The sequence below is a fragment of the Pseudophryne corroboree genome, chromosome 1 (genome assembly GCF_028390025.1).
Source record: "Pseudophryne corroboree isolate aPseCor3 chromosome 1, aPseCor3.hap2, whole genome shotgun sequence".
Classification (NCBI taxonomy): Eukaryota; Metazoa; Chordata; class Amphibia; order Anura; family Myobatrachidae; genus Pseudophryne; species Pseudophryne corroboree.
Genome location: NC_086444.1, coordinates 1,187,236,127 through 1,187,380,305, shown reverse-complemented (window position 1 = coordinate 1,187,380,305; position 144,179 = coordinate 1,187,236,127). Strand labels below are relative to the sequence as shown.

At 41.2% G+C, this 144,179-nt stretch overlaps 1 long non-coding RNA gene across 1 annotated transcript; it reads left to right on the top strand.

Annotated features, from left to right (window-relative positions):
* Positions 1-50,973: 50,973 nt before the first annotated feature.
* Positions 50,974-110,260, top strand: LOC135014015 (uncharacterized). The gene is made up of 3 exons (XR_010212640.1): positions 50,974-51,308; positions 108,931-109,141; positions 109,517-110,260. It is a non-coding gene; the product is annotated as an uncharacterized LOC135014015 (long non-coding RNA).
* Positions 110,261-144,179: the final 33,919 nt, after the last annotated feature.

Genomic DNA, 144,179 nt, shown 5'->3' with positions numbered 1-144,179 from the left:
GACTTTCATCTGGTAGCCTGGGCAATAATGGTATCCAAATCTGGTCCAAAATGAACATCCACACCAAATGAAAGAGCTTCCAAGGAACATTTTGATACTGAATCAAAGAGCCCTTTGGGCCGAGACAGCCATAGCTTAAACTTTGGAGGTCACCTGTTTGCTGTCTTGCACAGTCTCCAACACATATGCAGCTCATATACGCAAAACTGTTCCACTAATTCCAGAAGGGAATTCCTAGATGAATCACAATGAGAGCCTTCAATGATTTTGCCAGCCCATGTCTTCATGGCTTGATCCACCCAAGCTGAGGCTAATAAGGTACAGACAATGGGCCCAGTACCTATAAAAATGTACTTGAGACTACCTTCCAACTTTTTATCAAGTTGATCTTAAAAGAATGTGGAGCCATGAACCAGAAGTGCCAAATGTGTTACTGTTGATCAACTTTGAGAGGCAGTTTCCAATTGGATACATGATCCACCAGAAGTGGATAAAATGATGTAAACTTGCAAGAAACGGATAAGTTTTTATCCAGCACCTTCCTGGTTTACTCCATGTGATTGTAGAGATACAAGAAGGAAAAGTAACAACCTTCTTGTGCCAATGCAACAACGGACCCACAGCCTCCAAGTCCAAATCTAAAAAGTCAGCAGGTAGAGGACAATCACAATGAGAGACTTCATGCTCCTTCTATCATCAATCAAGTGTGGTGGTCAGCTCTCCTCTGGACTCATTACAGCCATGCTGATTGCTGCATCTGGCTCCAACTTCTTACTCGTGGTCACTCATTCACCTATCGCTGGTGATTCCTCTGCTTCAGTAGCTTGTTCAGCTAGTAGGCATTGAGTGCATCACAGATTAAACATCAGAGCTTGGCAAATCAGCAACATACACGCTGCTGTACAAAGGGGGTAATTCCAAGTTGATCACAGCAGGAATTTGGTTAGCAGTTGGGCAAAACCATGTGCACTGCAGGGAAGGCAGATATAACATGTGCAGAGAGAGTTAGATTTGGGTGTGGTGTGTTCAATCTGCAATTTAAATTGCAGTGTAAAATTAAAGCAGCCAGTATTTACCCTGCACAGAAACAAAGTAACCCACCCAAATCTAACTCTCTCTGCACATGTTATATCTGCCTCCTTTGCAGTGCACATGGTTTTGCCCAACTGCTAAAAAATTTCCTGCTGCAATCAACTTGGAATTACCCCCAAAATGTATTGGAATCAAGAGGGAACACAATGCAGAAGTCCCTTCTAGCACCTGCTTACAGCTAACACCCGCTGCCGGGTGTAGTACTGCTGACCGGTGGTCAGGAGACCGCTGGTCAGCTTACCGACGCCGGGATCCCGGCAGCATCCCGGCAGCATACCGACGTCAGGATCCCGGTGGAGAGGGGCGAGTGCAGCAAGCCCCTTGCGGGCTCGCTGCGCTCACCACGCAGTGGGCTCAGTAGCGACCTGTGGTCGCCACGGATTCTATTCCCACTCTATGGGTGTCGTGGACACCCACGAGTGGAAATAGTCCCTGTTGGTCGGCATGCCGACCATCGGGATAGTAACCCATCGGGCTGGTGGAGGAGGTCATGTGACTGTCGGTCAGCTGACCGGCGGTCACATGAATACCACCACCCGCTGCCATGTACTCCTGGCACACCAGTGTCATCATCCATTGCGGCCTGCTACCGTTGGACACTGCAATAAACAGTAGGACCATGGGAAAGAGAAAGTGCACCCTGCACATGGTGGACATAAACATACTGTGCCACCAGCACTCCTCAGAAATTGTGGACATACAGGCGCCACTGGCAAGAAAAAAGATGAAATATGTTTATAAATGAATATATTTATCAGGCGCTTTGACAGGGCTGATTTTCTAAGCGGCTGTTAAAATAGGATGATGGTCAGTCACCCTGTATGGGTATGCAAAGAAATATGGAAAAAACAGCGCTAACCAGGTGCTAATTAATAAATGTTTTATGACAATTTATTCAACATACAATAAAAACCATTAAAATTTGATATAAGAAATTTGAATAAAGCCTCAATGCCAGTCTCCTGACCACAATACATTTTTCTTTGGATATCTCTATCTGCCAATGGATAGTCTATCATATGCGAATCTTTCAAGCTGTAACTCATATAGGGACATCCAGTTGATAGTTACCAGATTCCATGTGGTGTGAAGCCGGGTATTCCACCTAGCGAGGTAAGATGTACTTCTGTCCTACGCAATATTGATGGTGGTTCTCCCTTTTTATTAAACATCCACAATAATGGATTCCGGATTGGGGGAGCTCTATGGCCTGTTGTAGGTAGTCCCAAGTATTGATGTCCACAGTATTGAATTCCAAATGGATGGCAATTTTTAGGACCATTGCAGAAGGTCCTACCACTGGCCTGGCTATATCTTGGTCATAGACTGTTCCCCTAACGCATTTCACTGTCAGTTTGGCAGCTTTATCAAAGGTAAAGCAAAACATTTATTAATTAGCACCTGGTTAGCGTTGTTTTTCCATATTTATTTGCATACAGACGCCACCTCTGTCCTACGCAATATTGATGGTGGTTCTCCCTTTTTATTAAACATCCACAATAATGGATTCCGGATTGGGGGAGCTCTATGGCCTGTTGTAGGTAGTCCCAAGTACTGATGTCCACAGTATTGAATTCCAAATGGATGGCAATTTTTTAGAGCTGTTTTTCCATATTTATTTGCATACAGACGCCAATTTAGCGCTCTTATACATAATTTTAATTGTACCCTTTTTATGAGAGCTGCTCTATATACAGTATCCTTATACATATTAGCACGGTCAACTATTCTTTCTTATAACCAGATGTACTAAGCCTTGAAAAGTGATAAAGTGGAGAGTGATAAAGTAAAAGCCAATCAGCTCATAACCGCCATGTTACAGGCTGTGTTTGAAATATGACAGTAGTTGGTTGGTTGACATTACCTGGTTAGTTGGTAGTTTGTTGCTCTCCACTTCATCACTTTTCAACGCATAGTACATCTGGCCCCAGGTCCTCACCCTCCAGGATGACATCCATCTCCAAAAGATTAGTGTCCTCTTCTGAATCAGAAACTTCGAACAGTGCTCTGGAAGTTTGTAGATGCTTTAGTGCATATCGCAGCTGAGGATTCTCAAGAAAGTGTTCTAAATTAAAGAAAATGTTTTCAAACCCTGGTGCCATATGCTCCTGTTAGGGTCTCCTGCCCTGTGCTGCACGTCGTGAAGGCAACCGGGAGACAAGTGCTAGCAGAGTAACCTGAGCGCAGCTGATACTCTGAAGTGAAGTGAAGAAAGCCCTTGTGTCTGTGTCATTAGTGACCAAAAGGGTTTTTGATAAGCGGAAAAGACCCTGCAGCTTCAAATTAGGAGACTTCGTCTGGTTGTCTACCAAGAATTTGAAGTTGAGACAGCCATCTCATAAGTTATGCCCCCGGTTCATCGGCCCTTATAAGATCACCAGGGTTATCAATCCGGTGGCATTTCAGTTAGATCTGCCCCGTTCTTTGGGTATCAATAAAACATTTCATTGTTCCCTTTTAAAACGGGCGATTAGTAATCCTTCTTCCAGTGGAAGACCTTCCCCTCTTCTGATATGTGGCCAGAGGGAGTTTGTTGTTGAAAGGATTCTTGACTCCAAGATGGTTCGGGGTCGGCTCTCATTTTTGGTGCACTGGAAGGGGTATGGCCCGGAGGAGCGGTCGTGGGTGCGCAGTTGTGATCTTCATGCCCCCAGAATGATACGCTCTTTCTTCTCGCAGTTCCCCGATAAACCCGGTGGTAGGGGTTCTTTGACTCCTCGTCAGAGGGGGGGTACTGTTAGGGTCTCCATGCCCTGTGCTGCCACGTCGTCAAGGCAACCAGGAGACAAGTGCTAGCAGAGTAACCTGAGCGCAGTTGATACTCCGGTTCAGGACTTTTGCTGTGCAGTGGTTACAGGCTCTGTGCACGGCAGGGGATCCGGTGCTGGTTTTTGTGCTCACAGTCTGTGAGGTCTGAGTGGGGCGTGGACAGCACCTGCTATATAAGGCCTCTTCTCAGGTTAAGCAGATGCTGCTGAATCTTTGTTGGTTAGTCAGTTCCTGAAAGTTAGCCAGTACTGTGTAGCTTTGTATTTGTTTGTTGCTTACTGCAAATAGGCCTGGGGATTTGGTACTACACTCTGCCAATCCAGACCTAGCAGTAAGACTGGAGTCAGTCGTTTAACTTGCTGGGGTTCTTTTGCTACTCTGTGAACATAGCAAGTTTGCGGCTGTATTCTCAGATTTGCCTGCCTAAATCCTGTCTCACTGTGCAAGGTGTTCAGGTGTCAGTTTAGTGGCAGTAAGCTGAACCTAAGGTGCACTCATCCAACTATTAATTTATCAATATGATTGTTGTTATAAAACATATATATCCGCAGCAGCAGTATCAAATACAGGCTAAAGTGCTCAATAACCAAAAATAGTATAGAGGTTTATTATGTAATTCATTTATGTGGGACTCAATTGTCCTTTATTGAGATTAGAGCGAAATATTAAAATACATAGAGTAAGAAGCAGAGAATAGAAAGTGGTGGAAATAGAATATATGTGAATAAAGATTTAAAAAACAAAGCTAATGTGTTCGTCCCTTCTTATATTTTCCTGTGTTTTTTTTATAATTGTGCATTTACATACATATATTTATGCAGCACTGTGTCAGTGCTATCTTTATATGAGACCTACAGTTTTCATATTCATTAGAGCCTATTATGCTGCAAGAGAGGGAAACTATGCTGTCTTGCTTAAAAGTTACAAGCTATTGCAACAAATTGTAGCCAAGTTTCTCTCCACTCCTGCCTGTAAGGCTGTAATGATAATAACTTGATTGTAATGTTACACGTGGAGGGGTGTAACAATGTTGCTATATGTGCAACTTTTGCCTGAAACTTTAAAATGTCACATGGTGTAGAGAATGCTGGTATGACATTATATATATAAACCCAGTGTTTGAGAGAAGCGATGGGAATAAGCCTGGGTAAACAGTTTCACTGCCCTCTAATGGAGGTTGTATGCTTCATAAAGCTTAAGAGTCTCTGACCCCAATTGCTGCTGTTAATAATACATAAATAAATGTGCTAGGGAGGTGGGTTTAATATATTCCAATATGATGTTAATCCACACTATTTTCCACCTTGTGTATAAGTTTGTATTGGCAGCAGTCGTTGCTGGTACTTAGCAATATTAACTTGTGTCCATGCAGGACATATTAGTAGCACTTAAATATTGCTCCTTAAACTCAAATAGCTTGTATTTTATATATAGTGGGTATCAGAGGATCATGCCCCTGTTTGCCGACTAACTGCAGTACACATACAATAGCCCTAGATGTCCACTGGATACAGAGAAATTCTTGTATCTGGCATAAAACCAGTTATTTCTCTTGTTTGATATAAATGTCAGCTATCCCACAGCATACACATGAAATTTCAGGTAAGTATAAGGATATTTGAAAACTCCTCTCTACGAGCAGGTATGGCTCCTGACACTGCACTATAAGTCTCACATGTATGTTATATGTCAACTGCACTTTTTAAACATTATTATTAAAACGGGAGCACATAGCTGAAGCCTATGCGCATTTCACTCTTAAAGAGCTTCCTCAGGGCACTATCTAGGAAGCTCTTTAAGAGTGAAATGCGCATAGGCTTCAGCTATGTGCTCCCGTTTTAATAATAATGTTTAAAAAGTGCAGTTGACATATAACATACATGTGAGACTTATAGTGCAGTGTCAGGAGCCATACCTGCTCGTAGAGAGGAGTTTTCAAATATCCTTATAATTACCTGAAATTTCATGTGTATGCTGTGGGATAGCTGACATCTATATCAAACAAGAGAAATAACTGGTTTTATGCCAGATACAAGAATTTCTCTGTATCCAGTGGACATCTAGGGCTATTGTATGTGTACTGCAGTTAGTCGGCAAACAGGGGCATGATCCTCTGATACCCACTATATATAAAATACAAGCTATTTGAGTTTAAGGAGCAATATTTAAGTGCTACTAATATGTCCTGCATGGACACAAGTTAATATTGCTAAGTACCAGCAACGACTGCTGCCAATACAAACTTATACACAAGGTGGAAAATAGTGTGGATTAACATCATATTGGAATATATTAAACCCACCTCCCTAGCACATTTATTTATGTATTATTAACAGCAGCAATTGGGGTCAGAGACTCTTAAGCTTTATGAAGCATACAGCCTCCATTAGAGGGCAGTGAAACTGTTTACCCGGGCTTATTCCCATCGCTTCTCTCAAACACTGGGTTTATATATATAATGTCATACCAGCATTCTCTACACCATGTGACATTTTAAAGTTTCAGGCAAAAGTTGCACATATAGCAACATTGTTACACCCCTCCACGTGTAACATTACAATCAAGTTATTATCATTACTGCCTTACAGGCAGGAGTGGAGAGAAACTTGGCTACAATTTGTTGCAATAGCTTGTAACTTTTAAGCAAGACAGCATAGTTTCCTTCTCTTGCAGCATAATAGGCTCTAATGAATATGAAAACTGTAGGTCTCATATAAAGATAGCACTGACACAGTGCTGCATAAATATATGTATGTAAATGCACAATTATAAAAAAAACACAGGAAAATATAAGAAGGGACGAACACATTAGCTTTGTTTTTTAAATCTTTATTCACATATATTCTATTTCCACCACTTTCTATTCTCTGCTTCTTACTCTATGTATATTAATATTTCGCTCTAATCTCAATAAAGGACAATTGAGTCCCACATAAATTAATTACATAATAAACCTCTATACTATTTTTGGTTATTGAGCACTTTAGCCTGTATTTGATACTGCTGCTGTGGATATATATGTTTTATAACAACAATCATATTGATAAATTAATAGTTGGATGAGTGCACCTTAAATTTATCTGGTTTCTTTTTCTTTTCCCCTTCCTATGGGGATTTGACTCCATATCCGTGTTTAAACCAGTTGGTAGCACCTTTATGAGCCTCTTAATTTTGTCCCATATATAGATTGATATAGGTGAATCCCTAAAATAGGGTGTAATTAGATATGACAATAGGCACTCCAACTTTGTGATTGACATAATAATTTATTAATCTCGGTGCGGGTTACCCTCCAGATCTGGTGGAAGCTTATTGCTTGACCAGTATTGGAATTTTTTAGTAAGCTGAACCTGTGCACTGCAAGTGAGGATTAGGATTGTGGAGACTCTCCTTGTGTCTATCATTCCATCTCTGACCAAGGAATTTACTGCCACACCCGTTGGTAACCCTTTAGGGTTTTGCTGTTGCCCTTAGAAACAGCATTTCGGGTTCTCTACGTATTAAAACACATCTTGCTTTTTCCATCTAAGCATTACTAATACTAGGGAGTCAACCAGTTTCTTAGCCTCTGGGCTTCTCTGTTCACTTTGTGTTTATTTTGTTACCCTATCACTTTCTGTGTACGTAATGTCATATACCCCAGTCTGTCTGTGAGTTCATTTGTTTTGCATCCCTATCCGTTCAGACACCAGTACATTCCTGCAGGCACTGGTGTGCATAACAGTTCAAACACCAGTACATTTCTGCAGGCACTGGTGTACATAACAGTTCAGACACCAGTACATTCCTGCAGGCACTGGTGTGCATAACAGCTCCATGGTACATAGAATAAGACACCAATTGGGGAGTCTTAATCCTAGGAGCAAGTAACTCATAGCTGTGCATACGGGTCACCATACTGACACTGGAATCCTGAGGATTAAAATTCCGGTGCGGTATGGGGTACAGTGAAGCCCCACAGGTTCTATTCCAACTCTATGGGTGTCAGAGACACCCATGAGTGGGAATAGTCCCTATTAGTCGGTATGCCAACTGTTGGGATTTTGTGTGGGCAAGATGTAGTTGTCGGGAAGTAGGCATCGTTATTATGACAGTGGTCTCCTGAGTTCAATGGACATGCCTTATTGTAATATAATCACTAATAACATTCTAAAATGATATCCCAAATGTTTCATCTATTTAGTAGAATATGCTGAACACTGAGTTTGTGACCCGTGTAAGGTTTCATTGATAGGTGTTTGAACAAACTGAAATCAGTATTCCTTAGGAATGAAAATAGGCAGGGAGTGGTTATTCTCTATGCCAGAAATAGTTCCTGCTATAGTGATAACTAACTTTGCACCCCTTGTTCATTTAAATGCTTTGTGATCTCAGCTATTACATTTTGATTACAATTATCTTCTGCAAACTATGGGGGTAATTCAGACCTGATCGATAGGGTGCATTTTTTGCATCCCTGTGATCAGGTAGTAACCGCCTACAGGGGGAGGGTATTACCTTTGTGCAGATGTGTGATCACATTTGTTTGAGACCTGCACAAACATCAGTTTGTGCAGTCTCTGCACTGCCCAGGACTTACTCAGCTGCAGCAATGATCGGTTCTGGAGCTGACGTCAGAAACCCTCCTTCAAAATGTCTGTTCACTCCTGTGTTTTCCTGGACACTCCTACAAAATGGTCAGATGCCACCCAAAAACGCCCTCTTCCTGTAAATCTCCTTGAAATCGCCCATGCATTCACTTTTCTTGCACCATCCCGTCGCAATACACAGATGACCGGTGCAGTCATCCGAAGTGCAGGTCATATGCAGTTCATATCTGATCACCCGCTATGCAAAAATGCAGCCTAGCAATCAGGTCTGAATCGGCCCCTAAGACACTTGAAAGCTTTGGCTTATTGTCTATATATATGTCTTGGGTTTATATTATGTATTTGGCTTCAGAAGAATATATTTTTATTAACATTCTTCTGGCTTACATGGCAATCATTTATTGTTTGCACTGGTGCTTCTGAACACTTGTGGTTGTGTATTACTGTATGTGTGCACTGTATATTCTTTTTTGTACTGCCGCAAGTGGGAGTATCACTAGTCACATAATCAGTTGCAGCATCAACATGAAGATGCAGAATTAGGCACTGTATGCTCCATGCAGATGCACTAAATATGGTAAAGCACATTTATAGGCTGATAAACAATATTACAATAAAACATGTTACATTTATAAATGTTACACAGGACACAGACAATCCCAAAGTCCTCTTACTTTGCTAAATAAATTAACACATACTGTATAACTCTGGTCCTTTTAACACTATTTTAAGAGAATAAAAGACAGGTGGTCCCAAGTCAAAAGTAAGAGGTTGCATTATTTTGTAATGACTGTCCTATTTTACAGCTATCAACAAGTACCATACAACTCAGGAATAGATTTACAAACTAGATATTGCATACTAAATGGGCCAGGTAGTTCTTATCTGTTGTCAAATGATGTCTCTATGATGAAATTACAAAATTGTGAGCAGAAATGTGTAACTTTATTCTTCACACTGCTTCATACCTGCCTTGTTTATACAGTGGTGCTTGACAATTTGTGAACTCTTCACAATTTTCTATATTTATGATGAAATTTGGCAAAACTACCTCAGATTATCACACAAGTTCCAAAAGTGGATAAAGAGAGCCAAATCTATCAAATGAGACCAAATAAAAAAAAGATGTGCTAATTTTTATTGAGGAATATGATCATATGTCACATACATCAGGTGTGAGTGGACATCCTGTCTTTTTTAAAGAAAAGGGATCTCTCAATGTCTGATGTTCACAATACATATTTGTAAAAGTGTATCATGCCACAAACAAAGGAGATTTTTGAGGACCTCAGAAGAAGAGTTGTTGGTGTTTGAAAAGGTTACAAAACCATATCTAAGGACCTTGGACTCCACCAATCAACAGCCAAACAGATTGTGTACAAATGGAGGAAATTCTAGACTATTATTACTCTTTCCAGGAGTGGTCATTTAACAAAGATCACACCAACAGCTAGGCATCTAATAGTTTGCAAGGTCACAAAGGAACCCAATGTGACCTCTAAGCAACTGACTGCCTTTCTCACATTAGCTAATGTTAATGTTCATGAGTCCACCATCAGAAGGACACTGAAAAACAATGGTGTGCATGTCAGGATTTGCAAGGAGAAAGTCGCTGCTTTCCAAAAAGAACATTGCTGTTCATCTGCAAATTTCTAAATATCACCTGGACAAGCAAGAATGTTATTGGAACAATGTTTTGATGAGACCAAAATAGTTTTTTTTTTTTTTTTCAGTCAAAATTAGAAGCGTTATGTTAGGAGAAATGAAAACACTGCATTCCAGCATAAAAACCTCACACCATATGTTAAACACAGTGGTGGTTGCGGTAGTAAAATGGTTGGGCCTGTTTTGCACCACTGGCCAAGAACAACTTGCTATCATTGATGGGACAATGAATTATGAATAATATCAGAATATGCTAAAGGAAAATGTCAGGACATCTTTCCATGTACTGCATCTAAAGAGACAGTGGGTTAGGCAGCAAGACAACAACCAAGTCATTTCATCAAAGAAGAAGAATTTTAAAGTTTTGGAATGGCCAAGTCAAAGTCCTAACTTTAATCCATTCAAAATGTTGTGGAAGAACCTGAAGCGAGCATTTCATGGCAGGAAACCAACCACCATAACAGAGGTGCAGCTTTTTTGTACAGAAGACTGGAGTAAAATTCCTCCAAGCCAAGGTTCAGAGCTAAACAATAATTACTGTACCAGAAACTTTTACATATAGTTATTGCTGTACAAGGGGGTTACACCAGATACTGAAAGCAAAGGTTCACATACTTTTGCCACTCAAAGATATGTAATATTGGATCATTTTCCTCAATAAAAAAATGAGCACATCTAATTTTTTTAATCTAATTTATTTGAATTGATTCTCTATATCTACTTTTAGGGCTTGTGTGAAAACATGAGGCAGTTTTAGGCCGAATTTCTGCAGAAATACAGAAAATTCTTAAGGGTTCAAAAACTTTCATGCACCACTGTAACTTACCAATTTCTCCTGACTTCAATTTCTTGTTTTGGGAAATTGAATTGTATTTTTGCAACTTTTGCATAAATCATGTAAAATATATTGGAGTATTGGTGGAAGAGTCTTTAGAATTAATAAACAATATTACAGACTTTCAAACATATTTGCGAAAATAAAACTGTCTCTTTGTTGGCGCACTAAGGAGGACAATAAAATATTACTTTTATGTCATACTGTATGTTTTAAAATCTCCTTGATTTGTGAAATATAAAATTAATTGGAATCAAGTGAAATAAAAAGTGAAATTGGTGAATAAAAATTATTAACTCAATGGGGGATATTCACTTATTTAAAAAGTTATTTGGATGTATATTTTTTCCTGTCTAATACAGAGGCAAAGGCAGACACCCAACTGAAATTTCGAACATTTGAATTCCCCTCACTGTGTGTTTTTGGAATATTTACTTTGTATCAATATTTGTATGTTTCAAATAGAATATTGAGTTTACACATTAATAATATATATGAAATCAAATACAAAGGAGTATTGGAACCAATACATGCCTTACAAACATGTTTGAGAAAATAACACTGTATTTTTAATTGATCATTTTGTCATCTAACTATAAACTAATGTTCATTTTAGATCAGTTATGGAGCCAGAGACCCTGCGCTGAGTGACAGAACAATTTATCCATATTTTTTTTGAACAAGTTACAATGACCAGATGCAATTTGTGGCAATTGTAAAGTCATTGAAACTCTTTCGCTGGAATTGGGTTGGGATAATGTCATTAGATGACAGTGGAGAGCAGGAGCTCCAACAACTGAGCAGACAGTTAACCACTCATGGGATATGTATTAAATTCAGCTTAAAAGTATTTCATACAAGTAGTATTAGGGAAATGTCAGTAATTGAGAATATTCATCATTCTACTGCTGAGATTATAATAATGTGTGGCACATATTCCATGCACATTTCACATTTTATCCACAGAATTCCTCAATTAGCTGTTAATAAGACTTTAATTCTTCCAGCTTCGTGGACAGCTGCAAAAGAGATTACTCTGCCCAGTAATTGGGGTGTACCAATGAATTGCTCTCTTGTGTTTTCACTCCCTGTATGTAACACCCCTGAGATGGAATCATTTATAGGTAATGTCAGTCAACCAAATAATTCAATTGACCCATTACTGGATGATTTCTGGATAACTCAATGTCGTTGCATATCTAATAATAAGATGAAGAATGTACTTTTTCCTTTATTAATTAAGAGAACTCTTAGAAATTGCACTGGGGTAAATCTTCTAAACTTTTACAATTTTCCTGAAGATCCTCTTCCCTACCGAGTGTACATTGCTGTTTCCACTTTGCTTTAAGCTTTGCATGATACGTATTTATTTTTAAACAATAATGCAACAAGAAATGACTTAAAAGTAAATGTAAACCAAGTAAGTTTATATAATGAACTTTTATTCTCATTATCAACAAAAAAATGACATTGCACTGAATAACCACAAAATACAATGGGGGGGATTCAGACCTGATCGTAGATGTTCTAAATTTAGCACATCTACGATTATCTTCCCTGACATGTGGGGGGATGCACAGCATAGAGCTAGTCTGCTCCGCATGTCAGGGAAGACCCCCCCACCCGCACAAGTACAACATCATCTCACAGCAGCGATGCTTTTGTACTGCAAGAGTAGCTCCCAGCCAGCACAGCTCCTGCATGCTGGCAGGGAGCTACTCATCGCAGTCCTGGTCGCAGCGGCTGCGTGTGATGTCATGCAGCCACCACGGCCCACCCCCACTATGGTCCAGGCATGCCAGCATTGCCCAGTCCATGCCCCCTAAATGGCAGCTAAATGCTGCCGGCCCGCCCCCTCCCACCCAGCGACTGCCTCTGCCTGTCAATCAGGCAGAGGCAATTGCAGCACTAAGACAGCTGTCGGCTGTCTACCATGTGCAGGTGCACTGTGGCGCCGTTCAGGTCTGATCGCTGCTGTGCCAACACACACAGCAGCAATCAGGTCTGAATTAGCCCCAATGAGTGTCATCTTATAACTAAATCTGGTGTTTATATGGATACGGATGTTTAAAGATACTCAAATAAAAGATCATTTAACCTGCAGTTTGGTAGAGATACAGTATAAATTGTCCACTGTAGACAGAGAGACAGAGGGGTCTATTAATAAACAAAATGTTTCCACCACTTTAGCTGGAGAAAGCTACACTTTGTTTTCTCTTTATTTATTTACATGAAAAGTGCAAAGAAAATTATTTCTCCATTTTTTTATTTCTTCTTAGATATTTCTGCTGCCACCATTGGATACTGTATTCAGTAATGGGGGCTTTGCAGGAACAGACTTTTTATTGTTGAGAGAAGCAATTGCACTTCCATGTTCTCCTGACCTGAAAATGCAAAAGATGGTTGATAGTGTACTAGTACTTCAAAAATATGTATTTTTTTTTAAGATATTACAAACTAAAAAGCAGCAATTTTTTTACAGCACTTTTCCTTTATGGTTACATAAAGATCAATAAATAGCAATTAACACATATACTAGAGGGTTGTCATCAACACACTGGACTTGGAAGGACAGGGGCAGATATAACATGTGCTGAGAGAGTTAAATTTGGGCCGGGTGTGTTCAAAATGAAATTTAAATTGCAGTGTAAAAATAAAGCAGCCAGTATTTACCCTGCACAGAAACAATATAACCCACCCAAATCTAACTCTCTATGCACATGTTTTATCTGCCACATCTGCAATGCACTTGATTTTGCCCATTAGAGAAAGAGTTTGCTGCTGAGATCAGGTCTGAATTAGGCCCACTGTATGATAAGAGAAGAGATCTATGTTGGTGTCATTTTGTCAATAGAGTTACAGTATGTGTCAGTAGAAGTATTTTATATGGAAAATAATAACATACAGGCAGGAGGGACTGACAAAGCGGAGGAGCAGAAGATTAATGTTTTGCATGAAGGGGAGGGGCTAAGGGTGTGGCATCTGGCAGGGGAGTGACAAGGGGAGGGGCTAGTGATGTGGCACAGACGTTAGGGTAAGATCCACCACCTCTCTATGACCACTTTATGCACTGTATAGGACACTTGTATATCTGCATAATTTGACACTTGTTTAACTTGTATAAACAACAGAACTTGACATGGGAAAAGTCACATCTGATGCATCATAGCACTTCATATTCAGTTTAAGAGACTCAGGGGGAGATGTACTAAGCAGTGATTAAATTGGAGAAGTGAGTCAGTGGAGAAGTTGCCATGAAGTCAGCTGCTCTGTATACTTTTTAAGCATTCAAATTATAAATGTTACATCAATGCTGATTGGTTGCCAAGGGCAACTTCTCCACTGGCTCATTTCTCCACTTTTATCACTACTTAGTACATCTCCCTCTAAAGTAACACACAAATATGTAAGTATCACATATCAAATGAATCAGCACATTCTCCTAGTGCACCCTAGTTGCATTGCATTACACTTAAGACACATTTTCATGTTACTTCATGATCTATAGAAAATCTCCGTGGGGATTTAGGGTTAGTGCTCCTGCTGTAGGTCCTATACTGTATTTTAATTAAGTGAAATACCCAATCATTCGGATCACTCCATCTCCCAATTGGGAGGTCTGGTAATCAATCCTTCTTAACAGACTATAGATTGTATAGAACTGATTTGCTGTACATGTATTCCCCAGATAAATAAGACTCAATTACTTGTAAGTGTTGTTCTGGATATAAGGGTTAATGCAATAAGTGTCAATCCTTTGATACCTTTTCCAAATAATAATAAAAAAACAATAGTCTCACATACAGTACAGAACTCGTATGAGAACTACCATTCCTCATACTGTACTGTATATCTCAGTGGTATGATAATTGTATTCTCTTCCACAGGTGGGAAGTTCAACCTATAGAGCAAACATCAGGAGAACAAAATATAATTTATATTAATATATAATTAGGTAGAAGATTGTGATGCATTAGCAGTTCGCTGACTGTGCTGATATTAAATGTCTCTGTAAATATACAGTATATGTACTGTAGCTGCTTTTTGATGATAAAAGGTGCAGTAAAACAATAGAAAGCTGTATGACTATGACGATCTTGACTGTGAGTGCAGGTATTGAGCACTAATGCTCTGTGCCAGAGTAGTAGAAAGTGAGTTGTTATATTACTATCAGTGCCCTGACTATGAGCATTGATATAAAGTAGTGATGTGCGCCTGAACATTTTTCGGGTTTTGGTTTTTTTCTTTGGGATTTTGGTTTTGGATTGGTTTTGCCAAAACCACCCTTATGTGTTTTGGTTCAAATTTTTTTTTTAAATCATACAGACAGCTAAAATCACAGAATGTGGACCAGTTTTTGTTCCTACAGTATTATTAATCTCAATAACATTAATTTCCACTCATTTCCAATCTATTTTGAATACCTCACAGCTCACAATATTGTTTTTATCCAATTTAAGCAAAAAGGTTTCACCGAGGTAGCTGGATGACTAAGCTATAGTAAGTGACAGAATTAGGTGGCACAAACACCTGGCACATCTAGGAGTGCCACTGCAATGGCAGACAGGATGGCAGATTTAGAAAGTATGTCCAAAAATTGGTCTAAAGTGCACATAATGCAAATAAATAAGGTGCAAGTTGGAATTGTCCATGGGCCCTCCCACCCACCCTTATGTTGTACAAATTAAATAGGACATGCACAGTTTAACAAACCAATCATTTCAGTAACAGGAACCATCACTTGTGGCTGAAAATATTGGTTTGTTTGGGCCCCCACAAAACAATTTTTTAGAAAGACTTCCTTAGTTAAGAATTACTGTGAGGATGTTGATGATGAGGTGTTAATTGCATTATAATCTTGTACGATATATGTCATATCTTCGCCGCAAATGAAGTAACATGGAGGAGGTGCCTAGATGGCTAACATTTCTACCTCTACTAAATTTGGTCTCACAAATGGAGCAGATGTTTTCATAAACATTGTCAGTATTGGAGCAAAAATAATCCCACACCCAAGAGGTGGCTTTTTTGGTCTTATGCCCAGGCATCACAAATGCTTTCTTTTTATCATGGTCAACAACTACAGCCACCGGTGGCTGAATTACACAAACAACATCATCATCAACATTCTCACTGTCAGATAGTACACACATATATCCCTCATCCTGTCCCACTTCAACACACAAATCCTCAATTTGTATTATGTCCTCCTCATGAGATTCATCATCAGCATTTTTACTTGTAATGCTCCCCATTGTGTCAGCTGACATGGACACCCTTAAAAGTTCCTCAAGAATGTCTGATGGTTTTGATTCTGAATGTGCAATTTGTCTTACTGCCTCTGCAGCTAAGTTTCCTTTTGATTGTTTTTTTCTTTACCACTCTAAAATGAAATGATTTTACATACCCTGGCCTAAGCCCTCTATGCCTCTGGGCATCTGCCTTAGCAGATGACATTGACGGATTTTCAGCAGCTTCAGAACTAGTGGTAGCCTCCATTTCTATCAACATAAAGTGGTGTTGACCTACACTGACAGCATTGCACAAATGAGTCAGAAATATATAATAATAATTAAACACTGCAGTTGACTTCACAGACAACATCGAACATTAAGTGTATGATTAGGAAATACTATACTGTGATCTGACTGGCATATAACAGTACTTATGAAAATAAAATAAAAAAATGAAAGTACACTGTGATACAGCACAAAACAAATGAAAAAAAGTATAATTATATTTTTTTCTGATTAGCTTTTATTATTTTCATTTTTCACTGGGGCAGAGCACCTGGATGGATGGACAAATCACCCCTTTCAGATACAGCAAATAGGGCTCCCTTTGCTGATACAGCAGACAGGGCACCCCTGGTCTTTTACAGAAGACATGGCACCACTGGACTGATACAGCTGACATGGCACCACAGCAATGATACAGCAGACAGAGCACCCTTTTTAGATACAGCATGCAGAACACTCACCCCACAACATGCCAGAACACCTGCCCCATACCATGCCAGGCAAACACCGTACTGAAATGAACACAGCCTTACAGTACATTCTTCATTGCTGGTGTGAAGATGGCGCCGATCACTGAGGACTTATATAGAATTCAAAACCCATGAGAATCCGACAGTGGGATGATTATGTTTTGCCTTGATGATGTCAAAGTTCGTGGGGGTTCAGATCTCATTGAACTGAACCCTCTTATCTCTAATATAAAGCACTATTTAAAAGGGCCAAAGTTATACAGTGGGACAACAGATCATTGTAATATTATACATGCTCTGACTGCAAGTGCTGGTAATCCACTAATATATTCAGAAATCCAAATCGATGAAGATCAGCTGAATTTAAATTAGAAACTAATCTCTATGCTGATATGTATTTGTAGTCTGTCTGCAGAGAAATGACCTCCATCTTTACTACATTAAATATGTCTTGTATCCCTAGAAAAAAGAAAAGGATTGTCTCTTTGTTGGTGCACTATAGAGAGAAAAAAAAAATTCCAAAAAATATAATTTTTATTTCCATATATTAAAATTTATTGCGATGTGAAAATCTCATAGGACAAAATTAATCAAATAAAGTGTATAATAACACTATTAAAATAAAATTCACTGTGTCTTGATATTATTCACAATTGTTCTAACTTTCATATGTCTGTGTACCTATCTAATTAGTATATGGGACCAGGTACTTAGAAAATGATGGACTTTATTGTTAGATCATTCACTATAAAAAACAACAACATAAATATTCAATGAGGGAACACTATTGCACCATAAGGGCATTGGATAAATTACCAACTGTAATTCTGAATTCCACAATTAATCCCCCAGTCAATTATAGAGAGATAACTAGAGGACAGTATCAATCCTGCATTTATTATAACAAATAAATACACTGTATCTATATTTTAATAATATTGAGGATGTGTATTCAAAATTCCGTTGACATCATAGATTTGATCAGCGGGTTATATAGCTATGTATTCACATTGAATTGTCCCCCACATATATACTCTCAAAACGGAATTGCTCATCTTCCAGTGAGACGATTTCCACCTCAACACTGTTGACTATGTCAGTTTTGTTGCAATCCCTTCATATACTGCAATATACTGCAAAATAACTATCATAATGTTTTTTTCAGAATGATGATTTATCTCACCCTGAAACATTGCCAATGCTTTTCCAATAAATAGGACAATCTGGCATACATACTATATTTATCAGACCAGGCCATAGTTCAACAGAGGGGCACTAGTGTAATCCTTTTACTTTAGCCATCTGTGCACACTTTCATTCACCTTTATTATTTACTGTATTATTTTATATGACATGGTTAGTTGCATTGCTCAGTGGTTGTCATTAAAAAGTCCCCTCAATAATGTGATCAATGCCTGGTTCACAATGAATATAGCACATGCTGCCAATTGGTATAGATTCAGGGTTTACCCTTGTTGTATCTCTATACTGTACCAATGCACATTGCCTCATTGGTAATGGCAATGTCATCCACTGTAGACCAGGTTATATGTGTCTCATCTGACACTATTCCAGGCTATTTCTACCTTCTCTCTATTTTAACCGTTTAGCGGCTTAAATTAAATCCACTGTTACAAGCCGCGGCGTTATGGAGGGAGCTATACTGTGCTGAAAGGAGCTAGGGTAATGTTTTTTTAAAGATATACAATAAGGATCGATGAACCTACAAATGTAATTATCACTATGCTCCTAATACAAGGAGTTTTGGCTATAATATGTTTTACTGCAAATGCGCTGAGGAAATTATGCCACAGTCCCTCATATATTCATGATTACTCAACACTGATACCATACATTGTGTTGCTTTGGTTATAAATTGATCACCCATATAACTGACTATAGATGACACAGTAAGTGTGTAGGTTTAAAATCATTGTATTATACTCCAGGTGTGCTGTAACCACAGTGCCTCGGACCCTAGTGTATCTTCCATAATTATGCTATTAAACACTCATTATTCATAATATCTTTTATGATGTTTAGGCAGTGGACTTTCACACACATAATTAGGTAGTAACATTAAATATTATAGAAACATTATAGACACAGTGAAAGGGCAGGTATAATAATGCTGCTGTCAGACGCCCACGTGCACGTTTCACAAATGCTTCATCAGGTCAAACCCGATTGTTTTTCCTGAAAAGGCTATAACAAGTGGAGGAACCAATTATAGTGCATCAAAATGGTCATGTGACTTATTTCAAATTCTAATGTCCGGGCGGGTTACGTGATCATTTCAACCGATCACCTAGCTCTTATAATATATGCATATGTCATTTTGTGTAGTTTCCTGTCTCAGCATCATCTTGACGCCTTCCTTTCTTTAATTATTCATTCATTTTCAAATCTTAATTTTCTTATATGTGTTCCTGTTTTGGAACAACACTAGAAAGAGACCTTCAAACTCCTTTAATGCTACCTTTTCTTTACCTGTTCTACCCCTTTTTCACTTTCCTTCGTGTTTTATTTGCAAATGCCTTAGATACATGTATAATTTTTTAATATTGCTGTGCTACCATTACTTTCATGGACTCCCTTTGTTTACTAATCAATTTTACACTCATTACTCTTACAAAGCAATTGTCCTCTCATCTCTTGGCTTCTGTACATCTTAAACCTCATCTCCTACACACTCCCTCCCATATTCTAGTATATAATCAGCCAACATCCACCTCCTCTCCCACAAGACATTAATAGCTCACTCCCATCTCTAAGACTGCAACTCTGTTGACAATAAAATATAGAATGCTCGCCTTCTATCCATGTTACTCTCTCCATAATCATTTTATTTGAACACTTGCTCAAAGCCCATTAATCATTCTAGCCTCCAGATCACTGATTGATACTACAGTTGTTCACTTGTATTAAGGCTGAATTTAACAAACAGCATTCCACCACACTAATCTTGTAAGATTTGGGGCATGGTGATTGAGGGGCAACAAATCAAAAATTAATGCCAAAGAGATAAAATAAAAATAATAATCTGTAGTATGGAAAATATTATGTCTAGTTCTTGTTCAGTTTTTAGATTCAGATACAGTACCAAAAGTTTCAAATAAAACAGTTATGGAAACTTAGGATTTGTTTCTGCAAATAACTTATTAAAACAAGTTCTCTATTCAATACCTTTCTACATGCCAGTATAGCTGCAGATTCGCTGTACTGATCCAAAGCAGTTAGCATCACAAATCGGGGGAATTTATGAAATATTCATTTTAACTGATGGTATTCAGAAAAGCACCAAAGAAAGGATACCATGCATGTTGCCACTGTATATCTTTGTCTCGTGCTCAGAAGGAGAAATATCCAATAAGTCTGGTATATGTATAACATCTTACGATTTTACTTTGCAAGAACAAGAGAAGGCGAGACAAAATAAAAAAAACATCAATTCATTATCTATACATTAAATAATTATGTTACTTTCAAAAAGAAAAGTAAAGAAAAATTAAATTTACCATACAGCAAATAATAGTAGTAATTAAAAAAACAACAACAATTGTCTTGTTTTTTTTCTCCAGCAGGACTCAAAGTCTCTTTAAAAGCATCAAAAACATTGTAGAAAAGTTGCGTATTACAGCAAGATGAAAACAAACCCAAAACAGTGAACAAAGTGAACATAGGGCCATATGTAGAAAGCCTGAACAAGAAATAAAGTAGAGATGGATAAAGAGTGATAAATGACCAGCCACTCATCTTCCAAACTGCAATGTCACAGGCTATGTTTGAAAAATGACAATTAGGAGCTAATTGGCTAGTCATTTAACACTCTTCATCTGTCTCCACTTTATCACTTGTTAAGGCTTAATACATTTGGGACATTATGCACAAAATGAGCTCAATGAAGCAATGGCTGCTAGGAGCTGTAGTTTATTTACAGTTTTACTTTGTACAGTGAAGTACAGTACTGGACACCACTGCCAGTGAAGGGAGGGTACGAAGTGGCTGGAGCTTGTTGCTGGGCATCACTGTAGGTGTGGCACTACCCGGGGAACACACAGGAATTTTTGTGTCTATATATCGTGGGCTGTGCCGTGGTAACAAGTGTGATCTTTATCTGTGAGTGCTGCACCTCTGGATGTGTGTGTGTGTGTGTGTGTGTGTGTGTGTGTATATATATATATATATATATATATATATTAAAAATGGGGGGGCCAGTCCCTTACTTTGCCAGGGGTGCTCGGACGCATAGATACACTCCTGGTGTACAGTAGGTCTATGGATAAAAGTGGATCATTCTATATAATAGCATTTATCTGATTTGTACACATTAGGCCTTATTCTGAGTTAGACACATATGGCCTGACTCTGAGTTGTGTACATTAGTCCTAACTTGAGTTGAAGCAATATATGTTTTTGTCAAAAATAACCCAAATAAATTAATACAAATTAGAAAATCTGCAGTAATGAAGAATATATGTTGCACTGTTTGTTATATGATGTCTCCAGAGCACATGAACATTATTTTATTATTTGATTAACTTTATTTCTTGAGTAATTAATAAAAGTGTGTATGTTGGAAAAAAAAAAACATCTTAGTTAGATTTTAGTACAGGTTGAGTCTCCCATAAACAAGCCCATAAACAGGCTTGTACTGACCCACAGGGGTACTGGGGAAACCACCGGTGGGCCCCACTGCCTGGGGGCCCACCTCCTGCTCTAAGGACAGGTTCCAGACTGTACACTTGAATTATACATCATACATTTGTTACCTTATACTGGGCTATTGTGTATTTTCTACAGTGCATTGTTGTTATTGATCTGTTATTAATCTGTTTCATTATCATGCATGCAGCAGCTGAATTTACTGTATATATTTTAGAAGGCGCCCAGATGTTAAACTCTCTGGTTAGTCAAACCAATGAGGTGGCAGGCCACAACCCTTTGCGGACTTACCACACCCCTAAACATGGGCCCCTACATCTGCATTTCCCAGTGGGCCCTACATACCCCAGGCCGAGACTGAACATGAGTATTCTATAAAACAGAATTGTTTAAATGTGACTGAGAGAGTGACAACTTTGCTTTCTGATGTATCAATGTATACAAACTTTGATGTCCTTTATTTTTTCTTCAAATATTGTATAAAATTATTTTCAGGCTATGTGTATAAGGTGTATTTGAAACATAAATGCATTATGTGTTTATACTTGAGATCCAGACCCAATATTTCTCATTAAAGGTATGCACTGAAAATACTATATTACAATATATAAAAAAATCTGATTTCCAAAATACTTCTGGAACAAAGGATTTTGGACATGGGTCATGCAAGCTGCACATGTTATGGAGAATATATTAAAATATTCCAAAATTATAGTTTAATGTAATCGTTTATTTTCCTTCTGAGAAGATATATTTGACTTCTTTACTGTAAGTTCTTTCAAAATGTAAAGATAAACCAAGCAATTTATCAGTTTTAAAAAAGTATACAAAACCAAATGAAAAAAATAATTGCATTCTTTTGCATCAATTTATTGGTAAATTAGAGAGTGAAAGAGAAGAAAGTAGTCAAGGGTGGAGACAGGATGCAAAACAGATGTAATGATATGAAAATACAGAATTTTATTATTTTAAAAGCGGCCCAAGGGGGTCATTCCGAGTTGATCACTAGCTGAAAGTGTTCTCTGCGCAGGAATTAAGCAAAAAAATGGCACTTCTGCACATGCATATGTGGCGCAATGCGCGCGTGCAACGTACTTTCACAACGGACGATGTACTTTCACACAAGGTCTAGCAAAGCTTTTCAGTCGCACTGCTGACCGCAGAATGATTGACATGAAGTGGGCGTTTCTGGGTGTCAACTGACTATTTTCAGGGAGTGTTCGAAAAAATGCAGGCGTGCCAGGAAAAACATAGGTGTGGCTGCCTGAACGCAGGGCGTGTTTGTGATGTGAAACCAAGAACTGAACAGTCTGAAGTGATCGTAAGCGCTGAGCAGGTCTGAAGCTACTCTGAAACTGCACAAAATTATTTTGTAGCCGCTGTGTCATCCCTTCATTCGCATTCTGCTAAGCTAAAATACACTCCCAATGGGAGGCGGCATAGCATTTGCACGGCTGCTAAAAACAGCTAGTGAGCGGTCAACTCGGAATGACCCCCCAAATGCAGTATCTTGCAATTTGTGGGAAGTTGTGCAATTCCAGTGAAATGCCACATGATTTTAGGGGGCAATTACAGATGGAGCCATGCTAGTCATGGCTCCATCTTTGCTTTGGCCTGCGTGCCCAGGTGCTCCTAATGCCGAGAGCATCTCCATCCAGCAGGGCACGCGTGCCTGTGATGGAGACATGCCCCATTCATTAGAATGGGAGAGCGTCTCTGTCGTGCGCCCGGACGGAGATGCTCTGAATGGAGCCATCTCTGTCCACTCCCGGTGTAACTAGGTGGATGGATCACCTAGTCACATCGGGAGTGCACGCCTGCAATGGAGCTGCCCAAGATGAGCACGCCTCCTTCTGTAGTTTTCTACAATATTTCTATCATGTCTTCCACTGAACACTGGATTATCTTTCACAGGTCATCACCTGCCCATCATCACATGGACTCACCCACAAGGAAAACTTTCACATTCAATCCACTGCCCTTTAGCTTTACTATCACATGCCACATTATATTCACTAGCTTTCACATACCGTCTACCCACCAGATTTTACTTCATGTGTCCCCTTTTAGTAATGTTACAGAGAAAGAGAATATGAGGCACCTTGTTACTTCAATATTTTATGTCACATTTTTATTCCATAGATAGTGATCATTGTGTAAAATGCTCTGATGCTGAATGGCCTAATGGTGCTAAAAACCGCTGTATTTCAAAGGCACAAGAGTTTCTGTAATATGAAGTAGATTTTATAACTTTGTTTTTCTGTGCATGGCTGTATTATTTTCTGTTATAATTGTCTTGATATTTGGAATATTTATATTTTTTTGGAGCAGCCAAATTGTGAGAGCAAATAATCAGAAGCTCAGCTTTATTCTCCTCATCTTTCTAACGCTGAGTTTACTCTGTATTTCTATTCCTCGGTCGCCCAGAGGATATAACCTGCATGCTGCAGCAGATCTGCTTTGGAGTTATATTTACTATCACTGTGTCCTCAGTCCTGGCCAAGATTATCATGGTTTGCATCACTTTTTAGGCAACAAGACATGGAAGTTACTGGAGAAAATGGATGGGAGTGAAACTAGCAAATGCTTTTTTGCTCATCTGCTCATCTGTTCAGGTCCTGAATGGTGTCATCTGGTTGTCAGTTTCTCCTCCTTTTTAAGAGTTTAACATGGACACATATCCTGGGACTATCATCATGCAATGTAATGAAGGTTCTGTGTTGGCCTTTTTATTTTATGTTGGGTTATATGGGATTCCTGGCAGCGGTGAGCTTTGTTCTGGCTTTCATGGTGAGGATATTACCTGACATGTATAATGAGGCCACATACATCACATTCAGCATGCTGGTGTTCTGCAGTGTGTGGGTCTGTGCCATCCCAGCCTATCTGAGCAGTAAGGGGAAACATATGGTCATTATAGAGGTGTTTGCTATATTAGCCTCATGTATTGGGGTATTAGGCTGTATGTTTTTCCCTAAATGCTTCAATATACTGATGAAACCTCAAATTAACAATAAAGAACTTTTATGCAGAGGTAAAAAACATAACATTTCCACATAATACTAAATTGTTAGCATTAACAGATCCATAATCACCACTGTACTAAGCTTACAGTTTATATACAGCATATTTATATTCCATTGCTGTACTACTATAGCACAACTGCCCCTCTATCATTTACTCCACTGGCTATCTAACACCCTCAAAATCAGATTGAAACTTCTCACCCTCACTTACAAAGCTTTCTATTACACATTTGTTTCATAGATACTGTATCCAGCCTATTTTTGTCACCCCTTCTCTGATCATGATTACCTTCTCTCATACTATTGATGTTTCCCTGACTGTCACAACATTGGACTTCCCCTCCATGTTCTTTTAGACCTGTATCAGCGTCCCAGCTTTCAAGCATGTTATTAAAACTACTTTTTCCTCTAGTTTACTACTTCTCATGTACAGGATCTGCAATCTCCGCTCTCATGTAATATTTTCTTCTTGTAGAGTCCACCCATACCGCCTATGGGTTATAAGGTAATGGGAACAGGGCCATCTTCCTTTTTCCTTCTGTATATATCTGTGTTACTTGCATTCTGTTTATATGTAAAATTGTTAACGTGTTTTGTTTGTTATTATGTAACTTATAAACAGTTTTATTTAATTTATATATGCTACAAAACCCAGTTGCAACTTTACATTTAATAAAAAATTATTATTATTATTATTATTATTATTATTATTATTATCTTAATTGTTTGTCTTTCTTGTCTGACTATTTATTGAGTGTTTAACCTTAACATTTCATATCTTTACATGTATATTCCCTTAATGTTAATTATTATAAATGGTATTTTGCAGCTATTATTGAATTGTTCTGATTTTTGTTTTTTATTGTTATTTATTTAGATTGTATGCAAATTTATTTTTATAATTGATTATTCTGCTTTTTTCTTGTGGTAAAGTGAGAATAAAAATGTTATGTTACTGTATCCTCATACAATTTTACTAGATTAATATGTTACAAATTTACTAATGTAACATACAGTGATTTCCTTTTTAAAACCTTACAATCATCACATAGTAATAACAATTTATGATGATGATTATGATGATTTGATTATTGCAATATTTTACATTTGTAAATTTGTAACATTTTTATTGCTCAATTTATCACAGGAAAAAGCTGAATTATTATCTTTCACACTGAAGCCACTACCAAGTCTTTACAACATCATAAAAGGGAAACACAGTGAAAGTGTAATAATGTATGCTCATAATATTACAGTTTAACTCAACTCTGTACAACATAAATGGGGACTCTAATAGCACAATATAATTAATATTATATGCAACCAAAATAATAAATGTTTAGTATTTAATAAATGTTTTTAACAGTTGCTGATATAGTTAAACATTTTTTACTGCACTTTACAATTGGGAGCAAACAGTAATAAAACAAGACTGGATAGTAACAGACGGACAAAAGAGGTAAGAGGGCCCTGCTCACAAGGTTACAATATAAAGGCTATTAGGCACTGATGGTATGTAGATTAAATCCCGATGGAGGGGATGCCGGCTGTTAATATCCCAACAGTGGCATCCCACCAGCCAGAATGTCAGAAGCGCTCACCACAGGTTCTAGTCCCACTCTCTGGGTGTTGTCGACACCCACGAGTGGGAATAGCCTTGGCGAGCCTGTTTGCATTCCCAGCTTTCAGGATTCTGGTGTTGGTATCCTGAATGCCGGGATCCCGACAGTCGGAATATTAACTACATCCCAGCACTGATACATGGATAAGTGCTACATATTGTAGACTAGCTACTGTATTCTACCTGTTCTTCACACTGGAGGTTCTGATTTTTATGGTTGTAAATATAAATGTGTTAGTGTTAAAAAATGTGGTAGATCTAAAGAGATGTAAGTTTGAGATATCTTAATGTAAGTAAATATTAATTCATAGTTCTTGGTGTTACCCGATAAGCACCAGTAGCAGATATGGTATAAAGTGACAGGACTTTTTGTAGATTATTAAATTCTACACACTGGAGGTACAAACCAAATTTTGATCAGATTGTCCATCTGGGCATTATCGTTCATGCAGCGCAAGCCACGCACCAGTAATGACATAATTATGTCAACCCCCTTTTTATCCCCCTTAGTGGAGGTTTATTAAAATTCTAATTATGTAGTTTTACTATTTCCCACCTAAAAATACCTGTGTTGAAGCAAGAGAATTATTGATGAGTCAGTGAGTCAGTGAGCGAGGGCCTTCACACACTATATATATATATATATATATATATATGTATATTTATAAAATGATACTCCCTTCTTCAGCAATTTAGAAAAAGAAATGACCAGCATTCATAGTTTGGATGAATGTGAAAAAACTTTTATTCTTTAAGAAAAATCCATGTGAAGGACAATTTAGTAGCTGTATGTATTTGTCCAGCCAGATTACAGAAGTTATTAGTGGCTTGTGTGAGCAAGGAAAGGAATATAGTAAATAAAGAGGAAATATAAAAAATTATGTGAGGACTGAATAGAGGGGATGTAATTGGGTAAGATAGCCTATGGAGGTCTTACGGGTGGATCTCTAATTTGATAAACTCGCCTGACGAGAAGGGAATGTCTAAAGTTTTGTAGACATGAGTAAAGACTTATTGTGTATGAGGGTATTTCACAGAGTAGGAACAACCCTATAAAATAAAGGTAACATAATTGGAACAGGTAATGAGTGTTGATGAGAGACTTGGTTCTTGTCTACAGTAGAGAGACCTAATTTGGAGATATTTTGAGATAAGGAAGATGTGAATGTTTAAGTAATTTCAAAATAGTCGTATGTGTATGTAAAAGTATTTTATTATGATATTATTAGAATACAGCTAACCAATGGCAATGGAGGCACTAACAGCAGTTAAGATCAGCCTTACAGCTGCAGCATAAACACATATGTTTATAAAAGTCTTCAGTTAGTTGCAAAACTCATAACCATATATCCAATGCTCAATATACAGTTTGTAAAGATGTATCCAAAGAAGTGAGCAGGCAATGATTTAATCGAGTACAGATTCAAAAATCTTCTGCATGTAAAGAACAGGAAAAACGTTGTCCAAAATGAATTGCCAAATATTTGCCGGCAGACAAATAAGCATCAATGGTGTTGAAAGAACAAAACTAGAAATCTGTAAATGTAAAACCTAAATTAGAGCAAGATGTGCAATAACCCATCAGCAATCACCTAGCACTGATCGCTAACAATACAAATTTTATAGCACTAAAGGGAAAGTGTCAAGGTTATAAAGATTATACACATGCATGGTCCAAATGCACTGATGACAAAGGCTCAAGTCATGTTGGGATTCTGCTTTTTAACACACGAGCAATGGGTCCAAAGTGTTGTGGCCCATTTCATTTGACCAGTTCGATACTGTACACTTATTTAAGCTCTTTATGTTTTAATGCTGTAAAAAAACTGATGATAAAGCTAGTGGTTTTACTTGGTTTAACTACCATAGCTGCAGATGGGGATGTGGTTGCTACAGTACTGGGATGCCTGTAGGGCACACCGATCCCATACACACAGTCTTGCTTTCCCCACCATGTCCTGTAAAGATTATTTTAGGAGGGGATCTGCAGCAGCCAGCAGTGGTAAAAACTGGCATTGCAGTAGATTATCTCAATATAAGAACAGAAGTACAATTGTAGAACACAATATACTATACAGTACTTACTTGGCAGGTGAGGGCTACTGGGCACTGCTTCCTCCTCATCCACTATAGTAAATAAATCTGTGTGTAAAAGGGAAAAACTTTATTGTAAAATATACAAAATTACAGTAACAGTTCACTAGTGTGTACATAACAGTACCAAGCATCACCACTAATTGACACTTTGTCCTCCACCTGGTGCATTTTTGGGTCTGTGAAAACAAAAAAATAAGTACATTAATACCAATTTCAGACAAAAATATCCCTGAATACCAGCTTTTACCCAGCATTTGAGTGCTGGATCATTTTTCCAGTCTCAGCCTGACCCCCATTTCACACAGAAAAGCAATTTACCGTATCAAGCATTTCTACCTAGTCATTTGCAGATCAATATGGTACTTCTTTTGTGTAAAAGGGTCTACCAGGATAAAACAGTAAGGCCTTCTGCACCACCTTATGCCATATACAGAAATGCCCCTTGCACCATATTATTTCCACACAGTGATGTCCCCTGCACCATATAAAGCCATATACAGTAATGCCCCATGCATCGTATTAAGCCCTACACAGTAACGCACCATGCATCACATTAAGCCATACACAGTAATGCCCCTAAAACACTTTATTATTTCCCATACAGTAATGCACAGAACACCTTATTATGCCACACAGTTATGCCCCTGATACCTTCATATGTCCCAAACATTAATGCCCCATGTTATGGCTACATTGTAATCTTCTTGCTCGTTGTCAAGAGTTTCATACCAGGGGCCACCTCCTGTTTGGCACCTGCGGTTACTTGTGATCGCAGGTCACTGTGGTCACTTGGTGATTATTATTTAATTAGTTATTTATTAACAGTTTCTTATATAGCACAGCAAATTCCATTGTTCTTTACAAATGGAAACAATGGTAAAACATAATAACAAACATAGAGGTAGGAAGATCCTGCTCACATGCTTACATTCTATAGAGAAATAGGCAGTGATACTCAGGAATAGGTGTTATCTAGTGCCTAGTTGTCCACCAGATTTCAAAGGTTCTCAGTGGGCTGCATGATATGGCCACACAACAATGATGAAATAAGGTCAGGAGTAAGGGAAAGTGAAGGAAGAGAAGACATGTGAGGATATGGTGGACTGTACAGTGGGGATATAATTAGATAGGAAAGCTTATGAAGGTTACAGTATGTGATTGGTTCTGAAATTTGATATGCTTGCAGTAATAGATGAGTTTTCAGGGAATGCTTGAAGGTTTGGAGACTAGGGGAGAGTCAAAATATAGTGGAAAAGTATTGGTGACGGTTTTTAGTCATCGCAAACCTGGCAGCCCAATGACACAAATATCAGAAAAAGTGTCTCCCCAAAAACACCTTTAAGACGAATCGAAAATAGTGAAAGATAGAAGTTTCCCTAGGCACCGCAGAAAGAGAATCTAAGGATATAGATAAATATACATCCCTTTGAATCGGGCAATGTTGTCCTCATAATATGTTGTCATCAAATCCCAATTATCAGCACAAGGGGAAAGAGCAAAAAAATATAATGTGTAGTAAAATATATTTATGCACATACATATGACATACAAAACAGTATTGCGATCACAATACAATAAAAGATCCCTTCTTTGCTCCTGTGGCTAAAAAAAGCTGAATAATTACCAGAAGGTCTGAAAACTGGTGAAAAAAACTGTTCTTAACCATGTTTTTACAATCTCCAGAGGTCCCCCGAATAGGCATTCTGGGATCTTCATCTGGCACACGTTCAGCAATCCTCAGTCCAAACAGGGGCAGCAGGGTTTCTATTTGAAGGCAGCCAACGTGTTTCAACCCTAAGCCATGGGTCTTTTTCAAGGCAGTATACCAGTCCCTCCCCAACGTGATGATTTAAAAAAAAGATAAGCGAAGAGATGTACATAGGTGTAGTGTGGTTAATGGTCTTGAGTATGAGTAAAAGTATTTTATATTCAATAAGGTAGAATACAGGTAACCAATGGAGGGACTGACAGAGTGGGTCTGCAGACAATGAACATCTAGTGAGGAAACATTGGCATTTCTATAATGGGTGCAATGTGTGTGGTGCACATGGACTTCTGGGTACAGGAGGGGCCCACACCACACATACTGCACCCATTATTTTAATATTTCCCCTTAAGGGCTCCAGCATTGTGACCTGCAGTCGTGGCAAAAATCACAGCCAAAATTGTCACCGTGAAGTAGTCAAATTGGTTTCCGTAACATGATGGGCACCATGTTTCAGGAGACCTGTGTATGCGCAGTACACTGCTGGAGACTACTGTACCATACAGATGAGTGGGCCTACCTGGAGTTGCACATGGGACCCCACCCATACTGATATGCCCCAGAAGGAAGATTAGCCTCACAGCTGTATTCAGAATAAATAGTAGTGGTGAGAGTCTTTTCTTGGTTAGACCAGTAAGAAGACTATTAAAATATCATGTTGGTAACTACCATTGGCCGGTGGAAATATAATTAACTCTGTTTTGGAAATACTAAGCTTGAGGTGCCGAGATGACATCCAAGATGAAATCGCAGAAAGGGATTCAGTGATATGGACCAATGCAGATAGAGGCAAATCAATTAGGGTGAATGCAGCATCTCCCTTGGCAGCTCAGCAGCAGTCAGCACTTACAAGTACTGCTGTTCTCCCTTTTCCTTGACAGGTGCTAGATGTCCAGTAGAACCTTCAGCATTTCTCTCCTCTAAGGCAGTGCCCATTTTGGCTGGGACATTTTCAGCAGTCATCTAGACCACATAGAATACTGCTGCATATGCTGGCCACAGAGCTCTGTGCAATTACAGTACATGGCTCACCCAGCCCTAGAAATGGCTCTGCCAATAGGAACAGCAACAGAAGACCAAACAAAAGAAAGCCAGAAGTAATTTTGCTACCATGGAGGGAGTGGTGTGTGGGGGGGGCTGTCAAGATTCAGGGGTGTGAACATTGAACATGCTGGGGGATACTGTACTGTGGACATTGAAGGGTTAGGGTAAGTACTGTGAGTTAAACTGTATAGGGTGTGCTATGACATGGTGTTTAAATGTGTTGGGGAGGAAGTGCTGTGGGTGGGGATTACTTAGAGGTGTATACTGAAAGATTGGTGGGGTGCTGTGATGTGGACGGTGAAAGAGAAGGGATAATTGTAAGGATGCCAGTGAAGAGAGTGTGGAATTCTCTGAGGGTAAAGAGGGTAGTTGTGAGTGGGGTGTGAGTGAGGGGGTCAGTGTGTACTGTGGAGGGCAGCATATAAGCTGTGATGGGGTCAGTGGGTAAGATAGAAGGAATCTTGTTCTGAATGGAACTTGCCAATCTTCACAATCACTGTGGGAGCCATGTATCCCCCATTTAAAGAGTCAATGTTCTGTAATAGAGATAGTAACTTTTGCAAGGTTTTGGCTAAATTAATATCCAGAGAAAGATTACCTCCTGCTTTATTTGTTAGAATTTTGTAATAGTTATAAACTATTGTAAACATAATATATTTCTTGGTGTAGGTGGATTTCTACACCTCTATTATGCCATAAGTATTGAAGGTGCTACCAAAAACAGTAAAAATACATGTAAAACCAGTACAAAAGGAAAATGTATCTCTGCAGGTGGTGAACTAGGAAATATAAAACATCTAAAAATGTAATATATTTTAATATCAACCAGCAGAATATAAAAAATATACAAAAAAGTGCTAAGAAATAAAGAACATTATTAAGAACTTGTTTCACTATGTATCTTGCTGAGTACATTTATTTACAAATTGTCACTTTTAATTGATGTTAGAGTATATATCACATTTAAACTAACAACTACTTAAGGTATAAATGGACACACTGAGACTTGTATTTTGCAAAGAACATTGTCACAATTTATGAAAAAATTGAAAGAGACAGCTGAAATTAGAAGTAACTGTAGTTAAAAACAGACAATACAGTATTTAAGTGGATACAATCATACTTACATAGTACTTAGGGCAAATCTGTAATGTTAAAGTTTGCACTACAGAAGATGCAAAACAATGACATTGATCAACATACTGTAACTTTCTATTACCAATCATATTAGGGTGTTTTGTAGTTTCTTTGTGCTGCTGATTTTCAACATGACATTGGGTTTGCTAGCTTGGCTCTAACTTTTGAGATACTTGGATGAGAAACAAGAATTAACAGGAGACAATTTGAACTGCTCAACTGTCAACTGAGAGTGACCAGTATGAACATATACAGTAGAATGTTCACAAGAGTCACTTATAAAGTGCTGGATAGAAATATACTCAATGTTTCATAAGTACGTCCAATAGAATAATATACCAACCTATATACTGTAAGTGAAATCACAAAAAGCTACAAGTTAGTTTGACAGATGAGAGCGACCCTTTGATTTCCTTAGCATGCCCCAAATGATAGGATTTGATTCACCTTTATTTGCTTTGATTGCACATTTGACTGTCTTAAACTATTAACTCAGTGTGTTAAATTATTGTTTTCATTGACTGATTAGTCCAAAAAAGCAAATTAATGAAGAATATTACACAAAATTAAATTCATGTAGCTATTGTGGAATTGACAAACATTATAAGGGAAATAAAGAGAAATGTAAAATTATAAAAAAAATGGTTACTTTAGAAATAAACAACGATGATAAATAAGTAGACAAAAAAATCTATATATGGAACATGGTCGGTGTATCAGATATAAATCAAAAATATCTGTCAATACATGACTTAAAATTTTGAAAAAAACAGTGAATGCAATCAAACCGATAATAAAATTGACAATAAGGAAACAATGAGCTCAGCTCACATCTCAGATTTGATACATTTTATTTTCCCCATTGGACATACAGTATGTGGTTATTATTTCTCCATCTTGACCTTGTGTGGCTCATTTACGTACATACAGTATACTGTATCTTCATTTACCTGCTTGTTGTGTAAACACACTGTTGCTTAGGCATCAGAAAAATGTTCTTAGCTTGCTATAGCATCACATTAGACACCAAGGCATCAATTTATCTGTGAGCTGCACAGGCCAGTTATGGGGCTCAGTGGTGCAGGCTGTGAATGCAGTACCACTCTTGGTGAAATCACAGGCCCACTACAGAACCCAGCCATCAGACATCAAAAGGAAGATGAAGGACAAAATTATAGAAGAAAAGCTGCATCAAGGGCAGTTGGTGAGCCCCATTTAGTGAATGCATACCTAGATTATGATTTCTTGAGTTAATCAGGAAAATCAGATAAGCATGGAGATCTCATCAGGGCCTTGTACACAGCCTTTCAGCTACCCTATAGGCTAGCAGTAGTCAAGATTAAGGCAAACTCGAGAGACTACCCATGAAGCAGTGGGCAATAGACTTGTAGACCAGGCCACCAAGCAAGCCACCTTAATTCAACTGCCCCAGGCTGAGCCCACCTATGTGGTAAGCCAATCACCCAAGTTTGACAACACCACATTATACCAGCTGTAGAAGCAGGCCTCAGTTCTTAATTCAGTATGATAACTGAAGTGCAAAAATTATTTTTGCCCAATTTTTGCTGTTATTTGCATGCACGAGGGTCACTTTGCGCAAGCACGAAGACTCAGCTTGCGATCACACATGATTGCAAGCTAAGTCCTGGCGAGGAGGGAACGGGGCATCAAAGCACAGTTTTGTGGGTGACACTGTACCAATAAGGGGGCATCGTCTAAAAAATGGAGGTGTGTCCAGACCATTTGTGGGGCACGCTTCAGGGGCTGCATGACATCACACACAGCCCCTGTGAGCCTAAACATGGTGGGTAGCTAGGCTGCATAGGCAGGGGGCAACCCTACACATGTGATTGCATCGCTGTCTTGTGATGTGCTTGCATGTTTGTGGTGAGGCAGGCAGGACCCAGCATGCGCTGTGAACTTGCCCTATACTAAGCGTCCCCTGTATGTTTGAGTATATGGTTGTAGGTGTGTGATTTTTCGCACATCTACAACCCATGTTGAATCAGGTTCTCAGATAAGGAAAAGAAGGCATGGATAAAACAAGAAGCAAAAGACATACAAGGAGAGTGGTGCAAAAGTCAACATTTATTTCTTTACCCTATTATGGCCCAAGTTCAGAATGGAAAAGTTCACATATCAAAGGATGCCATGGTAGCAGCAACATATATACATTGGACAGAACTAGGGTTTGCACAAGCAGCACAACCATTGATATCAGGTTGCATAATCTGTGATTTTAATAAACCAGGTAAGACTGCACCCACTCCCCAGAAAAGTACACATCAGACCCAATATCCCTTTCAGGGAATTCAACTAGACTTTATTCAACTGTCCATGTGTTCTGGGTTTTACCATGTGCTTGTTTGTATGGCATCGGCCAGAGGAATGGCCTTGTAGACTTGCAAATGCCAAGACAGTAGCAAAGAAACTAATGTCACAGGTGATCTGCAGGTATGGTGTATCAGAGGTAATAGAAAAGTCATAGAGGGATACACTTTGACTTTACTGTCCAAAATTTGTAGTTAATGGATGTGCACCTACATTGTCCTAGTGAGATATATTCACCTAGTCTATGAGATATGGCTGTGCTCCTGCAGATGTGAAATACCAGTTTATGACTTTAAGTTATTTAACCCTCATCTATAGTAACTATAAATCTTAAATGCTGCAAGTCCACTACAAGTTAGAGAGCTAAAGTTAACTCCTCACTATTGTTTAATATTGACTCACTCCAGCTGTCATTAATATAGCTCCATTGATATAATTTTTTTCCTGTTGTTACAACATTAATTGGTGATGCATGCTTATGCAGCACTGGATTAGCCTTGGGAGGCCAAGGGCATTTAAGACAGGGAGATCAAGAGTCCAGGGAATGGAGAGGGGGGGGTGATCAGTTTGTGCATACCTCCTAACATGACCCATTCCAGAAGGGACAAAATGTTCTGCTCCTGGACATTCTCTTAATAAACAGTATGATTGGTGTCACCTGTGTTGAACTATATTTAATAAGAATGGTATTTAACTCAAAAGGAAACAAAGCTGGGATCCCTGGGTCACTTATAGCTTTGCTTACTGTTTTTCTGATAATGAAATTCTACACAGTGTTGGTGTGACTGCTTTAATTTACTAGCTGGATCCTCTGTGCTGGTTGAAACTTTAAGGAACTGCAGCCTGTGTTCAATGTCTCTCCAGTCCTGCATTACATCCGGCCCATAATGTTTATACATCCTATAACATATATCTGACTACATTAATATATAAATATTTTATATATTACCACTAACTACACATTTGGTTGCATTCTCCCCCTGGTGTACTGACACCAATAACATCCAATTTAAGGTGACTTGACACCAACTAAAGTTTTACATATAGATAAAACTTATTTAAACAAAATATTTTTCATTCACACCACATTCCTACTCAGGGTTATAACAAACATAATGCCATTACTATATAACATCTATATGCACTACCCTAGGCTTATCTTTTAAGCTTTCATACACCAGCTAATAGCCAGAGTAACTGAAATGTACAGCGTAGACATCAGCTAGATGGGCTGAACTGTCATTTCAGACTCACATCTGGTGCCCCCAGGTTCATTTTGATGGTGAGCAGCTCCAGATTGTCTCCAATGTTCACCTCTCAACATTAATTGCATGTGGTGCTCCACAGTTCCAGTATGGAAAACATGTGGTTAGAGTGCATCAGAAAGAGAGTATGAAGTATTAGAAAGTGTAAAAGAAGGAAAGGCACATGAGGGGTGAAGGCCCCGCTCTTGCAAGCTTAGAAGGGATAACAAACCAGGGTGAAACAGAAGGGGTAGATAGTGAGCATAGACAAAAGGTTTGGACAATAGTTGGCTGGTTTTGGTGACGAAGTGGGTCTTGAGAGCCCATTTGAAATTTTTGAAGTCAAAGATGGGGAGCAGCCTTACCTATTAATTATGGAAGATTACCTTACTTACTCTACATAAACTCCATATTTCAGAAGCTGGGACCTCAACCCACTCCACTCATCCTCCTGTGAATAATGAGATACATTTGGTCTTTGATATAGAGAACCTGCATCACTGTTATTTCTTCCTGGATGATATTTAATGCAAAAATTATATACGGCTAAAGAAACCATCCACATGTGTCCAGTGGCATGCAGCTTGGCAGTGACTGGAATGTAACATGGTTTATTTTCTGTACAGATAATCGAGCCCCATACAAATTATCTTGAAGTTTATCCAAAACAGCCCATTTTAATGCCAAAAAAATCCAATTTATGCACTGGGTAGTTATTTTCACTTACGCTCAGCCCTCAACTTATATAGGACACATGTTGACGTTTATCCTGATGTCGCTGATATAGCACTCCCCCCCAATTCTTTAAAAGAGGCATCCACATGAAGCACATATGGTAATGCAGGATCTGCATATGCCAGAACCAGACTGTTGGTTAAACTGTCTTTTACAAATGTGTCTTCTTGCAGACTTGCCTGGATGCATTCACATAACAGGCTTTATGGCCCGGTATAGCATATTGTAGTGGGAATGTGTGTACGCAATCTCTGGATACCCATTAAGAAAAATACACTCTACAGCCCCAGGCAGCATGGGAGCATTGCTCCTGCAGCTCAAAATGGGAGGGAGAGCTGGCTGCACTTGGTAGGTATGGGCAGTAGAGTACTAGGTTTTCGTAGCCCATACTTTTAAGTACTGTTTGACTGCTGTGTTCTTGGGAGCATGCATATGAACACTCTTGCAATTAATAGCAGAACAAAAGAATGCGGCCAGCATGCTTTGCCACAATTTGCACGCATTGCAGCAAAACCACACCATAGGATAGCTTTTAGCAAAGATATGTGAGGACACATATGTAGCTTCAAAAAAGCTTGTTCACATTCAATAGTCCAACATTTTCCAAACTCCTCATTGAACTTTAAATAAGGGCCATCGAGTTGAACAACCTTCATTGAAAGGTTTCCTCATCTGGGAGGTAGATATCTTTTGGATCTGTTAATGCCTTAGTGGTTTCAGAAAAAATTGGCAAAAATCTAAAGTGTTATCCGCAGAAACTAAAAGAACAATCTTAGATATTTCAGTTTCTTTGGTCGTGGCAAATCAGCTAGTGTAGCCTCAGGGTCTGTGAAAATGTCTTCTTAGTTAACCACATGACCAATGTGTTTAACTGATGTTTGACAAACATATTTTTTTTTCCAATTACACTTTCCATCCATGTTTCATTAACCTGTCAAGTACTCATAATAAATGTGTATTATGCTCTTCCAACGTTTTCCCAAAAAGGATTATGTCATCAATATACATGAGGATCTCATGGAGATTCATGTCCCCCACAGTTTTGTCCATGCTCCATTAAAACATAGCAGTAGCTCCAGATAAACCTTGTGGCATTCATTCAAACTGATAATCCTCAGAGGACAAATAAAGGCAGTTTTCTCAGCATCTTCAGGACTCATTGGGATTTGATAGTACCAATTCCTTAAGTCTAAAACTGGGAACTGATCAATTTGCTTTTAGCATTAGATTGTACAGTATATCACTACCCTCAATACACTGTTGGAAGTCAGCCCCAGACAAATCAATTATTGATGTTTTCTTGTACTGCAGACTTTGGGTACTAACTGCCAGACTTTGTAAGAGTGTTAACACATCCTGAGATAATTATTTTACCTCAGTTTCATGACAACACTTAGCCAAAGTCCTAAACAAATTTGTGTTAATTTCCACAATTTAAGCATTTAAGTTGTCAACATTTGAAAGCCCTATGTCCAGGCCTTTACATTGAAAACAATCTTGTGTTCAGATACCTCTACCTCAACCTCATCCAAATGGCATCAAAGTATATCTTGCTGAAACTATTGTTTGCTTGTCTTTGGTTTCTAATGGATCTAACCTCTTGTTTAAGTCATCTATGTTCTTATTCAACTCTTCTATAGAAGCAGCAACACGAGCCTAGGTATCTGCAGTATTAACTTTTTCCTATTCTTTTCTCAAGCTCTCCTTGTTTGACTATATATATATATATATATATATATATATATATATATATATATATATATCAATTGCTGAAATGGAAGAGCTTCATATCCTACTTCCATGAATCACAACTTTTGTACAATGTGGACTGGACCCAATGGTCCTTGCAATAACTGTTGCATTCTTTGACTATTTATTTAAACCTTTTCAAATCCCTTTTATATATGATGGTATAAATCTTTGTATAATCTATGTATATCTAGTCTCTCATACTGTTTCTGATAGGTATGATGTAACCAGTTTATACAAGATTGTGTCCATCTTCTGGAGAAAAATATTCCACATATAATGCCATCAAATAGTCTTGGGAAGTGGTATTGGCATTTCTGCGTCAGGTAGCTTGAACAACTTCTCCTGCAGGCCCTCACAAAATATCAGCTAATCTCTACCTCTACATTGTTTCAGCACAATACATTGACTCCAATTTTCTGCACAGCATTTTTCATCAAGTTTCATAACTGTCCTCTCCTGATGGAACTGGCATTATTCCTGAGAACTTTTGCAGTGTCCGATAACTGCTTCATGATGCAATTGACAAAGTGTTTCTGCTATGTTGTTAAGAGCATTAGCCAGCTGTAAACCTTCACTTGGTGCTAATTTTGGAGTATTTTCGGGATTATTTTTTCCCTTTGCCAGAGGACTGTGTAAAAATTGAACATTTTCTATTAGAGATGAGCGGGTTCGGTTCCTCGGAATCCGAACCCGCCCAAACTTCACCTTTTTTTTACACGACTCGGATCCTCCCGCCTTGCTCGGTTAACCCGAGCACGCCCGAACGTCATCATCCCGCTGTCGGATTCTCGCGAGACTCGGATTCTATATAAGGAGCCGCGCGTCGCCGCCATTTTCACACGTGCATTGAGATTGATAGGGAGAGGACGTGGCTGGCGTCCTCTCCGTTTATATAGGTAGTTAGTTGATCTGATTGCTACTGCTTAGCTTATTGTGGGGAGGATTGGGAAGCAGCTGTTAGGAGGAGTACAGTCAGTGCAGAGTTTTGCTAGTTTTTTTTTTATCCGTTCTCTGCCTGAACAAAAACGCTCCATACGATCTGTGCTCAGCCTCAGTGTGCTGCATGATATATGTATATCTGACTGTGCTGAGTGCTCACTGCTCACACTGCTTAATTGTGGGGGAGACTGGGGAGCAGTTATAGCAGGAGTACAGTGCACACTTTTGCTGCCAGTGACCACCAGTATATTGTCTGCCTGAAAAAGTTAAACACTCCTGTGGTGTTTTTTTTTTTATTCTATAAACGCATTCTGCTGACAGTGTCCATCAGGTCCGTCATTCATTATATTATATAAATATTTACCTACAGTAGTGTTATATTTTTTTTTCATCTCTATCATCTTTATCATCTGCAGATGCAGTACGGTAGTCCACATCTGTAGCTAGTGCTACCTCTGTGTCGTGACTACTAGTGTTCGGCCAATATTGTAAATAATATACCTCTACCTGTGTGTTTTTTTCTTTTTTCTATCTTCATTCATACTAGTCTAGTACTAGTTAGTTTAGCAGTCTGAGTGCTGACAGTGTCCAGCAGGTCCGTCATTATATTATATATACCTACAGTAGTGATATATATATTTTTTTTATATCATTATCATCTCTATACTAGCAGACACAGTACGGTAGTCCACGGCTGTAGCTACCTCTGTGTCGTCAGTGCTCGTCCATAATTGTATACCTACCTGTGGTGGGGATTTTTTTTTCTATCTTCTTCATACTAGTAGTTTAGCAGTCTGCTGACAGTGTCCACCAGGTCCGTCATTATATTATATACCTACAGTAGTAATATATTTATTATATTATCTATACTAGCAGATGCAGTATGGTAGGCCACGGCTGTACCTACCTCTGTGTCGTCACTCGTCCATAATTGTATACCTACCTGTGGTGGGGTTTTTTTTTCTATCTTCTTCATACTAGTAGTTTAGCAGTCTGCTGACAGTGTCCACCAGGTCCGTCATTATATTATATACCTACAGTAGTAATATATTTATTATATTATCTATACTAGCAGACACAGTACGGTAGTCCACGGCTGTAGCTACCTCTGTGTCGTCAGTCCTCGTCCATAATTGTATACCTACCTGTGGTGGGGTTTTTCTTCTATCTTCTTCATACTAGTAGTTTAGCAGTCTGCTGACAGTGTCCACCAGGTCCGTCATTATATTATATACCTACAGTAGTAATATATTTATTATATTATCTATACTAGCAAACGCAGTACGGTAGTCCATGGCTGTAGCTACCTCTGTGTCGTCAGTGCTCGTCCATAATTGTATACCTACCTGTGGTGGTTTTTTTTTTTCTATCTTCTTCATACTAGTAGTTTAGCAGTCTGCTGACAGTGTCCACCAGGTCCGTCATTATATTATATACCTACAGTAGTAATATATTTATTATATTATCTATACTAGCAGATGCAGTATGGTAGGCCACGGCTGTACCTACCTCTGTGTCATCACTGGTCCATAATTGTATACCTACCCGTGGTGGGTTTTTTTTTTCTATCTTCTTCATACTAGTAGTTTAGCAGTCTGCTGACAGTGTCCACCAGGTCCGTCATTATATTATATATACCTACAGTAGTTATATATATTTTTTTTTATATCATTAATTATCATCTCTATACTAGCAGACGCAGTACGGTAGTCCACGGCTGTAGATAACTCTGTGTCGTCAGTCACTCGTCATCCATAAGTATACTAGTATCCATCCATCTCTATTGTTTACCTGAGGTGCCTTTTAGTTGTGCCTGTTAAAATATGGAGAAAAAAAAATGTGAGGTTCCAAAAATAGGGAAAGATCAAGATCCACTTCCACCTCGTGCTGAAGCTGCTGCCACTAGTCATGGCCGAGACAATGAAATTCCATCAACGTCGTCTGCCAAGGCCGATGCCCAATGTCATAGAACAGAGCATGTAAAATACAAAACACAAAAGATCAGTAAAAAAAGGACTCAAAAATCTAAATTAAAATCGTCGGAGGAGAAGCGTAAACTTGCCAATATGCCATTTACCACACGGAGTGGCAAGGAACGGCTGAGGCCCTGGCCTATGTTCATGGCTAGTGGTTCAGCTTTACATGAGGATGGAAGCACTCAGCCTCTCGCTAGAAAAATGAAAAGACTTAAGCTGGCAAAAGCACAGCAAAGAACTGTGCGTTCTTCGAAATCACAAATCCACAAGGAGAGTCCAATTGTGTAGTTTTCGATGCCTGACCTTCCCAACACTGGACGTGAAGAGCATGCGCCTTCCACCATTTGCACGCCCCCTGCAAGTGCTGGAAGGAGCACCCGCAGTCCAGTTCCTGATAGTCAGATTGAAGATGTCAGTGTTGAAGTACACCAGGATGAGGAGGATATGGGTGTTGCTGGCGCTGGGGAGGAAATTGACAAGGAGGATTCTGATGGTGAGGTGGTTTGTTTAAGTCAGGCACCTGGGGAGACACCTGTTGTCCGTGGGAGGAATATGGCCATTAACATGCCTGGTGAAAATACCAAAAAAATCAGCTCTTCGGTGTGGAAGTATTTCAACAGAAATGCGGACAACAGGTGTCAAGCCGTGAGTTGCCTTTGTCAAGCTGTAATAAGTAGGGGTAAGGACGTTAACCACCTCGGAACATCCTCCCTTATACGTCACCTGCAGCGCATTCATCATAAGTCAGTGACAAGTTCAAAAACTTTGGGCGACAGCGGAAGCAGTCCACTGACCAGTAAATTCCTTCCTCTTGTAACCAAACTCACGCAAACCACCCCACCAACTCCCTCAGTGTCAATTTCCTCCTTCCCCAGGAATGCCAATAGTCCTGCAGGCCATGTCACTGGCAATTCTGACGAGTCCTCTCCTGCCTGGGAGTCCACCGATGCATCCTTTAGTGTAACGCCTACTGCTGCTGGCGCTGCTGTTGTTGCTGCTGGGAGTCGATGGTCATCCCAGAGGGGAAGTCGTAAGACCACTTTTACGACTTCCACCAAGCAATTGACTGTCCAACAGTCCTTTGCGAGGAAGATGAAATATCACAGCAGTCATCCTGCTGCAAAGTGGATAACTGAGTCCTTGGCATCCTGGGCGGTGAGAAACGTGGTTCCGGTATCCATCGTTACTTCAGAGCCAACTATAGACTTGATTGAGGTACTGTGTCCCCGGTACCAAATACCCTCTAGGTTCAATTTCTCTAGGCAGATGATACCAAAAATGTACACAGCCTCAGAAAAAGACTCACCAGTGTCCTAAAAAATGCAGTTGTACCCAATATCCACTTAACCACGGACATGTGGACAAGTGGAGCAGGGCAGACTCAGGACTATATGACTGTGACAGCCCACTGGGTAGATGTATTGACTCCCGCCACAAGAACAGCAGCGGCGGCACCAGTAGCAGCATCTCACAAATGCCAACTCTTTCCTAGGAAGGCTACGCTTTGTATCATCGCTTTCCAGAATACGCACAGAGCTGAAAACCTCTTACGGCAACTGAGGAAGATCATCGCAGAATGGCTTACTCCAATTGGACTCTCCTGTGGATTTGTGGCATCGGACAACGCCAGCAATATTGTGTGAGCATTAAATCTGGGCAAATTCCAGCATGTACCATGTTTTGCACATACCTTGAATTTGGTGGTGCAGAATTATTTAAAAAACGACAGGGGCGTGCAAGAGATGCTGTCGGTGGCCAGAAGAATTGCGGGACACTTTCGGCGTACAGGCACCACGTACAGAAGACTGGAGCAACACCAAAAACGCCTGAACCTGCCCTGCCATCATCTGAAGCAAGAACTGGTAACGAGGTGGAATTCAACCCTCTATATGCTTCAGAGGATGGAGGAGCAGCAAAAGGCCATTCAAGCCTATACATCTGACCACAATATAGGAGGTGGAATGCACCTGTCTCAAGCGCAGTGGAGAATGATTTCAACGTTGTGCAAGGTTCTGCAACCTTTTGAACTTGCCACACGTGAAGTCAGTTCAGACACTGCCAGCCTGAGTCAGGTCATTCCCCTCATCAGGCTTTTGCAGAAGAAGCTGGAGACATTGAAGGAGGAGCTAAAACAGAGCGATTCCGCTAGGCATGTGGGACTTGTGGATGGAGCCCTTAATTCGCTTAACCAGGATTCACGTGTGGTCAATCTGTTGAAATCAGTGCACTACATTTTGGCCACTGTGCTCGATCCTAGATTTAAAACCTACGTTGCATCTCTCTTTCCGGCAGACACAAGTCTGCAGGGGTTCAAAGAACTGCTGGTGAGAAAATTGTCAAGTCAAGCGGAACGCGACCTGTCAACATCTCCTCCTTCACATTCTCCTGCAATTGGGGGTGCGAGGAAAAGGCTACGAATTCCGAGCCCACCCGCTGGCGGTGATGCAGGGCAGTCTGGAGCGACTGCTGATGCTGACATCTGGTCCGGACTGAAGGACCTGCCAACGATTACTGACATGTCGTCTACTGTCACTACATATGATTCTCTCACCATTGAAAGAATGGTGGAGGATTATATCAGTGACCGCATCCAAGTAGGCACGTCAGACAGTCCGTACGTATACTGGCAGGAAAAAGAGGCAATTTGGAGTCCCTTGCACAAACTGGCTTTATTCTACCTAAGTTGCCCTCCCACAAGTGTGTACTCCGAAAGAGTGTTTAGTGCCGCCGCTCACCTTGTCAGCAATCGGCGTACGAGGTTACTTCCAGAAAATGTGGAGAAGATGATGTTCATTAAAATGAATTATAATCAATTCTTCCGTGGAGACATTCACCAGCAGCAATTGCATCCAGAAAGTACACAGGGAGCTGAGATGGTGGATTCCAGTGGGGACAAATTGATAATCTGTGAGGAGGGAGATGTACACGGTGATGAATCGGAGGATGATGATGAGGTGAACATCTTGCCTCTGTAGAGCCAGTTTGTGCAAGGAGAGATTAATTGTTTCTTTTTTGGTGGGGGTCCAAACCAACCCGTCATTTCAGTCACAGTCGTGTGGCAGACCCTGTCACTGAAATGATGGGTTTGTTAAAGTGTGCATGTCCTGTTTATACAACATAAGGGTGGGTGGGAGGGCCCAAGGACAATTCCATCTAGCACCTCTTTTTTCTTTAATTTTTCTTTGCGTCATGTGCTGTTTGGGAAGTGTTTTTTGGAAGGGCCATCCTGCCTGACTCTGCAGTGCCACTCCTAGATGGGCCAGGTGTTTGTGTCGGCCACTTGGGTCGCTGAGCTTAGTCACACAGCTACCTCATTGTGCCTCTTTTTTTCTTTGCGTCATGTGCTGTTTAGGGAGTGTTTTTTGGAAGGGCCATCCTGCGTGACACTGCAGTGCCACTCCTAGATGGGCCAGGTGTTTGTGTCGGCCACTTGGGTCGCTGAGCTTAGTCATCCAGCGACCTCGGTGCAAATTTTAGGAATAAAAATAATATTGTGAGGTGTGAGGTGTTCAGAATAGACTGAAAATGAGTGGAAATTATGGTTATTGAGGTTAATAATACTTTGGGATCAAAATGACCCCCAAATTCTATGATTTAAGCTGTTTTTTAGGGTTTTTTGAAAAAAACACCCGAATCCAAAACACACCCGAATCCAACAAAAAAAATTCGGTGAGGTTTTGCCAAAACGCGTTCGAACCCAAAACACGGCCACGGAACCGAACCCAAAACCAAAACCCAAAATATTTCCGGTGCACATCTCTACTGCGGACCCCGTCAACAGGGCAGAGGAGAAGGAGCTTAGTCTCTGTAATTGACCATTTGCTTGTGCTGTAACCTAAAAAGAAAATGTGCAAAAACAGTATATGTGTTTAACTTACCTATTTATGTACCCTACAAGTGTGAAGCCGTGTCCCAGGGAGCGTGGGCGGAAGGAACGCTGGAGCAGGAAGATGCGGACCTGGTGACATCATGGAAGTGCTTCCCGATCGTTGTCCTGGCAACCCGCAACGATTCCTCATGCTAGATGGCAGCTGAGCAGGACAAACATATGCAGATGTTATTGGATGTTTTAGAAGATCCTGAGGGTTTACTGAAATTGCGCGATATATTTTCCTAGTCTATGAGCTATGGCTGTGCACCTGCAGATATGATATACCAGTCTGTGACATGAAGTTATTTAGCTCTCAGCTGTTAATACGGGATGCGGTCAAGATCCCGCCGGACGTGATCCTGGCGGTCTGAATACCGACACTGGGATCCCTACCTGCACAACCCTTACATATACTCGCTCTGTGCGCGCTCATCCCCCTGTCAAGATTGTGCCGGTCGGGATCCCGGTGTCAGTATTCAGACCGCCGGGATACTGTCCGCAAAATATCTCGTACTGATTCAGTTAATATTTTATCTGGGATATACAAATGGAGCCATGCTCATCTAATACGGCTAAATCACAAACGTGCACTTCCAGCATGGCAAGGTGATCCGGCGCCCAGCTGTACTATGGGAGTGCACAGAGACACTCCCATTGCAGTGAATGGGGCGTGTGTGTCTCACACGCACATGGGTCCCAAATGCTGCAATAGGCAGGCCTTGGCATAGCTCCATCTGTAGGAACTATAAACCCTGACTGCAATGCTGCAAGTCCTCTACAAGTAAGAGGGATAAAGGTAACTCTTCTCTAATGTGTAATACTGACTCACTACAGCCGCCATTAATGTAGCTCCTTTGATAAATCACGTTTCCTAATGTTGCAACAATAATTGATGATGCAGGATTATGCAGGGCTGGATTAATCATTGGGAGACCTGGGGCACTTTAGATAGGGAGATCCAGAGTCCAGGGAAAGGAGTGTGGGTGGGGGGGGTGATCAGATTGTGCATAACTCCCAACATTACCTATTCCAGGAGGGACAAAATGCTCTGCTCCAGGATGTCCTCTTAATATATGATTGGTGTCACCTGTGTTGAACTATATTTAATAAGAAAGGTATTTTAACTCATAAAAGGAAACAAGGCTGGGATCTCTGGGTCACTAACAGTTTCCCCCCTTCCTGTCTTTCTTCTGGTTGGGAAGCTCCATTAGTAGGTCATGAGACCTGATACTCTTGTGTCTCTGCATGCACTGTAAAATGCACATGTATCCACACATTGAAACACATTTCCCAGTTCTGATCAATTATATATATATATATATATATATATATATATATATATATATATAAAATATTTATACATCCTATAACATATACATTAGTAACATAGTAGCATAGTAACATAGTTTCTGAGGATAAAAAAAGACAATTTGTCCATCAAGTTAACCTGTTAGTGATCTCCTACACTGTAATTTTTGTAAGACTAATTTTAACTGTGGTGAATGTTTAGCTGTTATGTCAATTCCTTTTTTTATTATTTTATTTTATTACTTTAGTGCATGATTTACCCACCATAACCCTGGATATCCTTGTCCATTAGGAATTTATCTAGTCCATTCTTAAAAGTAATGACCAAGTCCACCATTACTACTTTCTCAGGCAGGGAATTCCACATACGTAGTGTCCTTACTGTGAAGAAACATTTCCATCTCTGTGTGCAAATTCTCCTCTCCTTTAACCTAAGCAGGTGCCCATGTTCCTTTTGTGATGATCTTACCCAAAACAAATCCCCTGATAGCTCTGTGTATTACTCTTTATATATTTGTGAATGCTAATCATGTCCCCTCTTAATTTCCTTTTTTCCTGTGTAAGCATGCCTAGCATAGCAAGCCTTTCCTCGTATCCTAGCATCTCCATCCCCTTAATCAATTTGGTCACCCGTCTCTGAACCTTTTCTAGTTACAGGATATTCTTTTTATAGTATGGTGCCCATAGTTGTGCACAGTATTTGAGATGTGGCCTTACTAATGATTTATATAAGGGGAGTATAACATTCTCCTGCATCAACTACCCGCTTTATGCATGCTAATACCTTGTTTGCCTTTTTTTCTGCATTCCTACTTTGGGTACTACTGCTAAGTTTGTTATCTATGTGAACATCTAAAACTTTTTCCAGTACAGAATCCCCTAGTCTATCTGTGACTTTTGCGCACAACTTACTGATAATTCAGGGCTTTGGTATGTTGTTTTGCACAAGATATGTATAGTACATCAGGAGAGTGTGGTGGGCTTGCTTAGCATCTGACAATATTTGGATTATATATGGGCTCTCTTGGCTAGATATTTTATGATGATATACATAAATATTTTGATTAGTAATTGAAAGTGTTTTTGCTGCACTCTACATCTTTTTAGCGATAAATTAAGCTCTGTCATGCTGTGCATAACATGTCTGGGTGGATACAAAACAAAATGATGGTGTAACCATGACAAGGAAAAAGAGGGGCTAATGGCTCCTGGAGAAAAGGATGTGGTCTCACACAAAGGGGCATTACCTCAAAAGCAATGCAGTATTTATATGATGAAGAGAGGGTGATGCCTTGGAGAGTCAGAGTGTGACAGAAGAGAGGGGGTGTGGGGAAATAGAGGTAAAGGGGAGAGGCAGAGGGTGAGGCAGTGGGTGACAGGTAGATATAGTGGGTGATGGAGAGGCAGTGTGTGACATAGTGAGGCAGGCAGTAACAGAAGAGAGTAACAGTGAGAGGCAGTTGGTGATGGTAGAGGCAGTGGCTGCCAGACAGAGGCAGTTGATGACAAGGTAGGGGCAGGGCCGTCTTAATGGCAGTGTAGGCCCCTTGGCACAGCAATGCATTGGGCCCCCTACCCATCCTCCAGCGGTAGAGGTGGGGTGTGCTATCAGCGTCAGCTTTGATGTCCCGCAGGTGGTAGGGGGTGTTCTATTTTCCGCTCAGCATGTAGGACCTGGAGCAGTAATTTCTGCTAATTGCTCCTTTACTGCACAGATGGGGTGGGAGAACACTAAACTGTAGAAGGGGGCATTGGGCTGAATGAAGGCATCCTGGTACATGACTTCCGGGGTGGTAGGGGGTGTTTAATATGCAGGGGAGGGGTGGCTAATGGAGTGGGCTTAATATTCATTATTTTTTGGTGGGAGGGCAGCTTGCTTGACTGCAAATATCTCAAGTTCCTGAAAATATATTTCTTAGCATTAATGAGATAAACAACTAGAGAGTCCCACCTTTCAGAAGGTTCTGGCGACTTGGGGATCAGAGGTCAGGAGCCAGAGCAATCCTCCAATGAATATATAAAACTGTATACCAGGCGTGTGGAGCTGGAGCAGGGACAAGCTGCCTGAAGGATGATATCTCTGGTTCTGGGCACAGTAGAGACAAGCTGACAGTGTCCAGAAAAAGGGGAGAGTCTCAGCTTTTAGATTATACCCTCAGAAAAACTCTATATCAGACAGAACCTGAGATATCTGGCTGGGAAGAGCAATTAACAGGCTCAGATGGGGACCGCTGCTTTCACGTTGGATATCTCCGGTTCCGCAAGGCCGATTTTAAAAAATCTGGTACCCCTGGAAACAGTCTAGGGCCCTTATACTCTTGGGGCCCTTGGGCAAGAGCCCATTGAGCCCATACGAAAAGACGGCCCTGGGTAGGGGCAGGGGTGACAGGGAGAGGCATTGGGTGATAGGAATATAGTGGGTGACTGGTGAGGCATTTTATGATAGCTGTGTGGTGTCTACAGGCAGAGACATAAGTTTTAAATGGTTGGGTTTGGGGCTTGAGACTAATGCAAGGCAGCATGGGAGATGCTGGGGCACAGAAACTGCAGGCAGGGGCAGGGTGGCTAATTCTATTTTCCCTTTCATGGTCATAATGTAATCCAAGCAGCATTAACTCTCCATTAGTGCTCAGCAAGACTCAGCCACACAAGAGTATGAGAGGTTGAGCTTATGAGACATGAATGGAGGCCTTTCTGCCCTTATGCTTCTTTCTCCTCATCCAGCTGGACCACATCTTCTTCATTACAGCCCATGGAGTAGCTGTTGTTTTTGCATATTAATGATGAGTCAGGTTGACTCATTGTATAGCTGCTCTCCGCTGGCCCCATAATTGCAGAAGGCCCATGTGTTATGCACTGTCTGCACTGCCATGAGTTCTTTCTTCCCTGGCACAGGGGAGTGCTGAAAGGCTGACAGCCAGCAGCTTCATCCTTTTGGAAAATGTGTTGCTTAAATAAAATAAAACAAAAATTCTCCTAAATTTAAGGGATGATCACGTGCCTTGGTGCACCCCCCATCCTAAAACTGCCTATGGCTGTTCATGCCCAGATCGGTACTAAGATTTTAAGTTCCACTATGAATATCACTCCTTTTAGATAGGTTCAGTGGTATGTACAGTTTTACTTTTGTAATTGATTAGTTTAAATCACAATATAATAGAATAATTAAGCCATAACTAGGACATTTCATTGAGTGGAAATAATTTGCAGTTATTGGAAATTTCAGGCTGATGGTAACAATACAGGCATCCAAGGGCATCAGATTGGGGGTGGGGCAAGAGGGCAGCTCGCTCCCCCCACACATGAAAGATATGACATCCACCCAGGACCCAAGATTGCCTACCACGACCACCAGCTGCACGGCTGGTGATGTGTTAAGTAATTGTAGCACTAATACAGTGCAGGTAGCGCTAAAGCTTCCTTCCCCATGTGCTCCGCCCTCTCCTCATCTCCTTCACCATCTGAGCTCTGCAGAGACATGCTGCCAGTGAACTAACAACAGAGGTAAGAAACAGCATAGCTGCTGGCCATGGGGAAGGGGTAGGGGAGAAGGGCAAGGGAATTAGAAGGAGAGGAATGAAGTGTGGTGGCACTTCACCATACATAATATATATAAATGGGCTCTGCCAGGCATAATGTGTAGAAGTGGCTCTACCTTGCATAATGTGTATAAGGGGCTCTACCTGGCATTATGTTTATAAGTGGCTCTACCTCGCATAATGTGTATAAGGAGCTCTACCAGGCATAATATGTATGAGTAGCTCCACCTGGCATACTGTGTAAAATGGGATCTACCAGGAATAATGTGTACAAGGGACCACTCACTCCCAGCTTCTCCATAGAGTTCCATACAGGCACATGTGACCGATCTAAGAAAGCCAGAAGTTAGAGGCTCCAAACTGAGATTTTATATTGCCCCCCCAACTGAAAAACATTCTGATAACACTGCAGGCATCCAAGTGCCGTTCCCAAACAAGTGTCGCCCATAGGTACAGTATGTGCCCAATGTAAAATTCACTACTGATTATTTGGTGTTTAGGGTATATAGCATCAATTATCTGTCTGGTTAGGATGAAAGTTTAGGTAGATGGTGTCCCAAATGCAGTTCTCCCCATAGAGTCTTATGGGACCACTTGTAGGATTGCCCTTTTGTACAGGATTTATTAATTTAGGGTGGCAGTCATTAGGGTGACCACTCATATGCTTGTTTTTAAAGACAGGATGTACATGGCCAAAATCATTGTAAATAAGTATAAAGTAAAGAAGTATAAAGTTTTATTTGTTTTTCTTTTGAACTTAGTTTAATTCTACTTTAGATCCTTTATGAGCACACCTGATTATATTGTACTATGAAAAACCAGCTTCTATGTATAGTGGCCCCTGGTGTTGTAATTTACTTTTTCATATAAATTTGTGTTATTCTTTTTAAAAGCAACATTGTTCTATTTACACTATTGTATTTTTATTAGTCCATGACAAAAGAGTAATATGCAATGACTATAAAGCTCCCTCTATCGCCACGTCTCCCTTTGTCCTGCATATTCCATACTACAATTGTGCAGCTGTCAGTGCTGGGATTGGAGAGAGAGGAGAAACTCATATGCATCTGATTATCGGTAATAATGGGTCTAAATCTTTTATTTATTTTGTTTTTGTTGCTGGTCCTATATGTGACACTCTGCAGATCCGAGACACAGAACTCTACTCCCGGACATCACCTTGTAGTTACCAGTTACATTTTTACATCTAAGTATTCTCAGGAAGAAAATAACATTATTAAAGGACTATTCACCCGATGTACAAGAGTATTTTCTTGCATGAATGGATGGAAAATTTTCTCCAGTGCAATCGTCATGATGTAAGTACAATAAATGCTGCAAAATATAAAAATGTACATTACAGGGACATTTCAAACAAACAGAAAATTCCTAATAATTTCTGTGCATTGCTCAGTAACTTCTTACGTCTCTCTGTAATTTTATATCATGCAGAATATCTTTGTCTCACATTTGTACCTGACACATTTTTGTTAGAAAAGTTCTAAATATCTGCAGATTGTTATTATTTAGCAGAAGACAGAAACAAAATCCTAAATTACATTATTTCTAAGAATTCTAAGAACAAAGCTGGATTAGTCCCAAAATACTGTTATTGTGATGAATTCCTTTCTAACCATCTGCTGGTACATGGACAATGTTTTACTGTATTATTTCTTTCAATACATAATAATATTTTTTTTTTCTAAGAATACAACATTAGACTTACAATATTTAACATCAATATTAATTTGTAATTATTAATGCAAGCTGAAAAGTTATGCTGCCATTTAAAGGGTTACCAGTAATCTGATATTACTTTGTTTTCTGCAGTTTGTATAAATCTTAACAGCGTAATTAGTAGAATGGTGATTAGTGTTGCCGGTTGTTAGTCCTGGGTCGCTGGGCTGAAATGTAATCATTGTACAATCATTTTATGCAATAATTAAAGTTTATATGTGTTCCCCCTTCTATTGTCCATGTGCATTTTTATAGGATTACCACCTCATCCCTTTAATTCTGGACACATAGTAATTACACAGGTTCTGTGGCTGGCTGACTTCAAAGCTCCACTTCACCTGGTTTTAATCTGCCACAGAACCTGTGTAATTAATATGTGTCCTTAATTAAAGGGATGAGGTGGTAACCCATTTTTTATTAAAGAAGCGTAGTGTTAGGTTACTTATACTCAGAACAGATTGCCTCGCTGTTTATGTGCCTCTGGTAGAGGATTTAGATTGTAAGCTTCACTGGTTCGGGACCTGTTATGAATAAAGCTTACATCTGATATTACCATACCTCCCAAAATGACCCTCTCCAGGAGGGACACAATGCTCTGCTTTTGGACATTTCTCTTAATTTAAGGTTGCTGTCACCTGTGTTGAACTAGTTAATGGATAGGAAAGGCGTTTCAGTACAGGTGATGGCAATCATACATTAGGAGAAAAGTCCAGGAGCAGAGCATTCTGTCCCTACTGGAGAGGGTCATGTTTGGAGGTATGTATTACATTGCAGGGTATTATTTTAGTGCTGTGTGAATAAGGAATAATAATTATTGCAGAAACTTACTGTAGCCGTCAATGCAGCACATGCCAAACTAATACAGGACAATGTCTGATTAGTTACTATGGTTACAGCTTTTTTGTCCTAATTATTTATTTAATGTTTTTATCTTTGAAACAAGTAATATTACTTTCCATTAAATGGTAAAAATCAGTAAATAAAACAGGATATTGCTAAGCTATAATATTTACTTACAGTGTATTTCATACTTGCCTACCTGACCCCCTCCATGAGGGAGAAAATGCTCTGTTCCTGGACTTTTCTGGTAATGTACGATTGCCATTACCTGTGGTGAAACACCTTTCTTATCAATTAACCAGCTCACCACAGGTGATGGCAATCATACATTACCAGGAAAGTCCAGGAACAGAGCATTTTCTCCCTCATGGAGAGGGTCAGGTAGGCAAGTAAGGTGTATTTACAATATTAGCACTATTAAGCAGTGTATCCCAAACCCCTAAATTACAATCCATGTTTTACGTATATTCCTACTGGCCAGGTGGCAATTTGTACCATCTGCAGCACAGCTATTAACCCCTGCATCACCTAGAGAGTGGAGAAAGCAGATGTTGTATCTGGATCCACTACAATGAGCCGGGAGGCTCACATCAGCTGCCCAATATATGTGCGAACACTTGTCAGTTTTATCCTAACTTTTTAGTCATACATCCTGATTTTTATTATCCTTTTATTACTTATATTTTGTACTTTATATGTATGGATATATGCCATACTTGCCTACCTGACCCTCTCCATGAGGGAGAAAATGCTCTGTTCCTGAACTTTCCTGGTAATGTATGATTGAAATCACCTGTGGTGAGCTAGTTAATTGATAAGAAAGGTGTTTCACCACAGGTGATGGCAATCATACATTACCAGGAATGTCCTGAAACAAAGCATTTTCTCCCTCATGGAGAGGGTCAGGTAGGCAAGTATGATATATGCCTTTTTAACAGTATTTACTGCAATGTATGTTTGTGTGTGTATGTTTTCACAAGGTTAATTAATATATTTACTTGAATGATCTCTTATATGTACACATTTATACGGATATTTGTGTGTGTTAAAGAAACATCATCATATATCTATGTAACCCATGCAAACAAAGTCAGGACTATATTATTGCACTACACTATGGGGGTGATTCAGACCTGATCGCACGCAGGTGTTTTTTTGCAGTGCTGCGATCAGGTAGTTGCCGCCTCCACGGGGAGGGGGTAGTTGATGTGCAGTAGTGCGAACGTTTGTGCATAGAGCTGCACAAACAAAAGTTTGCGCAGTCTCTTCACAGCTCAGGACTTACTCAGCCGCTAAGATGATCCGGCCAAGAGTTGACATCAGGAATCCTTCCTCCAAATGGCTGGGCACACCTGCGTTTTTCCGGATACTCCCTAGAAATGGTCATTTGACACCCACAAACGGCCTCTTTCTGTCAATCTTCTTGCAATTGACTGTGCAACCGCTTTGCCAGGGGGCGATTCTCCTGCACATTGGGGAGCATACACATTCACAGTTCTGACCTGATCGCAGCGCTGCAAAAAATATAGCTTGTGATTAGGTTCGAATGACCCCCTATGGCAATACCTACCTACATATGTAAGTGGGAGCTGCACAGATGTTTTTCTATTGTCCAGAATCTGATTCATTAACCCCCCCTTTCTTTTTCATGGAAAGTACATATTGAAAATAGTATCATACTGTTGTATAAAGTACATATTGAAAATAGTATCATACTGTTGTATCTAGAGATGAGCGGGTTCAGTTCTCAGAGTACCAAACCCCCCACCCCCTGAATACCACTCTTTGAGCCTGGATCCGAGTCAGAAACCAGATCGAGGCACAAAACATCATCATCATCATCATCATCATCCTGCTGTCGGATTCTTGTGGGATTTGGATTCCATATAAACAGCTGCGTGTCACCACCATTTTCACTCCAGACTTGGAGAGTGAAGGAGACAGACCTGTGTCTCTCTCTATGGGAGGTGGCATTGGGTGGGGTCAGTTTGTGCTCTGTAGGGGTGCTGTTCCTGTCACTGTGGTGTCCCTGTGATGTTAGGGGTGCTGTTCTGGCTGTCACTGGTGTTTCATGTGCAGCTGTACATGGGTGCAGCTGGGTGCTGCAGCTGTACATGGGTATTGCTGTCCTGGCTGTCACTGTGTTGTAAAGGGGGCAGGAACATTGTCTTCCTGTATGCATTGAAAATACAGGGGTGCTGGCCCTGTATGCTGTAAAAATTCTGGTGTGCTATTGTTAAAATAAAAGTACACTGCTCCTGTATGCTGAAAAAATGCAGGGGTGCTGTTGGTAAAATTAAAGAACACTGGTCCTGTATGCTGTAAAAATCCAGGGGTGCTGTAGTTAAAATAAAATTACACTGGACCTGCATGCTGTAAAAATACTGGGGTGCTGTTTTTAAAATAGAAGTACACTGGTCTTGTATGCTGTAGAGATACAGGGGTGCTGTGAAAATTAAGAGGCACTGTTCTGGCTGCTATAATAATAAAGGGGTGCTGTCCTGTGAAATGGAGAACACAAATATGGAGGAAAAAATATTGGAATATCAGGAACCACTTCAAGTTCCTAGTACTAGTGCTGAAGATGCTGCTGCCAAAAGTCATGACATTGACAATGCAATTCCATCAACGTCGTCTGCTAAGGAAGACCGATTCCCAGTGTCATAGAGGGCATGTCAAATCCAAGAAGCAAAAATTAATAATCAGAAACAAAAAAATATCTTATGCAAAACGTAAAATTGGCAATATGCCATTCTCAACACGAAGTGGCAAGGAAAGGCTAAGGCCTTGGCCTATGTTCATCACTGATGGCTCAGCTTCTCATGAGGATGGAAGCCCACCTCCCTCTTGAAAAATTTAAAAAATTAAGCTTACGAAAGCACAGGAGATATCACAAATCCCCAAAGAGAGTCCAAGTGTGTCCTTGGTTGCAATGTCTAGACCTGACCTTTATAAGACTATATGGATAGAGGAGACTACTACCACCATTTGCATGCCCCCTTCAGGTGCTGGGAGGTGCACTGCCAGTCCAATTGCTGATATTGAGATTGAGGATGTCACTGTAGATGTACACCAGGATGAGGAGGATATTGGTGTAGCTGGCGCTGAGAAGGAAGTTGACAATAAGGATTCTGATGGTGATGCAGTTTGTTTGACTAAGGCACCAGTGGAGACAGTTGTTGTCCATGGGATGATAAAGCCCATTGTCATGCCTGGGCAAAATGCCAAAATGCCAAAAAAAAAAAATCCTCTCTGGTGTGAAATTATTTCTCCACAAATCCGGCCAACAGTTGTCAAGACGTGTGTTGCCTTTGTCAATCCATAATAATTAGGGGTAGGGACTTTAACAACTGAGGAACATTCTCCCTTATATGCTACATGCAGCATATTTATCAGAAGTCATTGTCAAGTTCAGAAACTTTGGGTAATAGCATAATCAGTCCACAGACAGCTAAATCCCTTCTTCCTGTTGTTATGAGCCCCGGCAGTGGCTCATTCCTGTTTTGCATTTTGGTTATGTATTTTATGTTATATTTCTATTTCTGTTCTCCTTTGGTTTCATGGGGTGTCCGGAGTCCACCCTTAAGGAGGAGGTACTGTTATGAACCACAAGCAGTGGTTCATTCCTGTTTGCATTCTGTTTATTTATTTCATGTATTGTAGTTCTGTTTGCATGCCAGGATTTCCATTGTATTTGTTTAGAAGACTCTTGTTGGCCACCGGTGGTGAGTCGGTGTAATTGCAGCCTGTTTCTATGTGTTTAGCCTCACCTGTCTGATAGTTGATCATTATGTGGTGAGTCTCTGTACTGCAATCTGGCTCTTATCTGTGTTACTCTAACCTGCAGCTGTTTTGGTCATTATCTTGTGCCTATCTTCCAGCCATCCTCATTGGGGTGTGTTCCCTCATTACCTTGCTAGCTCTGCAGTTCTGAGCTGGTGATAGACGTTTGAAGCTATACCTGGATGTTCCTGATTAGTGTCTGGTTCAGAATTGCATCTGTGTCCTGGACTTATCTGATACTGGAATCCTGTGTACTCGGTTCAGACAGAGTCTGGAGCTTCTTGTGAGCTGCTTCCTGCCTTGACGTGTTCCTGTCCATAAGTCCTGTGGTATTGCCTGTTCCTGATCCAGTTATCCTGTGTCTTGGTGTCCTTTGGTCTGTTGTCGGAATCCTGCCTGCCCTCCAGTGATCCTGTGTCTGCGGCTTTGGGGGTTCTTGTCCGTCCGCCTGTATTCACACCGGTTTCGTGAGTAGCAGCTTTTCCGCATCTTACGGCCTTGGCTGTATCTTCTTGTTATATTTGCTTTGGATTTTATGCAGAGGGCTCTGCGTATGCTGTCATCGCCGGTACACCACAGTTTTGTGTCGGCGTATGGACAGCATTGCCTTTGTTGTTCTTTGTATTGGCGGCTGAGCCGCACATACTTTTGTTAGAGTTCTTGAGTTGCCCCTAACTCTGTTTCAGGTTTTAGTTAGAGGTTCCCCTTGTTATCTCCCATCTCAGTTTACGCCTTGTCTCCAACTAAGGGGGCATTGGAGTTGGGCAGACTTAATCCGCCCTTCAAACGCAGCTGCCATGGGCCTAAGCAAACATAGTATCGCAGGTGTAGACTGGCCAGTTTCAGGAGTACCAAGTACAGTGAACGTAACATTATCACCTGCCATACAACAAAAAAGAAACAAAGCTAAATAGTATTTTTTTTCTATTTTGGTCCAGTTCAGTGTTTAGTATCCAGTCCAGTGTTCAGTATCCAGTCCAGTGTTCAGTATCCAGTCCAGAGTTCAGTATCCAGTCCAGTGTTTAGAATCCAGTCCATTGTTCAGAATCCAGTCTTGTCTTTTCTTGTCTAGTTCATAATTCAGCCCAGTCTTTTCTTGTCTAGTTCAGAATCCAGCCTAGTCTTATCTTCTCTTGTCTAGTTCAGAATCCAGCCCAGTCTTGTCTGTATAGTCTGAAATCCTCCTGTGCCCACTCTGCAAGCACTGCAGGCATCTCTCTCAGCCCTGAACTGTGCTTTTGGTGCATTCAGACCTGAATGGCTGGAGGTTTTGCAGCAATCCTTAAAGCATCCTGCCAGAAGTTGTTCAGAGTTCATCTATCTCCAAAGAGACTCTTGCTCACAATATGGTGACAAGAGAATCCTCAGGTTTGGTTGGAGAGAAAAGGTTTAAAAGTTTTCTGCGACCCAGGCTCTCAGAAGAGGAGCATCTGTGTTGCAGAAACTTACATTTATGCCTATATTGTGGGGTTTAGGCCAATATCTGCAGATGTGTGAGTTGTGCAAGCCAAAGTGTGGTGACAAGTCCTGCGCTATGGCCATTTGAGTCAGGATTCAAGACCTACTCCTGTCTCTACTGTTGCAGAGGTACTTGTCGCAAAACCCACACTAAAAAGCACTCAGTCTTATAATTGGAGTCCTTGGGATAGGTAGTCCTATTATAGATTCTGGAACCAAAGGAGAATGTTTCTCTCCTCTCTTAACTTTCCTGTTGAATCTGAGTTGCAAACTCCAGTAGTGGAATCTCAGGGTCCTGAAGCGGTGCCCGATACCCAGGGTCCTGGAGTGGTGCCCGATGCCCAGGGTCCCGGAGCAGTACCCAATGCTCAGGGTCCTGGAGTGGTGCCCGATACTCAGGGCCTAGGAACAGTGCATAATACTCAGGGTCAAAGAGGGACATCGAATATAATAGCTCAGGTGTCAATCCCAGAGGGGGTCTTAGAAGCTTTTACCCCAGGTAGGGACTTTAAAGGTGCAACCCCAGAAAGGGTATCTAGAGCCATAGCTCCAAAAGAAAACTGGAGAAGTATAACCCCAGAAGGGATCTTTGAAGCTATGTCCCCAGGTGGGGTCTTGAGAGGCACAGCCCCAGAGAAGGGTCTAGAGGTCGCCTTCCCAGGAAAGGACTCAAGAGGCAAAGCTGTAGTGGAGGTTCTAAAGGTCATAGAGAGGGAGTCTGGTCCCAGAGAGGGAGTCTGATGGTCCAGTCCCAGTGAGGGGGACCGATGGTCCGCTCCCGGAGAGGGGATACGATGGTCCGGTCCCAGAGAGGGAGTCCAACAGTCCGGTCCCAGAGAGGGAGCCCGAAGTGCTGACCCCAGCGGGGTTACAAAAGGCCACTGCCACAGTGGGGTTCCCAAAGGCAACTGCCCCAGCTGGGTTCCAGAAGGCCACTGCCGCAGCGGGGTTCCCAAAGGCCACTGCCCCAGCGGAATTCCCAAAGGCCACTGCTCCAGCGGGGTTCCAAAGGCCACTGCCCCAGCAGGGGTTCCGAAGGCCACTGCCCCAGAGGGGGTTTCAAAGGCCACTGCCCCAGAGGGGTTTCCAAAGGCCACTGCCCCTGGTGGGGTTCAGAAAGTCACATCCTCGAGTAAAGTCAGTAGTGACCTGGTCCTGGCATTGCACTCCAGTCAGTCAGATGGGAAGGAAGCAGATCCTGACTCTTTTGATATCTCAACATCTATAGTCTTTGATGGGGACTTAGTCCAATTTCTTGTGCTTTACAAACACTACTACACAATTATGCTGTTTAGACCATTTTTGGGCATCACTTCAGAGAACCTTGTCCTCCATCTGATATATTCCTTTAGAAGGGAGCCTTTGAAATGGGCGTCCAGCTTGATGGAAGCTGAAGATCCCATTCTTCAGGATGCCCGGGCATTCAGTGATGCAGTTGTTGAGAAATATGGTTCCAAAGAAATTGGTTCAGGTTCTTCTAGGTCACCCGTCTTATCTGCTGAGAGTCCACCGTATACTGTAAACTCGACACAAAAAATATCAGCCTATTGCTTTGAATGCGGTATGTGCTTTTCTGTCTTCTTCTAGCAGTTCTTCTTCTGAAAGTTCAGCTCCCAGGGTAAAAAAAAACAATCTCTGTATTTAACTCAGCCTTGCTGGTAGGTACCATCAGTTCAGACAATTTTTGTGGAATTATCTTGGTTAGACCTTAAGAATCATGTAAAAAAAAGAAGAATAAGAAATAATTGCTGACTCTTGCCTTGTTAAGAAAAAAAGATTTTTTTTCTTGTCTTGTGTCCAGTTGCCACTGTCAAGGGGGAGGGGTGCACTGTTACACGCTGTTGCCACAGCTTGTTTCTGTTTTCTTTTGTTTTTCTGTTATACCAGTGTGTCAGTTTTTTTTAGTGTATCCCTTGTTTTGGGAAACCTGTATTTTGGGGTCGGTTGACCCATTCTCAAGGGGGGGGGGGTACTGTTGTGAGCCATGGCAGTGGGTCATTCCTGTTTTGCATTTTGGTTATGTATGTTATGTTATACTTCTGTTTCTGTTCTCCTTGGGTTTCATGGGGTGTCCGGAGTCCACCCTTAAGGAGGAGGTACTGTTATGAACCACAAGCAGTGGTTCATTCCTGTTTGCATTCTGTTTATTTATTTTATGTATTGTAGTTCTGTTTGCATGCCAGGATTTCCATTGTATTTGTTTAGAAGATTCTTGTTGGCCACCGGTGGTGACTCAGTGTAATTGCAGCCTGTTTCTATGTGTTTAGCCTCACCTGTCTGATAGTTGATCATTATGTGGTGAGTCTCTGTACTGCAATCTGGCTCTTGTCTGTGTTACTCTCACCTGCAGCTGTTTTGGTCATTATCTTGTGCCTGGCTTCCATCCATCCTCATTGGGGCGTATTCCCTTATTACCTTGCTAGCTCTGCAGTTCTGAGCTGGTGATAGACGTTTGTAGCTATACCTGGATGTTCCAGATTAGTGTCTGGTCCAGTATTGCATCTGTGTCCTGGCCCTGTCTGATACTGGAATCCTGTGTACTCGGTTCTGACAGAGTCTGGAGCTTCTTGTAAGCTGCATCCTGCCTTTGCATGTTCCTGTCCATAAGTCCTGTGGTATTGCCTGTTCCTGATCCAGTTTTCCTGTGCCTTGGCGTCCTCTGGTTTGTTGTTGGAATCCTGCCTGCCCTCCAGTTCTGTGAGCTTGTGTCTGTGGCTTTGGGGGTTCTTGTCCGTCCGCCTGTATTCAAACTGGTTTTGTGAGTAGCGGCTTTGCCACATATGGACAGCATTGCCTTTGTTGTTATTTGTCTTGGCGGCTGAGCTGCACATACTTTTGTTAGAGTTCTGGAGTTGCCCTTAACTCTGTTTCAGGTTTTAGTTAGAGGTTCTCCTTGTTATCGCCCCATCTCAATTTACACCTTGTCTCCAACTAAGACCGGGGCGGCATCGGAGTTGGGCAGACTTATCCACCCTTCAAACGTGGCTGCCGTGGACCCAAGCAAACATAGTCTCGCAGGTGTAGACTGACCACAAGGGTGAAACAACGGAGTCAGGTTTCTATAGGGGTTGCTGCTGAACTCTGTTCTTACTCCAGCATTACGTTCCTATACTTGGGGCTCATCCACTCAGTTTCAGGAGTACCAAATACATTGTATGTAACACCTGCAGTACCCAAGCTCCTGAAAGCCACACCACCAAATCTGTCAATGTCAGTTTCCTCCTCATTTAGAAATGTAAATAGTCCTGCAGGCCATGTCACTGGCATGACTGATGAATCCTCTCCTATCTGGAATTCCCTCCAGATGATCCATGAGTGGTACGCATACTGCTGCCTTTGTTGCTGCTGGGAGTCGATCGTCATACCAGAGAGGAAGTTAGAAGACCACTTGTACTACTTCAACTAAGCAATAGACTTTCCAACAGTCCTGTGCCAGGAAGATGAAATATGACAGCTGTCACCCTGTTGCAAAGTGAATTACTGAGGCCATAACAGCTATGCTGGTGTTGACACAGTGGAGAATAATTTACATGTTGTACAAGGTTCTCCAACCCTGCGTACTTGCCACACGTGAAGTCAGTACAGTCACTGCCAGCTTGAGTCAGGTCATTCCCCTCATCAGACTTTTGCAGAAGCAGATAGAAAATTGAAGGAGAAGCTAAGATGGAGCAATTACGCTAAGTATGTGGGACTTGTGGATGGACCCCTTCATTGGTTTTGCCAGTATTCAAGGGTGATCAATCTGTTGAAATCAGAGAAATACATTTTGGCTACCATACTTGATCCTAGGTTTAAAGCCTACATTGCATCTCTCTTTCTGGTGCAAATACCGGCTGGTGAGAAAATTGGCAACTCAAGTGGAACGTGACCTGTCAACAATTCCTCTTTCATTTTCTCCCGCAACTGGGGCTGATAGGAAAAGAATACAGTTTCCTAGCCCACCCTCTGCAGGTGATGCAGGGCAGTCAGGAGCAAGTGCTGACATCTGGTCCGGACTGAAGGAACTGCCAACTATTGCTGACATGTCTATTGTCACTGCTTATGATACTGTCACCATTGATAGGATGGTGAAGGACTATATCAGTGACAGCATCCAAGTAGACATGACAGACAGTCCGTATGTCCGTATGTATACTGGCAGGAAAAAGAGGCAATTTGCAGGGAAACTGGCTTTGTTTTACTTAAGTTGCTCACCCCCCCCCCCCCCTCCTCCAGTGTGTACTACAAAAGAATGGGTGAGGAATCAAAGGATAAGGATGAGGATGACATCTTGCCTCTGTAGAGCCAGTTTGTGCAAGGAGAGATTAATTACTTATATTTTGGTGGGGGGAATAATTGCTTCTTTTTTGTGGGGGCCCAAACAAACCAGTCATTTCAGCCCCAGTCATGTGGAAAACCCTGTCGCTAAAATGATTGGTTTGTTAAAGTGTGCATGTCCTGTTTATACAACATAAGGGTGGGCAGGCCCAAGGACAATTCCATCTTGCATTTTTTTTCTTTGCATTATGTGCTCTTTGGGGCCTAGTTTTTTAAAAGTGTCATCCTCTCTGCAACTGCAGTGTCACTACTAGATGGTCCAGATGTTTCTGCTGCATACTTGTTTCACTTATATTAGTCATCCAGCTACCTCAGTGCAACCTTTTGGCCTAAAAATAATATTGTGTGGTGTGAGGTATTCAGAATAGACTGTAAATGAGTAGAAATGAATGTTATTGAGGTTATTAATACAGTAGGATCAAAATTACCCCAAATTCTGTGATTTTAGCTGGTTTTATGTCTTTGAAAAAAAAAAAAAATATCTAGATCAAAAACAAAAACAAAAACCTGAAAAGGTGGTTTTGGCAAAAGCAATCCAGATCCAAAAAACAAATGGATATCCATATCCAAAACCAAAACCTCAAAAGTGTCCTCTGCACATCTCTAGTTGTATCACATACAGTATATTAATACCCATACATGTAGCATAATGTCCTCCGTCCCTCATTTGTACAGAGGAGATTCTGGAAAAAGTAGACACCCCAGTGTAAAAAGACAAATCTTTGGGAAGCAAACAGTGACTGGCGGTCACAATATCGATGGTGGGATCCCAGCATTTACATGGCCAGTGGAGGGGGGGTGAGTGCAAAGAAGCCCCTTGCTGGCTCGTTACAGGCTCTATTCACACTCTATGGGTGTCATGGACACCCACAATTGGGAATTGTCCCTCTTGGTTGGCATTGAGATAGTGAGGTGGTGGGATGTAAGTGCAGGTATTGTGGCCTGCGTTCTCTTGACCGCTGGCCACGTAACTACATCCCATACAGTATATATAATGTGCAATATAGTACTTTCAAAATCTGAACCCCCCTGAATATTACAGATCCAAACAGAGTCCCAGTTTGCATCTCCTGAGGAGATCCAATCCAAAAATAGTCTCATTAGGATCTTCCCGATGTTCAGAATTTGGATTTGTGAAAGAAATGTCAGATATGGGCTTGCAAAAATTACATGTATTTTGCTGCTTTTATCCATTTTCAAGAAATCCAAAACCCAAGGTTCTGAATTAAAACCCAAATTAAAAACTCAAAACACTTGAGGTTATTTTTTTTCTAAAGCAAAACATGATGATGAAATAAGAGCCAAAACCAAAACACAAGACTTAGAACACATCTCTACAAAATACATTTAAATGTTTAAATAGAAATCTAAATGCAAAATTTACACATGTGCAGTGCTAATACATTTGCTCAAAATTCATTTTTTAGACAAATTGCCTGTAAATTAACCTCTTTCTGGCTGACTGTGATTTTTATGCATGTTCATTTTTTTTTTTATAATTATGCATTAGCTGTCAGTGGGGAGATTTAAAGAAGATGACAAATTATAAAATACATTTCTACCAGTCAATAATATATGTCATTTTGTTATACCAAATGATTTGGCTGTGTGCCCTCAGCATCACACCCTGCACATGTGAGACACAGAAACCAGCGCCTGGGTGTCATCTTTCTCCAAGGATTAATTATATAATGGAAAGTAAATATTCAAAAGATGGAAATATCATTATAGGTGGGATATTCACAGCCCATGGCTGGATTCTACCTTTACATACATTTGCAACAGTGTGTATGGGGTAAGTTACATTCTGGATATAATTGGGCTTACTAAACTATCCCTTCAAACCAGGACACTCATGAATTGCACAAATTATATGGCTGATTTAAACCAGGTGAAATGCAGGCTTGAATTTTTCCAGCCACAACGCCTGTGTAATTTATGAGTGTCCCAGTTTAAATGGATAGTATGGTAATCCTAGATATAATCTATATCTTATGATGTTAAATCTGATATGAGTACAATACTGTTATTACAAGAAAGATCACCAGTATAATCAGCTTGCAAGAATTTATTTGCTAATTTTTGCATATTATTTTCATTTTTTAAATATTTTATTATTCAGATTAAGGGGCAGATTTATTTATCCCTGGAAAGAGATAAACTGAAGAGAGATAAATTACCAGTTAACCCGCTCCTCACTGCCATTTTTTAGACAGTTTTAACATGCCAGTTAGGAGATGGTACTTTTTTTTGTCTCCAATGGTCTCATGTAGTAGTCTGTGAGCTGGAGGCTGTGCAGGAATTCCAATGAGTATGACCATATTTTTAAAGTGGCAATCAGTTCCAAGGCAAAACTACTCTTAATTTTCCTTGTAATTTATTGCAGCTTTAAAAATATGGGCATACTCATTGGAATTCCCACACAGCCTGCATCATGCGGGCTTTTACATAAGCCCTAAGGCTTAGTACATTTCCCCCTAATAATGTTACTTTACTAGAACTCACATAGCTGTGTCAGTAGGGCAGTCTTTGATATAAAGCAGAACAATATGTGATACTCTGTACCTGTGTAGGATTACAGAGTGCACCTCAATTGTCAGAAAACTACAGAAGGCGTGTCATTTATGTATTGATGTGCAAAGCAATTTTATATCACATCACCAGACCAGCGGAAACATCTACTAACTTTTAGTAATGTGTAAAATAATATGAGATACTTAGATGTTTGCTCCATGTCACGCCCCAACACTGACTACTGCAATATCCTTTCTACTGTGATCCCCTTTACCAGATATTCATGTAGCCTTTATGCTAGTTTTCACTGTAACATATTCTGCTATAGCTGCACTTACAGTATATTGGTTATTAGTGCAATAAATAATACTTCAACTAACATAAAGTCATAACCAACATTTCACCAAGATGCATTTCTTGACTTCTCTAAATAAAAACTCCACACCCAACCCCTTTATTTTCCCAAGACCTGCGCCTCTCATTTTCCCTCAATGCTTGTTGAAATTTTTAGGATAACCCCACTATATGCAGTTCCCTCCATTGTCACTATTCTGGACTGAAATGTGGTGTGTAGTGATCCACTAGGATTGACAATCAATCAATAACAGGGGCATGGAGATTAAAATACTGATGCATTTCATCAGGGGCCCCCCGCAAGGAGGAATTTACTTTGCTGCACCCAGCACACATGACAATGCCCTTGAAGATGGTTACAAGCAGGATAGCAAAGAATCAGCAGCAAACTGGGTCTGCTAAAAGAAAAGACACGCCAAAGTCAAAATGATCTGTCAGAGGGATGGTCAGGTCACAAGAGGAGGTAAAAAATGAGCTGTGGAGAGGCAAGAAATAACACCATAGAGCAGTCTAGAACAAGCCTTGGTCATACACAGGAATAACCAATAAAACATACAAGAATGCTGAAAGACGACAGTTGTGTCTTTATACAGGACACGTTTGGCATCCCGGCAGTTTGGATGCCAGAGGACATCTGACACCACTCAGGAGACCGTCACCAGAATGCTGAAGGTGAGTATCAGGGTTAGGGTTATTGCCCAGGGGAAAAGGATAAGGGTTAGGCACTGGGAAGGGGAAGCAGGGGTTTAGGGTTAGGCACTAGGGGGGAGGTTAGATACAGTATAGCCACCAACCCCCCAAGGGTTAGTCTTAGCCAACCCTCACTGATTAGCCCTAGCCAACACACTCCAAGGGTTAAGGTTAGGGGTAAAATACCACTGTCCGGTGACAGGATCCATACTGTCAAAATTCCGTGGTTGCTCATGTGACTTCTGGCATCCCGACCAGCAGTATTTCATACCCAACCCATTGATACATTATTGCTGCAGCAAAACAGTCATTCTCAGTGCATCAGGCTCTATGCACCTTGGCTTGCACTGAGCATCTTTTCCCTGCTTTTTACTCTTTACCATTTGCCTAGTATGGTCGCATCAGATGCGACCATGCCTGAAAAGGGTCTTATGTGACCTGGTCACACAGGATGCAACCAGTCAGATAAACAGTGTTACCAGTGGCAGGGAAGGGAAACTTCCCTCCACTGCTGCTGTCAGAGGGACCAGAAGGTCTCTCTGCCTCCCTGCACTCTCCCCTACTGATTGCCATGCTGCAGATCACTGCTAATAGGTCAGCACGGCAGGACCCTTCCCCCTCCAGTGGATGCAGACAATGGCAGCCACTGGGGAGTGTAAATTAACCCTCCCAATCACCCCCAGACCACCCCCCCTGTATACCTGGAGGCTGTCCGTACTTTGAAAATGAAAGCTGCAATGTTTCCGATGTTCCGATGGTCACTCTGTTCCCAATCGATGTTTCAATGTTTGGGAAAATAATAATTTAAAAAATATATATTTGTTTTTCTTTTTTTTTACTAAAATCATTTTGGATAAGGTTAAATTAATGTTCTTCACCTAATTCACTCATAAAAAACCCGACAATTTCGGAGTGGTTTTTGAGGGGGGAAAAAATCATCATTCAAGTAGTAAAGTTACAAACCACTTCACCGGACTGCGCTGATTCATATGATATATATTATAAACTAATTCCTGTGTGGGGGAAAGTCACTACCTGGAATCTTTGGTGCAGACTGATTGGTGTTTCCCTGAGTCTATAGTGTGAATATGATGCACATTTAAAGAAAAATCACTGTGAAACACTGCTCTGCTCACTAGCACCAGGAGTCTCGTGCCATAATGTGTATTAAAGCTACAGTAAGTGAATGAGGACACATCTGTAGGAGGGGGAAAACTAATTCTCTAGCAACTTCCTGTAGCCAGAGTATGGTTTATTTAAGATGCTGGATTAGAAAAGATCACCTCCAAATTTCCTGCAGTGTTTGACAATCTATGGCATTTATTTTCATGTATCAAATTTCTATTTCACTGTAGATTATAAATGTGTAAGAAGGGCGCACCTAATTAAAAAGATTAATTGATTGTGGTAAGCCGTTGCAATTATATGGGCCATAATGCCAGAACACATGGGGAGATTTTGCCAGAGATGAGTGCTGAGCGATCTTGCACAGATCTAGCTATGCTCTTTGAGGTAAGGCCTTAAAGCCGAATTAAGGCTATGGGGGACTCGAAACACTTCAAACAGCCAGACCCCTCACAAAAACACACATATATATATATATATACATATATATATACCCACATGCATATACAGTATATGTTTATATATATAAATATAAGCAATGGTGTGGCACTACAGACAAATATGTGGACACGGAAGTACTTATGTAGTCATGTGGGGATGACTGCAATAAAGGGGCACCTGGAAAAGTTTATCTTTTTTTTTGAGGGAGTGCTGGACACCACTGTGTATATGTATATATATATATATATATATATATATATATATAAAAGCAATGGTGTGGCACTCCGTAGAAATACCGTAGAAATATAGAAATGATCAATTGAGTGAATGATTGACCAATTAATTGATTGATTGTGGCAGGCAGAGCCAATTCAAGGCTATGGGCGACTCAGGAAATTTCAAACAGCAGGACCTCTAACAAATACATAAATACAATATATAAAACAATACCTTTATAAATTGCAAAGGATGCTATAAATGTGGAAATTGCAGCATCTGTAAATATCTTCACCCAAACAGGAAAAAATTCACGAACTACGATGGCACCAAAGATTACAACATCAAAGACTTTTTAAACTGTAATTCGACCATGGTAATCTATCTACTAGAGTGCACGTGTGGATTGAAATACGTTGGTAAGACGAAAAGGGTTTTTAAATTACGAATCGAAGAGCACCTTAGAAACATCAAAAATAAGATAGAGAACTATACAGTTTCTAAACATTTTACTGAAAAGCATCAATCGAATCCTGAAGATTTTTCATTCAAAGCAATTGAACTGGTTAAACTTGGAGATAAGAGGGGGAGATATACTTAATAAATTATCGAAACGAGAAATGTTTTGGATACATGAATTAAAGACCCTATCACCATTAGGACTGAATGAAGTATTTGAAATTGCTCCTTTCCTTTGATATTCCACTCTTTACTACACCTCCTTTTTTCCCCTTTCACACATACGACTATTTAGACAATTTGTTTCTCTTGATATATAAACCTACACATATTTCATACTGATGGTATAAGCTAGTATATGGTTCTTTTTCAGCTAATTCTATTACTACACCTGTGAGGAAGAATATAATGAGGCTCTAAGTGGGGTGCAAGGACAAAGTCCACAGACAAGCACCTCGAACACTTTAAAAACAATGGACATTTGAAGGACCAAAAAGAGAAGGAGTCATTATTACCGGATCCAATTTATTGGTCCACCCTATAGGAAACCAAATTGGGCAAGATTCTATATTGAATCAATAAATGTCTAATTGCACTCAAAACTACCTTATGATGCACAATTAATATACAACACTTTAAATATTAAGCACTGTCACTTTTAATACATCAACAATTTGGTGGGTTTCATAATTGCAAATATAACACAAATAATACTAAGTTTCTTTTAAAGGTTTAATGTCTGTCACTTAGTGGTTGTACTTATATCCGAACCACGTAATATAAGTCACTTCGACCATAATTAAACACTTCTGCATCCCAGCAATGGTGGTGCGTGTTGCTATGATATTAACTTTAACACAGCCGGATATCAATGGTGCTGTGTTTCACTGCACGCATGTACATGTCACTCCCAATGGTCTGCTCACTTCCGCATCCCAGCAATGGCGGTGTGCGTCACTATGGCCTTAACTTTAACACAGCCGGATATCAATGGTGGTGCGTTCCACCGCACGCATGTACATGTCACTCCCAATGGTCTGCTCACTTCCGCATCCCAGCAATGGCGGTGTGCGTCACTATGGCCTTAACTTTAACACAGCCGGATATCAGTGGCGGTGCGTTCCACCGCACGCATGCGCACATCACTCTCACTAGTCGGCTCACATCCACTGTCCCCGGAAGTGACGCGACGAGCACAGCGGTACAGGTTACCGCTAACATCTCTCTATTGTCCATATTTTCTTTCACCTCTCCACTCCCTACTGACTAGTTTTCACAAACTCTATTCCCAGAAATTATATATATGTGATCTACTCGTCGCTGTTTATGGCAATAGTAATTTTATACGCCGGGCGGAAATGAGGCATTCGTTACACATGCGTTCCACCGGTAATAACGACGACATGAGCTGTTATCTATCGATTTCTAATATTTTCTGATTCTTATATAGTTTATTCCTACCTAATCTATTTTGTCACCCTTTTGAGTGTCAATTAGAACCTTAAAAACCGTTTCCAATAATGTTTTTGTTAAATGAAGGACAATCACAGGAAGTGATGTCATCAATAATCACCATCTTTGGGTATAAATAGAGTAATCTTGCTCTGTGTGGTCATCCCCTTGATGAAGTCCAGTTGCTGACGGACGAAACGCGTTGGTAGTACCTGCTAACATCTCCATCTATGGACAGAAAAGCTTTACAAAAATTGAAATTCTGTACGCATTCTCTCCAGCCATTTTTTTATGGACAGATAAGCTTTAAATAATTATTTATTCTGTACGCATGCCACTACAGCCGTTTTTATGTACTTTTATGTATCTTTATGTGTGATTATTTGTATTAACTTTTTGTATTTTTAATATATATACTGCCCAGGCTCCATATTGATCTTGTTGGGAATAGAAGCAAATTATACTTACCTATAATTTCATTTCTTCGAGATACTTCATGACAGCCATAACTACTGGGAATGTATCCCATTCCTAACCTTTAGACAGGGAGTTTTTTTTTTTTTTCACTAAGGACCACCCACTATGGGTATATAGCAGCACTCCACCCCCTTCTCCTAAGTCTTTTGAGTGTCTCCTCTAACAATTGCCTCTGAGAAAACCAACTAAGGGAGGGTATATTGTAGGCTGCCATGAAGTATCTCGAAGAAATGAAATTATCGGTAAGTAAAATTTGCTTCTTTCTTCTACGCTACTTCATGGCAGCCATAACTACTGGGATATACCAACGCTTATCATAGGGAGGGCAACATAAACACACAAGAAAAATTGTTCTGATGCTAAATAATACTTATTTATTTTAATGCTCCCTGAAGGACCTGCTTCCCTAAGTGGGTGTCAACAATATTTAAAGCATAATGATTAGAAAACGTGTGTATCGAAGACCACGTAGCTGCTGCACAAATGTCTTTCGCCGACACTTGACTCCTCCTAGCCCACGAAGTTGCCACGGCCCTAGTAGAGTGTGCCTTCAAACCTTCTGGAACTCTACGTCCACTTCTCTCGTAAACAAACGTCAAAGGTTCCGTTATCCATCTGGAAATGGTCTGTTTCGTAGGATTTTCACCTTTCTTCACACCCGAGTGCAGCACAAACAGATGCTTTGTTTTGCGAAACTGCGTAACTCTTTCCACATAGATTGAAACTGCTCTAATTAGGTCTAAGTTATGCATTGCTTGCTCCTCCTCATTCTGCGGGTCTGGATAAAAGGATGGTAATACAATGTCCTGACTGAGGTGAAACTCCGACACGACCTTCGGCAGGAAATCTGGATTAGTTCTAAGAACAATTTTATCCGGAAAAAAGTTGAGGTAAGGCTCCTCCGACCAAAGAGCCTGTAATTCACTAACTCTTCTGGCAGTTGTAATAGCTACCAGAAACACTACTTTCCAAGTTAGGAACTTTAGCGAAATATCCTGCAGAGGTTTAAACAGAGGCAACATCAAAGCATTGAGAACTAAGTTTAAGTCCCAAGGAGCCAGAGTTGACCTAACTCGAGGTCTTATTCTTTTAATTGCCTGACAGAACTTTTTAACCAAATCCTCCTCAGCCAACCTCCGTTCTAATAGAATACTCAGGGCTGATACTTGAACTTTGATAGTGGACACTGCCAACCCTTTCTCAAAGCCCTCACACAGGAATTGTAAAACTTGAGATGTTTCTGCTTCCAATGGATTAAATCTTGATCCAGACCATGAGATGAACTTCCTCCAGATCCTATAGTAAACACTAGAAGACACCCTTTTCCTTGATTGAATAAGCAAATTAAGGACCTGCTCGGATAGGCCTCTATTTCTTAACAACTGACGTTCAATTTCCAAGCCGTCAAATGAAGCTGTTTCAGATTCGGATGTAACAACGGTCCCTGATGCAGCAAGTCCTCCTTCAGCGGCAACCACCAAGGACCCTGCACCGCCATCCTGAGCACTGAAGGAAACCAAACCCTCTTCGGCCAGTAAGGAAGAATTATTATTACCTGCGTCTTCTCTTCCCTGATCTTCCTGAGAACCCCTGGAATCATGGGGAATGGAGGAAACACATACGCTTGTTTGAATGTCCAAGGAAGGGAGAAAGCATCCACTCCCCCCGTTCCTGGGAGATGATATCGGGAGAAAAAGAGCGGTACTTTTGCATTGACCTGTGTGGCCATCAAATCTACCTGAGGCCTTCCGAATTTCTGCACAATCTGCTGAAAAACGACATCGTTCAGCTCCCACTCTCCTGCTAATACTTCCTGTCTGCTGAGGAAGTCTGCCACCATGTTGTTCACCCCTGGAACATGTAGGGCTGCCAGAGTTCTGAGATGGCATTCCGCCCACCTCAATATCTTCGATACTTACTCCATCAGCACTCGACTCCTGGTGCCCCCATGGCGATTGAGATACGCCACCACAGACACGTTGTCCGAGAAAACCTTGAGATGCCTTCCCTGAAGCTGTTTCTGAAAATGCTGTATGGCATTCCACACTGCTCTCATCTCTCTGTGATTCGAAGATAAACCTGCTTCCTCCTTGCTCCATATACCCTGACAGCTTCTGTGCGACATATGTGCACCCCAACCTGTTGCACTCGCATCTGTTGTCAGAACCAGGGAATGATGGTCCGATAAAGACGTCTTCCTGCTGACCAGCCGTTCGTCCGTCCACCAGGTTAAAGATTCTTTTGCCTTCCAACTTAGCCTCATACGGTAATTTAGAGAATAGCCTTTTCGGATGTAGTTCAGGATGTCCGATTGAAGATCTCTCATCCTCCACCTCGCCCAAGGAACTACATCTATGGTGGATGACATCATACCCAAAAGACGCATTCCCTGACGAATCTTCACACTGTCGCACCCCTTTATGAGGATAGCTAGACTTTGAAGTTTCTGACACCTCTCTTCTGAAAGGCTTATCGTGTAGTCGAGGGTATCTACTTGCACCCCCAGGAACTGTATTATTTGTTTTTGCGACAATCTGCTTTTTTTCCAGTTTATGAGCCAGCCGTGTTCCCGCAGAATCTGTAGCGTCACACCTAACGCTATCTCCACTTTCTCTATTGACTCTCCACACACCAGCAGGTCGTCCAGGTATGACCATACTGCTACTCTTTGGCTTCTTATCACAGCTATGAGTGACGTCAGAACTTTGGTGAACACCCTTGGAGATGTCTTCAGACCGAACGGCAGGCAAGTGAACTGAAAGTGTTTGCCGAGGACACAAAACCTTAGGTATCTTCTGTGCTGCTTGCAAATAGGAACATGGAAGTAAGCATCTTTTAGATCTACAGAAGCCAAAAAATCTTTCTTTCTCACGCCTAACAGAATTGACTTTAACGTCTCCAGACGAAATCTTTTTGTTTCTATAAACTTGTTGAGCTGCCTTAGATCTAAGATAGTTCTGAACTCGTCGGAAGGTTTCCTCACCAGAAACAGTCTTGAATAGAAACCACTTCTTCTCTCCATAAAAGGGACAGTCTCTACGGCTCTTGCTTCTATCAGTTTCTCTAAACTGTTCTCCATGGCTGTTAACTCTAGATCTGTAGCTGGCGTCTCTGAACGTAGAAACTTGTCCAATACTGGAAGTTTTGAAAATTCTATCCGGTATCCCCTGGATATGACATCTATCACCCACATATCCTGTACAGACTCCATCCAACGGCCTACAAATTCTTGAAGCCTGCCCCCTACTGGGACAGATACCGGAAGCCTGTAGTGGTCATGCTCTTCGACCACCTCTCCTATAAGCCTGCCAAATGGACTGCCTACTGGTACCTGCAGAGTACCTCCCAGAGTACATGCGGCCCGGTCGATATCCTCTTGCCTCCTTAAACTGTTGTTTAGAGGAAGGTATTGGAAACCTATTCCTCCTGTCCTGAGGTAACTTAGCTGATTTCCCTCCTGACATTTTTTGTATGATGGCCTCCAACTTATTCCCAAACAACAGAGAGCCCTCATATGGCAAGGACACCAACCTATTCTTGGAGTGCATATCCACCGACCATGAACGAAGCCACAAGGCTCTCCTTGCCATCACACCAGCTGCCATAGACTTCGCAGCAAAATCTAGAGCATCCAGAGAGGCCTCACAGATATATTCAATCCCTTTAGACATTATACTTAGATTTCTTTGCAGATACTGCCTTGAGATACCTTCTTCTAGATCAGTCGACAACACTGACCCCCAGACTCTTAATGCTCTAGAAACAGATGCTACCACCACACCAGATTTTAGCGATATTGCTGAAGATATATGCAATTTCTTTAACGCACTCCCCATGCGCTTATCCATACCATCTTTCAAGACTGCACCGTCTTCTAGCAAAATGGTGGTTTTTGATACCATCTCTGCTACCGCTGCATCAACTTTGGGGATTGCACACCAATTAGTAAATTGTTCATCCTCTACTGGGAACATGCGATCAAGTCTCCTAGTATTACCCAGCCTTTTATCAATGTTTTCCACTCCTTACTCACAACATCTTTCAATGCCTTATGGACTGGAAAACTGGAATATCCTCATCAGTATGTCTGTCTTCAGGTTCCTTATAATTCATAGTCCTAAAGATATCCTTCAAAAGACTATCCACCAGCTCTAGGTTAAACTTTCTATCCTCCTCTTGCATGTCAACCGACTCTGCACTAGAGACAACCTGATAATCATCATAATCAAACTCCTGAGAGCCCAACTCATCCACAGCCTCATCTCTATCCAGAGATCTAGCTCTTTTATTCCCCTGGAACTCCGAGAGCTGTTCTTTAGTAACAAAAGACCCCTTCATCCATCTCATCAAATCTCGTATCTGTTTGGACTGCACTGACTCCTGAGAATCACTGTGCATGCACTCTTCACAGAACTTAACATTTTCAGCAGCTGCAAAGATTTTATCACAAGCTGCACACTGCATATCCTTATGCTTCTTCTTACACAATCTCTTCTTAGGTGGAGACACACTATAAATAGCAAAATAAAACCACCATAAAACCTAATCTGACACTAGCAACAGAGTAAAAACCATGCCCTCTATGAGGACTTACCTCTTTAGGGCACCGACCGGCTTTTGGGGAGAAGGCTCTCTTTCCATCCTGCTGATAAGCTCAGACCAGCCCAGCAACCAAATAGGAGCTTTCTTACTCCTGTGTGCGGCGCCTTTAATTTAAAACAAACTGTGCCTTATAAAGGCTGCGGCGTTACTGCAGACCGTCCCCCACACCATCAGGGACGGCCGCTACAGCACTTCCGCCCGCCAGCCTCCGCCGCCGCCTCCCCCTAGTACTTCTGCCCACCGCCGCCTATTCCCTTCCTCGCGGGGACCTTCCGGCGGGAGCCGCGAACATCCCCTTCACTGAGAGGACCGCCGCGCACATACCCTTCAGTGCGCGGTCCCTGCTAGCCGGAAGTCGCTCACATTAGCTTCCGCGAACGGACTTCCCGGCCAGCACACACACGTCCTTTCCCTGGACGGTCTCACACGGCGCAAGGCAGCAGAATGGCGGCCACAGGCGGCGGTAAGCACCAAAGGGGGTCAGAAAAACGAGAGGTGACAGGCAGACACCTTAAGCTGATAAGAGGGGACTTACTTGACCGCCCCAGCACACTAGCCAAACACCCAGGGAGCCACCCTCTTCCAGCACGGCTATCAAGGAGACGTATTAGCTGGGAATACAAAATGAGGTAAGCCCTTGAAAAAACACAACTCCTACCCTGTCTAGTTAGGAGACAGGAAAAAGACTAAGGAGAAGGGGGTGGAGTGCTGCTATATACCCATAGTGGGTGGTCCTTAGTGAAAAAAAAAAAAACTCCCTGTCTAAAGGTTAGGAATGGGATACATTCCCAGTAGTTATGGCTGCCATGAAGTAGCGTAGAAGAAAAGCTAGTTCCCTAATTAGGCCTGTGAAATTATGCAGTAACACAATACGAAATGTAAAACAGTACACACTATGTTTGCTGTTTTATTCACATGTTCTAAAGTACAAAAAAGAGCTGCTAGAACTGAGCTTCGGATTATCAGATAAGTGTTCTTAAACCAATTACTATCACCCTTTCTGTACACCTTAGTTTCCCTGGATATATTTATCACACTCTTGGGCGCTTGTTCTTACCAATTCTTGTAATATATATATATATATATATAGCAAAACAAGTATGAGCGCATAAACAATGTTTTTAAAAGAATGTCTTTTGTGGAACTACAAGTCCAAGAAGCAATCCAACAAAAACGCTGACCATCAAACCAACAGGTAATCTTTCATGTGTGTGTCAGTCTGCACGCCGGAATACTATCTGTCGTCCTCCCCACGGACCCGCTTTCCAAAACAGGTATTGGTTCTCTAAAAAATATGAAGAAGCGGGGGCACCAATAGTGCATTAAAAGTGTAAAAAGTTTATTAAAACTCCAAAGGTCACAAAGTCAGCTAAAAATTTGTACGAAAGGTGGCAGTTAAACCACTGCTTGTATAATAGATGTTAGAAGTTACACGAAGGCATATACATCGTGTCCTCAGACTGGGATCATATTCCTTGCATCAAACCACGCCTATACACGTTTCATCACTGGACTTCGTCAGTGGGCCTGGTTTGATGCCTACTAGCTATGCTTTATGTATCAAACAGCATTACTAACAGCCAATAAGATCTTATATCACACAGGCCATTTTCACATTCAATTATACAAACAGACACCGCTATTTATCACAATGTAAAAAACAAAACATCCTTAAAACAGAAGGAAAGAAGAAGAAAAATACATAAGGTCAGCATAATAAGAAACAATACATGATACTGAATTTGTCTCAATTACATCACTGAAATCAAGTGATTCTTATCATAGCAGGTGCACCTAGATAGATTAGAATCAGTGCATGTATACTTAAATGAATTTATACTAAAACAGAGTGAGATCATAACCCTCATTGGGTACGTTTGGTAATAATGTGTTCAAAGTTATAATCCAAAATGTTTCTCTCTTACTCAAAATATTCAGTCTGCCCCTCCACGCTTATTGACTGGTATATGTTCTAACTAGAGATGAGCGGGTTTGATTCGCCAAGAACCGAACCTTACCGAACTCCACGTGTCAAACACGGTTCCGAGCCCGGCTCGGTTATTCCAGCCTGACTCGGAAAACCGGAAATGTCATCATCCCGCTGTCGGATTCTTGCAAGATTAAGATTCCATATAAAGAGCTGCGTGTCGCCGCCATTTTCACTCGGGCATTGTAGAGAGTACAGAGAGGACGTGACTATGTTCTCTTAGTGTCAGTTCTCAGTATCAGTGATCAGTATCAGTGCTTATTGCTGCTCAGTAATACTAGTACAGTATCTCTCTTGTGCTGCATCTTGCTGCTGTAGGGTGCTGTGGTAGTAGTGTCCTGTGACTGCGCATCGGTCATCATCATTCCAGTAACAGTGGTATCTGGGGGGTGACAATTCCAGAGTGCTTTAGTGCTGCTCACTAATACTAGTACAGTGTGTTGTGCTGCATCGAGCTGCTCAGTGTAAGTTCTCAGTAGCATCATCAGTGCTCAGTATCAGTGGTCAGTGCTCAGTGTATTGTGCTGCATCTTGCTGCTGAAGGGTGCTATAGTAGTGTCCTTTCACTGTGCATAGGTCATCATCATTATAGTCACAGTAGTATCTGGTATCTATCTAGTGGTATCTAATTCCAGACATTACTGCCGTCTAATTCCAGATATATTACTGGCATATAATTCCACACATTAAAAAATGGAGTACTAAAATTTGGAGGATAAAATACGGAAAGATCAAGATCCACTTCCACCTAGTGCTGAAGCTGCTGCAACTAGTCATGGCAGAGATGATGAAATGCCATCAACGTCGTCGGCCAAAGCCGTTGTCCAATGTCATAGTAGAGAGCATGTAAAATCCAAAAAGCAAAAGTTCAGTAAAATTACCCAAAAATCTAAATTAAAATTGTCTGAGGGGAAGCGTAAACTTACCAATATGCCATTTACGACACGGAGTGGCAAGGAACGGCTAAGTCCCTCTCTTATGTTCCTCATGACTAGTGGTTCAGCTTCACATGACGATGGAAGCATTCATTCTCCCACTAGAAAAATGAAAAGAGTTAAGCTCGCAAAAGCATAGTAAAGAATTGTGCGTTCTAAATCACAAATCACCAAGCAGAATCCAAATGTGTAGGTGGGTACAATGCCTGACCTTCCCAACACTGTATGGGAAGAGGTGGCTCCTACCACCATTTGCATGCCCCATGCAAGTGCTGGAAGGAGCACCCACAGTCCAGTTCCTGATATTCAAATTGAAGCTGTCACTGTTGAAGTATACCAGGATGAGGATATGGGTGTTGCTGGCGCTGAGGAGGAAGTTGACGATAAGGATTCTGATGGTGATGTGGTTTGTTTAAGTCAGTCACCCGGGGAGACAGTTGTTGTCTGTGGCATGAATAAGGTCGTTGACATGCCTGGTCAAAATACAAAAAAAAAACTTCTTTGGTGTGGAATTATTTCAACAGAAATGCGGACAACCGGTGGCAAGCCGTGTGTTGCCTTTGTCAAGCCGTAATAAGTAAGGATAAGAATGGTAACCACCTAAGAACATCATCCCTTATATGTTACCTGGAGCGCACTTAGCAGAAGTCATTGACAAGTACAAAAACTTTGGGTAACAGAGAAAGCAGTCCACTGACAACTAAAACCCTTCTTCCTCTTGTATCCAAACTCATGCAAACCACACCACCAACTCCCTCAATGTCAATTTCCTCCTTAGACAGGAATGCCAATAGTCCTGCAGGCCATGTCACTGGCCAGACTGACGAGTCCTCTCCTAACTGGTATTCCTCCGATGGATCCTTGAGTGGAACGCCTACTGCTGCTGTTGCTGCTGGTGCTGCTGTTCTTGCTGCTGGGAGTTGATCGTTATCCCAGAGGGGACGTCAGAAGACCACTTGTACTACTTTCATTAAGCAATTGACTGTCCAACAGTTCTTTGCGAGGAAGACGAAATATCACAGCAGTCATCCTGTTGCAAAGCGGATAACTCAGGCCTTGACAACTATGTTGGTGTATGACGTGCATCTGGTATCCACCGTTAGTTCACAGGGACTTAGAGAATTGCTTGAGGTAGTGTATCCCCTATACCAAATCCCATTTAGGTTCCACTTCTCTAGGCAGGCGATACCGAGAATGTACACAGATGTCAGAAAGTGTCCTCAGTATCCTACAAAATGCAGTAGTACCCACTGTCCACTTAAGCAACAACAGCGGCGGCACCAGTAGCAGCATCTCGCAAACACCAACTCATTCCTAAGCAGGCTACGCTTTGTATCACCGCTTTCCATAAGAGGCACACAGCTGACAACCTCTTACGGAAACTGATGAACATCATTGCAGAATGGCTTACCCCAATTGGACTCTCCTGGTGATTTGTGATATCAGACAACGCCACTAATATTGTGCATGCATTACATGTGGGCAAATTCCAGCACGTCCCATGTTTTGCACATTCAATAAATTTGGTGGTTCATAATTTTTTGAAAAACGACAGGGGCGTGCAGGAGATGCTGTCGGTGGCCCGAAAAATTCTGGGACAATTTCGTCATTCAGCCACCGTCTGCTGAAGACTGGAGCACTAGCAAACACTTCTGATCATACCCTGCCATCAGTTGAAGTAAGAGATAGTAACAAGGTGGAATTCAACCCTCTATATGCTTCAAAGGATGGAGGAGCAGCATAAGGCCATTCAAGCCTATACATCTGTCTACGATATAGGCAAAGGAGGGGGAATGCACCTGACTCAAGCGCAGTGGAGAATGATTTCCATGTTGTTCAAGTTTCTCCAACCCTTTGAACTTTCCACACATGAAGTCAGTTCAGACACTTCCAGCCTCAATCAGGTAATTCCCCAAATCAGGCTTTTGCAGAATCAGCTGGAGAGATTGAAGGAGGAGCTGAAATGGAGCAATTACGCTAGGCATGTGGGACTTGTGGATGGAGCCCTTCATTTGCTTAACCAAGATTCAGGGGTGGTCAATCTGTTGAAATCATAGCACTACATGTTGGCTACCGTGCTCAATCCTAGGTTTAAAGCCTACATTGTATCTCTCTTTCCGGCAGACACAAGTCTGCAGATGTTCAAAGACCTGCTGGTGAGACAATTGTCAAGTCAAGCGGAACGTGACCCACCAACAGCTCCTCCTTCATTTTCTACTGCCTCTGGAGCTGCCAGGAAAAGGATAAAATTTCCAAATCCACCCACTGGCGGTGATGCAGGGCAGTCAGGAGCAAGTGCTGACATCTGGTCTGGACTGAAGGACCTGCCAACGATTACTAACATGTTGTCTACTGTCACAGCATATGATTCTGTCACCATTGAAAGGATGGTGGAGGATTATAAGAGTGACAGCATCCAAGTAGGCATATCATACAGTCCGTACGTATACTGGCAGGAAAAAAGGCAATTTGGAGGCCCTTGCACAAACTGGCTTTATTTTACCTAAGTTGCCCCCACCTCCAGTGTGTATTCCAAAAGAGTTTAGTTCAGCTGGTCACCTAGTCATCGATCGGCATAGTAGGTTACTTCCAGAAAATGTGGAGAAGATGATGTTCATCAAAATTAATTATAAATTCCTTTGTGGAGACATTTACCATCAGTTGCCTCCAGAAAGTATACAGGGACCTGTGATGGTGGATTCCTGTGGGGATGAATTAATACTCTGTGAGGAGGAGGATGTACACATTGAAAGGGGTGAGGAATCGGAGGATGAGGATGAGGTTGACATCTTACCTCTGTAGAGCCAGTTTGTGCAAGGAGAAATTGATTGCTTCTTTTTTGGTGGGGGCTCAAACCAACCAGTCATTTCATCCACAGTTGTGTGGCAGACCCTGTCGCTGAAATGATTAGTTTGTTAAAGTGTGCAGGTCCTGTTTATAAAACATAAGGGTGTGTGGGAGAACCCAAGGACAATTCCATCTTGCACCTCTTTTTTATTTCTCTTTGCATCATGTGCTGTTTGAGGACTATTTTTAAGTGCCATCCTGTCTAACACTGCAGTGCCACTCCTAGATGGGCCAGGTGTTTGTGCCGCCCACTTTGGTCGCTTAGCTTAGTCATCCAGCGACCTTGGTGCATATTTTAGGACTAAAAATAATATTGTGAGGTGTGAGGTGTTCAGAATAGACTAGAAATTAGTGGAAATTATGGCTATTGAGCTTAATAATACTATAGGATCAAAATTACCCCCAAATTCTAGGATTTTAGCTGTTTTTGAGGTTTTTAAAAAAAAATCACCCGAATCCAAAACACATCCGAATCCAAAACCCGAAAGGGTGGTTTTGTCAAAACGCGTCCGAATCCAAAATACGACCGCGGACCCGAATCCAAAAACAAAAAATGAAAAATGCCCGCTGCACATCTCTAATTCTAACCCAAAAAATATTTAGCACCTAGTCTACTTCTGGCATTGAATAAAGTGGCTAAAAGTGAGATGATGAGCAACAGTCCTTTATTAAATAAAATAGAAGTTTTTTTTACCTCTGGAAAATGTAAAGTATGTCAAAATGGAGTAAAAGGTACTAAAATGTTTATCAGTGTGGAAAATCCAAAGAAACTATTCAAAATCAGTGATTTTATTAATTGCAATTCCACACATGTAATTTATCTTTTGGTTTGGGGCTGCAGCAAAAGATACGTTGGAAAAACAAAAAGGTTACTCAAGCTGCATATTTTAGAACATATTAGGAATATTAAGAATAATATTGACAATCATATCATCCCTCAACACTTTAGACAATGTCACGCTAGTAATCCAGCATCACTTAGGTTTTTTGGGTTAGAACATATACCAGTCAATTAGCGTGGAGGGAACAGACTGAATATTTTGAGTAAGAGAGAAACATTTTGGATTATAACTTTAAACACATTATGTCCAAAAGGACTCAAAGAGGGTTATGAACTCACTCCATTTTTAGTAAAAATTAATTTATGTATACTTGCTCTGAGTCTAATCTATCTAGTTGCACCTGCTATAATAAGATGCACTTGATTTCTATGCTGTAATTGAGACAAATTCGATCTCATGTATTGTTTCTTATTATGCTGACCTTATGTATTTTTCTTCTTCTTTCCTTCTGTTTTAATAATGTTTTTATATAAGTACATTATAAGTTCACAATATTTGCATGTTTTAAAGGATGTTTTGTTTTTTATGATGTGATTAATAGTGGTATCTGTTTGTATAATTGAATATGAAAATGGCCTGTGTGATATAAGATCTTATTGGCTGTTAATCAAGCTGTTTGATACATAAAGTATTGTCAGTAGGTGTCAAACCAGGCCCACTGATGAAGTCCAGTAACTAAATGAGCGTGGCCATGGTTTGACGCAAGGAATCTGATCCTGGTCTGAGGACGTGTTGTATATGCCTTTGGGTAACTCCTCACACCTATTATTCAAGCGGTGGATTAACCCGCCACCTTTTGTATGATGTTTACCTGCCTTTGTGACCTTTGCAGTTTTAATAAACTTATTACACTTCTAATGCACTATTGGCACCCCGCTTCTTCATATATATATATATATATATATATATATATATGTGTGTGTATACACCCACATGCATATACAGTATATGTTTATATGTGTATATATATACACTGCTCCAAAAAATAAAGGGAACACTTAAACAACACAATGTATCTCCAAGTCAATCACACTTCTGTGAAATCAAACTGTCCACTTAGGAAGCAACACTGATTGACAATCAATTTCACATGCTGTTGTGCAAATGGAATAGACAACAGGTGGAAATTATAGGCAATTTGCAAGATACTCCCAATAAAGGAGTTGTTCTGCAGGTGGTGACCACAGACCACTTATCAGCTCCTATGCTTTCTGGCTGATGTTTTGGTCACTTTTGAAAGCTGGTGGTAGCATGAGACAGAGTGTACAACCCACACAAGTGGCTCAGGTAGTGCAGCTCATCCAGGATGGCACATCAATGCGAGCTGTGGCAAGAAGGTTTGCTGTGTCTGTCAGTGTAGTGTCCAGAGTAGTGTCCAGAGCAAGGAGGCGCTACCAGGAGACAGGCCAGGACATCAGGAGACATGGAGGAGGCCGAATGAGGGCAACAACCCATCAGCAGGACCGCTACCTCCGCCTTTGTGCAAGGAAGAACAGGAGGAGCACTTCCAGAGCCCTGCAAAATTACCTCCAGCAAGCCACAAATGTGCATGTGTCTACTCAAACGATCAGAAACAGACTCCATGAGGGTGGTATGAGGGCCCGATGTCCACAGGTTGGGGTTGTGCTATCAGCCCAACACCGTGCAGGACGTTTGGCATTTGCCAGAGAACACCAAGATTGGCAAATTTGCCACTGGCGCACTGTGCTCTAAACAGATGAAAGCAGGTTCTCACTGAGCACATGTGACAGACGTGACAGAGTCTGGAGACGCCAAGGAGAATGTTCTGCTGCCTGCATCATCCTCCAGCATGACCGGTTTGGCAGTGGGCCAGTAATGGTGTGGGGTGGTATTTCTCTGGGGGGCCGCACAGCCCTCCATGTGCTTGCCAGAGTTAGCCTGACTGCCATTAGGTACTGAGATGAGATCCTCAGACCCCTTGTGAGACCTTATGCTGGGGCGGTTGGCCCTGGGTTCCTCCTAATGCAGACAATGCTTGACCTCATGTGGCTGGAGTGTGTCAGCAGTTCCTGTAAGGCGAAGGCATTGATGCTATGGACTGGCCCGCCCGTTCCACAGACCTGAATCCAATTGAGCACATCTGGGACATCATGTCTCGCTCCATCCACCAACGCCACGTTGCACCACAGGCTGTCCAGAAGTTGGCGGATGCTTTAGTCCAGATCTGGGAGGTAATCCCTCAGGAGACCATCCGCCACCTCATCAGGAGCATGCCCAGGCATTGTAAGGAGTTCATAAAGGCATGTGGAGGCCACACACACTACTGAGCCTCATTTTGACTTGTTTTAAGGACATTATATCAAAGTTGGATCAGCCAGTAGTGTGTTTTCCCACTTTAATTTTGAGTGTGACCCCAAATCCAGAACTCCATGGGTTAGTAAGTTTGATTTCCATTGATAACTTTTGTGTGATTTTGTTGTCAGCACATTCAACTATGTAAAGAACAAAGTATTTAATAACAATATTTATTTCATTCAGATCTAGGATGTGTTTTTTAAGTGTTCCCTTTTTTTTGAGCAGTGTGTATGTGTGTATATATATATATATATATATATATATATATATATACATATAAAAAAAACTGTGGTTTCCAGCACTCCATCAACCAAAAGTGTTGTTTAAGTGTTCCCTTTTTTTTTGAGCAGTGTGTATGTGTATATATATATATATATATATATATATATATACATATAAAAAAAACTGTGGTTTCCAGCACTCCATCAACCAAAAGATAAACTTTTCTGGGTGCCCTCACATTTATGGCAGGCATCCCCACACGAACATAAAATCAATGGTGTGGCACTCCAAAGAAATAAGTGCTTCATTGTCCACAAATTTCTCCGGAGTGCCACACCATTGCGGCACATGTTTCTCTGGAGTGCCACACACTCCAATGATTTGAAAACACTATCAATGTTAAAGAACAATACTTCAATGCCTTTAATAGTGTGGAATTTTCATCAGGTTGCACAAGACAAACAAAGAATCTCACCTTAATAGGAGCACCCCCAGTGAGGTGCCAATCTGCGGCGGCACTGTACACCCGGGCAGCGGCGCCTTCAAAGTGACATCATGACACTGCGTGGAATCATGGCCCATGTTACGTGACCTAACCATCACCATGGAAACATCTAACAGTTACAAACAAAGCCAGCACAGACTTTAAATACTGACAGACTAGCAATAAAGACATAAGTATAAATAGTAGTTAATAAATCTCTCACTTATACAAATGTACATATAGAAAGATGTAAATTACATGTATATAGTAGACCAACTTATGTAAATTCATTAACAATTAGCAGACAACACATTAAAACCTGCATATTCATTTAGGCCCCGAAGGGCCACTCTGTCAAGTCTAAAAATCCAACGGGCTTCAGACTGTAGCAATTTAAGGCCACAATTGTCACCCCATAAAGATGGTGTCAAATGGTCAACCATTCTATATTTAAGAGATGTGAGACTATGGGAAACCATCGCAAAGTGGCAGAACACTTTTGCCAGTGGTAAAGGCAGCTTTGATGGATGAATGATGGGTTGCCATCCATTCCTTACATTAACGTTCGGTCTTCCCTATGTAGGACAGACCACAGGGACACACTATCTGATAGATTGTAAATTTGATGTTGTAAGAAAGTCCATGTCGTATGTACAGATATTTACCAGTATGAGGCTGGTAAAACGTGTCACCAGGGATAAAAAATTGACATGTTACACAGGTATACCAGATACAGCCAACCCTACCCCCAAAACATTTGGACTCAGACTCAGCAATATCAGATTTAACCAAAATGTCCCGTAAATTATGACTCCTTTTGTAACAAAACATGATACGGTTATTAGACAATTTTTAATTGGGATCTGATTGAACGATGGACCATCATTTCTTTGAGATTTTATTAATAACTGGACTAGCCTGGGTTAACTGAAAAACCCATGGTAAAATGGATAAGACTTTTTTTAGTTTGAGGTTTTAGCAAATTTGATCTATATAAATGCAAAACCTTCTCATTCATCTGTTGAAGTTGGCAGAAATCATAGCCACATGATAAAAACTTCTTTAACATGATATCAATCTGTATCTTAGCTTGAACAATGTCAGATGTAATTCGTCTGGCATGGACAAACTGGGAATATGGTACAGTAATCTCCTTATCAATGATTTAGGATGACAACTGCTCAACAATAATAAGTTTTTTCTATCAGTTGGCTTAGAGTACAAATTGGTAGAAATGAATCCCTCTGTGACAGAAATAGCAACATCTAGAAATGAACCTCATCAGCACTCATGGTATAGGTGAATTTTACTGGAATATCGCTAAAGGTATGTTGATTAATATGCTCAATCAACACACTACTATCACCTTTCCAAAACAACAGTAAGTCGTCGATGTAATGACAGAAAAAAACAATACAATTGGCTATAGTAGAGTTTAAAATAAATACTAACTCTTCAATATCAAACATAAAAATGTTTGCATGTGAGGGGGCTACCGTCGTCCCCATAGCACAGCCAATTAACTGCAGATAGGAGGTTTTATTATAAAGATAATTTTTTTTACAAAGTTAGCTGTAAATGTTCAACCACAAAGTTCACATCAGGACTGTTATATTTTTGTTGGCCTTCCAAAAATTGTCTGATTGCACATAATCCCATATCATAAGGTATGATGGTATACAAACTAGTCATGTCAATAGTAAACATTCACACGTAATCATCCAATTTTGAAAGTGCTTGTAATTTAACAAGCAATGACGTAGTGTCCAGAAGATAGTGTAGATGATCACGAATGTATAGCTATAACACACTATAAAGGTAGACTGAACCAGGTTGGAACAGACCCCCTTGGGACACATTGATGGGTCTACCCGGGGGATCCAATAGGGATTTGTGTATCTTTAGTATCATGTAAAAAAGTGTAACCAAAGGAAATGAGGGCAATAATGCATTACTCAGCTGTTCTAATATAGTCCCATTGGACACCGCAGTCTGCAGAATAACTAGTAATTTGGATTTAAAGATGTTATTAGGATAACTTGCTAATTGTCGATATGTCAAATCATCATTTAAATGTCTTTCCACTTGTAGTTTGTAATCATATGAATCCTGGATAACCAGGGCACCCTCCTTTTCAACAGAATGAAAGACCAAGTCTTTATTACATGCCAAATTATCTAGGACTTGCTGTTCAACAGGATTAAGATTCCAGCGCTTAGATGGTAAATTGGTTACTGCAGTTTGTACATCCTCTTCTTGTAAGTGAATAAAGGTATTTATTGAAGGGTTGAAGGATAGAGGATCGAATGTAGAGTGTGATAACAATTTATCTAGCTGAACAGGCAATACTGGTTCATCTGAGACAGGGCTGGCCAAACCAGTCCTCGAGATCTACCAACAGTTCACATTTTCCAGTCAACCTAGCTAGTGCACAGGTGTAGTCATTACTAATTAAGATGTGCTGTATTTATTCATAACTGACAGTTCTACAGATCCCCAGTAGGCCTGGAAAACATGAACTGTTGGTAGATCTCGAGGACCAGTTTCGCCAGCCCTGATCTAAGACAACATTGTCACGCTTGCCATAAAATGATTTCAATTTAAGCTACTTTTGGAGATTAAACTGTTCAATGCACCAATCAAGGGGATTAAATCGTGTGGACGGGACAAAGGATAAACCTCTTGATAGAACATTTGTCTCAACTCTAGAAAGTTCAAATGAAGAGAGGTTCACAAATAAAGTTTTGTTCGATATTGGCGGTCTTCTGCCACGACCCCTGCCTTTTCCTTTGGCCACCACGCCTGGTGTAGCCGCATTATATTTATACTGTATATATACAGTATGTCTAGAAATTATAAAATAATGTAAAGTTCGTCTACATGGATTGAAAGGGACATAAACTTTTAATAATAATGCTGATATAAGTAAATTATTTAAAATAAAATGGTTTATTAATTACAACACAATTAATTACAAGCGTACTGAAGTTGCAAATTTTAGAGCATATAAGAAATATAAAGAGTAATATTGAAAATCATAGTGTCGCTCGACTTTTTAAACAATGCCATTCAGGGAATCCTTCATCGCTAAATTTATAGGGCTTGAACATATACCTATAAATAAATGGGGCAGTGATAGACTTAATTATTTCAGTAAAACAGAAACTTTTTGGATTGTTACTCTAAATACAGTGTATCCATGAGAGTTAAATGAGGGTTATGAACTAACTCCCTTCATATTGTGAGAATGTTTTCCTTTTTCGATCTTATTTCCCTCCTGTGTATCTTCTTTGTATCCAATTTTATATGGTGTTTGGTTTATCTTGCCATCAAGATTGTTTAAACTAGATTTGCTTCCTTTATAACAATGTATTTTGATATCTGTATCTTTATGCTAAGTTCGATGCTGGGGTAAAATAGCATTTGTATATATATATATATATATATATATATACATATGTTTAAAATATGTATTTATTTTATTATGGGGACATATACTGTATAAGTGCATTAGCTTTTAATTATGATGGTTTAATCATGTCTTTATAACAATTTGTTGTGTTTCTAAAATTGAGAAACCCTATTGCTCAATGCAGGGCTTGCTATGTATTTGGGTCTGTGTGTGGTAGACGGAAGATGCAGTGACGCATGTGCCTTCGGGTTATGTTTTAAGCTGTTATACAAGCGGTGGTTTCACCACCACCTTTGGTTCGGATTTGAGCTGATATTCTTCATGTGATTTTGTAATAAACTGTTATACATTTAATGCACTATTGGCGCCCTCTTATCTATCATTTCTAGACATTCATTTCCAAATTGGAGTCAGGTATAAGTGGAGACAACAACTGATAAATACAGCGTGCTGACTGACTGTGATTACCCACAGAGTTGTGGATGTCAGCAAATAAATTACTCATTCCTGATAACAGTGAGTATTGGCATACTTCAGCTGGGGAGACACTCCTCCAAACTCCTGATAGGTGTTTCGGTGCTGGTGCACCTTTCTCAGTGCATCAGCATGGAAATGGCTGTCAGTGCCTTTAGCACTGAAACCGCTGTCAGGGATATGGAGGAGTGTCTCCTCACTATTACCAGGAATGGGTAATGTATTTGCTGAATTAAGCATTATTGGAAGCACTATTTAAAGCACTTTGTTATGGTGGATTAAATAATCCATTGATTCTGGAATACATTTTGGTTGTGCTGGACTCTCTTTTTCCTACATGCTTTATTGCTAGTAAGGATGAATTCAGTTATGTGAATAATTACTGGACCTAGCACCCACAATTTCATTAAGATTTGTGTGTGATTCATGAAATGTGTGTGTGTGTATATGTATATATACACTGCTCAAAAAAATAAAGGGAAAACTTAAACAACACAATGTAACTCCAAGTCGATCACACTTCTGTAAAATCACACTGTCCACTTAGGAAGCAACACTGATTGACAATCAATTTCACATGCTGTGGTGCAAATGGAATAGACAACAGGTGGAAATTATAGGCAATTAGCAAGACAGCCCCAATAAAGGAGTTGTTCTGCAGGTGGTGACCACAGACCACTTCTCAGGTCCTATGCTTTCTGGCTGATGTTTTGGTCACTTTTGAAAGCTGGCAGTGCTTTCACTCTAGTGGTAGCATGAGACGGAGTCTACAATCCACACAAGTGGCTCAGATAGTGCAGCTCATCCAGGATGGCACATCAATGCGAGCTGTGGCAAGAAGGTTTGCTGTGTCTGTCAGCGTAGTGTCCAGAGCAAGGAGGTACTACCAGGAGATAGGCCAGTACATCAGGAGATGTGGAGGAGGCCGTAGGAGGGCAACAACCCAGCAGCAGGACCGCTACCTCCGCCTTTGTGCAAGGAGGAACAGGAGGAGCACTGCCAGACCCCTGCAAAATGTCCTCCAGCAAGCCACAAATGTGCATGTGTCTACTCAAACGATCAGAAACAGACTCCATGAGGGTGGTATGAGGGCCCAACGTCCACAGTTGGGGGTTGTGCTTACAGCCCAACACCGTGCAGGACGTTTGGCATTTGCCAGTGAACACCAAGATTGGTAAATTCGCCACAGGTGCCCTGTGGTCTTCACAAATGAAAGCAGGTCCTCACTGAGCACATGTGACAGACATGACAGAGTCTGAAGACACCAAGGAGAACGTTCTGCTGCCTGCAACATCCTCCGGCATGGCCGGTTTGGCAGTGGGTCAGTAATGGTGTTGGGTGGAAGTTCTTTGGGGGCCGCACAGCCCTCCATGTGCTCGCCAGAGGTAGCCTGACTGCCATTAGGTACTGAGATGAGATCCTCAGATCCCTTGTGAGACCATATGCTGGTGCAGTTGGCCCTGGGTTCCTCCTATTGCAAGACAATGCTAGACCTAATGTGGCTGGAGTGTGTCAGCAGTTCCTGCAATAAGAAGGCATTGATGCTATGGACTGGCCCGCCTGTTCCCCAGACCTGAATCCAATTGAGCACATCTGGGACATCATGTCTCGCTCCATCCACCAATGCCACGTTGCATGACAGACTGTCCAGGAGATGGCAGATGCTTTAGGCCAGGTCTGGGAGGAGATCCCTCAGGAGACCATCCACCACCTCATCAGGAGCATGCCCAGGTGTTGTAGGAAGGTCATACAGGCATGTGGAGGCCACACACACTACTGAGCCTCATTTTAACTTGTTTTAAGGACATTACATCTGTGACAGAATATACTGTCCAAGGTCCATTCTGACTATGTTGTAGTAGCTATTGTTCTTAAACAGGGCCAGGTGGGATGTGTTATGCTGGACCAGTCACTAGACACTAATAGCAGGAAGCTGGGAGCAGTTGGAGCCCTCTGAGGTCACATATGACTATAAAAGGACAAAACAGGGAGTGACTGGCTATCTTCCCCCATCACCATGGGATTAATTGCATCAAGATCCAATTGTTCTCCCCTAGGACTGAGTCAGACACTGGGGCATGAGAACAGCAGGGGGGATCTCTGCATGACTCATCTCTTTTACAGACCCTCATTGATCTCTTCCAATCAGGAGGGACTTTTGGTGTGGGAAATTGTAATGTTGTTTAAAAAGGGAAGGAAAGAGATCACCAGGGTGTGTGTGAGTTTGGCTTCTAAAAGCTACTAGTCCTGGAGTCTCAGCTCCTGCTAGTGTGCTGAGGATTTTGCCTGGGAGCATTGTGGCTACTGGATTACCCACTTTCCCCTGGATTTGCAGACTTGTTGGCTCTGCTGTATGAACACTGCTTGAAACCCCTGTGATCATACACAATTATACTACATCAAGACAAGAGCATGTGGGAAAGTGCTGGGAAGTCTGACGGTAAACTGCTGTTTATTGGGACCTGTTGTTCTGGGGTTAATTTCAAATGTGTTCATCTTATAGTTGATTTAGACAGCTTGTACTGAGTAAATCCCTAATAAATATATTGTTATATCTTTATCTGTCTCCTGTCTGCGTGTCCTGACCCAGAAGTTCTGGAGTACCCTCTGAGTTTATGCTCTAATACTCCTGGTCTTCACACTTGGTGGCAGACAGTGGGGTCACACAGTCCCATCCAGTGGGAAGAGCATAAGGTGCTGTATAGAGATACACTAAGCTCTACAGGAACAGGTTTCAGTAAAAAGTAGCCAAAAAAAATCAGTCCCGTTAGATAACCCAAGAGACATCTCAGGAAGAATGGCGAGTGAAGCTGCAATAGGTGATTTAAGGGAAGCAGAGAAATATTACAGGAGGACTAGGAAACAGCAGTTGTTTGAGTTATGCAAGCTAAAGAAGATATTCTGTTATGGAACTGAACAAAAGGATGTGTTAATCAATCTACTATTGGAGTTTGACAGAGCTCACCCAGGGGAGATTGCTCTAAGTAATGAGGAGGAAGAGCAAATCCCAGCAGTGGGGACAAGAATGGGGAGAATGCAGAGACCAGAGGCAACTCCTGAAAAATTGGAGCGGAGGATGAAAGCCCTAGGGGACAGAGCTACCTCTAGGGAAAGGGCAGGAGTAATACAAACTGTGTTGGGGGTAAATATCTACCAGGAGGGACCAGCTAGACAGGCTGTGCAAGAAGAAGAAAGTAGAAAGCCATGTCTAAGATATAGAGATGTGCCCAGATTTAAGGAAGAAGAGACGGACATTGATACTCATCTGCAGGTTTTTGAGAAACTGATGACCATGCACCAGATTGATGCGGAGGAGTGGGCTTGTTAGATGGGACCCAGTTTAACAGGCAAAGCTCAGTAAGCCTATCAATCTCTAGCAAATGAGGATGTGGGAAACTACCAACTGGTGAAGAAAGCCCTGCTGGCAAAATTCCAAGTCACCCCCGAATCCTGTCAGACAAAGGCCCTCATTCCGGGTTGTTCGCTCGCAAGCTGCTTTTAGCAGCTTTGCACACGTTAAGCCGTCGCCTACTGGGAGTGAATCAGCTTATCAAAATTGCGAACGAAAGATTCGCAATATTGCGAAAAGACTTCTTTGTGCAGTTTCTGAGTAGCTCGAAACTTACTCTGCCAGTGCGATCAGTTCAGTGCTTGTCGTTCCTGGTTTGACGTCACAAACACACCCAGCGTTCGCCCAGACACTCCTCTGTTTCTCCAGCCACTCCCGCGGTTTTCCCAGAAACGGTAGCGTTTTTTTACACACTCCCATAAAACGGCCTGTTTCCGCCAAGAAACACCCACTTCCTGTCAATAACATTACGATCACCAGAACGAAGAAAAAACCTTGTAATGCCGTGAGTAAAATACCTAACTGCATAGCAAATTTACTTGGCGCAGTCGCACTGTGGACATTGCGCATGCGCATTAGCGACTAATCGCTCCGTTGAGAGAAAAAATTAATGAGTGAACAACTCGGAATGACCCCAAAAATTCTGGACTCTAAATCGTGGGGAGTATGACTCCCATGCTGAATTTGCCAGACAACTGTAGAGCGCATGCCAGCATTGGTGGGATGGACAACATGTGTATTCCCCAGACCAAATCCTGAATGAATGGTGCTGGAACAATGATTAAATAAAATGGCACCAGAGGTTCGAGAGTGGGTGGCTGACGTAAACCTCCAAACCCAGAGTCAGCAGCCCGAATCGCAGATGAGTATCTTGCTAACCGGGTCAGATGGAAGGCACCCAGTGTACAACAACAAGGAACACAGAGAATGGGAATGAGAGAGACCAAGAAAACCAGACCATTATCTGCCCCAGCTTACCAGAGGGATACCGCACCTCGACACTCACTAGTGCAACAGTCCTATCTCCGCAGATGTTACCGATGTGATCAGCCAGGGCACATGCAGAAGGATTGCACCCGGTCTCGTGGACCTAATGTGGTAGCTCATCCTGCCCCAGTTAATGTGGTCAACCAACCAGTGGGGGGATTTGAACTGGAATATCCCCATCCTGATGCACCAGAGGTGATGGATGGTGAGTATGTGGTGGACCTGGCAGTGGGGGAGGGACACCAAACTCACAGTAACATGAAAGGTAATTTGCAGTCTGTCTGGGTGGATGACCAGAAGGTCCAGAGGTTGAGAGATTCAGGAGCCTACCTTACCCTCATAGAACCTGACCTGGTGTCGGTAGACAAGATCCTGGAGGACCAAAGGGCTAGAATCGCCATGGCAGGGAATCAAGTTCGGGATATCCCAGTAGCCCGAGTGCATCTGGACTTTGGGGCAGACCATGGCCCTGTGGATGTAGGAGTTCTTAGCGGCCTGCAAGCAAAAGTCATTCTGGGGAATGACCTAGGACAGGGACTGGTCACACATTTTGGTGACCAGGAACCAAGCCTGGAGAATGACCCCCTCAACAGAGACAAACTCTGCATCTTCATCCACCCTGGTGCACACTATCACTCAGATCCAACATACTACTGCTTCTGAACCCAATCCACAGGTGGTGAGTATGCCCATTGCTGAGAATGATATGTTTATAAATAGGAGTACTGCAGTTGACCTGGGGTAGGTAGACAGAAGTGAATTCAGAAAGCTACATAAAACTGATCCCACCTTAGCCAAACTTCGAAGTGTAGCAGATAGTGGGTTTTCTGACTCTGAAGGGTATAAGGTAGGATGGGTGAACGGGCTGTTGTATAGAATTTCTCCTCATAGTGATGATCTGGACCATGGCAGTGCCTTAAAGCAATTGGTGGTTCCCCAAAGATATCGACAGCAGCTGTTGACCTTAGCCCATGACATACCAAAAAATCACTTATGTGAGAGAGCGCATGAAGACTTTAAACATTTTTATTTCATATAAAAAAACTATAAAATTCTATTATAGCATCAACATATGCATATTATCGCTAAAGAGCTTTTGAAACAATGTAGTTAATATTGTTACACACAAAGAACTGTCATTAAATAGAAACACAAGTCAGTCCATGTTTATCACCAGCTGCCACTTATTTGCAGATTTGACTTCAAGATTTTTATTTCCACTTTGTGGCTAGAATACAACTTAATGTCCCGCATCAATAGATTCTTAATTCTTTGTCCACAAAGTTGGTATATAGGTACCGCTTGAACTTCATAGATTGTGACTATTGTTCAAATTAAAATGCTGCAGCAAAGTTCCCCCTTGCTCCAATATTTTATTCAGACTGTGGAGCTTTAAATAGATTTGTATATGAACAGACTTAATTTAACATACAGAGAAAACACCTCTTGTCCACTGGCACACACATGGTAACGTGTCTAGCAACAGAGGAATGATTGTTACGAACTACCAATAAATTCCCCCGGGTTCTAATCCCGCTCCAGCAGGGGAAATCCAGCGGCACTCCGCCGTAGCTGGGTGCCGCAGTACTAGGGAGGCCAATCCCGGGGCTTTTTTTCAATCCCTGGATTGAAAAATGCTCAATCCCGGATTCCCGGGATCCCGGGATTGCAGTAGGGATCAGTGTAGGGAGCAGAGAGAGTATATGTGGAGGGCAGCGAGGGGTGGAAGGCAGCGAGGGAGGGAGGCTGGATGTAGGGAGCAAGGCAGGGTGGGTGTAGGGAGAATGCAAGGAGTAGGAAGGGAGGGTGGGTGTAGGGAGCAGCGGGACAGTGGGTGTGTAGGGAGCATGTGAGGATCAGGAAAGGAAGGTGGGTGTAGCGAGCAGGGAGGATGTCAGGAGTAGAGAGAGAGAGGGAGGATGTCTGGAGTGGTGAGGGAGTGTGGCTGTAGGTAGCGATAGTACTTACTAAATGATTATTAGTTTAGAGAACTATGCGGCAGATGTATTAAGCCAGGTGAAGTGATAAAGTGGAAGGTGATAACTAGTGATGAGCGCCTGAAATTTTTCGGGTTTTGTGTTTTGGTTTTGGGTTCGGTTCCGCGGACGTGTTTTGGGTTCGACCGTGTTTTGGCAAAACGTCACCGTTTTTTTTTTGTCGGATTCGGGTGTGTTTTGGATTCGGGTGGTTTTTTCAAAAAACCCTAAAAAACAGCTTAAAACATTGAATTTGGGGGTCATTTTGATCCCATAGTATTATTAACCTCAATAACCATAATTAACACTCATTTTCAGTCTATTCTGAACACCTTACACCTCACAATATTATTTTTATTCCTAAAATTTGCACCGAGGTCGCTGTGTGAGTAAGATAAGCGACCCTAGTGGCCGACACAAACACCGTGCCCATCTAGGAGTGGCACTGCAGTGTCACGCAGGATGTCCCTTCCAAAAAAACCTCCCCAAACAGCACATGACGCAAAGAAAAAAAGAGGCGCAATGAGGTAGCTGACTGTGTGAGAAAGATAAGCGACCCTAGTGGCCGACACAAACACCGGGCCCATCTAGGAGTGGCACTGCAGTGTCACGCAGGATGTCCCTTCCAAAAAACCCTCCCCAAACAGCACATGACAAGATTAGCGACCCTAGTGGCCGACACAAACACCGGGCCCATCTAGGAGTGGCACTGCAGTGTCACGCAGGATGTCCCTTCCAAAAAACCCTCCCCAAACAGCACATGACAAGATTAGCGACCCTAGTGGCCGACACAAACACCGGGCCCATCTAGGAGTGGCACTGCAGTGTCACGCAGGATGTCCCTTCCAAAAAAACCTCCCCAAACAGCACATGACGCAAAGAAAAAAAGAGGCGCAATGAGGTAGCTGACTGTGTGAGAAAGATAAGCGACCCTAGTGGCCGACACAAACACCGGGCCCATCTAGGAGTGGCACTGCAGTGTCACGCAGGATGTCCCTTCCAAAAAACCCTCCCCAAACAGCACATGACGCAAAGAAAAATAAAAGAAAAAAGAGGTGCAAGATGGAATTGTCCTCGGGCCCTTCCCACCCACCCTTATGTTGTATAAACAAAACAGGACATGCACACTTTAACCAACCCATCATTTCAGTGACAGGGTCTGCCACACGACTGTGACTGAAATGACGGGTTGGTTTGGACCCCCACCAAAAAAGAAGCAATTAATCTCTCCTTGCACAAACTGGCTCTACAGAGGCAAGATGTCCACCTCATCATCATCCTCCGATATATCACCGTGTACATCCCCCTCCTCACAGATTATCAATTCGTCCCCACTGGAATCCACCATGTCAGCTCCCTGTGTACTTTGTGGAGGCAATTGCTGCTGGTCAATGTCTCCGCGGAGGAATTGATTATAATTCATTTTAATGAACATCATCTTCTCCACATTTTCTGGATGTAACCTCGTACGCTGATTGCTGACAAGGTGAGCGGCGGCACTAAACACTCTTTCGGAGTACACACTTGTGGGAGGGCAACTTAGGTAGAATAAAGCCAGTTTGTGCAAGGGCCTCCAAATTGCCTCTTTTTCCTGCCAGTATAAGTACGGACTGTGTGACGTGCCTACTTGGATGCGGTCACTCATATAATCCTCCACCATTCTATCAATGGTGATAGAATCATATGCAGTGACAGTAGACGACATGTCCGTAATGGTTGTCAGGTCCTTCAGTCCGGACCAGATGTCAGCATCAGCAGTCGCTCCAGACTGCCCTGCATCACCGCCAGCGGGTGGGCTCGGAATTCTGAGCCTTTTCCTCGCACCCCCAGTTGTGGGAGAATGTGATGGAGGAGATGTTGACAGGTCGCGTTCCGCTTGACTTGACAATTTTCTCACCAGCAGGTCTTTGAAACCCAGCAGACTTGTGTGCGCCGGAAAGAGAGATCCAAGGTAGGTTTTAAATCTAGGATCGAGCACGGTGGCCAAAATGTAGTGCTCTGATTTCAACAGATTGACCACCCGTGAATCCTTGTTAAGCGAATTAAGGGCTCCATCCACAAGTCCCACATGCCTAGCGGAATCGCTCTGTCTTAGCTCCTCCTTCAATGTCTCCAGCTTCTTCTGCAAAAGCCTGATGAGGGGAATGACCTGACTCAGGCTGGCAGTGTCTGAACTGACTTCACGTGTGGCAAGTTCAAAAGGTTGCAGAACCTTGCACAACGTTGAAATCATTCTCCACTGCGCTTGAGACAGGTGCATTCCACCTCCTATATCGTGGTCAGTTGTATAGGCTTGAATGGCCTTTTGCTGCTCCTCCAACCTCTGAAGCATATAGAGGGTTGAATTCCACCTCGTTACCACCTCCTGCTTCAGATGATGGCAGGGCAGGTTCAGGCGTTTTTGGTGGTGCTCCAGTCTTCTGTACGTGCTGCCTGTACGCCGAAAGTGTCCCGCAATTTTTCTGGCCACCGCCAGCATCTCTTGCACGCCCCTGTCGTTTTTTAAAAAATTCTGCACCACCAAATTCAAGGTATGTGCAAAACATGGGACGTGCTGGAATTTGCCCAGATGTAATGCACGCACAATATTGCTGGCGTTGTCCGATGCCACAAATCCACAGGAGAGTCCAATTGGGGTAAGCCATTCCGCGATGATCTTCCTCAGTTGCCGTAAGAGGTTTTCAGCTGTGTGCGTATTCTGGAAACCGGTGATACAAAGCGTAGCCTGCCTAGGAACGAGTTGGCGTTTGCGAGATGCTGCTACTGGTGCCGCCGCTGCTGTTCTTGCGGCGGGAGTCCATACATCTACCCAGTGGGCTGTCACAGTCATATAGTCCTGACCCTGCCCTGCTCCACTTGTCCACATGTCCGTGGTTAAGTGGACATTGGGTACAGCTGCATTTTTTAGGACACTGGTGACTCTTTTTCTGAGGTCTGTGTACATTTTCGGTATCGCAACCCTAGAGAAATGGAACCTAGATGGTATTTGGTACCGGGGACACAGTACCTCCAACAAGTCTCTAGTTGGCTCTGCAGTAATGATGGATACCGGAACCACGTTTCTCACCACCCAGGATGTCAAGGCCTCAGTTATCCGCTTTGCAGTAGGATGACTGCTGTGATATTTAATCTTCCTCGCAAATGACTGTTGGACAGTCAATTGCTTGGTGGAAGTAGTAAAAGTGGTCTTACGACTTCCCCTCTGGGATGACCATCGACTCCCAGCAGCAACAACAGCAGCGCCAGCAGCAGTAGGCGTTACACGCAAGGATGCATCGGAGGAATCCCAGGCAGGAGAGGAATCGTCAGAATTGCCAGTGACATGGCCTGCAGGACTATTGGCATTCCTGGGGAAGGAGGAAATTGACACTGAGGGAGTTGGTGGGGTGGTTTGCGTGAGCTTGGTTACAAGAGGAAGGGATTTACTGGTCAGTGGAGTGCTTCCGCTGTCACCCAAAGTTTTTGAACTTGTCACTGACTTATTATGAATGCGCTGCAGGTGACGTATAAGGGAGGATGTTCCGAGGTGGTTAACGTCCTTACCCCTACTTATTACAGCTTGACAAAGGGAACACACGGCTTGACACCTGTTGTCCGCATTTCTGGTGAAATACCTCCACACCGAAGTGCTGATTTTTTTGGTATTTTCACCTGGCATGTCAACGGCCATATTCCTCCCACGGACAACAGGTGTCTCCCCGGGTGCCTGACTTAAACAAACCACCTCACCATCAGAATCCTCCTGGTCAATTTCCTCCCCAGCGCCACCAACACCCATATCCTCCGCATCCTGGTGGACTTCAACACTGACATCTTCAATCTCACTATCAGGAACTGGACTGCGGGTGCTCCTTCCAGCACTTGCAGGGGGCGTGCAAATGGTGGAAGGCGCATGCTCTTCACATCCAGTGTTGGGAAGGTCAGGCATCGCAACCGACACAATTGGACTCTCCTTGTGGATTTGGGATTTCGAAGAACGCACAGTTCTTTGCTGTGCTTTTGCCAGCTTGAGTCGTTTCATTTTTCTAGCGAGAGGCTGAGTGCTTCCATCCTCATGTGAAGCTGAACCACTAGCCATGAACATAGGCCAGGGCCTCAGCCGTTCCTTGCCACTCCGTGTGGTAAATGGCATATTGGCAAGTTTACGCTTCTCCTCCGACAATTTTATTTTAGGTTTTGGAGTCCTTTTTTTTCTGATATTTGGTGTTTTGGATTTGACATGCTCTGTACTATGACATTGGGCATCGGCCTTGGCAGACGACGTTGCTGGCATTTCATCGTCTCGGCCATGACTAGTGGCAGCAGCTTCAGCACGAGGTGGAAGTGGATCTTGATCTTTCCCTAATTTTGGAACCTCAACTTTTTTGTTCTCCATATTTTATAGGCAGAACTAAAAGGCACCTCAGGTAAACAATGGAGATGGATGGATTGGATACTAGTATACAATTATGGACGGACTGCCACGGTTAGGTGGTATAAAAAAACCACGGTTAGGTGGTATATAATACAATTATGGATGGACGGACTGCCTGCCGACTGCCGACACAGAGGTAGCCACAGCCGTGAACTACCGCACTGTACACTGGTTGATAAAGAGATAGTAGTATACTCGTAACAACTAGTATGACACTATGACGGTATAAAGAATGAAAAAAAACCACGGTTAGGTGGTATATATTATAATAATAATACAATTATGTATGGACGGACTGCCTGCCGAGTTCCGACACAGAGGTAGCCACAGCCGTGAACTACCGCACTGTACACTGGTTGATAAAGAGATAGTAGTATACTCGTAACAACTAGTATGACACTATGACGGTATAAAGAATGAAAAAAAAAACCACGGTTAGGTGGTATATATTATAATAATAATACAATTATGGATGGACGGACTGCCTGCCGACTGCCGACACAGAGGTAGCCACAGCCGTGAACTACCGCACTGTACACTGGTTGATAAAGAGATAGTAGTATACTCGTAACAACTAGTATGACACTATGACGGTATAAAGAATGAAAAAAAAACCACGGTTAGGTGGTATATATTATAATAATAATACAATTATGGATGGACGGACTGCCTGCCGACTGCCGACACAGAGGTAGCCACAGCCGTGAACTACCGCACTGTACACTGGTTGATAAAGAGATAGTAGTATACTCGTAACAACTAGTATGACACTATGACGGTATAAAGAATGAAAAAAAAACCACGGTTAGGTGGTATATAATTTAATTATACAATTATGGATGGACGGACTGCCTGCCGACTGCCGACACAGAGGTAGCCACAGCCGTGAACTACCGCACTGTAAACTGGTTGATAAAGAGATAGTAGTATACTCGTAACAACTAGTATGACACTATGACGGTATAAAGAATGAAAAAAAAACCACGGTTAGGTGGTATATATTATAATAATAATACAATTATGGATGGACGGACTGCCTGCCGACTGCCGACACAGAGGTAGCCACAGCCGTGAACTACCGCACTGTACACTGGTTGATAAAGAGATAGTAGTATACTCGTAACAACTAGTATGACACTATGACGGTATAAAGAATGAAAAAAAAACCACGGTTAGGTGGTATATAATTTAATTATACAATTATGGATGGACGGACTGCCTGCCGACTGCCGACACAGAGGTAGCCACAGCCGTGAACTACCGCACTGTACACTGGTTGATAAAGAGATAGTAGTATACTCGTAACAACTAGTATGACACTATGACGACGGTATAAAGAAAAAAAAAAAAATACCACGGTTAGGTGGTATATATTGTCATACAATTATGGATGGACGGACTGCCTGCCGAGTTCCGACTGCCGACACAGAGGTAGCCACAGCCGTGAACTACCGCACTGTACTGTGTCTGCTGCTAATATAGACTGGTTGATAAAGAGATAGTATACAATACATACAACAATATACTACTATACTGGTGGTCAGGCACTGGTCACCACTAGTCACACTGGCAGTGGCACTCCTGCAGCAAAAGTGTGCACTGTTTAATTTTAAATTAATATAATATTATGTACTCCTGGGGGCTCCTGCTATAACAACCTGCAGTGCTCCCCAGTCTCCCCCACAATTATTATAAGCTTTGCCTTTTATACATTGATGTGCAGCACACTGGGCTGAGCTGAGTGCACACAGACTGAGTCACACTGTGTGACTGGCTGCTGCTGTGTATCGTTTTTTTTCAGGCAGAGAACGGATATAGCAGAGAACGGATATATTATATTAAAATAAATAAAAGTTAACTAACAACAACTGCACTGGTCACTGTGGTAAACTCTGTCTGACTCTGCACAATCTCTCTCTCTCTCTTCTAATCTATTCTAATGGAGAGGACGCCAGCCACGTCCTCTCCCTATCAATCTCAATGCACGTGTGAAAATGGCGGCGACGCGCGGCTCCTTATATAGAATCCGAGTCTCGCGAGAATCCGACAGCGTCATGATGACGTTCGGGCGCGCTCGGGTTAACCGAGCAAGGCGGGAAGATCCGAGTCGCTCGGACCCGTGAAAAAAAAGGTGAAGTTCGTGCGGGTTCGGATTCAAAGAAACCGAACCCGCTCATCTCTAGTGATAACGCACCAGCCAGTGAGCTCCTAACTGTCATTTTTCAAACCCAGCCTGTAACATGGAAGTTAGGAGCTGATTGGCTAGTGCGTTATCACCTTCCACTTTATCACTTCACCAGGCTTAATACATCTGCCGCATAGTTCTCTAAACTAATAATCATTCCTCTGTTGCTAGGCACGTTACCATCTGTGTGCCAGTGGACAAGAGGTGTTTTCTCTGTATGTTAAATTAAATCTGTTCATATACAAATCTATTTAAAGCTCCACAGTCTGAATGAAATATTGGAGCAAGGGGGAACTTTGCTGCAGCATTTTGATTTGAACAATAGTGACAATTTATAAAGTTCAAGCGGTACTTATATACCAACTTTGTGGACAAAGAATTTAGAATCTATTGATGCGGGACATTAAGTTGTATTCTAGCCACAAAGTGGAAATAAAAATCTTGAAGTCAAATCTGCAAATAAGTGGCAGCTGGTGATAAACATGGACTGACTTGTGTTTCTATTTAATGACAGTTCTATGGTGGTCATTCGAGTTGTTCAATCGTTGCCTATTTTCGCAATATTGCGATTAGTCGCTTACTGCACATACGCAAGGATCGCAGAGCCAAGCGGTTAGTTATTTTACACAAAAGGTAGGTATTTTACTCACGGCATAACGAGGATTTTTCATCGTTCTGGTGATTGGAGTGTGATTGACAGGAAGTGGGTGTTTCTGGGCAGAAACTGCCCGTTTTATGGGCGTGTACGAAAAAACACTGGCATTTATGGGAAAAACGTGGGAGTGGGTGAAGAAACGGTGGTGTTTCTGGCCGAACGCTTGGTGTGTTTGTGATGTCAAACCAGGAACAAAACTGACTGAACTGATTGCAATGGCTGAGTAAGTCTGGAGCTACTCAGAAACTGCTAAGAAATTTATATTCGCAATTCTGCTAACCTAAGATACACTCCCAGAGGGCGGCGGCTTAGCGTGTGCAATGCTGCTAAAAGCAGCTAGCAAGCGAACAACTCGGAATGAGGGCCTTTGTGTGTAGCAATATTAACTACATTGTTTCAAAAGCTCTTTAGCGATAATATGCATATGTTGATGCTATAATAGAATTTTATAGTTTTTTTATATGAAATAAAAATGTTTAAAGTCTTCATGCGCTCTCTCACATAAGTGATTTTTTGGTTTAGAATTTGGTAACACTTCAAAATACTGAGTGGGAGATGCATTTAGATTTTAAGTTGTGGTCATCAGCAAAGTATATTGGATATTGTATGTAAACTAAATAATTTTTTATTAGAATAGAATATATTTGCGCATGAATTTATACACACACGAAGGTGGACCTGTAAATAAGTTTGGTCCTATGCACCTGTGTATTTGTATAATTGTATTGTTGCCATGACATACCAGCAGCTGGACACTTTGGGGTCAGGAAAACGCTTGCTCGAGTTTTGAGAAGTTTTTTTTGGCCCAAGGTATCCCATGATGTAAAGCATTATCGAGCCTCCTGTGACAGCTGTCAGAGGTTAGGAGGTGTACCACAAAGAGCCCTCTACATCCTTTACCTATAATTGGGGAACCCTTTCAGCAGGTAGCCGTAGATATAGTAGGGCCTCTTAAGATTTCTAGTCATTCAGGAAAAAGATATATTCTGACCCTCATAGACTTTGCAACTCGATATCCCGAGGCTGTAGCACTCCTCTCTGTAGATGCAGAGCATATAGCTCAGGCCCTGAGTGACATATTTAGTAGACTGGGCTATCCCCAAGAGATTGTAATGGATCAGGGGGCCCAATTTCAGGGAGAATTGTTACAGACATTATTGGAAAAATGGGGAATATGTCCCTTAAAGACCACCTCCTATCACCCACTGACTAATGTATTATGTGAGAGATTTAATAGAACCCTCAAACACCTGTTGCAGGCTTATGTGCAATCAGAGGGGAGGGACTGGGAAAAGGCACTGCAGCAGCTCCTGTTTGCATATATGGAAGTGCCACAAGCCTCTACTGGGTTTTCCCCCTTACAATTGTTGTAAGGCCGTAGGGTCAGAGGACCACTGGATCTAGTCCATGAAAGCTGGGAAGGAAGCTTTATTGATCATGGTCAACCCATCCTGCAGTATGTGGCACAGATGCGGGAAAGGATGGTGAGGTTAATGGCCTTAACACAAACAAATCTCCAAGGGGCACAGGCCCACCAATCTGAATGGTATAATCAGAATGCCAGACTCAGGGAATTACACAAGGGACAGAAAGTAATGGTGCTTATTCCTGTACGTAAGAATAAATTACAGGCTACCTGGGATGGCCCTTATACTGTGGTAAAACAGTCAGGCCCAGTGAATTACATTGTTGCCCTGGATAAGGCTAGCCGATGTCAGGTCCGGGTGTTTTTGTGAATCCGTTAACCCGGGACCAACCACAGGTGTAGGTGCTGGGGTATGAAGAAAGCAGGGAGGACGAAGAAAGTTCTGTTTCATATATTTATTGAAATTAACAATTCCAGTAAAGAGTTAAATGACAAGTTGTTAATCATCATATTATACTGAAGTATTGCAGGAATGGCAGAAATAATATGCAAGAGAGAACTCAAAAATAAAAGAAATGTTCATGGAAACATATGCAAAAACAAGCTGATGAATAAATGTTGAATTGTCCAAATAAAAACAAGCTTTGATGCTGAACTGCAGAATGTGTTTAACTGGTTAATTCAGACATGAAGAAATAACTGTAAGGATTTGCAATGGAGTTTTGAGAGTTAACTGAGAGACTGTGAAAAATTATCCTTGTTATGACAACATAGCAAATATAAAGTACTGAATTGGGTTACTTGCGGGTTCCGGAGATCACTGTGAAACTGTAGTAGATGACAAGGTGATGAATGGGTTAAATGCAGAGTTGAACAAACGAACAGCTGAGGGAAATGGAATCCTCCAAACTTTGTATGGTAGGCAGACAAGGTAACCTCATGCAAGACTCTGGGAATCCAACTATTTCCAGTAGGTGTGCAATTAACTGACTGCACAGCGGAGAGCCGGTGGATCTTTAGCAGTGAAGGCTGCAGACGGGCCTCTGGGAACAGAGGCGATATCTGGACCACGGGAATCACACAGGAATGCACGGAGAAAGCTCAGAGCTAGAGCACAGCGTTGATACAACAAAGCACTGGCCCAGAGTAACATGATCCCAGCCTACTTAAAGGCAGCACACGCACGGGATTGGCCCACACCTGCCCACAGGTGGTTTCACATGTGCTCTGTACTATCTATTTGGTCTCCAACATGGCCACCTCCTATACAGCAGACACACCGCAGTGCCTTAGGCCATTTGGTCCCCACACTCCCAGCTCCCAGACTCTGCGCCACCTGTGCCACTGATCACACCGCGTACCCACACGGGCGCACAGCACCGCGAGCAACCGCACTGGCAACAGATGAACCCCAGAACCCGCAGAGGTGAGAGACCGGTTCGTGACAGCCGACAAGTCAGAAATGTCCACATTTATCGTCTCAAAGCTTATGTGGAAATAAATGTAGCAGCAATGGTAGTATGTTGTCCCCCCATGGAGGCTCCTGAGTTAGACCACTTACCTGATTTATTAGAGGAATGCAAGAAGGGCAAAGGATTGGAGGCAGTCCAATATGGGAAAAAACTTAGTGTTGCCCAGCGTCAGGACATGGACGAGGTGTTAATGGCCCAGGCTTTGCAATTTACATGTATTCCAGGGACCACCACCCTCACTCAGCATGTGGTAGATACAGGGGAGGTCAAGCCCATCCGGCAAAAACCATACAGAGTCATACCTGAGGTAGCAGGCCGCCTCAAAAGGGAGATTGATGAGATGCTGGCGTTTCGGGTTATTGTAAAGTCCAATAGTCCATGGCCAGCCGGGGTAGTCTTAGTTCCTAAGAAGGATGGGACTACCAGATTCTGTGTGGATTACCGACGTTTGAATGAGGTGACTGTCACAGATGCATATCCCATGCCCCGGGTGGAAGAGTTGTTGGAGAGATTAGGGGGAGCAACCTATGTAACCACTCTAGATCTTAGTAAAGGATACTGGCAGGTCCCCTTAAGTTCTGAGGCCCAAGAAAAATCTGCGTTTACCACTCCATTTGAGCTTTATCATTTTTTGTCTATTCCCTTTGGCATGAAGAATGCCCTGGCCACTTTTCAAAGAGCTGTAGATGTAATGTTGGAAGGGTGTCAGGATTTTGCACAAGCATACCTAGATGACATAGCTATATTTAGTTCTTGCTGGGAAGACCATCTATCACATGTGGCCGAGGTCCTCAGACATTTTCAGCAGGGTGGGTTAACCATCCATCCTGATAAATGCCAAATAGGAATGGCTGAGGTGCAAATATCTGGGTCACCGAGTGGGAGGTGGTAAGATTAGACCAGAGCCAGCTAAAGTGGAAGCCATTCTAAACTGGCCAAGACCTTCCAATCAGAAACAAGTAAGAGCATTTTTAGGACTAGCTGGATACTATAGGAGGTTTGTTTCCCAATACAGCACATTGGCCAAACCTTTGACTGACCTGACCAAAAAGAAATGTTCTAGAGAGGTTGCATGGTCCCCTGAATGTGAGAGTGCATTTGTGGCCCTGAAAGAAGCCCTCTCCAGTGCCCCAGTACTAGCTGCCCCCGACTTATCCAAGAAGTTCATTGTTCAAACTGACACCTCTGGTTGTGATTTGGGAGCAGTGTTATGCCAAGTGGGGGAGGATGGCCGTGACCACCCTGTGGTATATTTGTCCCGTAAACTGGTGGATCGGGAAGTGGCTTATGCTACCATTGAGAAAGAATGCCTGGCCATTGTGTGGGCCTTGAAAAAGTTACAACCGTACATTTATGGATGAGAACTTATGGTGGTGACTGACCACAATCAACTTCATTGGTTACAAAAGACAGCTGGGGACAATGGGCGATTACTATGATGGAGTCTTGCCTTGCAAAGTTTTAACTTCTCCATCTCTCACAAAAACAGCCGTAAGCATACCAACGCTGATGGATTATCTAGGAGAGAAGAAGGAAACAGCATTCCACCTGGTAAAGGTCACATGGCTGGTCCAGGAAAAGGATCCATCCCTGCACCCTTGATTTAAGAAGAGGGAGGTATTGTGACAGAATATACTGTCCAAGGTCCATTCTGACTATGTTGTAGTAGCTATTGTTCTTAAAAAGGGCCAGGTGTGATGTGATATGCTGGACCAGTCACTAGACACTAATTGCAGGAAGCTGGGAGCAGTTGGAGCCCTCTGAGGTCACATATGACTATAAAAGGATAAAACAGGTACTGACTGGCTATCTTCCCCCATCACCAAGGGATTAATTGCATCAAGATCCCATTGTTCTCCCCTAGGACTGAGTCAGACACTGGGGCATGAGAACAGCAGCGGGATCTCTGCATGACTCATCTCTTTTACAGACCGTCGTTGATCTCTTCCAATCAGGAGGGACTTTGGTGGTGGAAATTGGAATGTTGTTTAAAAAGGGAAGGCAAGAGATCTCCAGTGTGAGTTTGGCTTCAAAAAGCTACTAGTCCTGGAGTCTCAGCTCCTGCTAGTGTGCTGAGGATTTTGCCTGGAAGCATTGTGGCTACTGGATTACCCACTTTTCCCTGGATTTACATGTATAAATCATTACTAAAAGTCTTGAGGAAGGGGTTTTCCCTGAAACGTTACATTTAAATATACCTTTTTTTCTGGATTCAGCCTCTGGAGTGCCTCATTGTCCACGTTTGGAGGTGTATGTATCTTTTTGGATTATGACAACGGGGCAAGCTGCATTAAGTTGAATTGAGTGCTGGCTGAGTTGTATTCATGTACATTAAGGTTGCATCAGCATGCAGTCCAGGTTGCATGGCAACTACAGCGTTTTTCTAAAACATTAAATATTGGACTTACCAAAATTTGTGCCTGTTTATTTGTCTCAGTCAGCCAGGTTGTACTGTTTGATTTTTTCACTGGTGTGGAACTTGTGTGCATTACAATTAGTACGGATCCAGCTAGTGGCATATCAGCTTCGCAAGATGCAGCAATATGCCATAGTTTAATTGTACCTTCTGGTGACACCTTTTGCTTTACTCCAGAGCAAATAGAGGGGATTCTTCTTAAAGAGAAAGTACCAGGCTATGATGCTAAGCACACTATGGAAGATGTATACATTCAGTTGTTCAAGCTTAAACATCGTGAGACGAATTATTTACTTCATGCTTCCTCTCTCAACGAATATTATAAAGACAAGAAAATTCCACGGGGGTTTCAATGTAGGAAAATCCCTACCATCGGTAGGAATAATCCCGAGTTTATTATAAAATGGATTGGCATCCTGAATAGGTGTGTGTTAGATCTCATGATTGTAGTGATTGACAAGGCACGCCGTGAACTAGATTCAACTCGGGCTAAAATGAAATACCTGGAGAAGGAATCAAAGAAGTTATTGAATGATCCCATCAATTCCAGTTGGGTCACTAAACTTGAACAACAATATAGGAAAGATCTACTCAAGTTCAAAAGGAATAAACGGTCCACGGTTGAAAACGATTATGATGAGAACAGGGTGTATCGCTGGCTGTCTGGCAATGAGGAGGAACCTCACAATAAAGTACGCAATCAAAAGAGACAACAGTGGCAGAAAAAAATGCTCTGCTCAGGGCACAACAAACAGTAATAGTGACTTTTTGATTTCAGATTCTGATGATTGTAATCCAAGTACGAATGTCTCTTTAGGCCACAATTTCCAGCAATTAAGTCACCCAAGTGATCTTCCATCCGCCGCAGAGACCAAAACAAGAGGCGTCAAAAGTGCAGACAAAAAGAAGACACGCTAATATTCAATTTATCTGACAGGACATTATCAGAGGATGAACTGAAGGTATTGCAGAAGGGATTATCCTTTGTGCCAACAAACATGCATGATGTATTTGAATGGCACTGGGATCATCATAAACTGGCATGTAAATTACATTTACCAGTCTCGTCCAGTCACGGCTGTGACTACGCAATATGGATACTTTTCTGCATTCACACCCCAGATCTAAATTTGATCCTACTTCATCCAATCTGTCTCTCAAAACTTTCAACAGACTTTTAGATGAATCTGTCTGCAAATTTGCTGCAGCGCCCAGCCGTATTCGTAAAAATGTATCCTATAGTAAGACCGTTGCTCTAAGAAATTTAGCAAGCTGTGAGGATATAGTCATTAGGCCCGCCGGCAAGGTGATGCCGTGGTGGTCCAAAACATTGCCGACTACCGGGATGAAATTGTACGCCAATTTTCTGAAAAAATTGCCCAGTGATCCTACTAAGGAATATCAACGTGAAGATAGACCCATTCTTGATACTGCGGTCCAAGAGGGTCTGTTTACACCAGCACTACAGAAGATTTTGTACAAGGAACATCCTATAACTCCTATGCTTTAACCATTGGCAAAACTCCACAATGACAGTGTATCCCCTCCCGGTAGGTCTATCATATTGGCCAGGAATTCACTTCTACAATCAATAGCTCAGCTGCTGGACTTCATTTTACAACCACTACTTTTGTGCAAGCAGTCATTTCTTGTGGGCTTTATTACGTTGGACAAACCTCTAGGCGTTTAGGGACCGGATGGCACTGCATCGCTCTGCCATCAGTCTAGCCGGTAGGAATTTGGACCAGCCCGTGGCATGCCACTTTAAAGCAAAGGGTCATACTCTTTCCATGTTAAGGTACTTTATGATTGACCACATCCCTTTATCATTAAGGGGCAGTGATTGTCAGAAAGCCCTTCTTTGAGCTGAATCAAGATGGATTTTTTGACTAAATATTATGTCCCCTATGGGGCTTAACGATAAAATTATCAGGAATAGTTTAATGTAGGGATTCCCTATGGGGTGTGAAGCAGTGACCCTTTTGCTATATAGTAGGCTTGAGTTGAGGTGGCAATTTTTTTGATCATTGTTGTATTGATTTATATCTTTTAGTAATGATTTATACATGTATGTGATGCACACTGGTTACCTGTTATTTTTAAAAAAATGTTTTTGTTTTTCTATAATTGTGTTTAGAGCCATGCTGCTGTGGCAACCTTGCCCTCTAGCAGGACTCCTGAGCCAGGACTGCACGATGAGCCTCCCGGCATGGAACGCAAGCTGCCTAGGTTGCTATGTCAACCAGGTCAAGCTACGACCTTGAAGTGTGGCACGGCGGCGGCCGGAGACGGGAGTGGCGGCGAGAGATGGGAAGGATGATGCTGCTGGCTCTGGGGTACATTAGAGGGTAAGTTTGTCTATTTCACTTGTCAGGTATGTCTTGAGGAAGGGGTTTTCCCTAAAATGTTACATTTAAATATACATATATATATAGTGAATCAAAAGTTGCAGTACACCCTTTTGTTTCAAAAACTGTGCAGGAAATGGGAAAACTCAATACTCCAGTAAGGTATGGGTGAAGTTGGCTATTTTTTAAGGCATGTTCCACACATGGGTGTCATCTTTAAACCGGACATCATGAATCTAAGTCAGTTTTTTTCAAATGGAAAGGGGGACGTCTAACATATTATACAACATCAGAATTTGCTGTAAAGTTTATTGCTGCAAACATATTTAAAATAGCACTTATGTTTCAAAAGTTAAAACACTTTCTTTGTTTCAGGTAACTGAAGATGGCTTTGGAAAAAAAGGAGAGAACTGAGGTCATTTTGATGTCTGGAGAACAAAGTTTCCATGTCATACCTGCAGATATTAACAACCCATAAAGACCTCCTACTTTAACAACCGGCACCCAGAAAGGCCTACATTGTGGTGTGTGATATGGGATACCCCTGTAATTGGATCCATTTTCATTAAGCAAAACCTCAATACACAAAGCTACCTTAAAATGCTGCAAGAAGTGATGTTCCCCTCAATTCTGAATAAAGATGGCAGCTTCTCCTGTTTCTTTCAACAGAATGGGGCTCCACCACACTACAGAGCAATTGTTTGTTAGTGGTCAGATGGTCAATTTACTGGTCATTGTATTGGCCAATATGGTTCTGTGAAATGGCCACCCAGATTGCCTGACCTCAGGCTACTTGACTTTTATCTGTGAGGTCATTTAAAACAACTCGTGTATGTGGAGAAAATAAGAAACAGACATCATATCCAGCAATGCATTGAAGAAGCGTGTGCCAACATTTCTTCGGAAATCCTTCTGTGAGTGCATGACAATTGGATCCAGTGCCTTCAAATTTGTTTTGACTAAGAGGGACAACATGTTTAACACCTAAAATGACTGCCCTTTATGGAGAAAACTTCAGCCTGTAAATCCCCCCAAAAAGTGCTAATTTTGACCCATAACTGCTATTTCAAATCTGTTTGCATCAATAAATGTTTCTGCGAATTCTGTTGCTGTTTGAGATGTTACACGACCCCCTTTCCATTTGAAAAAAATTCCGGATGGCCAATTTATAGATGGAGCCCATGTTCGGTACATACATATGTGTGTGCATATACATACAGTATGTGTGTTTATATATATATATATATATATATATATATATATAAACTTCGTGAACAGCGGCACTCAGAAATAAAGGACACAGCACTGTCCTTTATTTCTGAGTGCCGCCGTTCACAAGTTTTATTGGGAGTTGCTTCACTCTCCTATTATGGAAGGCAATGGACAAAGTATCCCAGTTTATGCCGTGAGTGCCGGGCTTCGCGCTGAACATATATATGTATATATATATATATATATATAGAAATCCAAAGGGGAAATATGAAAGGCACTCGAGAGGACAAAATACTCAGACAGATAAATGGTCCTGTATCAACGTTTCGGAGCTTACGCCCCTTTATCAAGACATACAGTAAGACAACAAACTCACCCACCATAAATAGCAGAAGATCCCGGTCTCACAGTCCCGCCGCGAGCCGCCCAGCCGGAAGTCACCCCGCGTGATGCACTTCCTGCTCGCTGCTGCCCACGGTTGTCAACGCAACCAGGTGGCTTGCGTTCCACAGAGAAGGCGCATACTGAAAGCATCATCCCTGGTGCTCTGCAGGCGGAACAGGAGATCTGGAATACAATAAAAAATAACCTAAATACCATATTAAAAACGTATACAACTAAACACATATGTATACGTGAAGCAGCGCTGAAAACAAGTGAAACAGCATGTTATAGCAGAGACAGAACATACATTACTAGAATACACCACTGCATCAATACATCACTTAAAGAACACAGAGCAGGAGGTCTGATACTAAGCGCTTAGTTAACTAAAAAAGAGAACATCCTATTGGTACTACTGAGACAGATCTAACTTATATCAAACTATTCCAATTGATCTTATCATTCAGACCATGGGGGGGCCATAGTCTTGAGCCGGAAGATCCATCTAGACTCTGCCAATAATAGCAACTTCTGGCAGTCGCCCCCCCTCAGGGACAGTGGAACATGATCGATCATGAAATGTCGAAATGAGGATAACGAATGTCCCTTTTCTTTAAAATGGCGTGCCACAGGTTGGTCCAGATATTTTCCAGACAAATGGATGGCAGAGCGATGTAACGCCATCCTATCTCTAAAAGGCCTAGTTGTCTGACCTACGTAATATAGGCCACAAGGGCAGCAAATCACGTAAACCACAAAATTAGATCTACATGTCAAAACATGACGAATGTCATAAAATTTGTCTAAATGGGGATGTTGAAATCTCTTACAGGCGATCATGTATTTGCACGTAGTACAGTTACTACAGCTGTAGCACCCAGGGGGTTTAACATAAATATTGGGTCCAATAGTTTTACCCATCCCCGAAATATCAGATTTGACAAGCCTATCCTTGAGGCTCTGACCTCATTTGAAAGCAGCCATAGGTCTAATATTACTAAAACATGCAAGATCCCTATCTGTCTTAAGAATAGGCCATAGAGCTTGTGTAGCTCATTTAATAATAGGACTTGCTACTGTGTAGGTACTGACCCAGGGGATAGTATTCTCTCTATGTCGCATAGTAGGTTACAATAGCTGAGATCGAGGCATGCTCAGTGCCTTATCCTTCTGCGTGCGCAATAGTTTAGAGTCATACCCTCGTGCAATTAACTTAACGATGAGGTCATCTAACCTAGAAGAGATCACCATTGGGTCACTTACTACTCTTGCAATGCACATCATTTGGGAGAGAGGCAAACCCTGTTTTAAAGCCACTGGATGATGACTATCCGCCTTCAGAAAGGTATTCCTTTCAACATCCTTGAAATAGATGTCAGTGCCAATCATACCATTATTAATCCTGACCTCTACATCTAAAAACTGCATAACCTCAGAACTGCAAGCATATGTGAACTTGATAGATGAGTCCATACTATTGACTTCCAGCATTAGATTCTCAAATTCTGCCAAACCCCCGGTCCACAGAATTAAAATATCATCTATGTACCGGGAGTAAAGCAGAATGTTCCGACTCACATCAGTACAATTAAGAAACATCTGTTCTTCAAGGTTAAACATAAAAATATTTGCGTATGAAGGTGCCACAGGAGACCCCATCGCACATCCACGCTGTTGCAAAAAAAACTTACTGTCAAACAGAAAGTAATTTCTAAACAAAGTTAATTTGAGTAACTGCAAAAACAAATCATGATAAAAAATTTCTGGATCAAGAAAGTCAACAAGAAATAAACGCATAGCCTCCACACCATCCACATGTTTTATGGAGGTGTAATGGCTACAAACATCCAAACAGCACATGATCATGCCATCCGGTACAGACTGGAGGTCCAGCAGTAGTTTTATAAAGCTCGTAGTGTCCTTGAGGAAGGCTTTCTTAAGAGGTAATAAAAGCTGTAAGATGAAGTCCAGCAATTTCGCAATATTTTGAAAAAGAGAGTCTTGAGCAGCTATAATCGGCCTCCCAGGGGGGTTGACACTGTCCTTGTGCAACTTGGGCAACGTATACAACACCGGAATCCAGGGAAATTTCTTAATTAGAATCTTGTCTAAAGCCGATGTAATCAGGCCATCCTGCAATGCAGAGTCTAGAATTTCACTCAGCTCATGTTGATAGTCCTTGGTAGGATCATAGGGTAGTTGCACATACACATTCGTATCAGCCAGCTGATGCTCTATTTCTCTCTTATAGTCGTCTAGATTTTGGACAACTATGGCTCCACCTTTGTCGGCGGGCCTTATCGTAATATCCTCATATTTTGTCAAATCCTTAAGTGCAGCAGACTCATCCTTGGACAGATTGAATTGTATCTTAGCTGGTGCTGCCACAAACTTCGATACTGATTCATCCAATAACCTATTGAAGGTTTTAATCGAGGGGTTACCAGATACTGGATCAAACGAGGATCTTGAACAAGATTGAATAAAGCCATCCAGGCCAGAAGTAACCAAGGTGCTCGGTTTATGCTGATAGTATTCTTTAAGGCGTAGTTTACGTGCCAATTTGTGCTGGTCTTGCTTCCACCCGAAATCATCATGTAGATTTGTTGGCACAAAAGACAAGCCCTTTTGTAATACACTTATTTCGGCATCCGTAAGCACCCGGTCAGATAGATTAAAGATCAACGTATCATCCTTTTGTCCATGTTTCTTGCCCCTTTGGTTTTGGCCACCCCTGCGGATGGCAGGTCGTCCTGAGGCAATGACCTTGCTGCAGCCTGTCCTAAAGGGACACTTGTGCTTGTGCTGGGATCATCAGAGTCAGATACAAAGAATTCACTATCGCTGTTACTCACAGGGGTACCAGGATTATGACGATTCCTATTCCATGGTCTCCATCTCTGGTTACGTTAAGTTCCACGCCACTCATTCTTATTACCTCTGGATAACCACCGATACACCGTATTTTGCTCATAGTCATTGTTGACTGTGGATTTCTTGTTCCTTTTAAATTTGACAAGATCTTTCCGGTATTGATCACAATTATGTTGTAATTTGGTGATCCAGCTCAGGTTCACCGGATCATTGAGCAGTTTTTTAGACTCTTTCTCCAGTGTTTTAATCTTCGTACGAGCACGTTCTAATTCACGTTGTGATTCGTCGATGACAAGGACCATTAAATCCAATGCGCATCGATTTAGAATACCGACCCACTTTCTGACAAAATCTGGATTATTTCGTCCAATCGTAGGTGTGTTCTTACATCGGAAACCCCGGAGCACTTTCCTTTCTCTGTAGTAATCTGATAATGAAGAGGCGTGCAGCATGTAGTCTATCTCACAGTGTTTCAACTTAAATAATTGGAAGTAAATGTCCTCAATGCTGTCCTTAGAATCCTGGCCAGGAACTTTCTCATTGAACAAGATCTCATCAACTTGTTCACAGGTAAAGCCAAACGTCTCATTTTGGGGTATATTAAGGTTCTGACACCCCGTCATGTCCTGTGAGCCAAGGGAGCCTGCCGACTCCATGCCAGTACTGTTAAATAAAATGTTAGAAATATATAAGAGAAAGGTTTTCATTAAGACCTCTAGGTGAAATCACATCCAAACGGTGGATCCACCGTGCTTCACATGTAAGTAACATTAAATTGTGATCCCCTCCTCTCACGGGCAATGGAATATGGTCTATCATTCTATGCCTCAAGGAAGCAAGATTATGCCGTGCTTCCACAAAGTGACGTGCGACAGGTTGGTCGCTTGTACCACTTAATAATGCAGCTTTAATAGAATGATGACCAGACCCACATATGAGGGCCCACAAGGACATACGATTTGATATATCGCATAAGTACTGTTACGTGTAAGATGGTATTTTGTCTTATATTTCTTCCCAGTATGGGGGTGAGAAAATTCATCACCCATTAGGAGGAAGCAACAGTTGGTACATTGACATTGAAAACATCTTGTTTTATTAATGGACAAAAAGTGTTTGGGCATATTATCTCTAATAGTAACATCTGCCCTGAAGATTTCTGCCACGTGAATAATATGGCATCAACTCAGTATCCGTAAACTGTAAAAACTGTCCGATGATATTAGAATCAATTTAGATTTAGCAATTCTAATAGAAGGTAATAACTGGTTATATTTGTTCATCCAGGGGAGTTTATTATCTACTATTTTTTTATTGGTTTTTAAAAGCAGGACTTCCCTATCTAGCCGTAGCACTGATTCTTTAGTAGCCAATAGTTTCTTAAGGGGATATCCCCTTATAACAAACTTATGATTCAAATCATCCATTTGGGTACTTGCTAAAGAAATATCAGAGTGAGTCGGTTCAAATCAGGCTCAATGTTTTGGTGTCTCCACCCTTATCAAGAACTTGATAAAGACTCACTTTCTGTCATAAAGACTAAGACAGAAAGTGAGGGGTGCAGTAGGCACCAGGTGAGTATAAAAGTATCAATGATTTAATGACAAAGTAAAAGGTTCACATACATCTATGAAAGAAATCATCAGCCTCAGTCTCTTCCTGTGATACCTCCGGATGGCTCACAATGTAAATTCTGTATGGCTGGTAGCAGTAGCGGCACCAGCTCCAGGTCTCCTGCAAGAAGAATGCTTGTCTGCAGTGCATTAAATCATTTCCTGGTCTCAGATCTCCTCTCTCCATGGACACAGACTATGATGTATGTCAGCTACAGTCCACAGGCCACGCCCAACCGGTTTCATCATTAGACTTCATCAGGGGTGTGTGGCCAAGCTAGCAACTGCTCAGTATTTGTGATCATTTCAATCTATTATGCAAATTAGCACATTAATACATTATTTAACCCATTAGTATAAAACAAGTTCATTAACTATTAAAACAACATTTCATAAAAGTCACAATTAAAAATACATACATATTTATAATTTACCAGCGGATGCGGTAGCATATATTACATCCACATTCTATAGTATATAATACATAGCTCATTTAACCAGCAATCTATTAACCCCATCATTACATACATATATATTATAACATATAATTACCAAACCTTGCAATAAACCTAACCACTCAGGCTGTTTATATTGATACTGCTCTCTTGATGTACAAAGATACATTTTATTCAATAAAATACTTTTTATTCAATAAAAAAACTTTCTAAAAACAGACTGAAAAAAAGACAATATACACAAATAATATTTATTGAGACTCCCTAGCCCTTCAATCAGCAGCTCTTTAATCACCATATAATACTTCCCATCATTTTGAACTTCAAGTTAGGACAACACATTCTACACTTTCACCGGTTTCTGACATTCACCTTAAGGCAGTGCAAAGTAACCTATGGTTCAGACAACATTGCTCTGCCAACCAAAAATGTCATACATCCGTGTCTAGTGCAAGAAAGGGGTGATATCATAATTTTAATTCAAACCATCCGGATTCATAGTTTTCAAAGTATGGATCCAATCAGTCTCCCTCCTACTTAATCTATTTAAAACATCTCCACCCCTATCATCCAGGTCCACATGTTTAATAGCTCTGAAGCTGAATTTATTTAAATTACCCCCTCCACAACTTGAAAATGTCTAGGGACACTACGATTATTAACTTTATTGACTATGCTGCGTGTATGCTCTAATATTCTTATTTTCAGTTGACGTTTAGTATTTGCCACATAGCGAGCTCCACATTCACATTACAATAAGTAAACTATACATTTTGTCTGGCAGGTAATAAAACTTTTGATGTCCCATGATTTTGTCTTATCTATACTCCAAACCTTTTTTCAATCCTTATGCATAAAGTGACCTATTTTACAGTGGTTACAGGGAAAACTTCCATTAATACTACTCAACCATTTTGACTTGTTCACAAGAGTTAAGTTACTTGGGACAAGTATATATTTCAAAGTTCTTGCTTTTCTATAGATAACACATGGAAGTTCAGGTAAAACTCCTTTTATCAGCGGATCCAGACTTTATACATCTCAATGTTCTTCAATATGTTCTTTATATTTTTACCTTTAACATTATAACCTGCAGTAAAAGGAACAAATGGTTTATCAATTTTCCTTTTCTTCTCTTTATATACCAGAAGCTTTTTCTATCTAGTTTATCTGTTCTCTCTTTACATCTATCTATCAATTATTTAGGGTACTTATTTTCAAAAAAACATTCTCTATACAGATCTACCTGTTTCTCATACATAGAAACATTTCCACAGTTCAATTTTAACCGAATAAATTAAGAATATGGGATATTAGTCACCCATTTTTTTCAAAATGTATGTAATTGTTACTTGCCACTTTTTTTATATATGTATATGTGTTAATTTTATTGCCAGGACTCCACAAACTTGTATTTAGAGGTAGGTCTAACATTTCAATTATATTTTTCTAGAAATGGGAGGTAAATCTCAAGTTATATGTATTACTATTCAAATAGATCATAAACCCTTCAAATTGGTTTTTATTTCCTTTCCATATTAGTAGGATATTGTCTATGAATCTTGTACATTTTACAATATGACTCTTAAAAGGATTATTATTAAAAATAACCTCACATTCCCATTTACATAAATATAAATTTGCAAAGTTCAGCGCATAGGTAGTGCCCATTGCACAGCTGCATTCTCATGTCTTCACTTATTATTATTAGCAGTTATTAGCAGTTATTTATATAGCACACACATATCTGTATTATACATATGTCCAATGAACCTGTGGTAAGGTTGAAACCAGAGGAGGCAGCACTAAACATCTATATTAGGGACAAAGAACTTGCTTTGGAAGCCATAATAAGGACCTGTATGGACTCTGCACAGCATATTTCTTTGCATATATATATATATATATATATATATATATATATACATATATTTGTGTATGTGTGTGTGTCAAACACACAAAAACATATATATATATATATATATATATATATATAGAAATGCTACAGGTATAGGCACTCACCACAATTTAACCATCACAGTTTTATTGTAACTCACAGGTACTTCATCCTTGGAGATAGCATCTCATTATTATTTCGACATTTTGGTCCCTTCTGGACCTTTGTCAAGTCCAACAACACACATTCAGATGGGCTCCAGGATGACTACCTGAATGTGTGCTATTGGTCTTGACAAAGGTCAAGAAGGGACCGAAATGTCAACATAATTGTGAGACGCTATCTTCAGGGATGAAGTACCTGTGAGCTACAATAAAATTGTGATGGTGAAATTGTGGTGAGTGCCTACATCTGTATTTGTTTATTAATTTGCCTTGCAACCCTTTATGGAGCACCACCACATGTAAAGTGGAAACAGTGAGTGTGGACATCACAACATAAATAAATACATTCACATATGTACACACACATTAAAAACCCTACACAGGGCTAAAAATTCCAATTTAACAGCTAGCAGGATGATAAAAAAAACAATACAGCCAGCTTAATTTTTGCTCTGCTATTGGCAGGGGCTGCTGGTGACACAGGAGAGCAAGAGCTTGTTCAAGCATGCACGCTCCGCTGGCTCCACACTTCATCTCTGCAGCTTATCCAATGACTGCTACTCTACACACCATTGGACATCTGAGCCGTCACTCAGCTGTCCTGTACTTCTATGGGGAGACTCCAGGAGTGCATCGCCGCAGATTGGAGGTCTGATCTGTGGTGGTGATCCCTTTTAGAAAAAAGGTCCTAAACCCCAGGGCCCATCCTAAATACAGCTCAGGTGGTTTGTAACTATGTGAAAGACTAAGGCAGAGACTGAACTTAATAAATATTTATTATATGTAAGGTAATGCCTAGTGGCAAAAAGACATTAAAATAATAGGACCATTCCCAATGTCACCCAAAAATGCAGCCCATAACAAAAACAAAAGTGGTGCAAGATGGAATTATTCTTGGTCTCTTCCACCCACCCTCATGTTGGATATTTAAAAAAGGCATGCACAGTTTAATAAACAAAGCACTTAAGCAACAGGGAATACGACCCTTGTGGCTTAAGTGCTTGGTTTGTTTGGGTCCCCAGAAAACAATCTACTAATAGGCTTAAGGCAACTAATCTTACAGCTGTACACTAGTTTCAAGATGTCATTTTCATTACCACTGGTTGTCTTGCTGAGTTTTTTTCCCTGGCAACAGCAATTGCTGGAAAAACTGAAGGAGAAGATGTTGTGCTATGTTCCATTTGATCTGCCAAATTGCTCACAAGGAGATCTTTGCATCTCTTAAGATCTGGTTCAGTTGGAAAGAAAGACATGATACATGACTTAAACCTACAGTAGGATCAGGAACAGTCGCTATAATATAGTGATCCAATTTCAAGGTATAGACAACTCTTGGATATTGATGTAGTGAATAAAGGTCTTGATCTACAGCACAAGTCAAACATACTTATTGGAATCACTTTGTTTCCTATCCTCCTTCAATTTCTCAGACTGCTTTTCCAAAAGTCTAATTAGGAGAATCACCTTACTCAAGTTGGAAGTGTCTGATTTCACTTCCCAGTTGACTGCTTTGAATGCTTTCAGCACCTTGCTGTACTGCAGTAAGGTACATTTCCCCTCCTCTTCCAATGTTATTTTTTTGTGTAGCTTTGGATGGCTTTTTGCTGTTCCTCCATCAGCTAAAGCACGTAAAATGCTGGAATTCCACCTTGTTGCTACAGTACCTCTTGCTTCAGATGTCCCTTTTTTTTTCCAGGCCACAGACAGCATCTCCTACAATTCCCTGGCATTTCTTAAATAACTCTGTACCACCGAGTTGATTGTGTAAGCAAAACATTGCTTGTATTGTAATTCACTCAGCTGTAATGCTGTCACAATATTGTTGGTGTTTTTTCACAAATCCAAGCAGGGTAAGCCATTTTGTTATGACAGCCCTTAGTTGTTCTAAGAGGTTGTCAGTGGTATGACTCTTAGTGACACCGGTGACACAAAGCATACAGTACATTGGCTTTTCTATAATGGGTGCAATGTGTGCGGGTCACACGGGCCCCTTGGTCCAGGGTGGCCAACAGCACACACATTGCAACCATTTAAATACTTACCTTACCGGAGTCCAGCAGCATGCTCAGCATTCGCAGGGGAAATCACCACCAAAATGGCTGCCGTGCATGTGCAGTAGTCAAATTGCTCTCTGGATCATGGTGAGCAACATGTTTCTGGAGACCTGCGCATGCACAGTAGACTCCGGCACAATGACGGACTCTACAGCACTGTTCAGAGGAGGGGGCACATGTGGAGGTGCACACGGGTCCCCTCCTCTGTAGAAATGCCCCTGATACAGTAACTTGTCTCTGAATGAGCTGTAGATGTTTGTTAGAAGCTGCTGCTGAAGATGATTCACATGCCCATTTGGTTATCACAGTCATTAATCTTGAGTTTGCCCTATTCCACTTGTCCACATATTTTTGGTAAAGTTAAAAATAGGTACAATTACATTTTGTAGGCCAATAATTAGAGTTGTTTTAGAGTCTTGGTACAGGCAAGGAATTGCTTGTCTAGTAAAGGGGAACCAAGAATGAATTTGGTAGCGAGTACAACTGATCTCTATTAACTGTCAAAAGCCTGCTTCATTAATGGAGGCTATTGGATGCATGTCACATTTGTATTTTTTTTTATATATAATTTTTATTAAAGATTTTCAAGAAATATCAAGACAAAGACAGCAGTCAAAATTCAAATTATAAGTGACATAAACAAAATATAGTTGACATTAACAAATCAATCCATACGGTACATACTATCAGATAGGAAACATATTAGTCAATCAATCGTAGTCATATATTACATATAGACAATGTACAAAATGCAGATATGCGCACCCTGGGGTGTTGCAGGATAATTATGTGTTCTGTGGAGAATGTTCAATGTTCAGATGTTCAAATCCTTCCCTTTTGAATTAGAACAGAATTCCTCCTTTTTCACAAGTCTGGCTGGCCGTCCTTGCAGTGACGGCCAGCCAGACTTGGGAAAAATGAGGAATTCTGTTCTAATTCAAAAGGGAAGGATTTGAACATCTGAACATTGAACGTTCTCCACAGAACACATAATTATCCTGCAACACCCCAGGGTGCGCATATCTGCATTTTGTACATTGTCTAAAAGTTCCTTTGGAAGTGGGGGTGACCACTTCAGCGGAGTCTGCAGCACTGCTGTGTTGGAGCGCTGGTTCGATAACGTTTTTCTAACAAGATAAATTACATATAATTTGATAGGGGAAAATGAGCTAGGTTGGACAGAGTGTGTCTCAGCAAGACTTTAGTGTATCGGAAGCAAGATTAAATAGAATCATAGTTATACATACATCAATGAAGTCACCTACAAAATGAGAAAAATCCAAAAAGGGAACTATCCTAGTCACAAAACAGACATTAAGGGAATGTGGGATAAGAGTAGAAAGAATAGAAAGAAAAAAGAGGGAAGAAAGGAAAGAAATCAATCTGGCACATTGGCCAACCTGAGTATCAGTAAAAATCAAACAGTATTAAGACCACAACAGTGCATTGAATTAAGCTTAGGTATAGGGTGTGCTTGTTCAAAAACCATCATAATATGATTTTGCATGTGCATGTCTAGGGTAGTAATAAAAGGCATCCATTTTTGATAAAATTTATGAACACCGGATTGCGCTTTCAATCTAGCATATTTACGCTCAAAGTGCAATATTTGGAGAAGTTTCTGTTTCACTGCACCCAACTGGGGAGCCGTTTTTTTAGTCCAGTGGGCCAAAATACATTTTCGTAATAAGTAAGGGAAAGGCAGGTATCTCGAATTTCTGTGCAATCCAAACAGAAAAGTGGAGCCCCATGCATGCAAGCGGATCAAAGGTTAACTTGGTGTGAAAAAGTGAGTTGACATAAACAATTATCATGGACCAGAAGCATTTCAATTTATAGCAATTCCACATGCAGTGGGAATAATCTGCTATGATGGTCCTGCATTTCAGACAATAACCTTTTTCCTCAAGAACCATGTGGCGCCTTTGACTTGGTGTTATATAAGCCCTATGAAGAGTTCGGATATACACCTCCTGAAGATAGCTGGACTGTAGAGTTTTCAGTGAAAGAGCATGTAGAGAAAATACATCACTAATCTGAGTAACAGATGGAATATCTGATGCCCATTTTTGTACCAAAGCCATCCATTGAGGGTGAGGCTGCAACAGGCTTTCAAAAGTATTGTATACATGTACTTTACCTTGTAGGTTTTATTTAGCAGAAATTCAAGTAGAATATCAATATATATAAATTGTGAGGGGAAAATTGGCGTGGGATGTCTAGTAGCCCAGTCTATTCTAACACTATTTAGGTAGTGTCTAACTTGAAAATACATAAATCTATGAGTGTAAGGCAGTTCAAAGCATTTGGAAATGTCTAAAAATGGGTAAATAGTTCCTCCGGGATCAAATCCTTATATGAGGTGTCCAGTCCTCTAGATTTCCAGTAATAGAATAGCGAGTTAGTCAAGGACGGAGAAAAGGACGGATTACCCCATAAGGGGAGGAAATGAGAAATGCAGGGATTCCTATGACAAATTTTGTTCAAAGAAACCCAGGCAGCGCATGTATCTCTAAATAAAATATGCGATTTTATTTGGGTAGGAATATTCGATAATTTGGTCTGAATCAGGGCTCCAGGGGAATATGGGTAAAAAATAGCTTGGTCCAGGGTAGAATCTGTATAGGTGGAATTGTTCAGAATCCAGTCACTAATATATCTAAAAAAAGGTAGCTAAGGAATAATTATGTAAATCCGGGCATCCCATTCCCCCATTTGCCCGTGGTGTAATACGTTTAATTTTAGCAATCCTGGGCCTTTTGCCTTGCCATATAAATTTCCAAAACAAATGTTCTACCCTAGCAATATCTGACTTGTGTAATGCCAATGGAATCATTTGCATGCAGTAGTAAAGCTTCGGGAGGATGATCGACTGGATTATGGCAAGTCTGCCTAGTAAAGAGACCGGCAACTCCTTCCATGATTCCAGTTTAGTTGCTATTTTGGATATAATGGGGGAAAAATTTAGGGAGTATAATTTAGCTAGATCCGAGGAAATTTGTACACCTAGATAGGGGAAGTGGGAGGAAGCTAATCTAAAAGGGATATCATTTTTGCCAATAAAATCTGGGGCGGCTCCCCCGAGCAGCATTATTTCAGATTTTGTCAAGTTGACTTTGAACCCCGAGGGAGTTCCAAAGGAGTCAAGAAGGTGAAGCAGGGCAGGTAAAGAGTGTGAGGGTTTGGAGAGGAAAATAAGTGTATCATCAGCAAATAGAGCTATCTTCAGTTCGAGAGAATGTATGCAAATTCCATGTATAAGGGGGGAGCTACATATAGCAACAGCAAGGGGTTCAACAGCTAGAGCAAAGAGGAGAGGGGATAAAGGGCATTCTTGGAGTGTGCCTCTATGAAGCTGGAAGGGGGAAGTTAGAAGGCCATTGCATGATACTAGTGATTTGGGGGAGGCATATAACGCACAAATTATCTGTATAAAATGAGGGGGGAAACCAAAATTATGTAAAGTTTGAAAAAGATGGGGCCATAACACTAAATCAAAAGCTTTTTCTGCGTCTAACGTAATCACCATGTTGGGAGAGGAAGCGTCAGACAGCGAAGAAGTTTGCTGAATGGCCGCTAACACCCCCCGCACGTTCAGTTCAGAATGTCTGCCGGTGATAAATCTTGTCTGGTCTGAGTTGATCAAGAGAGGCAATATAGGCTTCAATCTCTCTGCCAATATTTTTGTCAATATTTTGTAATCCACATTTAGCAGAGAGATTGGTCTATATGAACCAGGGAGACTGAGGTCTCGTCCAGGTTTGGGGATGACCTTTATAATAGCATCAGAAAAGTACATAGTGAGAGATTGTTGGTCTATTATAAAGTTGAAAGTGTCCGCCAGCGGCCGTGCTATCTGTGGAGACAATATTTTGTAAAATTAATTTGAAAATCCATCAGGGCCTGGCCCCGAGGCTAGTTTCAACTTTCCGATAGCCCAAGAAATCTCCTGAGGGGTGATGGGGTTTAACAGGTTCACCATTAATGTTTCTGGCACTTGCGGTAAGGTCAGGGAATTCCAATAGGAAGAAGAGAGAGAAGAGGTAGGGGGTGAAGAAGAGGGAGGAGGATAGAGGGTTGAGGTAGAATTCTCTAATGACTCCTCTGGAACCACTCCCGGGGCTGAGTACAGAGACTGGTAGAAACATTTCATAGTTTGGACTATCTGTGATTCAGAGTCAGTCTTGGAGCCATCTGGATGTAACAAAGGGTGAATAATTGTTAGGAGTCTCACAACTTTTTTCCAAAACTTATAAAATTTGGAATGTACATTAAAAAGGTATTTGTCTCCTGAAGTTTGGAGAAATTCATTATAAGTTAGTTTAGTTTCAAGGTAAGCAGTTTTGTGTGCAGGTGAAGGGTGCATCTTGAACATTTGGAAAGCATTAGAGAGATTCACTTGCAACTGCAAATACTCTTGTTTATGTTGTCATTTGGTATTTGTGACAAAGGCTATTAGTTCACCTCGAAGACCGACTTGGCCGTTTGCCAAAAAAGAGGGGGGTTAGAAGAGGAATGGGATGCATTAATTTCCGCATAGTTATTCCATGCAGTTAGAAGCTTCTATTTTAGACCCTGGGACTGTAACATGTCAGAGGGGAATCTCCACATCGGAGGAGCAGTTTTAGATTTTCCCAGAACTAATTTCGCAGTGATCAACGCGTGATCTGATAAAAGGGGGGGGGTTCAATCTCTACCGAGGTCAGGGAGGGAAACAGGGATTCAGCAAGTAGTATATAGTCTATCCTGGACCAAGTATTGTGGGTTAGTGATAAGCAAGTAAAATCCCTCTCCGTAGAATTGAGAGCTCTCCAAGAATCTATTAAGTTAAGATCTTTGCTGAGATAAGGAACTACCGATCTAGGGAGAGGAGTGTTTCGCCTGGGGGGGGGGATCTATCCAGATATTAAGAAGATATTACGTTTAGATCTCCACATACTATCAAGGAGGACATGTCATAGGTATGTAGATGTGTGAGGAGCTCAACAAAAAAGGATTTTTTATATTGAGTAGGGGCATAAACATTACAGACAGTGAAGGTGGTGCCAGCTTGGGAAAGGGATAGGGTCAAGTATCTACCAAGCGGGTCAGCAAAGACGGAGGTCACCTGTATATTCAAAGCCTTTTTTACTAGTACTGCCACACCTCATGATTTAGTATTGAAGGACGCTGAACCTAAAAAGGACCAGTTCATAATTTGAAGCTTTTTCACTTCATCCGGCATCAAATGGGTTTCCTGCAAACATATAAGATCAACACTTGTTAAGATAGGTGAAGAGTTTACGACGCTTAACCGGTGTATGGATACCCCTAATATTAAGAGAGCCTATGATAAGAGACATTAAAGTGGTCTTCAAGTGGTAGTTGCAAGCGAATGCCAGAGAGAGAAAAGTGAAGAAAACAGAAGGGAACAACATGAGGGTAAGGGGAGACAAAGGACAAGGGGTACCAAGCCATTCCTAAAAGTAAAATAACGGACCTCCAGAAAAATTCCTAGTGGTCTTCTAGAGCAAGCAAGTACTTTCATTGACATCCACCTCAGACATCACGTGGTTACTCTACCGTCCTACGTCCAAGACACCACTGACGTACTGAAAAATATCCACGACGTCAAACTAGAGGATACCCAATTATTGATTAACATGGATGTGGAGTCTTTGTACACTTCAATAGACCATGAGGACAGAATCTGTGCTATTAAATATTTCCTCGATATAGAGGGTACCAGTGATTTTCATTTATTCCTTCTTGATCTCCTTCGCTTTGTATTATACAATAATTACTTCACATTCAACAACAGATTCTTTGTACAAACAAGGGGCACGGCGATGGGGGCGGCTTGTGCCCCCACATATGCAAACCTCTTCATGGGGTGGTGGGAATGTGAATTTGTTTTCCATGAGAAAAACGACCATCATACAATGCACATCTTCATGTGGCTGCGCTACATAGATGACATCCTCCTCATCTGGGATGGTAATGAGGTATCTTTTGAGAAATTCATTCAGGATTTACATATAAATAACCTGAACCTCAAGTTCACCTATGTAGCTAGCAAAGATAGAGTTTCCTTTTTGGACCTATCTATATACCGCTCAGAAGATGGCTATTTGGCTACAGAACTCTTCCGGAAACCAACATCTACAAATGAATTGTTACACCGATCCTGCTCCCACTTCCCACCTAATGTGAATAATATCCCTAAAGGGGAGTTTCTAAGATTGAAGAGAAACTGTTCAGACAAAGAGATCCTTCATATTCAAGGTAACGAACTTACTCAGAGGCTTAGGAATAGGGGATATAGTCATAGACAGATCAAGAAGGCTAGGAGGGAAGTTGAGTAGAAAGAGATACACTTATTTTCAGGGACAAGAAGAACAGGGAGGATGATAAGGAGAACAGATTTGTCGGCAACTTCTGTGCTGAGTGGCGAGAAATCAAGAACATCATTCAGAGCCACTGGGCGATACTCCGCTCAGACGATGACCTAGACAAAGCTCTTAAAGACAAAGTCTCTATGAGTTGGAGACGTTCATCTAGCCTAAAGGATAAATTGGTGAAGAACCATTATGAAGATAAACCTCAAAAGAAACCATCTGCATGAGGAAGTTTCCCATGCGGTGGTTGTAAAATTTGCAAACATATCCAATCACGAACCATGATTGAGGATAAATATGGAACAGAGCACCCCATTACAGACTTCTTCAATTGTAGGACAAAGAACGTTATATACTGCATTACATGCACATGCAGGATCTACTATGTGGGTATGACCTCCAGGATGCTGAAGCAACGCATCCTGGAACACATAGGTACAATCAGAAATGCCGAACAGGATCGAAAAGCATTTAAGTCTCTCACTACGGTAGCCAGACATTTTTCTTGGTACATCAGGGCTCTTCAGAATGTCTACGAGTTTTTGGACTAGAACAGGTCCGCTTAGGGATAAGGGGTGGTGACATACAGAAGGAACTCCTTAGGAGAGAGAGCCAATGGATCTTTAAACTCGGTACAATATCCCCCAAAGGATTAAATGAGAATATTAATTATAGGGCCTTCTTGACCTCCTGAGCATTTATTATGTATTTCATCCGATATTCTATCTGTGTGGTTTCCTCTCCCAGTAATCCACCAAAGAACATTATCCCTAATCCCTTCCCCTTCTTTCACATAAATTAAGATTGACAGTCCTCTTACAGCTCTAATTTTTTAGCTAGAATTACATTAAATTCTTTATTAATGGTAATTTTTCCACAATTTTGTATCATAGTCTGTCTATTATTATGAAATAGAGTGTTAGAAACATATCTGATGAGCACACTTGTGTCATTCTTCTAAAAACCCCTATTCTAGGATAATAATATTTAAATAATACCCCTCCTACTGCTTACACATAACCAGTTTCAATAACATATGTCTCCTTACAGTATGAGGCTCAATAACCACATGAGTAATTATCGACCCTAATAGTTATATTTTAGACTCCTTATTGCACGTACATTACTATTGAAGATTTTTCTTATATCATACTTTTTCATAATATATTTTTTAAATAAATTTTTTTATATTTCTTCATGACTTAGTCAATATATACTCCCTTCTCCTTTTTTTTGTTAATTCCCTTCCTTTTTGTTAATTTTTATTTATTTTTAGTTTCAATATTTTCATAATTCTTTCATTTAAATGGTTAGATTCTGCTAACCTTCAGTTCAATTCATCTCTAATTTTCTTGGACAATAGGATTGCTTATAATAGTTGAAAAAATCTCTATCAGTCTAGTTAATATAATCACCTTATATCTACAGAACGACCAACACTGACGAATGTTTAATTGACCTTTATTTAATTATTTAATTGGCACCAGGATTGGACAATTGGACTCTCTATAGGATATCTTTTTTTTTTTTTTTAAATATATTTATTGAAAGTTTTTCAGTTATACATAAATGAACAGAAAGGTCATCAGACCAGAAAAGAAAATGCTGTACCAAGTACGTATGTAAGATCAAATACAGAGTGGAGAAAAACAGCCTATTACAAAGACTCCTTGATATAAAGAAGGACAATGATATATAGCAAGTTTTAACATAATCGCAAAAATAAATCCTCATTGTACAATCTTTGCATTACAATACAGTGCATGAATGGGTTGTATCAGACAAAAAAAAAAAACCTTTCAAGTTTTTATTTTCGAAAAGTATGTCCGACCCACATCCATACCTTTATCTCTGTATATTCAGTAATTTCACACTGTATTAGATAATGTAGGACAAATATCAATTAGAAATAAAGAGGACAGCAAGATAAAGTAGTATCAGAAATCGGAGATGGGGGAATACAAGAGGGAAGGAGGGGTGGGGAGGGTGGATGCATGCTAAAGACGCGTAATAGGGACCAGCCCTAATATTCATCAAATGTGATTTTATGTGATCTCATTGCCAGAGAAAACCACCTATAAACTGTATCATTGAAATGCTTAATCATATGCATACAGTTCATATGAGGCCAAAGAGCAATCAAGAGTTTTTAATATATGTTGTTTGTTTGTAAGAGGCAAAGTGTCTAAGACAGGACTCCACTTTCGGCAAAACTTTCGAGTGCTAAAAGAGGGTGACAATAACACTGTCTTTCTATCATAGTACATCAATTGCAATAGTTTTTGCTGAACTTCCGTAATGGTTGGAGCTGAACGGTTGACCCATTTAATCAATATACATTTTCTGCCAATCGTAAGAATTACACTAATGATGGGGAAAAACTTCGGAGCAATCTGCCAGCTTGCAAAATTTAAAGCAAGACATGCCAACTGGTCCGGTATTATATGTGAGGAGATTAACCTATTAATATAAGCGATAAGTTTACACCAAAAACGCCTAATTTTCCTGCATTCCCACACACAATGTATAAATGTTGCCGATGACCTTCCGCATTTGTGGCATTCGCCGGTCTCTGTGGGGACCATGTGGGCTCTTTGAGAAGGAGGGATGTAGGCTCTGTGTAGAAATCTCAGGTGAACTTCCTGGAAATATGCTGAGGACAACAAATTTAAAGATCTCTCACAAGAATGTGTGAGATCAGTAATGCTTGACAAAGCAGGTATATCAGCTTTCCATTTTGAAAATAAAATATCCCATTGTACGGTGGGCAAGCATGTTAACAAAATAGAGTACATATATTTCACTTTATATGGTCGTATCTTAAAGGAACGTAATAGTGCATTTATAGCATGTGAGGCTAAATTTAAACCACTGGGGTCTTCCCCTTGGGGTTGCTCATCATAAGATAATACAAAGTGACGCACCTGGAAATACATATACATGTGTCTTGGAGAAAGTCCATATTTTTTGCATAGATCCGGGTAGGAGTATAAAGAACCTCCCGGATCAAAAACTTTATAGAAAGCATCAAGACCTTTCTCCTTCCATTGTAAATATGTGGCATTAAGCAACGAGGGTGGGAACTTTGGATTTCCCCACAATGGGATGTATTGTGAGAAGCGAGGATCTCGATGACATAATTTGTTAATAGTTAACCATGCGGAAAAGGAGTCTCTAAATAATATATGACTTTTTATCGGCGCCGGAATCCGAGTCGGGTGTAGGTGCAAAAGTGCGCTAGGAGCATATGGGGCAAATATCTTTGCTTCCAAGTCGTAATCAATATATTGAGATGAACAATGGAGCCAGTCAGCAATGTATCTAAACTGAACTGCTAAAGAGTATGCCTGTACATCTGGAGCTGCAAAGCCGCCTTTTGATTTAGGGGATTTCAATTTCTGTCTGGCTATTCTTGGTCTTTTACCTTGCCAAAGGAACTTCGAAAAGAGTGTCTCAATCTTGAGGATATCAGAGCGGGTTAAAGATATAGGGAGCATTTGTATAAAATAAAATAACTTGGGGAAAATAATACATTTAATCACTTCCATTCTGCCTAATAAAGACAGAGGTAGGTCCTTCCATGTTTCTAATTTAAGGGCTAAATTTTCTATGACGGGGGAGTAGTTAATTCTGTAGAGATTGGATAGATCTGCACAAACATTAATACCTAAATATTTAAAATGGGAGTTTGACAGTTTAAAAGAAGTTACATCTGGGTGGGATAGTAAAGTTGGTGATGATTTACCTAGTATCATGAGTTCTGACTTATTAACGTTTATTCTATATCCGGCTACTTTCCCAAAGGCATGTATCACTTTTAATAAGGAGGGAAGTGATTGCTCTGGATTTGTTAAAAATAAAAGAGTATCATCAGCAAATAATGCAATTTTCAAAATCTGCGAGCCAATTGAAATTCCGTATATATGAGGTGAACTACGTATAGCTTGTGCTAGAGGCTCAATTGAGAGATCGAAAAGGAGAGGGGATAGGGGGCAGCCTTGCCTCGTCCCCCTCTGTAATACAAATGGGGAAGAAAGAAGGCCGTTACAGGAGATAGATGATAAAGGTGATGAGTATAAGGTACGTATGATTGAAATAAAAGTCTCTGGGAAACCAAAATTATGTAAGGTTCTAAAAAGAAATGGCCACAGTAAAAGGTCAAAAGCCTTTTCTGCATCAATAGATAATATGAGAGCAGGGGGGGAGGTGTCAGAGGAATTTAAGTTAGCATGCTGGATGACCGAGAGGACACGTCTAAGATTCACAACCGAGTGTCGACCAGTTATAAAACCAGTCTGATCTTTGTGAACAAGAAGTGGCATAATTGGTTTAAGCCTCTGGGCTAAAATAGAGGTAAAAATTTTGAAGTCCACATTTAATAATGATATAGGCCTATATGAGCCCGGTAAAGAGAGATTTCGTCCTGTTTTAGGCAAGACTTTAATCACTGCGTCTGTAAATCTATCTGGCATAATCCCCTCGGTCAGAATTTTGTTAAAGACAGCTTGCAAAGTCAGACCTATTTTAGGGGACATTTGTTTGTAAAATTCATTCGTGTATCCGTCTGGCCCTGGTGCTTTGCCCTGTTTAAGACGTTTTATAGTCGTTAAGACTTCCGAAAGTGTAATAGGAACAGTTAATGAGGAGACCAGGTCAGCAGGTACTTGGGGCAATTTTAAGGTATCCCAGAATTGGGGAGGATATTCGTCTTGAGACATAAGGGTATTAGTTGGGTCTGGGGAAGCGTATAAGGATACATAATATTCACGCAGAATGGCCGCAGTTTGTATGTTGGAATTAGAAAGGGAGCCATCCAATTTTTGTAACGGATGGACCATCATTGGTTTTCTAGTTCCTTGTAACAGAGAGGTAAGAAGCTTACCTGTCTTATTTCCAAAACGGTGGAACTTGTAGCTTACATTAAACATATATTTATCACCTATCAATTGCAGAAGATTATTAAAAGTAGACTTGGCTAGAAGGTAGGTAGTTTTATTGTCAGCAGTGGGATGAATTTTAAAAACTTGATAAGTTGTGGATAAAGCAGCTTGTGATTCTAAATATGCCTGATTAAGCGATTTCTTGAGATGTGAATAATAGGAGATCACTTCACCCCTTAACACTGTTTTAGCAGTTTGCCAGAAAAGAGAAGGATTAGCTGATTCATGTGGAGAGTTATCCTTTCGGAAATTTTCCCATGTCCCATCACATTTCTGTTGGAAACCATCCGATTTCGCTAGATGGGAGGGAAATTTCCACATTGGAGAAGAAGGTTTTTCCTTTGAGTAAATCATTTCAATCCAGACCATACCATGATCCGATATAGAAATCGGCTCAATGGTGGCCTGGGAAATGTTAGGAAAGAGCAGGGAGGAAACTAAAATATAGTTGATGCGGGACCAAGTGTTGTGAGCCATAGATAAACATGAGTACTCCTTTTCAGTAGGGTTTAATGCTCGCCAGGTATCAACTAAATTGAATCGTTTAGCTAACCATGGAACACCTAGTTTGGGGAGAGGTCTAGCACTTTTGGAAAATTGGGATTTATCTAAGTATAAGGAGGAGACCAGATTAAAGTCGCCACATAAAATTAGGGATGCGCTGTCAAAGCCGTATAATTTAACCATAAGTGAGGAAAAAAATGATTTCTTATAGATGTTTGGTGCGTATATATTTCCTATATGGTACAGTTTATTACCCAATTTAACTTGTATAATGACATACCTGCCATCTGGATCTGCGTCTACTTTCAAAACTTCAATGGGAAGAGATCGTCTCGCCAAAATTGCCACTCCACAGGATTTAGAATTGAGCGATGCTGCTCCCAGTAAAGACCAGTTCAGCATTTGCAATTTTTTAGTTTCCTGTAAAACCAGGTGCGTCTCCTGTAAACATGCAATGTCAATACTATGTTTGTTCATATAAGATAATATTTTCCGCCTTTTAGCTGGTGTGTTAATACCTCCTACGTTAAAAGTACCTATCTTAACAGTTGCCATCCCATAGGAAGTAAAAAAGGTTCACTGGCAAAGAAAAGACAAGGTAAAACATTGCATCCATAAAGAGATAGTGTACGGTTGGACGGGGGGGGGGGATGGGATAAAACATGAGGTAAGTAAAACATACTGGGGGTACAAACCTAAGAAAAGTGAAAGAAAGAAAAAGAGACAGCAAATATAATAGTAATGATACATACATTACATGAATTAACTAGTAGAAACAAACGGACTTCGGGTAGAACACCACTAATTGGTGGTAATAACTATATGCAATCAACAGATGGGCAGGGCTGCTCCATTACCGCCAACTACAATGAGAAAACATATTTGGAAGAAAATATAAACCACAGCTCAAACTCTTATAATAAAATTTGTAGCAAAAGGCCTATTGGCAAGACAGGATAGCTTTGCACAGCCAAACAAACTCAATATACGTGAGCACAAAAAACAGCGTAATGAGATCTTGTTAGGTATTATGAAAAACCGGAGGTGAGTATGGGGGGAAACATATCACTCTGGGGCGTCTGAAATGTCATTATTAAGAGAGTCCTCTTCCTCCTTGAAAAAGGCTTCTGCATCTCCCGGTGTAGTAAAATCAGTGAATGACGTTCCCCTAAAAATTCTAAGCCGAGCTGGATACATCATAACAAATTTACGTTTGTTTTGTACCAGAAGGGAGCAAACGGGATTAAAGGCCTTACGCAGACGAGAAAGTTCCGCAGAATAATCCTGGAAAATCCGTAACGTGTTACCTTCCCATCGGAGCTCTGTCTTGCGAGACGCCTTCCATATAGCATTCTTATGGAGAAAGTTCAGGATTTTGAAGATAACCACTCGTGGTCTCTTAGAGCTTGCACTTGCCTGGTCTCCCATCCTGTGTATCCGTTCAATTACCATGTCAGCACAAACCTCTTCAATATGGAGCAATTTAGGCAGAGTGTTTCGCACAAAATCATCTAGGCCTGGGCCCTTAATAGATTCGGGTAAACCTATTAAACGAAGGTTGCACCTGCGCGTACGGTTTTCAATATTGTCCATTTTATCAAGAAGATGTTTATTGTCTTTTTCCAGTCGCCCTACTGTGGATTTTAATATTTCAATTTCATCCATAGTAACCCCTAGATTGATTTCAGTATTAGATACCCTGGTAGAGAGTTGCTGCAATTGGAGAGTAATGTCCCCCACTGCTTTCTGTAATAGTGGAGCCATAGTATCATGAATGGCCGCCACTATGTCTCTATATGTCAGGGAAGTGGTGGATGAGTCAGAATCATTACGCACCTGTAATTGTGCGTCATCAGAGGCTACTTTAACTGGCTTCTTGGCGACCGGTTTCACTGGGCTAGAATCTGCACTTGTTATAGAGGACTGATCAGCGCGTCTTTTTTCCTGCCTGGGAGGCATTGCTGACGGAATTTTAGACATGTTTGAGGGACCCAGAAATTTTTCCATTCTGTGCAGAACAGATGTTATATTGTGCCAAAAATATTACTGAGAAACGCACTGCCGTTTTGAATTATCTATATATTGCTAGTCTTAATGAGCTGACACTCTAAATCAAAGAATGTAATGAGATCCAGGGTGTGCAGATGACATATGGAAGGCTTTATGTGTCTAATAATACAGCTCCTACCTCTGAGCAAGTAGCTGTGTTGATAGCCACCGAGTTGTGCTTGTGTATCCTGAATGTCACAGGCGTCACTGGCGAGTGAGGAGAGAGCGGCCGGGATCACTGTCTATCCCCATAAAGAGCCCCCTCAGTACGGGCAACTTATACAGCGTGGCCAGTAAGAGCGACGAGAGTGCAGGCTGCTGTGCTGTGATGAATCCCCCAAGCCGCCTCCGTGCAGCGCCTCAGCGCGTGCTGCGTGGGCGGCCGACAGAGCAGGAGTGAGAGCCGCGTCTCAGGCCTTCGTCGGAGCGCGGCACTACGGCGTCAGTCTCCCTGCACAGTAGCTGTCACACATACAGCTGGCGATCGCCCGGGTAGTGGGGAGTCCGGAGGGCACAGGGATTAGCTCACCTCTATAAATTATGCCTTTTATGAGCTGGGCATCTGGCGGTAACGGAGGAGCGCACAGGAGCTGCTGCTTACTCCGCCATGCCGGAACCGGAAGTCCTCTATAGGATATCTTTAAACGATTGGTTGTCTGATATGTCACTCACCCACCAATCATATATGGGATTGGTCTGTGTAGGTTTAAATACTGATAGAATCTGACAGCATGCAGGCATATGGTGATCAAGCCCCAGAGAGGGTGAAACGTACGCTCAGCCTGTCCGTCACGTCATTTGACGTAATCACCGGCCGCCGGTCACACACGAGCGGGGAATAGGAATTGGAGACACTGTACCCTGCAGCCACTAGTGCCGGACTACCGCCGTGTGCATGCGCTTTGCCGGAGCCGGTAAACCCGTTGTACAGAGAGACCAGCCAGTTTACCACGTCACCAGACTTAATTACCGGCCGCCTGACATTCACAACGAGAGGGGATTAGTAGCCGGAGACCCGGCAGATAAGGAGACGCTGCACTCTGCAGCCACTAGTGCCGAACTCCCGCCACGTGTATGTGCTCAGCCGGAGCTGGATAACCCGTCATACAGGGAGATGCTACCTGTCATTTACTACTAGCCAATTGAACAGCCACACGCTGGAACTATACAGAGATGCTGTAAGGTATTTCAGTGTTCTCTCATCGAGCAAGTACTGTACCTGCAGCCCTGCAATGATACATTTATCACCAGGGTCCCAGAATACATGAACGCTCGAAAGTAGAAACACTCTTCTCTTTCTTCTACCCGCTACCACCCAGGGTTAATACTCTCACCTCTCATTCACTGTGCCTTAGTGCACACATGGGAAGGCAGCAGGTGTTTCCAGGGGCAACGGAACGGGGTCTTTTCTCTTTTCTTTTTGAATGCTAACAAATGGTATATATATGTGTAAAAATCAAGGCTCTCATTGCCGTTTGTTTGAAGATATTGCTACGGTTGAGAAGCAAACACCTAACAATGTATAGCTCTGTTTAGACTTTGCATAAAGTCTATTAAGCACGGCTGAATACATCAAGCCGTGACATTCTGATTCTATACTTTTCTGAACTTATAAGCTACCTTATTGTTGGTCATATATGATTTACAATGTTACTATTAGCATACTTTGTTGCATAACAATGAGGACTCTTCTTTTCTCCTAAATAAACAATATACAATGCTATGTTTGGCTCCAGTGTGAATAAAGTTAATTAAGCGGCTATTATATTCTTACCCTTACATTGCAACAATTGATTTAAGTGATGTTATGGATTTATAACAGCTATAATGGATAGGTGTTTATTTGTTATACTCTCAAGATCTGTGAGCTGAGTTCTCACAGACTCATACACCTTTTTCCCTCCTCTTCCTTTCAGGATTAATTCTTTCCTTACAGGGGTTGGAGGAACACCATCGTTTACAATTTATCACCGTTAATCTCTCAAAGTTGTGATAAGTTAACCTTATTATATTTACGGTAGCACCTTATCCTGTTATCAATTACACCGGGTGGTGGTTTTTGTGAATACAGCATTGTAACCACTGTTTCATATATATATACATATATACATAGATAAATATTTGTATATACTTTTGATCTACTTGATTTTTCGGATATATATTTTTTTAATATATTTTTTTTTGATATTTTCACCCTAGGGAGTATTACTAAAGAGGACTACCACCTCAAATTAATTAAATATACTGCTCCCTTCACTATATGCCAATTTTTCTCAAGGGTAATTATGAAGAATGTACACACATATTTTTAATGAACCAATAAAAGTTACATTTTAACTTATAAATCTATAATTAATCAAATGAGTGCCCCCACAAAGAGGTTAGCTTCTTTTGTCCCAAGCCTCTTTCTTGGGACAACCCCTTTGTGATTTGACTGTCATTTTTCCTCTGGGGAGCACCGCCAACAACGCTATTTAGAAATAGGGCATTTTCCCATTTAAATATTCTCTCTATAGTTGGTTGTTATAACGTATACAAACTGTGATATATTGAATAAGGCAGTGCAGGACTACTACTTCCTTCCTGTGCTTTTCTACTGAGTTTTCTCAGTTTCTGTCCGAGCACGCCCTTTTCTTCTGCCATTTCATATAATTTGGCCTATTTATATATATCTCTTCTCCCTTGAGCTACTTTGCCTGTTTACTGTTACAAATAAATCAAATTACAAAATCCTGAGCTATGTCCAACTTTAGCCTAAGGAATTAATTGATTAACAAAAGAAGAACAGAGAATCTGGAGGGGATTTTCTCGGACTCCTCAATATCAACTGCCACTTCTACTGGCTGGGAGGACGATATTTTTAAACTCAAATTCCTTAGACAAAAACAGACAAGAATAAACTGGGATCTAATTAGCCTTGAGAACTATATTAAACAGAAAATAGTTCCCCGGGGACTGAGACCCAAGATCTTTCCCACCTATCCCCTGGCTACTGACAACCTAAAAAAAGACTGGGAGACTTGTCTATTAAAATGCTCAAATGATCTTATTCTAATTCTTATCAAACACAATAATCTAATTTTGGAGGAAGTCAGTAAAGAGATTGACACAATTGGTAAGAAATTAGAAATCTTTGAGAAAGATACATTATTTCAAACCAGATTCGAGCAAGACAAGAAATCTTTAGCAGAATATGAACAAGTGGTTACAGACCGTAAAAAATCTAAGTTTTTACGTGACAAACAGGACTTTACACTGGGAAAAATCTTCAAGTGGAATAGACCAATAAGGAAGGAGAGACCATTGAACTCACAAGACTTTCCATCATCATCGGAAATTGATTCGTCTGGTACGGAGGAGGATCAAAGAGATAACCACCCCAATTATAGGGATGAAACTGAGGGCTCCCAACTCCAACATTACTATTCCTCTTTTTTAGAGACTCGCAGACCCAAAAGAGGCCATCCAAGAGGAAGCAGAAGAGGGGCGGGTGGAAGAAGAAGAGGCGGACAAAGATGGGATTCCCCACCTCCATCCCACTATCCGATTCGCAACCGACGGAATTATTAGACGATCATAATGAGTTGAGGATTATTGCTCTATCACAACACTACCTCACGGAAGATCACAATAGTGTTCTCTCCAAGGGTCTTACATTTGCACCGACCAGGAAATTTGATCGTTTCCAGTGGGAGAAAGATCTCAATCTTTTTGGGAGGAAAGTCCTTCTAAAAAAATTATTTGCCAATAAGAGCAGGCATAATTTTTCTTGCTCTCAGGCACAACAGGATATCAATTTCTGCCAGATCACTGACCCAGATATTACCCATGGGACTATGTCAGATCTCACATCTGAGGAGGATCGGCTGGCCATCAGCATCCTGGAGGAACTACGAGACGATAGCATGCCAACACTTAGAGATGGTCACCAAAAACCCATGTGTAAGAAAAGGAGCACCTTTTTCCCACAGGACAATATTTGTCCAGAGGTGAAGGTTTTCATGCGCCTAGTATCGAAAGATCTGGATGAATTACATTGAAGACACAAAGGATCTATCTATCACAACCTGAGCCATAGGGAAAGGAAGGCTATCACTGACATAGAATCCTGGGATGACGTGGAGATTAAACCATCCGATAAAGGTGGCAACATCGTCATCTGGAGCAAGGAACTTTATGTGAAAGAAGCACTGAGACAGCTAAATGACACAACCTGTTACAAAAAGACGATCTTTAATCCCACTAATGATTTCCTGAGTGTATACACCAGACTAATAGAGAGAGCACTCAAAGAGGGTGTTATCTCTAAATCTGAATATGATTATCTACAGGTGACAAACCCCAGAGTACCGACCTTTTATCTCCTGCCTAAAACACATAAACATCTCAGTCAACCCCCAGGCAGACCTATCGTCTCCGGTATTGGTGGTCTTCTAGAGCAAGCAAGTACTTTCATTGACATCCACCTCAGACATCACGTGGTTACTCTACCATCCTACGTCCAAGACACCACTGACGTACTGAAAAAGATCCACGACGTCAAACTAGAGGATACCCAATTATTGATTAACATGGATGTGGAGTCTTTGTACACTTCAATAGACCATGAGGACAGAATCTGTGCTATTAAATATTTCCTCGATATAGAGGGTACCAGTGATTTTCATTCATTCCTTCTTGATCTCCTTTGCTTTGTATTATACAATAATTACTTCACATTCAACAACAGATTCTTTGTACAAACAAGGGGCACGGCGATGGGGGCGGCTTGTGCCCCCACATATGCAAACCTCTTCATGGGGTGGTGGGAACGTGAATTCGTTTTCCATGAGAAAAATGACCATCATACAATGCACATCTTGATGTGGCTGCGCTACATATATGACATCCTCCTCATCTGGGATGGTAATGAGGTATCTTTTGAGAAATTCATTCAGGATTTACATATAAATAACCTGAACCTCAAGTTCACCTATGTGGCTAGCAAAGATAGAGTTTCCTTTTTGGACCTATCTATATACCGCTCAGAAGATGGCTATTTGGCTACAGAACTCTTCCGGAAACCAACATCTACAAATTAATTGTTACACCGATCCAGCTCCCACTTCCCACCTACTGTGAATAATATCCCTAAAGGGGAGTTTCTAAGATTGAAGAGAAACTGTTCAGACAAAGAGATCCTTTATATTCAAGGTAACGAACTTACTCAGAGGCTTAGGAATAGGGGATATAGTCATAGACAGATCAAAAAGGCTAGGAGGGTAGTTGAGCACGTAGAAAGAGATACACTTATTTTCAGGGACAAGAAGAACAGGGAGGATGATAAGGAGAACAGATTTGTCGGCAACTTCTGTGCTGAGTGGCGAGAAATCAAGAACATCATTCAGAGCCACTGGCGATACTCCGCTCAGACAATGACCTAGACAAAGCTCTTAAAGACAAAGTCTCTATGAGTTGGAGACGTTCATCTAGCCTAAAGGATAAATTGGTGAAGAGCCATTATGAAGATACCGTCTGCACGAGGAAGTTTCCCATGCGGTGCTTGTAATATTTGCAAACATATCCAATCACAAACCATGATTGAGGACAAATATGGAACAGAGCACCCCATTACAGACTTCTTCAATTGTAGGACAAAGAACGTTATATACTGCATTACATGCACATGCAGGATCTACTATGTGGGTATGATCTGCAGGATGCTGAAGCAACGCATCCTGGAACACATAGGTACAATCAGAAATGCCGAACGGGATCAAAAAGCATTTAAGTCTCTCACTACGGTAGCCAGACATTCTTCCTTGGTACATCAGGGCTCTTCAGAATGTCTACGAGTTTTTGGACTAGAACAGGTCCGCTTAGGAATAAGGGGTTGTGACATACAGAAGGAACTCCTTAGGAGAGAGAGCCAATGGATCTTCAAACTCTGTACAATATACCCCAAAGGATTAAATGAGAATATTAATTATAGGGCCTTCTTGACCTCCTGAGCATTTATTATGTATTTCATCCGATATTCTATCTGTGTGGTTTCCTCTCCCAGTAATCCACCAAAGAACATTATCCCTAATCCCTTCCCCTTTTTTCACATAAATTAAGATTGACAGTCCTCTGGCAGCTCTAATTTTTTAGCTAGAATTACATTAAATTCTTTATTAATAGTCATTTTTCCACAATTTTGTATCAGTCTGTCTATTATTATGAAATAGAGTGTTAGAAACATATCTGATGAGCACACTTGTGTCATTCTTCTAAAAACCCCTATTCTAGGATAATAATATTTAAATAATACCCCTCCTACTGCTTACACATAACCAGTTTCAATAACATATGTCTCCTTACAGTATGAGGATCAATAACCACATGAGTAATTATCGACCCTAATAGTTATATTTTAGACTCCTTATTGCACATACATTACTATTGAAGATTTTTCTTATATCATATTTTATCATAATATATTTTTTAAATACATTTTTTTATATTTCTTCATGACTTAGTCAATATATACTCCCTTCCCCTTTTGTTTGTTAATTCCCTTCCTTTTTGTTAATCCTTATTTATTTTTAGTTTCAATATTTTCATAATTCTTTCTTTTTTTTTTTTTTAATATAACAATTTTTTATTTTATTAATGGTATACATCCATTATACAACATTTGTATTCAGTGAGACATGGAGCATAAAATATTAAAACATAACTCTTTAGGCTAGTCTTGTCTCATTGTTTTCGGAGTGAACATAAAACTTAATGTCCATATATGACAATAAAGTATTATAATATCTAAGGCATTGCTGGCATATCCGAGCGGGAGTGTTATGACATGACATCAGAAACTGGAGCTCTTATTATATTAAGAGCCCAACAACATAAAGAAAATAATATAAAAAAATATAAAAAGCAAAAAGAACATGTCATTGTTATTAGCTCTTTACTAATCCCCCAAGGAGATCAACTTGTTGCGATGTTGTTGTCCGTTTCTGCGAAGGAACTGATAATGAATTAGATCTTAGAGGGGGAGGATGCCATATTGTAAATACCTTATGTACTAGTTAGTAGCCTTGGAGTGTTGCTCCATATAACTAAATGGAAAGGGGTATCCCCATACATACTGAACTCGAGCTAAAAGAATAGATAGGTATAAAGTACCTGTAAGAATAGGATTATATAGAAGGAAGAAAGAATGAAAAGAGGGGAGGAGTAGAGTGGAGGGGGGGAGAAGAAGAAGGAGAGATCAAGGAGGAAATATGACTCTGTCTAGGCGTATTTGCGCTTGAGGAAAGACTTGTTGACATCTTATAAAATGTGCAATAAACTGGATCATCTCTGTCGGACCATTTATTTCGAGAGTTGGTGACTATGGGGAGATAAAAAGGTGGTTGAGAGAGGGGGGGGGGGGAGCTCTCCGAACCTGGGCGACACTTTAGAAGAAGAGAAGGTGGGTGTTGTGAATAGAGTAATGATCCCTTCCACCTCCAATTAACTTGACCCTTTTAGAGGGCAGGGATCAAAATGATCGCCGTACTTTAGTGATGAGACCACTGAGTGATGTCAAACATTTCAGTTAGCGAGGTTTTCATTTCTACTGGTAATGACAGCATATAAAAATGCCATTTGTTCATAAATTTGGAGAGATTCTCACCCCTAGCCAAGGTCAATGATCTTCTGTCAAAAAGAAAGATCTGTCTAAGTTTCTGCACTACCTCATTAAGGGATGGTGAGGATTTCGAAGTCCAGTGAATGAGGATTATCTTTTTTGCTATAGTCACTATAATAGTGAGTAGAGGGTGTATCTGTGATGAATGTGGGCCAATTCTCCAATTTGTGAAATTTGCGCATAGACATGCTAGCATGTCAGGTTGTAACCTCGCATTGAATAAATTATTAATGTAAGCTATTACTTTGTGCCAAAATTTTTTGATCTTTCCACATGACCAAAAGGAGTGTAGAAATTTGGCATTGTGTGCAGAGCATTTTGGGCAATCTCCCGATTCTTCCAAAACCATGTGTCTTCTCTGTGCTGGGGATATATAGGCCCTATGGATAGTTCTGAAGTGGACCTCCTGTAAATATGAGGAGTTAAGCCATCGCATGGTCAGGGTGAAAGTAGGGCATAAATCAGCGATTTCAGAAATCGTTGGCAAATCTTGTGACCAACTAGCAATGTTTGATGGGGCGGGAGCTGGAGGTCTGGCTTGCATTAGTTTGGGATAAAGAAGGTTAGTCTTGTATGGTCTGTGTGATAATAATTTGAGTAGTGAGAGTATAAGATCTTGTTTGTCAGGACAGAAAGTGTGTGTATGAAGAGATATCGCAAAGTGGCGAGCTTGAAGGAACATGAAGAATTGGTTGTTAGGAAGTTGGTATTCTTGTTGGAGAGTGGCGAAAGAGAGAGGTATTCCCCCTGGGTCAAATACTTTTGCAGTCGTCGATAGTCCCTTAGCTTTCCATTCAAGGAAGAGGCAGTTTGTTAAGGATGGGGGGAACCCCGGGTTGCCCCATAGTGGGATGTGTGTGGACGAGGAGTGGTTTCGGTGTAGGATTTTGTTGATGGAGATCCAGGTTTTGTATGTATCTGTGAAAATGATGTTATTGAAAATATGTGTTGGGATTTCATGCTTTTTTGAGTGTAGCAGTGCTCCCGGGGAGTAGGGTGCGAACATGGCCATGTCAAGATTGACGTCTGTATATGTGGAGGTTTCCAAGATCCAGTCCGATATGTAGCGGAACATGACTGCATGTGTGTACATGCGTAGATTGGGGGCTTTGAGGCCTCCTTGTTTGATGGGGTTTTGTAATTTGTTTAGGGAGATTCTGGATTTTTTATGTTTCCAAAGGAATTTGGAGGTTAATTTGTCGAAAGTGTTAAAGTCAGAGGGTTTCAGAGCAAGCGGTAGCATTTGAATGAGGTAGAAGATTTTGGGGAAAATAATACTCTTCACTGCAGCAAGGCGACCCAAGAGTGATAATGGGAGATCTTTCCAATTCTCGTAAAGAGAGGCTATTTTTGTTAGTAGAGGGGTGTAGTTGAGTTTATAGATGTTGGCAGTGGAGGGTGGAATTTTTATCCCTAAGTATTTTATACCTTCCTTCGCTAAATGAAAGGCAGAGAGAGATGTGATCTTTTGTGTGATAGGGGGGGGGGCATTGATAGGTAAGATTTCAGATTTAGATATGTTTATTTTGAGGCCTGAAATTTGGCCAAAAGCTGATATAAGGGACATAACATGTGGGACTGAGGAGGAGGGATCTGAAAGAAATAAAATCATATCATCTGCGAACAGAGAAATCTTTAATTCCGTTGCTCCGATAACAATTCCAGATATATTGGACGATTCACGGATGGCAATTGCAAGGGGTTCAATGGCTATGTTGAATAGTAAGGGTGACAGCGGACACCCTTGTCTGGTACCTCTAGCTATAGGGAAGGGAGAGGAAAGGGTTCCATTGCATGAGATTTGTGAAGTAGAATTTGAATATAGGGCTGTTATTATATCAATGAATTTCTTAGGGAAACCAAATTTGTGTAGCGTGTACTGTAAATGAGGCCAAAGTACTAGATCAAAGGCCTTCTCGGCATCCAGCGAAAGAATGATAGCTGGTGTGGTGGGAGGGGAAGCATTCAAGCACTGGACAGCCGAGAAGACCTTCCTCAAGTTGATCACGGAATGGCGTCCTGATACAAAGCCAGTTTGATCTTGGTGGATTATATGGGGTAAAATCGGTTGGAGGCGCTTGGATAGAATCTTTGTCAAAATTTTGTAGTCAAGATTGAGTAAAGATATGGGTCTACAAGAGCTAGGTAGGGATAGGTCACGATTTGGTTTGGGGAGAGTTTTTATTATCGCTGATGTGAAGTAAAGTGGGGGATCTAGGTTTGTGAGGAGATGGTTATAAAACAATACTAAAGTGTGAATAATTTTGGGGGCTAGTAGTTTGTAAAATTTGCCTGAAAATCCGTCTGGTCCTGGGGCTTTATCTCGTTGGAGCTGATTAATAACTGAGAGGATCTCTATATCTGTTATGGGATTCATCAAGGTATCAGCAAGAGAATGCGGAATGTTAGGGAGTGTGGGATATTCCCAATTGTGCGGAGTGGGGGATGTATCCTGGGGTGGGGTGTCTGTAGGAGAGGGGGGAGTAGGGGCTGAGTATAGCGATTCATAGAATGATCTCATCACCTCTGTTGCTTGTTGGTTTGAGGTTGTTATTTGGCCATGTTGTGTTTGTAGAGGGTGTACGAGCGCAGAGGATCGAGTTCCATGCAGTAAGTTGGTCAAGAGCTTTCCAGTTTTGTTGCCAAATTTGTGATATTTATAATTGATATTAAACAGATGTTTGTCACCTAGGGATTGAAGATGGTCATCAAATTTGGTTTTTGCTCTTGTATATAGTTCTTTGTTTTCAGGAGAGGGTGTTGTCTTAAATAGTTGGAAAGCGGATGTTAGGTCTGACTGTAGTTGTAAGTATCGTGAGGCTATATGTTTTTTGGATCTGGAAGCGTATGAAATGATC